Source organism: Ruditapes philippinarum, unplaced genomic scaffold, assembly GCF_026571515.1.
Source record: "Ruditapes philippinarum isolate M1 unplaced genomic scaffold, ASM2657151v2 ctg225_1_1_1_1, whole genome shotgun sequence".
Taxonomy (NCBI): Eukaryota; Metazoa; Mollusca; class Bivalvia; order Venerida; family Veneridae; genus Ruditapes; species Ruditapes philippinarum.
The window spans coordinates 137643-281821 of record NW_026851833.1 but is presented as its reverse complement, the minus strand read 5'-3'; the positions used below and the strand labels follow the sequence as shown (position 1 = coordinate 281821).

Genomic DNA, 144179 nt, shown 5'->3' with positions numbered 1-144179 from the left:
AAAAGATGTGCATAATCTCCAGAACTGCCAATTCTACACCATATTTCAAGTTTCATAAAAATATATTTCAGAACTTTTGAGTTATCACTGGATCCAGTTTATGTGTTAAATTTGCCATATTTTCAGACTATCTGTTGCCATAGCAACCAGAATTTTCAACATAGGAAGAAAAGAAAAAGATGTGCATAATCTCCAGACTGCCATTTACCCATATTTCAAGTTTCATAAAAATATTTTCAGTACTTTTTGAGTTATCACTGGATCCAGTTTATGTGTTAAATTTGCCATATTTTCAGACTATTTGTTGCGAATTTTCAACATAAGAAGAAAAGAAAAAGACGTGCATAATCTCCATACTGCCATCTATCCATATATCAAGTTTCATAAAAATATTTTTTGTACTTTTTGCGTTATCGCGGGATCCAGTTTTGTGGACGGAAGGACTGACGGACCGACAGATGGACATTCCAACATTTTGGGTTTAGGGGCTATTTTCTTTGTTATTTTCTTTGTTTTCTTAAGGGCTACTAGCCCATAAACCCTTTGATCACGGAATGAACCATAATTGTTCTCTTTTGTTCTCTTTACTGTTATATAGCCCCTAAACCCAAAATGTTTGCTCGGACAGACGGACGGAGGGTAAACCTAAAGTCCCCTCTGGTTAAACCGGTAGGGGACTAAAAAGCTCTGGAAAGATGTTTTTGACATTTTACTTATAATGTAAGTCTGTACAGACTTTATTCTATTCTTACTATTAAATTATCTTATCATTAAGGTATTTATGTTTTTATATACATGCTGTGATCAACTACATTTCACAAATTGAAATCTCAGAACCACACCTTTCCTTGACAAAATCTTGCCAGGTTGAAAGCATTTCTATTTTATCTACAAATACAACTATCACAGATTGTCTATTTATGCCATTAAAAAAGTGGCCAAATTTTATTTGCCACACTGTCCTGACTAGGACTCGAACTATCATATGGCATATAATGACATATGCCAGGTGATTGCACTTATTAATATATGTCTATGAAATTTTAAGTGTAGGCCAAGATCGCCAATGTTTTTTCCCATTTCTTAAACGGGGTCATTTCCTGGCGCCGGATAGTATTTCCATTTAATGATTTTTTAAATCATGCATGAAACCCTTAGAAGTCAAATTATATAAAGTTTTCTCTTCCATTTTTGCAAAAATACCTTTTAATATCCCCAAATTTAATGTTGAACAAATACCCTGCCTTCCCATTTAAAAATGTCATGGCAAGGATATGAAACATCTATATATATCAGTGTTAGCCATTTTCCCTAACTTTACCGAGTACCTGGGACTTGGTGCTTATAGATCTGTTACGTCCCAATTCAAATGGGACAAGTCCTCAATTACAAAAATGCCGATGTTTGCATAACTTCATAATACAATCAAATTTGTGACTGTTGATGTTCGCGGATACCATTGATTGGCCCAAAACGAGGCCGAGCACTTGCTCCTAGTCTACGTTTGGGATATAAATCTGCATTGCTAATGAGAACGGAACAAATCAAATTAAGGTGAAAGTCAAGTTCTTATAAATAATACAATTTATTAAAAGTGAATAGAAATTTTTTTTTTCAATTAAAGCAAAAAAACTTAAGAGAGAATTAACCAATTATCGGGGAAAAAGTGTTTCATCCCAGGGACTTAACAGCCCTTTTTTTCTTTCCTCCCAGGCAATTTTAGCAAGTAAATTGATATGTTTACTCAGTAAACGCGAACACTGTATATATACTGTACATTTAATGACATTTTAGTTCTTTTGACAGATAATTTAAAAGATCTCCATGACTTTTACAGGTATGACACAGAAATCTGTACCATGAAAGTTACAGGTAGCTGATACAGATCCAGTATTTTTTTCCAGAGGGGGTGGAAAATTAATATTGGAAAGTCAAAGGCCTGGCCCCTGCTTTGGCTTGCCTGGCTATAGACTACATGGATATCTAAAACTAAAAGGAAATCAAATAAAAAACAAATAAAACAAGATATGTTTGTAAAACATGTATGCCCCCTATCAGCAGCCAATTAGTCATGTGATAAGGTTATTATGCATGACTTCTGACCCTGAGTGATCAAACAATTAATAAGGGTTATCAAGTATCTACTGGTCATGACCTTAACCTTTGACCCCTTGACCCAAAATCAATAGGGGTCATCTGCTGCTCATGACCAATCACCATGCCAAGTTTGAAGTTCCTAGGCCGAAGCGTTCTTTAGTTATTGATCAGAAACCGTTTTTACTAACAATGTCAATGTGACCTTGACCCCTTGATCCCAAAATCAATAGGGGTCATCTGCTGGTCATGACAAATCACCATACCAAGTTTAAAGTTTCTAGGCCTAAGCGTTCTTAAGTTATTGATCAGAAACCGTTTTTACTTACAAGGTCAATGTGACCTTGACCTTTGACCCCTTGACCCAAAACTTAATAGGGGTCATCTGCTGGTCACGACCAATCATCATACAAAGTTTGAAGTTCCTAGGCCTAAGCGTTTTTAGTTAATTGATAGGAAACCGTTTTTACCTACAAGGTCAATGTGACCTTGACCTTTGACCCCTTGACCCCAAAATCAATAGGGGTCATCTACTGATCATGACCAATCACCATACCAAGTTTGAAGTTCCTAGGCCTTAAAGTTCTTTAGTTATTGATCGGAAACCGTTTTTGCTTACAAGGTCAATGTGACCTTGACCTTTGACCCCTTGACCCCAAAATAAATAGGGGTCATCTACTGATCATGACCAATCACCATACCAAGTTTGAAGTTCCTAGGCCTTAAGGTTCTTTAGTTATTGATCGGAAACCGTTTTTGCTTACAAGGTCAATGTGACCTTGACCTTTGACCCCTTGACCCCAAAATCAATAGGGGTCATCTACTGGTCATGACCAATCACCATACCAAGTTTGAAGTTCCTAGGCCTAAGGGTTCTTTAGTTATCACTCGGAAACCATTTGGTCTACGGACCGACGGACCGACAAGTGCAAAGCAATATACCCCCTTTTCTTCGAAATGGGGGCATAAATATATATATACAATCATGTATTTCTATATTTTCAGTATTATTTCTATTTGAAATTGGATATCGCCATTTTTAATGTAACTCAAAGATTTAATCAGCAGGGTATTCTGATTACGGAACAATCTCAACATCACGGGTTCTGACGTGAATGTAAATAACAGTATTTTTCATTTGGAATATGTTGTAATATTTGATATATGCTTTTAATATGCTTTTAATTCAATTTCCTTCATACCCTGCAAAAAAATTTAAACAAGAGGGCCATGATGGCCCCAAATCGCTCGCCAGAATCAACTGGAAATTATCCATTGTCAATATTTTTGAGCATAGAATATGTTTAAACAATAATTTGAAGAATGTCATGACCTGGGGCATTTAAGCTTTAGCCAATCAAATTAATATGAGCAAACTTGATAAAAGACTACCTAATAATGCTACAAAGTTTGGTGATCATCTATCAATTATTTCAGTAGGAAATGTTCAAAGGTTTCTCTATTTTTGGCTTTAGTGGCCCCTAAAAGGGGCCAATCAAATTAATGTGAGCACATGTGATAAAAGCGTACCTAAGAATGCTACAGACAAAGTTTGGTGATCATCCATCAATTAGTTCTATAGAAATAGACGTTTAAAGGTATTTCTATCTTTAGCTTAAGCGGCCCCTAAAAGGGGCCAATCAAATTAATATGATAAAAATTGATAAAAGACTACCCAAAAATGCTAAAGACAAAATTTGGTGATCATTCTTCAATTGGTTCTACAGAAGATGTTTAAAGGTTTTTCTATTTTTATCTCTAGAGACCCCTAAAAGGGGCCAATCAAATTAATATGATCAATCTTGATAAAAGACTACCCAAGAATGCTACAGACAAAGTTTGGTGATCATCCATCAATTAGTTCTATAGAAATAGACTTTTAAAGGTATTTATATTTTTAGCTTAAGCGACCCCTAACAGGGGCCAATCAAATTAATATGATAAAAATTGATAAAAGACTACCCAAGAATGCTACAGACAAAATTTGGTGATCATTCTTCAATAAGTTCTACAGAAGATGTTTAAAGGTTTTTCTATTTTTATCTCTAGAGACCCCTAAAAGGGGCCAATCAAATTAATATGATCAATCTTGATAAAAGACTACTCAAGAATGCTACAGACAAAGTTTGGTGATCATCCATCTATTAGTTCTGTAGAAATAGACGTTTAAAGGTATTTCTATTTTTAGCTTTAGCTGCCCCTAAAAGGGGCCAATAACATAAATATGAGCAAACTTGATATCAGACTTTGTAACCCAAGAATGCTACAGACAAAGTTTGGTGATTATCCATCAATTAGTTATTTAGAAGAAGACGTGTAAAGGTTTTTCTATTTTTAGCCCTAGAGACCCCTAAAAGGGGCCAATCAAATTAATATGAGCAAATTTGATAAAAGACTGCCCAAGAATGCTACAGACAAAGTTTTGTGATCATCCATCAATTAGTTCTGTAGAAGAAGATGTCTAAAGGTTTTTCTATTTTTAGCTTTAGCGGCCCCTAAAAGGTGCCAATCAAATTATCAGACAAAGTTTGGTGATCATCCATCCATTAGTTCTGTAAAAGAAGGTGTCTAAAGGTTTTCTATTTTTAGCCCTAGAGACCCCTAAAAGGGGCCAATCAAATTAATATGAGCAAATTTGATTAAAGACTACCCAAGAATGCTACAGACAAAGTTTGGTGATTATCCATCAATTAGTTCTGTATTAGAAGATGTTTAAAGGTTTTTCTATTTTTAGCTCTGTTGACCCCTAAAAGGGGCCAATTGAAATGACATGAGCAAATTCAAGTGTGACTGTCACAAGGATGCTACAGACCAAATTTGAAGTAAATCTGCCCAGGGGTTTCAGAGAAGAAGACGATTGTTCACGCATGACGACAGACGAAGGACGACAGACGCCGGAGTATCCCCCTTTGATACTAATAGCTCAACCTGAGCCTTCGGCTCTGGTGAGCTAAAAAGCAAGTAATCGACTGTCATTATTAGACGGTCAATTTTCACCTTTTTTCTATGATAAACATGTGTTTTTTGTAGATGATAAGTGATAATAGACTGCCTAATGGGATTAAAAAGTAAATATACATTATCACTAAATGTTCTGTTCAAACTTATTACTAACTTTTTCAATTATAGACATACATATTTTACTTCCTTACACATAAGTACTTTGCTATGGAATCAACAGTGTTTTATAAAAATAATATTTATTGTCACAAAATTCTATCTAAAAACTTTATTTATGGATTAGTCAGAAAAAACATCTTGTTTTGATATCTTTTCTTTTTTAAGGAACAAAGATAATTTCAAAAAAATATGCTGCTATTTTTTTCAATTTTTACTTGATTGTACCTCTAAATTACTTTTACAGTTTTATAGTTATTTTGATACTGCTTAAAAAGTTTTTTAACTAAACAATCTATATCCTTAAAGATTGTTAATAGAGGGCCAAGCTGACCCTGAGCTGAGTTGACCAGTGCCAAGTTGGTATAGGGCCAAGTTGACCCTTTACCAATATCAACATATTCTAAATGAAAAAAAATACTGCAGTTTACATTGTTTTGGAGAGGTAGGAGGGTTGTAGAGAGGGTAAACGGTAGGGGGCGGCGTAGTGCCCAATCAACGTGCCTAACACCTATGACACAGACACTAACTTTAGTTTTTCATCATGACTGTCATGACACCTGACTTACAATACACCCATAAACACTTTCAATATGATCTACGTAAATAACCGAGGTATATTGAGTGAAAAATACCAGTTGCTTCCCTTATCTTGGAGTTAAATCAATACCGCTTAGGCTAAAACATTGATACAAAATAAGCCGTTTTTTAAATCACTAGTTTGTTGTGATTAAATGTCCGATTTTAAAATGTACATTGTATTACACCAATTGAAAGCTTTGGATCTTAGCTTCATCACTGTTTAAACTTCAACACATTTTTTGACTCCAAAGTATTTAAATTAACTGTTAAACCTACCATATGTCAGACCATTTTAAATACGATTTATACAGTGAGATACGCAACCTGTTATCTTTACTCAAAATACTGCTGATAAGAATAGCCTGTCGGCTGCTAGTTCAAACATAGCCATGATAGCCAGTGTTTCTATTTGCAGGAAATGGTAAAGGGGATGTGTAATCAAACACTAACAACAGACAAGAGCGATCAGTGATCACATGTGTCGCCTCATAATGGCCAATTTCATGTTGGGACAAGTTTTGTGACAGACGGACAGACAGACAGACAGTGCACAACTAGACTTGGTACTGATCATTCCTGTAAAGTTTGGATGAAATTGCACCAGTAGTTTATGAGGAGTAGTCCAGACAAGCTTTTGTGTATCTGGCAACACACAGAAAAAAACACCTTTTAATCAAAGGGCCATAACTCGGCCAAAAATCATTCAACCGGAAAACCCGTGCAATATGCGCAAGGACTTGAGCTACAGATCAATCCTGTAAAGTTTCATTGAAATTGCATTAGTGGTATAAGAGAAGTTATGAGTCCGGACAAACTTTAAAAATAAAAATTATTAAAGGGCCATAACTCTGACAAAAATCATTGAACCGGAAAATTCTGACAATATGCACAACTAGACTTGGTACTGATCATTCCTGTAAAGTTTGGATGAAATTGCATCAGTAATTTTTTAGGAGTAGTCCATACAAGCTTTTGTGTATCTGGCAATGTTCACACAGAAAAAAACACCTTTTTTATCAAAGGGCCATAACTCGGCCAAAAATCATTCAACCGGAAAACCCGTGCAATATGCACAAGGACTTGAGCTACAGATCAATCCTGTAAAGTTTCAGTGAAATTGCATTAGTGGTATAAGAGAAGTAGTCCAGACAAACTTTAAAAATAAAAATTATTAAAGGGCCATAACTCTGACAAAAATCATTGAACCGGAAAATGCTGACAATATGCACAACTAGACTTGGTACTGATCATTCCTGTAAAGTTTGGATGAAATTGCACCAATAGTTTATGAGAAGTAGTCCGGACAAGTTTTGTGACGGACAGACAGACGGACAGACAGACGACGGAGAAGTGATCCCTATATGTTGCCACTACTCCGTAGAGGCGACACAAACATGCAGCCCTATCTATCTATCTATCTATCTATCTCTGGATACTGCCAACCCCTCTTACGAGAGCCCAGGCATACTTATAATACAAATTTCACCTTAAAATAAATCTAACAAATTTGGATGTTAGGTCTGTGAATTTATTATGCATCCTACTTTCGTTTTCAATTAATCAGTCAAATGTCAACGATATGTCTAAAAATGGTTTTTAAATATTCATAATACTGGTAATCTAATATCCATATTTGGAAACGTATCAAAAAATACGAGGGAAAGTACCAGGAAATGATAAATTTTACATACCGCAGCAAAGCAAACGACACCGGAAGTGTGAAAAGGAAAATAACATTTTCGCCCATGCGTACTTGCACTTCTCTGGTATTCGCAACACTGACACATACTTAAAGAACGGAATATCAAAGTAAAAGATTATCTTAGAAAATATATTGAAACCTCATTGTATCGTGCTATTCATTGTATCTATCTATTTACATTTTTCTTTTGCAAAAGACGCCACCTACTAAGTTAACATTTAAACAGTGTCATAAAATCTTTCGCATTGTTTTTGTGCAGTAAAATGATCAAAAACATGTTTCCAGTACCGTTAGACATTGTAGTTTTATTTTCAAAAATATTTTTCAAGTTCTTTAAGCTCAAGGAGACAAATGACATAATCTTAAACGCAAATGGTGTAATTTCCTTCATTAACATCACATTAAATATTGTCACACGGGTTTTTAGTTTTCTTCAAAACTTTATAGCTAGATGATCATGTAGAAAAAAAAAGAAATCAACATGAAAAAAAATCAATTGATTATTTCACAACATTAGACAAACAATTTACAGTAAATACAGAAAAGATCATTTGAAAATATTAAAACCTTCATTTGAGACACGAAGTTTATCTGATCAACGTGTCATTCAAGTAATTCTGGGTCACTCAAAACATATATTTCCTTACACAAAAGTGCCGATTTTTCAAAACTGGTATCAATTGATTTTTCTGTCAACAGAAATATTAGGAACAATATCATTTTGTTTTTATTGTTGAAATAAAAAGAAATTAAATGATCCGATTCTAAATGCAGCAAAATACGGATTGCCTACACATAAGTATTAATTACAGGAGCTGGCAATATAGATATCAGCATTACAGGGCTGGCAAAAACCGATTTTGACTTACTTTTTCTTTTTATCTGCTTGTCCGTATTGTATTTATAAAGTAAATTCCGGAAAAAAATCACTTATCTGTGGAACAACAGGGACAATACGGACAATTAATTTTACCGCCCCTGCAGTAATGTTTAGGAATACGTCTTAACAGTCTAGCAGGCGTCTTGTCTGAGAACTGTTATGTAGTTATTTTGCAAATTTACATTACATAGAAAACTACGATATCTTTAATACTATTAATAAAAAGATAGTTTGTGCGGAGTAGGAATCCATAGAAAAAGGTCAAGTAGCTCAGCAAAGATATTAAGAGAAATTGTTCCACAGTCGTATGCACATAGGAAAAAAAGAGTTTAGATGGTACTGCGCCCTTCAAAAAACAATGTAAGTACTTCGATCAGATTCCTTGTGATATTGATCAAACGATGATGTCCTAGGTTACAGCACTGATGCTTCGACGCTGCTGGTTGATTTAAGTCAGACAACATTTTGGATAGTCATAATCATTGTAGATACATCTTTCAACAGATCTTTGGACTGGACTAAATATTTTGCGATTGTTGCCGAACCATTGAGCAACCTTGATCGACCTTACATAATTATGTCAGTTTCTTTGAGCGCTTTGCGTTCCCTTTTGTAAACATAAGGGAGTTATTTGATTTGGATAATTATGTTATTGTTGTGCTTGGTGACCAATGTCTACCACTTGCTTCTTGGGGTTTTTATTGATTGCCAAGGAGGGCTTAATTATATTTTACTGGGTTTCTTTTCAAGATAATTTAATGACTTGACATTTATCTGGGTTAAATTCCATGGACCAATAGGATTTTTCCCCAATTCCGTTAAGTAAAGGATTTCTTGTAAAGTGTTGGGTATCTCGTACGGATTTGCTGGTGTGTTATAAAACAGTGTCATCTGCGAAAGATTGTTACCGTATAAGAATTTAATAAACTGCCATATTAAAAACATATCCGGAAAACGACTCATAATTTACTTATGAAGCGGGAGGGAACCATGAATCATTTGAACAACATTCAAAACATAAAGCTACTTAAAAATGCCTACGTGTGTTGGAATATTTCCACTGTAACTGTTGGACTCGATGATAATTTTACGTAGGGTCTTTCAAATAGTTCTATTAGACTCTGTTTAACTGCACTGTTTCTTTTTAAACTTATGTTGGAAAGTTATACACAAGAGTAAAGTCTGTAATGGAATGAAATCACATAGCTGTGTCTTTTATCTGTATTTTATGTTTCAATAGAACTGTTGGGCCCCGATGATACATTGTATTTTGACTGCTCCGTTTCTTCAACGCAAGTCTGAAACACATAGTTCTGTCTTTTGTAGAGTTCTTAAAGACCCGTTTTTTGTCCGCAATTTTTACTTTTAACAACCGAGCATTTTGTCTATGGGCTTATATAGAGAACAAAGAATAAAACTTGCATAAACAAAGTATGCACAGAGGCTGAACAACCAGACCTTTTGAAGATAAAGTAAATTAGAATTGATATTTGAGACGCGTCACGACAAAACCAACATAATGGGTTTGCGACCAGCATGGATCCAGACCAGCCTGCGCATCCGCGCAGTCTGATCAGGATCCATGCTGTTCGCTATCAGTTTCTCTAAATGTTATAGGGTTTGTAAGCGAACAGCATGGATCCTGCGGATGCGCAGGCTGGTCTGGATCCATGCTGGTCGCAAACCCTTTATGTTGGTTTTGTCGTGACGCGGCTCATTTTGGTAATGCTATTCAACATGAATGAATAGTATGTTGCCCCCTCTACCCAAATTTTCGTCAAAGCTATTTCTATGACAATTCATAAAACTTTTTTTTTCAATTCATCCCTAAATAAAGTGAAAATGTATTGTGTTTGTGCTTTATTTTGCAAATCTTTTTGTGTAAGGAATTTTTGTCATTAATTTATTCAAACGCTATATACGAGTATACATATAAGATTTTCTTGAATTATAAATCAAGAGCTGTCAAAGGAAACAGTCAAGTAAACAGTGATTAGACAAAACTTTTAAAATAAATTAATATATTTCTGTATAAACTCATTTTTCCACACCACATGCAGGTCACTGGAAATGAATCAGTAAATATTAACAGAAATGTCTATGGTTAAATGGAAATGACAACAACCTGAATTAAACATAGATGTCAAGAGAATGCAGTAGAATTCTGTGAAAATAAAAAAATGAGATAACTATTGAAGTCAAAATGCTATATTACAAATCTTATCATATATAATGTAGGTGTTGATGAGATACATATATATCAGATTGGAAGTAAAATACCCCATGAAATAAAGAGTGCAAATAACAAAACTGGTAAGTTCAAGTTCAAGGGAGAGATAATGCTGAAAATATTGATGCTAGTTATGAACCTCGTCATTGTTGGTAATTTTGAGGAACATACAATTAAAATAAATCCCTCCAAAAAAAAATCTGATTAGAAATTTTTTAAAAATCCAGGACCTTGTCACATGCAATGCAGTTGATAATTTGAATTTTGAAGTGTATTCACTAAAGAAAAAGATTGTAGAGTAAAAATATTTTTTCTGCACAAAATTTTACCCAGAAATCTGGACAGGGACTCTGGGTTGAGTAGTATATTGGAGCCAAGGAGACACATACAATAAACAACAACAACAACAAATAAACAAAGGTTATTTATTTATACAAAAATGTACAATAGACAATAATCACAGAAGACAGCTTATATTTGCGTGACAAATACTGGCAAGTCAAAACATTAATTCAACACCACTTCCGGTACAAATAAAAACCCAAGATATTGTCAAGGATAGAATGTAGTACAGTCCCTGAGGACCTTTTGTGTGCAAAAAAGGTCCATAGATAAATGATATACCAATGTAAAGCTAAATGTTTGAAGTTAACAAAAATTTTGGGTAGACATGTCAAATCATGGTACGTTTTGAGAAATCCAAGATGGCCGCCAAATTATTGAAAAATGGCTAATACCCAATTTATATGATAAAATTAGTTCTTTTTTGTATTTATTTTGGTACAGGTGATGTTAAAACTTCACATCTTATTGGAACAATATGAAAATGGAGGCATTTCCATTATTTTTTCATATTCTCTGAATTTCATAGATAAATTTGCTAAAAAATGCATGAAAATATTATCAAAAATTGATATGGGGCTGACATTTTTTCCTACCAGCTAAGCTATAGCGGTGTAAATGAATATTTTTACCATATACTACAAAGACTTGAACAAGATCATACTTATATCACCCTTATTTTTTATCTTTATTCTAAAAGAATGTGGATTCTGATATTCTTAAAGTGGGTGGGGTAACGAAAGCTAAGTCTTAGTATTTTGTTAACTGGTTTGTTATGATAATTAAAACTATGAATAGTCAACATGTATTGCACTTTGGCATGTACCCAAAGTTATAAATAATTAAGAAACTTAGACTGATATTTTGTTTATCAATATTCAACATGTTCTGTTGCCATGGCAACGGAGAATTAAAATGAAAGACACACCTGAAACGTATGCCACTTTCAGTTTTTTAGCATTTTAAGCATGTTGTAAAGAATGACACATACTTATAGATAAATAATCTGCTGTGCACAATGCCATGGTAACAAATTGAAAAAAAATGTAACATTAAAAGAAGTCACATTTAATTCTAACAAATTATCAACACAGACAACAGCCGATATTTTGAAATTAGATGAATAAATTTATTTCAAGAATTTTGCATTATGCATTTGCTTTTTTTTCAAACTGCTATACATAGAAAAAGGTCATGTCAAATGTGAATGTTGTTATGTTTTGGAAAGGATAATTAATGGTGATAATAATATTAGTAAAAGGCAGTCTTAAGGTAGAAATGTATATAAACATTATCAAATGTTTGAAACTGTATATATGGTAAACATTTAAGACTTTGCAGCTAAAACGAGAAATAAATAGGTCACTGGTAAAAATTCTAGGTCAACCAATATCACATTTTAATGACAATCGAATTTATTGGTGAGTTCAAACTTTTTGGTTGTAGCTTGTATTATGAAATTCTAACTTGCATTAGATAAAATTGTAGGTCAACTGATCTCAGTGTATAATACTGCATCTGAAATTTTACAATCAAAATACAAAGAGATCACTAGAACAGATTAAGGTCAGCAGGCATGTCATATTGTGTCTGTTATCCAAATGTCTTTAGCTTCAAAAAACAAGAAAGTAAGTCACGAGGTCTTAAATTATAGGTCACCTTATACCAGTGGGGCCATGATTTAAAACAATCAAAGAGGAACACAAGACACTTCTTCGAACCAAATGGTCTTGCATTGTGGTTTTCCTGACATAAAGAGTTTTTTATATAAAAAGCGACATCTAGGCAGGGCCATTTTTATGCTTCCCGAAAAATTATGGGGGGAGCATATAGTCGCCCGGTCGTGTGTCCAAAACCTAGTCGGGGAGCATCACCAGGTTCAACCGGCTCTTGTTTTAATCCAGACTCATGATCATTATTTGATGCCTGCAAACTTAGCACTTTTACGGAAAGTGTCGTATGTGAAGTCCATGCGTCTCTTGTTCCACAGACAACAATTGATCTCGGACATTGAGTTTTACGGTCATTTGTCTGTGTCAAAAAAGTTAGTACTGTAGCTTAGTAGAAATTGGGTCATTACTCTTCTGGTTATTTATCCATGAAAGTCAGATAGTTTAACCAACCTTCAAGCTATCAACAACGAAGTGTTGAAATTGGCATATAACCCAGACCCGACCCTTTCATGATTTTGAAGAAACATGGTAAAAGTCGTTATAGAAGTTGTTTCACATGCTCTAAACAATGGGGTTAAAGGAATGATTTTATAAAGAATTTTTATATATAAAGGTAGACTTTGTAAATCAATTGAACATTGGGAAAGGAAAGGAAATTTCCGGCGTGGGTAAAACTAACGAAAGCGCCAGTCTGATATGCAAGAAATAATTAGCTATAGGGAAGTTATGTTTTTTAGCTTTTCCTATTATAAATTGAAGTGACCCCTGGCATAAATGAATTTGACCACAAGGTCGTGATTTAAGCAAGAGTTAATAGTGTTCTATACTAGGTCCTTCAGTTATGGAGAGAAGAATATTTTCATGTTTTTCCTATATTTACACTGTGTAAAGAAAGTTTACTCCGGGGCTTCGCAAGAAACATGAATGTGTACTTCTTGACCTTTTACCAACCATGACCTTGATGTTGTGTCATGCATATCATAAGCACATAGTCTCACGATGGCGATTATTTGCCGCCAAGTTATTTAAAATTCTTCCATAAAGTCAAAAAAGTTATGGAGAACATATAATCATGACCATCGTCGCAGCGACATGGATGTTGAGGTCTGTAGATTGTGTCGTGGTGGGGATCATATGTGCTAAGTATTTTTAAAACCTTTGAATTGTCAATAAGTTATAGAGCGGACATGAAAAAAAAATGTTTTTTACATTGGACCACTGAGTGTGACCCTGACATTCAGGGTTGTAACTTGCTTATTGTGCTCTGCCAATGGTGTCATAATGTTGATCATTTCTGCCAATTTATCTTTAAAACATTTCAGAGGTTTAAAAAAGTAGAGACAGACGCGAAATGTAGACTTTCTAACATATGAACTGTAAGTGTGACCCTGACCTTTGGGGTAGCAATTCAATTATTGCGATCTGCACATCGTCTCATAAATGGTGATGGCAATTGTGCCAAGCTATTTAAACAAAATTTCATAGGTTAAAAGTTATGGAGGGGACACGAAATGTAGGTTTTTATACATTTGACCTTGACCTTTGGTGAAGCAACCCAATGTTTGCGTTCTGCACATGTTCTTATACATTGTACTGGTTATCAATTGTGCAAAGTTTAATTTTTTAAAAAAATTGCCAAGATATTTTTTTTTTAAATTTCAGCGGTTAAAAATGTTGGAGCGGACACCAAATGTAGACTTTTTAACATTTGACCTTAAAGTGTGACCTTGACCTTTTGTGTAGCAACCCAATTATTGCGCACTGCACGTCGTGTCATAATGGTGATCCGTTGTGCCAAGTTATTTCAAAACTTTACAGCGTTAAAAAAGTTATGGAGCAGACACGAAATGTAGACTTTTTATTATTAAATGAAGACTTTTAACATTTGGACCTTAAAGTGTGACATTGACCTTGTAGGTAGCAACCCAATAATTGCGCTCTGCATATTGTCTCATTATGGTGATCATTTATGCCAAGTAATTTTAAAAAATTTCGGGGTTCAAAAGTTATGGAGCGGACACGAAAATGTTACGGACGGACGGACTGACCAGACGGAGTCCATTCCTATAATCCTCTTTCCGCTTACGGCGGAAGGCGATTAACAATGTTGGTTTTAGTCCCGTCTTGAAAAAGCCATACATATAAAAGCTCAAGATCTTTTTTTATTTATTTCTAGGAAATATTTGAAAACATTACGCATTGTCAGTTCTATTTTAAACTTCTGTGACTAAGATATACAATAATCCGATTTGTGCAAAAAAACAACAACAAAACAAAATTTTTCTGTTAAATTTTTATACAATATAGCTTATTTTTTACGTCAGATCAACACTTTAAAAGGCTTTGTGGCGACTTTCCTGCTTTACTGAGGAAGACCTTAATATGATGTTTCCCTCCGTGCATTATTTCATAATATTGACACCTTCTGGTCATCTTTAAAGGCAAATCAGAATTACAAAAGTCTATAAGAAAGTGAAATTTGGCTTATTCAAATAAAGAAAGCAGTAAAATTGTTTGTAAAATAAAGATATCAAAGTCATAGTTCATCTTGATTCCAAAGTCAAATACGTCCTGAAATTAATCTTAATTTGGAACACACTAGTGTTCATGTGTATTACATGCTACCGGACAATTTGAGAAATGCTGTTTTTTCCTCATCTCCAATAACATTGAAGCTATGGTTTTAAGACTGCACTTTTATAATGACTTATTTAAAACAGAAAGCTTATATGAATTTTGGATACGTTCAGTCGCGGGTTATTCCACATGATTTATTGATATTTATTGATGATGAGAAAATTACGAAACTGTAACAGATTGATATGATTACCAATGTCTTTGAGATTTTATTTGAATGCTTACCTGTATATCAGTTATAGCTTATTACTAGGTGACTACAATTTGCATACTTTTTTTGTTTGAGTGGAACAAAAATCGCTCCCAAAGTTTTTACAAACACATATTTTTTCTTATAACTGGTAAAAAGCGGTTGGAAACAAAAGCAAAATCTATCATTACACCAAAATTTATTAAGTGCCTTTCTGATATATATAAAACATGTTCAAATGCATTAAAATCATAGTTATAACATTCAAAAAGAATACTCGACATTAAATGAAATTTCAACAATTATACAAAATCTAGATATGACTATGTAAAACTATTTGCATATAAAACATACTCTTAAATTCTTTTCAACGTGATTTATAATAATATTATGAAACAGGCCGCAATCTTCTTAAATAGTCACATATTTCTAAAGAACGTAGTGAGACCGCGGTAACAAAACTCATATTGTTTACATATCAGAATTACTTATATTGTATAATTAATTTGAGACTTTTAAGTTTTAGTTTTGTGTACATTCTTCTGTAGCTTTTTCTTAATGTATACTGGAGTTTGTCCCTACTGTATCCGATTTTCAATAGGTAAAATACAATAGAGATTCTATACAACGTATTAGGGATTTCTGGTTTTCTCTATTTTTAATGTGTTAAAATAGAGGGGTTGTTTTTGGTAATAAAACAAGATGCCATTTAATGAACAATCCGGAGTTTGTTGATGATGATTTAAGACATACTGACCGTATAACAAAGCATTAGGTGGTCTGACCTGTAGGTCACAAAATAATTTATAAAGAATTTTTGAGGCGACGGTGGAATATGGCCTATTTGTTTTGCGTAACAAGACATCTATACAGGATTTATAATTTATGCTGCTCTATATTTTTTTAGAATAGAAAGAAAGTGTCAAATTTCTAATACAAAATTATGATTTTATCCATGTTTTCTCCAACTGTTTAAATATATTTCAGCTGGGCTTGTATTGCATTGAGAATAATTGAGAACACAATCATTTAGGTTTTCCAGATGCATCTATGGCACATTATCTTGAAGAAGTTCTTTCATCACAACATATTGACATATTGTCTTCCTTCTTATCACATTTGATATGTGGGATTTATTTTTGCTTTATTTGTTAATCATACATTATTTATTATTATTATTTAATGACCAATAATTGAAGAATGCTTGAAAAGTTTTTTCTCAAATCGGGACAAACATCAAGCATAATTTTTTTTCAATATAACTCTGAGTAGATTTTCATTATATTTTGCCTCTAAAACTTTAAGCGTTTTTTATTGTTACAGTAACGGTTCAGCAAAATGTTACCGATGTTTTAATTCAAAAATTTGTGTTTTTTCATGGAAAGTAAATGAAGTGAAATTTGAAACGATTTTTTTATGTTTCAAATTGTATCCAGCTCTGAATTCTGTAATGTATAATCATGACATTAACTTCTACAACATGCTTGAAATGATAAAAACTGAAAGCCTCATACGTTTCCGGTTTCTCTCATATTACCACTTTGTTGCCATGGCAACAGAACCAATTAATATTGTTGGTAGAATGAAAATCTACCATTTAAAAAATTAAAGACTTAAGAACATTTTAAAATGTAATCTTGTTGGTTATTCTTAATCTTAATAATCGTTATATATCAGTTCACTAGAAATTGGGACTCAATTTTCGTGTACCCCACCCACTTTAGGAATGTCAGAATTCACATGCATATACACACTAAAAATAAAAATAAGGGTACAATTAATAAGTTGTTGATCAGGTCTTTGTATAATATGGTAAAAATATTAGTTTTCACCACTATGCGTCGACTGATAGAAAAAATGCCAGCCCCATGTCGATTTTTTGATACTTTTTCATGCTTTTTTAGCAAAATTTTCTCTATGAAAACAAGAGTATATGTATGAGAAAAAGAAAAAAGGCCCCTTTTTCATATTGTTCCAATAGGATGTGAAGTTTTAACATCACCTGTACCAAAATAAATACAAAAAAGAACTAATTTTATCATATAATATTGGGTATTAGCCATTTTTCAATAATATGGCGGCCATCTTGGCGGCCATCTTGGATTTCTCAAAACGTACCATGATTTGACATGTCTACCCAATTTTTTTGTAAACTTCAAACATTTAGCTTTACATTGGTATAACATTTATCCATGGACCTTTTTTGCACACAAAAGGTCCTCAGGGACTGTACTAATGCAAATATACTGGTTAACTTCATTGAGAATATATAAGAAAAGGATATATTTTCATTATCTATGATGAAAAATACATGCAATTATATGTTTGAATTGTGAATGTTTAGTATTGTGGTAAGATTTTTCAAAAAGTTAATAAAAACTATGCTAAATACTAAGCTATAAGGTTATATCAGGAACCAAACAGTATATCTAAGTATATAAATGATTATTAAAATGAAAACAAAAAAACAACAAAAATTAGCAACAGCAAACTAAAAAAGAAGAAAACAACAACTAAGTATTAGAAGTAAACCTATGTAATAAAAAATAATGACACTCCTTCTCAATCCTGTAAACAATCATACCCAAAATATGTACAACTGTGCTATCTGTAAATCTATAATCAAATTAAACATGAAACCAAATGAGAGCTTATGAAAAACAAGCACAAAAGAGATTTAGGGATTTGAAATAGCCATTACCTTAACTTCATTTCAATAAACCTTAAACCATTGGCTGTTCAATTTCAATATTTCAAAACTGACATACTTTTAACAAACAATTGACAAAGCAAGCAACGTTGTAATACTACAAAAAACATTCCAGGAAAATATGTAAAGCTCCCATATATACACACAAGTATAAAGGGTTGTAATTCAAATTAAATATATTACTCAGTATAACTTGCTGTCTAATTTGTTTTTTTTTCTTGAAACCTTTTAATTTACCATTTATAGTTCAAAATCAAAATCAAATCAAGCCAGTGAAACAATTTCAGTGCAGATTTAATGATTATTGTTATAAAACTGATGTTTTTTTTCTCTCCAGATTTCTTATATAAGATAAACAATTAATATATTTTAGCACTGTTGAAGCAAAAATTAAGGAAAAACTTAATATTTCAAGGGTCCAGTGCATCATTTGCTTAGGACCTGATTTAGGACCCTTTCCCTGATTGATGTAACACATTTATTAGTTTAACACAAAGCCCCTGTTGGTCATGCTTTTCAAATCAAACAAAATGTATATATTATTTATATAATTTTATATACTGTATAGAGGATATTGAATGAGTTCTAAGAAACGAAGAAACCAAGTCATTCACTATTGTTTTTCATATTTGGGCTGTGTGACCTAGTTTTTTACCCACGATAACCCATATTTAATCTAGAGCTAGAAATCATAAAAACAAACATATCTAACAAACTTCCAGGATATTCGGGCAGAAAGTATTACCTCTAGAGTGTTAACAAAGGTTTTACATAATTTCTAGGACATTTGGGCTAAAAATATTATTTTTAGAGTGTAAATAAGTTTTTTTTTAAAATTTGGGTCTGGGTGATCTAGTTTTTGACCCGGGATGACCCAGATTTAAACTAAGCAAACAACCTTTCTAACAAATTTCTAGGATATTTCGAGAGTGTTAACAATATTCTCCCATGTTTGGGCTCTGTGTCACAGATGACCCATATTTAAATTTGAAATAGAAATCATTGACACAACCTCTTGGACATATTTCTGGATATATGGGCTGAAAATGTTACCTCTAAATTAACAAGGCTTTTCCTTATTTGGTCTGTAACCTTTGAGCTGTCTGACCTTGTCTTTGACCCCAGATGCCAATATTCGAACTTGAGCTAGAAGTCATTTAAATGTCCTTCTGACAAATCTCCAACAGGTTATATGGGCTGAAAATGTTACCTTTAGTGTTAACATGTTTTTGTTTTTTTGTTGTTTTTTTTAAAAATATTTTGACTGTGTGACCTTGTTTTGACCCCAGGCGACTTATATTCAAACTTCACAATAAAAATCAACAAATCAACATTTTCCACAAATTTCCAGGATATTTGGACTGGACAACAGCCTTTAGAGTGTTAACAACAGTTTTCATTTTTGTGCCCCCATGTTAGTGGCGGGCATTTAGATTTACCCTTGTCCGTCCGTCTGTCCTTCCGTTCACTTTTGTGTCGCACGTAACTCAAGAAGTATTTGACCTAGAGTCATGAAACTTTACAGGAATGTTGATCAGCATGTGTAGTTGTGCACCTGGGTATTTTCATCTGGATATTTTTAGTATTTTCAGAGTTATTGCCCTTGACTTAGTAAAATTTTGCAATTTTCAACTTGTGTCGCATGTAACTCAAAAAGTATTTGACCTAGAGTCATGAAACTTTACAGGAATGTTGATCAGCATGTGTTGTTGTGCACCTGGGTATTTTCGTGTGGATATTTTTAGTATTTTCAGAGTTATTGCCCTTGACTTAGTAAAATTTTGCAATTTTCAACTTGTGTCGCATGTAACTCAAAAAGTATTTGACCTAGAGTCATGAAACTTTACAGGAATGTTGATCAGCATGTGTTGTTGTGCACCTGGGTATTTTCGTCTGGATATTTTTAGTATTTTCAGAGTTATTGCCCTTGACTTAGTAAAATTTTGCAATTTTCAACTTGTGTCGCATGTAACTCAAAAAGTATTTGACCTAGAGTCATGAAACTTTACAGGAATGTTGATCAGCATGTGTAGTTGTGCACCTGGGTATTTTCGTGTGGATATTTTTAGTATTTTTAGAGTTATTGCCCTTGACTTAGTAAAATTTTGCAATTTTCAACTTGTGTCGCATGTAACTCAAAAAGTATTTGACCTAGAGTCATGAAACTTTACAGGAATGTTGATCAGCATGTGAAGTTGTGCACCTGGGTATTTTCGTGTGGATATTTTAGTATTTTCAGAGTTATTGCCCTTGACTTAGTAAAATTTTGCAATTTTCAACATGTGTCGCACGTAACTCAAAAAGTATTTGACCTAGAGTCATGTAACTTTACAGGAATATTGATCAGCATGTGCAGTTGTGCACCAGATATTTTTGTCTGGATTTATTTAGTATTTTTAGAGTTATTGCCCTTCACTTAGAATTTTTTTTGCAATTTTCAACTTGTGTCGCAAGTTACTCAAAAAGGATTTGACATAGTCATTAAACCTTATGGGCAGGTTGCTCAGCATATTTAGATTTGCACATGGGGTTTCGCTTGTGGATTTATCCAGTATTTGTAGAGTTATTTTCACTTGACTTAGTAAAAAGATTGACAGATCAGTGGCGCGGTGGGGGCACATGTGTCCTATGGACACATTTCTAGTTTTTTTATATGACAAAGATTTTCATTCGAGCAGACCTATATTCGAACACCTCTGAGTAATACTGGGACAAACATCATGATTATGTTTTATGACAATTAGGGAAAAATGAGACCACTAGAGTGTTAACAAAAGTGTGGACAGATAATAGACATTCATCATTCCAAATAGCTAACTCTAAGCTTACAGATCATGTGAGCTAAACAACAACAACAAAAAATACAAAACAAAACAATGATAAATAAAGAAATACTATTAACCCAAATTACTATACAGTGTCAGCACCTACTTTGTTGTAAAAACATGTATGTTGTTATCTATGCAAAGAATAATGAGCAGATGAAACTACTTTTATTAGAGAGGAAGGCAGATGGAGTCTTACCAATCTTGCAATATAACTGGCTTTGTACAATTTAATTTTGTTTGTTTTTTTGTTAAAAGGGACAGGGTTTTTGTTTTAAAAACTGAAATAAACTGTTCACAATTTTCCTGCATTTTTTAATTTAAGAAAAGGGTGCAAGACAACTGAAATAAACATACATTTAGTACAGCATATCAAACAAAATTTCAATTCAAACGTTCATCAATAATAGGTAAATCAAAATCAATTTATAAATTGAAGGAAAAAAACTTTATTACATGTAATTTTTAAAACAAAGCATTTAAAAAAAGAACATAATTTAAATCTGTCCAGGTTTGACTGGAAACATGATAATAAGGCTTATGATATAAAATATTATATATATATATATACATTACTCACAATTTATGTCCATATCTAAAAACATTTCAACATAGTTTTACCATCCCTTGTCCTTTCTTTATGAGAAGCTAAATATCAACATCCTTTTTAAGCAAGTTGACACCAATCATATTTGTAAGCCAGTGGACAACACTTGCTCTTCTTCCTTTATAAGTAAGCAAGATGACAGCCACCAAGCTCCTTTTTTATAAGCTTGCTGACATAATGAAACCCTCCCAATTTTATATGACAAAATTGACACTCCTTATTTTATAAGACAAACTAAACCATCCTTATTTTATAAGCTAGTTGAAACCTTTCACACTTATAAGTCAATGAGTGGACACTACTCCCCTTAATTTCTTTATAAGCAAGATGTGGCACCCACACGCCTCTCTGTTAGTCATTGGGTAACACCCACCCTTATTTCTTAAATGTCAGTATAAACAACACCCACCTACCTCTTTTGATCAGTAAATGAAATCAGACAGAAACTATTATATTACAAAAGGTATTATGAGATTAGTTATGCCTCACAATATGATCTGTTTGGTGTTATGTTAGTGTACCACAATAATTATTTCAGAAAAGTATATAAAAGTAAACGATACACTTTAGATTAAAATATTATCACAAAAGTTCGTTTTTCCTGAAGAACAGAATGAAAGACAAGTTTTATTCTAGATTAAAAACTGTAAAAAAAAAACCGACATCAAATACATATGTTATGTTTTTATGATGAAATAAATCATTGCCGATCACTCAGTTATGCTGACCTCTTCAGATGTGTCTATGTTTCTATGATGAAATAAATCATTGCTGACCTTGTCATTTTCACTATAAACAAATAATATTTAACATTGATAAATTCTTCATACAGGTTTCTAGGATCAAATATATCACTGCTGAGTCCCTAACATCACTTTTGTGTCTACGATCAAATCATTGTTGACTTCTCACCACTTCTATGCATTAAATTACCACTATTCTGAGTACAGTTCTAACAACATTTCTGGTTAACATTTTCATCTCAGCTGACTGCTTATAACTTTTCGAATATCATATATGTACAACAATTTAACCATTACAAACCTCAAAGTTGATTGCGTTTAAAACATGATCATGTTTTGAAATATCTTGTAATATATATACAGGAAATATATATTCTACATGTACAGTGACTTATCAATTCAGATGACAAATGTTTATAATAACAAAAGTATATTTATGTACACGCAAAAAACTTATACATATTTAAATAATCACTTTCATAGCTATTTGATTTTTTTGTACATCTCAACTTGATATCACATTTTCTATCCCTCACAAAAGATAATTCAAATAAACAATCTTCATATACGTTGTTTTTTTTTAAACATTATTTAACAATATATTTGTAAAACAACTGCTCCTGTTGTTACTCCATCTTTTACCACTAGATGTTGTACTGCTATTTCCCCAGATGTTTTCCTTCTCAACACAAACTCCAAAGCATTGCATGTTGTAGATGCCCCTTTTGATTACAACAACTTCTGTTTGTCGAATTATTATTCGTATCAAATATTTTTTGGCTGAGAACTGAATGCAGTATGTCATGTTACTCTTTGTGGTTGAATTGACTAAATGCACATCATTTGAAAGACATTTGAAAGACATAATGGAAATTTTAACATTTGATAACTTCAAGTACGGTACACACAAAACAAATATACTCTTAAAAGCACACTCAGCAAATTGAAACAGTTTGAAAAATGCATCTGTCATACTTAAATAAAAAGGCCAAACATGCTTTAATGGGAAATCCATGCTGAAAGTTGCCAAGTCATTCTACTATGAGAACATGAACTTTGTAAGTGTACAAAATTCTGTTGCAATGTTATCAAATTATCAAATAAGAACAGTTATACATAATTATATTTTTGGTAAATGTTTTATTTAAAACAAAAATAAATCATATGTCGAACTGGAAGTAAAGAAATGTGTTTTTTCAATAGATAATTCTTTATTTATGTTTGAAATTACTGAAATTGAAATTTATTATTTGAGCAAAAAGCCAACTTTCAATATGATCCATCGAGTAAATATAAAATACACTTTTAATCTATATATCTACTACAGACAAATCTACTACTTCTATTATATACATTGTAGTCATATAAATTTATAAAGTTTGTAAAAAAATAAAATATCACAAGTGCCTCTTTCATTTGTTTCATATGATATTATCCAAGTAAAGTGTGTATAATGAGCAGATAGTCATAACATATACCCTTACATTTTTTCAATAAATTAAGATGGTTATATAACAATGAATGGTGTATGGTATATTATAAAACAATATTGCACTGTTCTTTCCCCTTCCAGTCCAACTTCTAACATATAACTATTTATTGAAACACATAAAGAACAGAAAACTAACAAATTTACAAACTTATAAAAATAATATTTCAATAAGCAATAACAATTTTGATTTTACTCTTAATCTTGTTTTTTTTTTTTTTTTTAACGTATGTATTTTATGGGAATGAATTGTAAAAAAAAAAAAGTGATGAATGAAAAATGGTGACATACAATAAGCAAGATTTTTCAGTGGTACGACACAAAACGGGTCATATATTGCACATAAGTTCAATAAGTCCACTCAACTCGTACATATATTATCTTACAAATATTAATAACTCATCCCAACAATGTGTTTTTTGTTTGTTTTTTTTTTCAATTCCTTTTTTGTATGTCAATATCAACACCCTTTTGGTTATATCTCGGCAGTTGATCCACCTAACCAGCTTTCCCGCAAAACTCAACAGTTATTATCAATATCTCCGCAAGTGATCCACCACTTTTCTCACGTGGTTTCTCAAACAACAATTTGAGATGACTGACCATCAGTTGTCTTGTAGAAATTACACCTCTCCAGAGTACCACACCAGCGACCCCTGCAATACTTATCCAATGAGCTCCCTATCAATTTGAAAAGTAGATCACAAATATCATGATAATGCATAGTAGTCCGAGCAGATGAGATTTGGTCAATATCAGAAATATGGCTATAAAATGAAATAAATCGTGCAACAGGGTTTGAAGTTTGATACCCTTCTACTCCTATCTTTTTGATGAAAGTTATCAAATTGAGGTTCTTCAATTTTTATGTTGTCTGTATAAAATAATAGCATTTTACCATAGATAAGTTGAAGACCTTTGTATAGTTTGACATCTTTGATCTTGATATATTTTTCACATCTATTATGGCCGATATGTTAATTGCCAATTAACTTGACTGAATAGACTGAAGATAATTATACAGTGGCATTTTGTAATAGCCTTCATACGCCTTTTTTTGTGTGAGAATATATTTTAACCGTATTCATTCAGATGTCACATACACTTGATGAATTAGTTTCATTATGGCTACTTTCATTGACTGACTTGTTATAATTAGCAGTTGTCCCTTGATAATTACACCGGATAAATTTGCTATAATCTGTTAAAGCTTAACCATTTCATTTTGTTATGCATTTTGAAATTCACTTGTAAAATGTAGACATCTCTAAATTTTGTCAGTAAATTCAGTGAAGTCCTGATACCTCAAAATTTTTCATGCCTATATAAAATATGACGGCTATAAATTTAATGCATGGAAAGAACAGGCAATATACCAATCACCATAATGTTCAATTTTTGCATATTACCAATCAAGAAGTAATGATAGCTTAAACATATTTATTCAAGCGATAATTGCATGAAGCCAATAATGTGTCCTCTTCCTGGAACTAACCAGTATTTGTGTCATAAAGGAACATTGTTATGACCTCAGCAGGGCAAGAACCTTAACTCACTATAGGACATTGTTAGTCATCCAGAAATGAATTGTAGCAAACAATCAAGTTAAATACTGTTAAAAGAATATTATCAGATATAGTCAACTTTATTCAAATAGTATATCTCAAAAAAGGAAAATCTGAACATAAAAATAGTTTTACTTACATAAACGTCTGACATCAAAAACAAAAATATAAATATATAATTAGGAATTAGATAAAGAGTATATGAAAAAAGTTACACTTTTGATAATACATCATTTTAATCATATGTGATGTTAAATTCAAATCTTTTGGAAATATAGAAAATAGTAGTAAGAAAAATTGTATAGTAAATGTGCTAGAGAAATTCCAATTATTTAACTTGTCTTTTAAATGTTCATGTAATATATTGCTATACAAACAATCTGATAAACATGTTAAATCAAATATCACAATATCATATTTTATACATTTAAGGCACCTTTTTTTTCTAAATGTAGTAAAAAACATATACCGGAATGTAAAGTTATATTTAAGATAAAAACTTTCATTACAAAACAATTTAGCATTTACAAGATGAAAACTAACTGGAAAATTTAAAGCCGTTGACAAAAACCTCAAATGAAAGCAACTACATGTACAATGTTTTTTATACAAATGTAAGCATATATAGTGCACATAATACAACAGAGATAGCCAATGATATAATAAGCGATACAATTTTATTGCAGTCAAAAATTTAGAAAAATAATTATTTTTATACTTAAATGGTAAATAAACAAAATTACTGTTCACAAGTTGACAATATAATATATACAAATAACATAGATTATTACAACCTAAATGGCAGTGACATGTGAATTCTAATTTCACAGCCCAGTGTGCAGTGAACTGATGTGCATTTAGTAAATTCTGAATGGCATGTAAAATTGCATGTGTATCGAGTAACATGTTAACATATTTGTTTGTAATGTACAACTTCCACAAAGGAACATACATTTTGCATTCAGTTCTCATTGGGGCATCTAAAAATGCGTATTTCCTGACACTGGGCCTTGGTAGTTTAAAGGAACATCTGGATAAGTTTGTCCAATACTCAGTTCCTTGCTGAAACTGTAAAAACAAGACATGTATAATTCATAATCAAAACATATAAACACAAAGTGTGCCAATTTGTCACAAAATATGCCTAACATAAACACTCACTATAGGGAACATTTACATTTTAATCCCACAGTTCATGATTTATGATGAATAATTGATAAATATTAACATTTTTCAATTTCTTATCTCATTTATGAGAACTTTGCCCACAATACTAGAACATTTGTGTCAAGTTATATGACAATCCCTCTATGGCATGAAGTAGTTTCACTATAGACAGTGACCTTGAACTTTGACCTTGAGAACAAACACTCTTACCAAATGATTTCTTAACTAACTAGATACAGTTTTTAGAATGAAAAATATCACAGGAAGGTTTTCATAAAATATATAATTTGAAAAAGATAATAATACCTATGTAATAAAGAATTATTTTTTTCCAGCTCTCTTTTCATGTCCATTACAGTTTTTTGGTGATCTTCCAAACTGAAGTATAAAAAAATCAACATCAACTACAACACAATCTTGTAGATTCATACCACTAATTTTATAACCAATGACCTCACATTTAGTACTACTGTCTGCTAGTGATATACATCTAACTTGCTCTAAAACCATTTTCTAAACCCTATAAAACTCATATTTGCACTTTTTTAAATGAAGAAAAACTTCATTCATTTCTCTGGCATAAAGTGCCTTTAATATAAACAACAGCAATGCAGGAGTTTGCAGAGGAAAATAAGTAAGTGAAAAAATCCATTTTAGAAATACTGGTCTAGATTTCATGTCCTATAGATATGATCTTAAGAAATGTGAAGTTCTAGTACATGATAAAGCTATTCAGTGGTTTATATATGAGAAACATTGATAAATGTAAAACAATAACCAACATCAACACTCATGGCAAATGAGAAGGCTGGTGATCCAAGACACAGGGTCCAGGATTCACAGATCTGACAATACTCCAATTTCAAAGAAGAAATTGAACATTATTTTCTATATATTGTAATCACTGTAGAATACTGAATAACATATATTTGATTATCTGGTTACAAATAGCTTCAACAATACAATAAAAAAAACTAGAAATGTGTCCATAGGACACGGGTGCCCCCACCGCGCCACTGTTCTGTCAATCTTTTTACTAAGTCAAGGGAAATAACTCTACAAATACTGGATAAATCCACAAGCGAAACCCCAGGTGCAAATCTAAATATGCTGAGCAACCTGCCCGTAAGGTTTAATGAATATGTCAAATCCTTTTTGAGTAACTTGCGACACAAGTTGAAAATTGCAAAAATTTTCTAAGTGAAGGGCAATAGCTCTAAAAGTACTAAATAAATCCAGACGAAAATACCTGGTGCACAACTGCACATGCTGATCAATATTCCTGTAAAGTTTCATGATTCTAGGTCAAATACTTTTTGAGTTACGTGCGACACATGTTGAAAATTGCAAAATTTTACTAAGTAAAGGGCAATAACTCTAAAAAAACAAAAAATATCCAGACAAAATACCCAGGTGCACAACTACACATGCTGATCAACATTCCTGTAAAGTTTCATGACTCTAGGTCAAATACTTTTTGAGTTACATGCTACACAAGTTGAAAATTGCAAAATTTTACTAAGTCAAGGGCAATAACTCTGAAAATACTAAAAATATCCAGACTAAAATACCCAGGTGCACAACAACACATGCTGATCAACATTCCTGTAAAGTTTCATGACTCTAGGTCAAATACTTTTTGAGTTACATGCGACACAAGTTGAAAATTGCAAAATTTTACTAAGTCAAGGGCAATAACTCTGAAAATACTAAAAATATCCAGACTAAAATACCCAGGTGCACAACTACACATGCTGATCAACATTCCTGTAAAGTTTCATGACTCTAGGTCAAATACTTTTTGAGTTACATGCGACAAAAAAGTGAACGGACGGACGGACAGACGGACGGACAGACAAGGGTAAATCTAAATGCCCGCCACTAACTCGAGGGCACAATAAAACTATTTTTAATTTACAGTCATATGTTTATAAAATAAGGCCAAAATTTATCATATTTTGATATCAAATTAGCTTTAACAAAGATAAATGAGAAAAATTCTGAAATACACTTTCAGTTTTGTACATTTTCTCATACAATATAAGTAGTATTCAACATTTATCATATCCTGAATGAATACACCAATTAACCAATATTAGTATTGAGTAATGACACATTGGGTCACATTACATCTATACTTCACCAATGAAACTGTAATTAAATAAACTTTATACCGACACATAATTGTACTCTCTTTATCAAGTACAAGTATAATAATATATCGAGTGTGCATTGGTAATTTGATACTCACTAATGTTGGATTATTTCAGTACAAAAAGAAGATACCTTAACAATATCCCTTGAATGAGTTGAGGTCTTCTCTTCTTATTTTCACCCTTATAGGCACCGATCAACTCACTCTCTGTAAAGCTACTAGAAATCCCTTCTGTCTGTATCATTTGTCTTCTTATTTTTTTATTCTCATCTTTAGAAGAACCACTAGCAGCCATGCTCTCTGTTAAGCTACTGGCAATCCCTTGTCCAGGTGTTGCCAAGGAGATAAAATCTCTATCACTAATTGTCTCTTGAACCCTCTGAACTTTCAGCTTTAATTCATCATTGTATTGAAGGCAAAGCTGTATATAATAAAATACAACTTGAAAAAAAAGTTTACATAATGACATAATCATACATTTTTACTTCAGACTTAGTCCTTAACTCCTAAAAAGTTTGTTTATTGTCCAGCATAGACACCTAGAACTGTTTAATTTTAGTGTCTAGGATTCCTGTATGAATAGGTCTATAAGTAGCCTTAGCACTCAAAATGTTACCCCTCATGAGAATTTACCTTCCAACATTTGACATTGAGGGAATCAAGTCTTATGCTGTAACTTTCATTATTCTAAAAGTCAGTAGATATTGTATGACATATTCAGTTTTAGTTTACATTTTATGAAAATCAATTACTGACAAACAAAACACCACAGGCCATTGAGTACAAAAATATATTACAGCATTTAGTTTGTCAACAAATCCTTCGGATCTATCTGCAAGATTCAGCAACTTTTTCTCTAATATTTCGCATCTCTGTCTGACATCATAACCCAGACTGAAAAATTAAATATTTCAAAATTATTTAACGCTTAACATGCACAATATTTTAATTGATTAAATCTGGACATTTATCATTTAAGGGAAATATTTAAAAAATATACTGTCTGAATACTGAACAGTACAGACAATGATGAGACAGTACAGATGCACCAGCTTATCTTTGCACTGGATGCATGAGTAAATTCTATAGCTATCAGCAGGTCATGGATTAAGTCAATTCTTCTGATCAAGTGATGCTTAATTTATTGTTTCCTATATAAGTTATGCATCAGCATCACTTTAAATCTAAATACATTAATTCTTCTTTTAAAAGTAAAGAAATGATAACTTAAAATTTGTTTCTAGTACAAACCTGAACCATGAGTGATAGCGAGTAAACTGATCTTTTGCTCCAGCAAGACAGTGATCAAAGAATAAAGACTTGATCTTTGTACAGTTCTCACTAAGTCTATTCCTGAAATAAAACATTTGTTGATACAATATTCATCTTTATATAAATTAACATTAAGACTGACTTCATGCAAAATTTCAGAACCACAGCGTGTCTACATTCTCAACACATAAATGACTTCTAATTTTTAAAACGTTCATTATGGGCCAAGTCCTATCAATTAAATCTATAATTATGAACACATTATTCCAGTCAAGCTCATTGCCATGGATATGAAAGATCTCTTGACTTCTAGCTGTGATCAACTATAGCCTATACTAACAGTATAGAATCTGTATAGGCATACCAAAAAAATATTTCTTAGGTAAAGCACTTTGATATACTATATTTCATTTAATTAATAATAGATAATTCAAGATTAGGAAATGCATGATAAACAAATTAAATATCAATTTAACATTATAAAATTCAACTAATTCATTAACTTTATTCCTAGTGAATGGAAAATGACTTGTGATTAGAAGAATCTTACTTCTCATATTTATGAATCTGTTCTTCATTAAAAGAGAGGTTAGGACGCTTTCTGTCTTCTGAAAACTGTAACTTGATTTTCAATATTTGTTCCAGCACCACTTCAACTTTTGCAACACTGAAACAACAACAAAAACAACAACATCTTGATTTTTGTAAATAAACAAGACAAGGAACTCTAGCATTCTTGTTTAAGCTACTTAGATATGTAATATACTTCCAGGGAATCCATTAGTGGAAGTTTGGGAGTCATTTACACCTTGATTTTGGCCTCTGACTACCAAAAGATAATGCTTTTACCTTCTTCACGTATATAATGTGACTTCAGAGATTTTGTAGACTCTGACTTCCAAATTTTGAATCTTAATGGAAGCCCAGTACTTCATATGACATCTTATAATGTAAATAATTTACTATTTATCCTTACTGAAACAACTTACAAGCCAAAGAAACAGAAAAATGATCATCATAGAAGAAACAAGACAATTAACAATCAAAACAATTACATTTGAATATAAAAATGGGATAAACGTTCAAAATTTGGTGTAAAACACTGAAAGGCACATATTTTTGACATTAAAGAACCTGATTTTTTTCCAAATTAAGGGACTCTATAAGCAAACTGAACAAACATTATAAACAAAAGGGCCACGATGGCCCTGAAGTCACTCACCTGTATATAGGCCCCCCGGAGCGGGGCAAGTTTTGACCCCAGGGCTTTTATTTGAATAAACTTGGTAGACACCCATTAGAAGATGTTCATGCTAAACATCTAAGGTCTAGCTTGTTGGGTTTTTTAAAAAAAGATTTTTAAAGTTTTTTCTTTACACATATACTAGTATTTAAAAACAATGACACTCCTGGGCCAGGGCCAGTTTTGACCCCAGGGCTTTTATTTGAACAATCTTTGTAGACACTTACTAGAAGATGTTTCATGCTTAATATATAAACTCTAGCTATTCGGGTTATTTCCAAGAAGATTTTTAAGTTTTGCTATACACATATAAGTTTAATTATAAGGAAAATCAATGTCCCCCAGGGCGGGGCCAATTTTGACCCCAGGGCTCTTAGTTGAACAAACTTGGTAGACATCCATAAGAACATGTTTCATGCTAAATATCTTAGCTCTAGCTCTTTGGGTTCTTTAAAAGAAGATTTTTAAAGTTTTTACTATATACATATAGGGAAAATCAATGACCCCCTGGGGTGGGGCCAATTTTGACCCCAGGGCTTTTATTTGAACAAACTTGGTAGACACTCACTAGAAGATGTTTCATGCCAAATATCTAAGCTCTAGCTCTTTTGGTTTTTTAGAAGATGATATTTAAAGTTTTTTATATTGGTTGCCATGGCAACCAGAGTTCTGCATGGAATTAAATTCTTTGAACAATTTTCAAAGGTGACCACCAAAGGAACATTCCTGTGAAGTTTGGATGAAATTGGCTCAGTGGTTTATGAGGAGATGTCATTTAAAGTAAAAGTTTACGGACGCCGGACGAAAAGGGATCACAAAAGCTCACCCTGTCAAAAAGTGACAGGTGAGCTAAAAACATTGGTGAAGGGGGTATAACAAAGTTACTAACCATCTATCTTCTGATATACATCCAACACTATCATTCCACTGCTTCTTCAGAACCTTTTTCTGTAACTCTTGATCTTTGAGATCAACAAGGTGTGAAACTACCTCATTGCCAAGTGCCGATATCTATGGGAAAATAATTATCAATAAGGGATTAAAGGCACATTATGCTTTAGAAATTAACAAGATATGTCCTCTATATAAAGGCAAACCTGAGTTTATGTTTTCATAATGACCTTTGTAAAAAGCCAGAGAGCAGGAGGGTTCAGCTACATCACTAACTCACAAATGAGTATCTCTTTTGAAACTGAAACAGAATTTCAAAAATAACTAAAAAATATGTCCATAGGACTCTTATGAACCCAATTTACTTGCCTGTCATGTGGCATATCTTATAACTTATGCATATTTCATAAGTTTTATACAGGGGCGTCCGTGGCCGAGTGGTTAAGGTCGTTGACTTCAAGCCACTTGCCCCTCACCGCAGTGGGTTCAAATCTCAACAGGGACTTTGGACTCTTTCATGTGAGGAAGCTATCCAGCTAGCTTACGGAACGCCGGTGGTTCTACTCAGGTGCCCATTCCTGCCTGAAATAATGCAAGGAAGGGCACCTGAGGTCTTCCTCCACCAGTAAAGCTGGAACGTCGCCAAATGACCTATACTGTGTCGGTGTGACATAAAACCCAATCAAAACAAAACAAAATAAGTGTTATACATATAAGGAATATTGGTAATAAATATCTTTTCCCTGATACATTTCACCAACCGATAACTGAAACAAGAGATGCCATGCAAGTGACGAATGCCCCTTAAACAGTTTCTTAAGCATGCAGGTATTATGAAAAGAAAACAAGAATGAAAGTAACTAATTGCTTAATACTGTTCTTGTGAAATAAAGTGCTTTTAATAGCAAACTTTACACCTTTGGATAAGGGTCTTGGATGCGACACATCATTTTGCCAAGTTATTTTCAAATCCTTGGCTTCAATGCACGACAATGTTACAGTTTGGAACCTATAATGTGTACCTTCAAACTCTTCTTATAAGCATCAGTACCTTCAAACTATTAGAGTGACCTTGACCTTGGAGGTAGGAACATGGGTCTTACACACACACGTTAGCTTGATGTGGTAGACATTTATGCCTTGTTATTTTAAATTCCTTCGATGCACGACAAAGTTATAGTCCGGACACGAATGCCTGTACCTATAATCTCTAATTGTGATAGTGTGAACCTTTAAAAGTGTGACCTTGATCTTTGAAGAAGGGACTTGGTTCTTGGACGCAACACAACGTTGTCATGTGATAGACATTTAAGCCAAGTTATTTCAAAATCCCTCAATGCATGACAAAGTTAAAGTCTGGACATGATTGTTGTGTAAGTGGGGACGCAAGGACGGACAGACAGACATGAGCCTTAGCCGCAACACATCATCGTGATGTGGTAGACATTTGTGCCAAGTTATTTTAAAATCCCTTCCATGCATGACCACGTTACAGTCCGGACATGATTGTGTATCTTTAAACTCTTCTCGAGAGAATGGTTACCTTCAAACTGTAAGTGTTACCTTGACCTTGAAAGTAGGGGACATGGGTCTTAGACGCGACATGTAGTCCTAATGTGGTAGACATTTATGCCTTGTTATTTTAAAATTCTAAGATGCACGACAAAGTCACAGTATGGACACAAAGTTACAGCCCAGACACGATTATGTGTACCTTTAAACTCTAATTGTGATAATGTGAAACTTCAAAATGTTAGTGTGACCTTGACCTTTGAGGTTGGGACATAATTTTTGGACGCAAAACAACGTCTTGACATTTAAGCCAAGTTATTCTAAAATCCTACAATGCCTGACAAAGTTACAGCCCAGACACGATTATGTGTACCTTTAAACTCTAATTGTGATAATGTGAAACTTAAAAATGTTAGTTAGACCTTGTCCATTGAGGTAGGGATGTGTTTCTTGGATGCGACACATCATCTTGATGTGGTAGACATTTGTCCCAAGCTATTTCAAAATCCCTCAATTTATGACAAAGTTACAGTCCGGACACAAATGAAGTGGGGATGCACAGACGGACAGACAGATAGACGGATGGTGCGATTTTAATATGCTACCCTTCGGGAGCATAAAATCTTGAATAGACAAGTATTTGACATCAAATGTTACTGTGACCTCAAAATTAGTACAGGTCATCTATAATCAATTTTCCTACTAAGTTTTACAAACTTATTTGAGGTGAGGATTATATTGCAAACAACCGTTTATATACGGTCATATAACCTGTCAAAAGTCTTTATAACTAATGATATAACCATGTACATCAGTCAACGAGTGTATCAAAGATGCTATCTTAAAAAACAAACTTGTGTGTAGACTCAATACATGACAATATGATTTCAGTAAAATATGGCATTTTATAGCTTTTTTTATTCAGTTGATTATCAAGTAGAAAGGTATATTCATAAAATAGGGATCTCCTCTATTTCAGACATTACCTGTGAAGAGAGTTCTCCAATATTCATTTCACTCTGTTCATGAAAAGCTTCAAGATCTGTTAAAATATGATTTAATTGAATGTCTGAACTTTTCACTAAAACTCCGACCATGGTTAACTCCCTTTTGAATGTTCGTAAAAAATTATCTTTCCACTTCATAATACTGTCACAATTCCTTTCCAAAAAAGTATGATAGTCCACTAAATGTCCAAGTTCATGATACAGATCGTGGCTGAAATAAATATAATTCATGGCTGAAAAATGAATCCAGATTTAATGGACACTACCAAAGGGAAATACTTAAAGGGTAATGATAACAAAAAAGAATCACAATGTCCTGTTTTTCTTTGATTCAAAATAGAACACAATGTGAAATAAAACAAGAGGGCCATGATGGCCCTGAAATCAATCACCTGTATATAGGCCCTTGGGGCGGGGCTAATTTTAAGCCAGGGGCTTTTTTAACCAACTTGGTAGACACCCATTAGAAGATGTTTCATTATAAATATCTTCGCTCTAGCTCTTTGGGGGTTTTAAAAGAAGATTTTCCTTATATTTCTATAGTAAAAACTTAAAAAATCAGACTCCCGGGGCAGGGCCAATTTAACCCTGGGGCTTTTATTTGAACAAATCTGGTAGACACTCACCAGAAGATGTTTCATGCTTAATATCTAAGCACTAACTCTTTGGGTTTTTAAAAAAAGATTTTTTTAAGTTTTTACTATATAAATATATGGAAAATCAATGACATCCTGGGCGGGGCCAATTTTGACCCCAGGGCTATATTTGAACAAACTTGGTAGACACACATCAGACAATGTTTCATGCCAAATATTTAAGCTCTAGTTCTTTGGGTTTTTTAAAAGAAGATTTTTTTTTAAAGTTTTTACTTTATAAATATAAGGAAAATCAATGACCCCCTGGGGCGGGGCCAATTTTGACCCCAGAGCTTTTATTTGAATAAACTTGATAGACACTCACTAGAAGATGTTTCATGCCAAATATTTCAGCTCTAGCTCTTTGGGATTTTTAAAAGAAGATTTTTTAAAACTTTTTACTATATACATATAACGAAAAGCAATGACCCCCTGGGGCGGGGCCAATTTTGACCCCAGAGCTTTTATTTGAACAAACTTGATAGACAATTACTAGAAGATGTTTCATGCCATATATCTAAGCTCTAGCTCTTTCAGTTTTTTAAAAGCAGGTATTTTAAGTTTTTTTCTTTCGATTGCCATGGCAACCAGAGTTCAGCATGGAAGTAAATTCTTTGAACAATTTTTAAAGGTGACAACCAATGGACCATTTCTGTGAAGTTTGGATGAAATTGGCTCAGCGGTTTATGAGGAGATGTTGTTTAAAGTAAAAGTTTACGGACGACGGAGGGTTGGCGGACAAAAAGTGATCACAAAAGCTCACCATGTCACTTTGTGACAGGTGAGCTAAAAATAAAAACAATATTGTTCCAGCTTATGTTTATTTATTTTTTTTTAAATCAAATAATTATATAAATACCAAAGTTCAGAATTCGAACTACCTCAAAAATAGATAAAATTAAATTTCAAAATAAATATTTAAATGGAATTCAAAATAATATGAATTATTTTTTAGTTTGTTTGGATTTTTACAGCACGTCATCACATAACTTGCCATATCGTGCTGAATGCAATAATAGACTTAAAATGTTATGTAAAACTTTGTAAATGACAATATATGAATTATACTGAACAGTTTGTTTGCATTGTATTATTATTCTTTATTAACTTTGCTAAGGTCATACTAAGTGTAAAATTTTTCAGATTACCTTGTATAGGAAGACATCTGATGCCCTTCTTTAATTTAGGAGCACACCCTTCAGTAAATTTACTGACATTCAAGAACCTGGCTATTTTTCAGAACAGATTAAAATGATAATATTTGCCACATTTTACAATTACACGCATGCTTTAAAGACATCCATGCTGTCAAGAGACAAGAGTCCCTTTTCTTAAAATAATGGCTACTTACATATACATGTGCACTGCCCGTCTGACAAGTTCTTGTTTCATAGAGTATAACTCAACTTCCTTTAGAATATAACAACTTATTGCAGAACACATCTTGGCTATAGCATAGTCGTCTGTAGTTAAACTTGATGTGAACCTCGGAAAGTCCTCTGAAATGTTTTGTAATGTCAGTTTAAAACCAAATATTGAGACAGTCTTTGTAACTCCTTGTTTGAAGTGATGTTATGTCTACAAAAAGCCTTAATATCCCCCCCCCCCACCCCCGAAGCAGATTTCACATTTATTGGTAAGCTTGTAGCAACTCCCAGAGAGATGTGTTTAGTGACTGATATTTTCCTCAGGAATTAGCAACAAACCCTTGCCAAGGGAAACAACTACAGTAAACTTCACTTACAGCGAACACGGTTATAGCGAACTTCCGGTTATAAGGAACAATTTATTTTGGCCCGAATTTTGCCCTTCTTTATTTAATATAAAAATATACGGATATAGCGAACACAGTTATAAGGAACTCATATCTTGGTCCCAATTAAGTCAAAAGTACAGGAAATTACACTTTTATAACAAACTCCAAAATATCGGCTATCCGAACATAGACTTTCGTTTTCATTGGCACAGATTAAAAGTCAGCCGAATGTACTGTTTATTGTTGTATGTACTTCAAGACATCTATTAAAATGAATTTCTATAGCAGTATGTTATAGTTTTCAATTCAGGATACTTTTTGCATGAGTTCTTGTCACCAAGATAAAACAGTTATTCCCTTGTATTCTATTATTTCTTTTCTTTAATAGTTTTGCTCCAGTAAAATAATCATGATCATTTATAACTGCTTTTCAACATAATCAAGCATGCTTGCTAATCTATTGAAATCTACAAAGTATGCTTGATTAAAATGAAAAGAAATCTATATATTTCATAAGTAAAAGTCTCCCTTAAAATATAGTAGAAGATATTCGATATAAAAGGAAGGAAAAATCCAAAATATTGTGTATTCTTGATTATGGAAAGAACACGAAAAGCATTGAGTTTAGAAATAAAATATGATATTTTATGAGAAATTGAGAAAGGGATTACAACTAAAACTGAAATAGCAAAGTATAAATTCTCGGGTATTGTGTGTAAAAATTCTCGGTTATTGTGTGTAAAACAGAAATAAATGACTATTTTTTCTTAATCAAATGCTCTTAAACAATCAGTTCGTTATATGTAAATCTGTTCGCTATAAAAAATCCTGATATAAGGAACTAATTCGCTATATGCTTACAAGGAACTCCGGATATAAGGAACATATTTTGAATGTCCCAATGAGTTCGTTATAAGCGGAGTTTACTGTATAATGTTACTCAACATCAACTACCAAGTTGTTTTATCTACATTGTAGTAATAAGAATGCAATTATGCAACATAAGTGAAAATTATAACAACAAAATGAAAATATGAATCAAGAAAATAGAAAGAAATTCAAGAAAAACACACTTACTTATGTTTGGTACAGGGAATCTTGAAAAATCATCCATGTGTTTAGTGTAAACAAAAATTGGGTTTGTTTCTGTGATTCCCTTTGGATAACTTGATATGGGTAACATTGCCTGAACATGATCCTTTAATTGTTGACCATCAAAGATCAGTAACTGACTAGGAGCAAATATTTCTGTCTGTTCTGCTATCAGCTCTTGAAGCGTTGTTAAACTTCAATGTAATAATTAAACCAATTAGATATAATATATATTTTGTCACAACACATACAATAATGTACATCAAACTTTCAAAATAACAATATTTATGTTTAAAATTTTTTTCTATGTTTCAATTCAATAATGTTCCTAATATATGGTGAAGAACAAATGTCTTCAAAGCACAGGAGTTAGCCTTTGTAAGGCAAGGTAACTATAAAAAGAGTGTTACAAGAGTACAGAAACATTAAGAAACACTTTCTTTAATTCTCAGTATGACCAATAACTTTAAAAGGTAAATATCTATAAAGGAGCTACCAAACTAAATCATCAATTAAATATTTTGACATCCAAATATTACCTTTGGCCTTCTGACTCTTAAACTGATGTTACAAAAATTAATGCCTAGTTTTTTTTATTAAAAAACATCCATGAATGGCAAAATGATGACAGAACATAACCATTAATGTACTTTTATACAATTATTACCTTTAAAATCAAAGTTAGGTCTTGACTTCAAACTTCTTTTCACTTATGACACATTGTTTTAAAGTTCCAAATATTTATTCAGTTATTTCATAATCCATCTATGATTTCAATCAAACATTCATGTACTTTTAAGAAATATTATACTTTAAGTCTAAATGTGGCCCATAGCTACAAACCTGTGTCTTGCATGTGACATGTTGTCTCAATATGGCCCAAATTATTTAAATTGGATTCAAAATCAATCCACTCAAAGTTATAGATTGTGCCCAACTATTTTTTCACAATATTACAACTTTTGATATCTAAGTGTGTTACCTTGACCAAAATGCTGGAAATGTTTGTTCAATCATTTTTGACAGGGCATAAGTCAAAAAGTATTTGATGCAACAACTTTAAACTAAACACGTAAGTGTTTAAGATATCAGCTTCAATCTTTATAGGGCCTCTGAATGCTGCACATTTATGTTTGGTTATCCCACAAACATTGGCCTGTGAAAGCTGGACAAGATTTTTCTATTTATAGCTCTGGTGGCCATTTTGTTCAGCGAAGCAGAACATGCCCGCGATATGCTCAACTAGGGATGGTACTGATCACTCCTGTAAAGTTGGGTTGAAATCCCACCAGCAGTTTGACCTGTGAAAGCCAGACAGGATTTTTCTATTTTTAGCTATAAAGGCCATTTTGTGCAGCAAAGCGTAATGTGCCAGCTATGTGCACAACTAGGGATTGTACTGATCACTCCTGTAATGTTTGGTTGAAATCCTACCTACAGTTTGACCTAAGAAAGCCGGACAAGCTTAATGCGGATGGACAGACTTACTACCAGACTGATGGACAGACGTGAAGGCAAAAACAATTTGTCTCCCAAAAATTTTAGGAGACATAATTCATGAAAATTACTGATCACATTCTTACTCCTCTTTAATCATAAGTTTTTTGTTGTTTTTTTTTTGCACAACACTGTGCCAATTTTTGAGCCAATTAATTCTTAGTCTTCTGCTGCAATAAATAAAAGAGATATACTTACTTGTTTTCACTTTTAATATACACTTTGAGACTATTCCATGTGTGTGGACAGAATACATGTATCACTTTCTTTTTCACTATAGAGTCAATTTCTTTAAAACAAGCGTCAAAATTCCACACTTTACTTGGGTCAGATTCCAATAGACGAGCAAATATTGGTGTTATCAAAATCTTTAATCCACTGGAAATAACAAAAACTTTATTTAGTCTAATTCTATCGAAAAAGAACACCAATAAAAATATTAAATATAATAACAAGAGCTGTTTGTAGGACAGCATGCTTAACTATTCTTAGTGTTTGATAGTAAAAGAGCATTGATAATGTTAAATTTCACAATGTTTTTCCAAATCCATGTTACAGTTATAAAGCAAGACATTAATGAAATATGAAAATATCTGAGGTGGTACCCAAACTAACATAAATTCTGAGGTGGTACCCAAACTAACATAAATTCTAAGTCGGAAAAGAGGCATTATTCTGTCAAAATGCTTGCTATAGTTAACTCTCCTGTCTACAGGTTGGGGGCATAATGGAACAAGTGTGCAAAGTTCCAAAGCCATATATCAATGGGCTTTGAAAATATTTGAGGTGGTATGCAAACTTTAACATAAATTCTAGGTCAAAAAAGGGGCATAATCCTGTCAAAATGCTTGATAGAGTTACTCCCTCCTCCTGTGTACAGGTTGGGGTAATGATGGTGAACAAGTGTGCAAAGTTTCAAAGCCATATGTCAATTGACCTTGAAAATATTTGAGGTATTACAAAAACTTTAAGGTAAATTCTAAGTTGAACAAGAGCTGTCAGTAGGACAGCAACGCTCGACTATTCTTAGTGCTTGATAGTAAAAACAAGAGCTGTCGGTAGGACAGCATGCTCGACTATTCGAAGTGCTTGATAGTAAAAGATCCCAAAGTTCACAAAAGGGCTACTTTTTTTTTATAAATTCATGTTATAGGCCTTAGAGAGAGTCTAATTATACAGAATTGGCTTGACTATTCGGAAGGTAATGTCAAAAGGGTTTTTTATTGAGTATAATAATACTAATGTAACCTATGAATACATAAATTTGACAGAAAAGGTACAAAGGCTTGTTATTAAGATGTTTAAGCAAGTAAATCACTGCTTTATTATTATGAATGCATAAAATTGTCCCAAAAAAGGCACAAACCCTTCAGTAGTTATTGAGATAACAGCTTACAAGCAAAACTTTACCATGAATTTCCAAGTTGAAAAAGGGGAGAAAAATCAGCCTAAATGCAAGATAGAATTATGGATCTTTGTCAGTGACCTACAATTATGACCCTAAATGCATATGTGAAGTTTTAAATAAATATCTTTAATAGTTATTGAGATATGTAAAACTTGCATGTAAACATTAACCAAGAGACTAAGTAGAAAAGGGGATATGAATCAGCCTTAATGCAAGACAGAGTTATGGAACTTGGTCAGTGACATACAATTAAGACCCTCCAATTATGACCCTAAGTGCATGTGTAAAGTTTCAAGTAAATATCATTAAAGACCTTTAACCTTTAACCAAAATTTCTAAGTTAAAAAGGGGCAAATAATTCTGCAAATATTGCAGACAGAGTTATGCAATTTTGCAAACTGATGTACATTGTTACTATAAATAAGTATTTTAAATTTCAAATGAATATCTCAAGCAATAATTGAGATATTTACAAAAAAACTTAAACCAAAATTTCTAAGTTCCAAAGGGGCATAATTCTGTCAATATTGTAGGCAGAGTTATCCAACTTTTCAATCTGATGTATCTTGTTACTATAAATAAGTATTGTAAGTTTCAATTGAATATCTCAAGCAATAATTGAGATATTTACAAAAAAACTTAAACCAAAATTTCTAAGTTCCAAAGGAGCATAATTCTGTCAATATTGTAGGCAGAGTTATCCAACTTGTCAATCTGATGTACCTTGTTACTATAAATAAGTATTGTAAGTTTCAATTGAATATCTCAAGTAATAATTGAGATATTTGACTTTACAAAAAACTTTAACCAACGCAGACGCCGACGCTGACGCCGACGCCGGGGCGACTACAATAGCTCTCATATTCTTCGAATAGTCGAGCTAAAAATGCTTGATACAGTTACCTCCTCCTGTTTACAGGTTGGGGTCATGATGGTGAACAAGTGTGCAAAGTTTCAAAGCCATATGTCAATGGACTTTGAAAATATTTGAACTATTACAAAAACTTTAACATAAATTCTAAGTCGAAAAAGGGGCAAAATTCTGTCAAAATGCTTGATAGAGTTACCTCCTCCTGTTTACAGGTTGGGGTCATGATGTTGAACAAGTCTGCAAAGTTTCAAAGCCATATGTCAATGGACTTTGAAAATATTTGAACTATTACAAAAACTTTAATGTAAGTTCTAAGTCGAAAAAGGGGCATAATTCTGTCAAAATGCTTGATAGAGTTACCTCCTCCTGTTTACAGGTTCGGGTTATGATGGTGAACAAGTGTGCAAAGTTTCAAAGCCATATGTCAATGGACTTTGAAAATATTTGAACTATTACAAAAACTTTAACATAAATTCTAAGTCGAAAAAGGGGCATAATTCTGTCAAAATGCTTGATAGAGTTACAGGTTGGGGGCATAATGGTGAACAAGTGTGCAAAGAATCAAAGCTATATGTCAATGGACTTTGAAAATATTTGAGGTGTTACAAAAACTTAAACATAAATTCTAAGTTGAAAAAGGGACATAATTTTGTCAAATTGCTTGATACAGTTACCTCCTCCTTTCTACAGGTTTGGGTCATCATGGTGAATAAGTGTGCAAAGTTTCAAAGTCATATGTCAATGGACTTTGAAAATATTTGAGGTGTTACAAAAACTATTTCAAGGACTACCTAGGATGGGTAGAGAACTAGTTAGGATAGAAATGGGCAGAGGACTATCTAAGACAAGAGCCAGTTGAACAGGGTGATGCTCCCCAACTAGGTTTTGGACACAGAAAAGTATATCTTTTGTAGTTTCAGAGTTATGTCCCAGACAAAGTTCAAAGTATGATAATTCCAAACTTAGGCAATGCAGAGTTACTTTTCTTTGCACTTAACTTGACACGTCGTCTCAATATGTTGATCATTTCTGTGAAAAAGTTGTAAAATCCAACTTCAAATAACAAAGTTATGGGCCGGACCTTCAAGGTAGCAACCTAAAAGTTGCGCGACATGTCGTCTCAATATGGTGATTATTTCTGTGAAATATTTGTAAAATCAGACTTCAAATAATGAAGTGATGGGTTGGACACAATTTTGCTTCAAGGTCATGCTGTGACCTTGACCTTCAAGGTAGCGATGCAAATGTTGTGCGTGACACGCTGTCTCAATATGGTGATTATTTCTTTGAAATAGTTGTAAAATCCAGCTTCAAATAACAAAGTTATGGGCCAGACACAAATTCGAGACGTACGGACAGTCGGATGGACAACCTGGCGACTATATGCTCCCCCGAAATTTTTCGGGGAGCATAATAAAAGCATGAAATGTGTAGAGGGTTATCTAGGATTAATATCTGCAAAGTTTAATCAAAACAGACCAAAGAATTCAACAGAAAATAGAAATTGAAGACACCAGGCCAATCTCAATACATTGTGATAATCATCATAAACTGTTCAGATCTAAAATGTTCATATTATGTGAAACAACAACTTACTCGGACAACCTGCAAGTTTTTGGTAATTCTTTACTCCATTCTATATTTCCACCATCTGAATGCTGGACTCCCATAATTACTCCACTTTCTTTATGTCGAGTAATTTCAAACCTGTAAGATATAATGGTCAAAAAAACGGACCACTATAACACTGGGTTTTTCTGGAAACGTTCACAAAATATTTCTGTCAACAAGTTCATGTTCTAACCTGGACATTCAAATTAAGTATTCACCACCTTGTTTCTGTAAGGATTAGAAGAACTTCTCTACTTTGCATATAATTCAAGAAAAATACATTTAATATTATACTCGAAGTTTTTTTAAAAGCATTCCAGAAATGCATTTTGAGTTGCTTCCCTTTATACATAAACATTGAGCTCCTTGAACCTTTGAATAACACACTTGAAATAGTATATTAAACAACAACCATATTTTTCTCCAAATTTATATCTGTAAAAACATCTAAGGGGATATTCAACTTTGTTTATGGTTAATTAACAAATATACTTTGATAGTCATGTATACAAATTGGTTCGTACCTATGAAAACTTTATAAAATGATCAAGTGATAGAAACATTCATGTATCAAAAATACAAATAAGTTGCCTTTTTTTGTTTTTAATGAAAGGATCAAAATATTTTATTCAAAATTTTTATAAGCCTGATCCTCTGAAGATATTAAATATATTCTGTTTATGTCTAAAAAACTCAATATGAATTGTAAACATTTAAATCAAGGTAAACCAACCCAGCCCCAGTACTGGCCCATTTTTATATTTACTTACATTTTCTGTCTGTTTCTCCTTCCACCATATGGTTTAAAAGGTAATTGGCCTGTTGCAACATGAAAGAAGGTAACACCCATACTCCATAAATCTACAGTAGCAGTAAACTGTCTCCGATTAGGGTTCCGTAATACAGCTCTCTCGTACATGTCAGGATGCTGTAAAAATGAAAAACAGAATTTTCTATTGTCATGATTTATACAGTCAAACATGTAAGAAGACTCATTATTTCTTGTAAAAATAATTCTAACAGTCTTTATTCTTGCATAAAAACTGCAAACACAGTTTAACATTAACAGAGAAGAAAACATGTATTAACGGATAGATTGTTATGCACCACCTGCCTGACTAAGAGCGCCATGTTAAAACAGGTTTACGCAATTAAGGCCCCATAGATTTATAATCAAAACACAACTGTCAAGTGACAGTGCACTAGCACATGGAAAGCATGGGTCAAGCAATAGGTTTTTTTTCTTACGAAATACAGATGACAAAACATGAAATTACAGATTATGACATATACTTTTATGCAAGAATAGTACTAACGCATCTTATTTTCATGCCTTAACAACTGCAGAAACTCTCAGACTTAATAAAACCCTTAACCTGTGCAGGCTTTGGCTTTAAATGTATCCTAGTGCTTCTGCAGATGTAAATGCATAAATAAAGGAGCATCGACCCTCTATTATCTAACCTAATACTTTACAGAAGTAAAACCATAAGAAGCTTTATTCTTCATTTCATGTAATGATGTTTGAGTCAGAGTTGATTGGCATATTTAAATGTTATGTCCTAATCACTTGTCTACAAAAATACTACATTTTACATGAATCTGGTTTAAAACTATTTCTAAAGTAGAAAAAGTCTTAAGTTGTCAACTTAAAGCACCGGCATGTAATGAAAATGGTTATTTTCTTTGCAGGTTAATTCTGTTTGAACCTCTGATAGACTGAAGAAAAATTTTTAGTGACCTTAATGAAACTTTGTTACTTTCATGTATATTGTTTAGGACAAGTAGTCATCCTATTAACCTTAAATCTAAAGTTTACAATTTAAAAGCTTGAAATTAACATATCAGCATTGAAATACATGTACTAACAATTACATGAGCTATTTCTTTAAATGAAACTTTTCACAAATAGAGATTGCTATGGACAACACACCAAAACTGTATCAATACCAGTTCAAAGTGAAACACAATAAGAATGGTGGCCATGAGATTTCAGGCTATGAATGATGATGATGTTTATGACCCCAGGTCTTCCCTAGATGAACTTTTAACAATGATTTTATTGTGTCCCTGGGTTTCAAACCAGTACTTACTGTTTCTCAGCTACTGTTGTAAGGCTTGTCCAGTAATCATCCATATAGCCATCTCAAGAAGTAAATAAATGAACACTAACAACATTCACTATGTATTTGTAAAAGCGCTCCATATTGAAAATTTTCAGAGGATGGACCATAACTGAAATTTTCTCTGAAGTGTTTAGATGAACTGGAAATTTCTCGGAAGTTTGGAAAATAACTTTTTTCAGAAAGTAGGGCATACCAGGTATTCTTCGGTTCCATATAATGACATAAATTGTTCTTCTTCATGGTCGAGCTGTTTAGCAGCACCAAAATCTGTTAGTTTATATATAGATCTGAAAATAAATGAAGCAAAACATTGTCTTAAATGGTTAAATTGCACCTTTTATGAAAAGTGTAAGCTGTGTGTACCAAAAATGTTCATAACTTCATCAAAAGACTGACCTTTTTGTTGTGAAAGAAACTCTTTGTGTCAGGATGTGAAGCAAGTTTTTCTAATGTTTTGACATGCTATATATACAGAAAATCCTGATAGAAGAAAGTATGTGCTGCATTTTTGTAATTTTTAATTTGCTGAACATCTTGAAAGCCTTTCAAGTTATTTATACTTTGTTTCTCTCTTTTTCCAATTACTGTCGAACCGTATTTAGGAGACCTAAACAATCAGTTTAAGTCATGCCAATCGGCTGTATTGGAAGTCATTACCAGTTATCACACCAGTTTTAAATATTGAAGTCCAAAGAGATTTTAACCACCAGTGGGATTCAAACCCTAGGACCTTCTCTTAATAAGGAGTATAATGTTCTACCCATAACACCAATATTCCTCCCAACTATTTACCTTCCATCCTCGCCTATGTATCTGAGAATATTGCCAGGTTTTATGTCCCTGTGTACAATACCACTGTCCCTCATGTATTTCATTCCAGCAGCTAAAATAAATCAAAAAGATAAACATAAGAGTTTGGTAAGACTGCTGAAAATTGTATTACAATATAATAATGGTATCTTGGTTGTATTACAATAGAGTATCTTGATAAATTAAGATGTAATAAATTCAGATTGTAATGTTCAACTCTTTCTAAATTAATATCAACTATATCATAGTCCATTTTTATAAATGCTTATTATGCTATAAAAATGTCTAGAATAGCAGAATACATTGCCATGTATCGTTACTGTTCAAACAGTTAAACCGGACAATAGCAGAATGTATACCCATGTATTGGTACTGTTCAAACAGTTAAACCAGACAATAGCAGAATGTATTCCCATGTATTGGTACTGTTCAAACAGTTAAACCAGACAATAGCAGAATGTATTCCCATGTATTGGTACTGTTCAAACAGTTAAACCAGACAATAGGTACTGTTCAAACAGTTAAACCAGACAATAGCAGAGTATCATGACTGTTCAGTTAAACCAGACAATATTTGCCATCTTTTTATCAGAATATACCATATATCAACAGGTTGATATGTAATTCATATGTTTGAAATCAATATTTCTTCATCAGTTAGAGAAATGTACCTAAATCAATAATGTTACCACTGATTGAACACCATTGGAAAACACTTTATTACTTGCAAAAAACATAACTTACCTTGTTGATACAGAGTTATCTTTTCATAATGAACAAGTATTCTAACCAATACTAACAATATAAATATTAAAGATAATATATTACGGTAAGTAAAAAAGGGTCATACCTGGACAGAAATTCTGACACCAAATGAGTACATGTAATATATATGGTTTAATACTTACTGACATGTTCAAATACAATCAAGAACTCTTCCTCTGGAAGTCCGTAAGCATTTTTTGGATCTTCTAACATGTTGAACAGGGAGCCATGTTCTGTTAACTGCATAATGATTACTTTATTTCTTGTTGATTGCTGTCAAATATTAAACAACTCATAACTGTACAAAAATAGTAAAAAAATCAATAGATTTGACAACATTTATCACAAACTATAGCAACTATGTATAATACTTTTTTAATGAAAATAAAGGAAAAGATTTTTCAGCTGGCTGTATAACATAATGTGTAGGACTATGATTATAAGAGGATTGTAATAAATGGTCAGTAATATAAAAGCTACTGGATGGACATCCTAATGAGGTGTGTGTGAATATCATGTTTTGCAATTTAAACTTTGTTTTTGTTTGATTAAAACTGTTTAACAGACATTACTAATTTGCTGACATTTTGGAGTATAAAGTCATCCTGGGAGATGATATAATGGGCCAGGCAACTGAAAGTTTATAGTACAGTTATTTCTTTGTCCAATCAGGCGCACACACTGCCATTTTATCTTTTTATTCATTGTAAAAAGGTACTTTTTGTATGTAGTTATCACTGTAAATAACAAAAATATAAGCAAACTGCTGTAATATTTCAACAGTCTTTTAGTAAACATGATTTTATAACAAGAACTGTCGGAGGACAGTAACGCTCGACTATTCGAAAATTTGTCACAAAGGTGTTTCATTGAGTATAATAATGCTCACCTATATGAATACATAAAATTGTCCGAAAAGATACAAACTCTTCAAGTTTCAATACATTCCCTTCAGTAGTTATGGAGATACAAGCTTACATGCAAAAACTTAACCAAGAATTCATGAGTCGAAAAAGGGGCATAATTATGTAAAAAAGCAAATCAGAGTTATGGGACTTGTGCCAATCATCTTAGATAATCACAGAGAACAAGTGTGTGAAGTTTCAATCCATTCCCTTCAGTAGTTATGGAGATACAAGCTTACATACAAAAACTTAACCAAGAATTTCTAAGTCGAAAAAGGGGCATAATAATGTAAAAAAGCAAATCAGAGTTATGGGACTTGTGCCAATTATCTTAGATAATCACAGAGAACAAGTGTGTGAAGTTTCAATCCATTCCCTTCAGTAGTTATGGAGATACCAGCTTACACGCAAAAACTTAACCAAGAATTTCTAAGTCAAAAAAGGGGCATAATTATGCAAAAAAGCAAATCAGAGTTATGGGACTTGTGCCAATCATCTTAGATAATCACAGAGACCAAGTGTGTGAAGTTTCAATCTATTCCCTTCAGTAGTTATGGAGATACCAGCTTACACGCAAAAACTTAACCAAGAATTTCTAAGTCGAAAAAGGGGCATAATTATGTAAAAAAGCAAATCGGAGTTATGGGACTTGTGCCAATCATCTTAGATAATCACAGAGAACAAGTGTGTGAAGTTTCAATCCATTCCCTTCAGTAGTTATGGAGATACCAGCTTACATACAAAAACTTAACCACAGGGACGCCGACGCCGACAAATGGGTGACTGCATTAGCTCGATTATTCTGCGAATAGTCGAGCTAAAAAGTCATCAATCTAATTTTTCATAATAACAGCATAAATCAAAAACTATGTTTATTAAACGATCAGATTAGACTTCAACATAAGACCGCTTCTCTAATATTTGCCAAGTGTCCCTTTCTATTATTTTCTAGAGTAACTTTTACATGTCAAAGCAACAAATGTATCATCAAGGCTTTTATTCTCCAATTGTGACCATGTCATAAAACTTTTCTGCCAAGTCATCTCAAAATCCATCCACAGATGGCACAAAAATACAACTGACTCATTTCTAGACATTTGATCTCTCCATAACTAACTAGACATAGTGCAGCAAAAATTTGTATAATAAATGAACATGCACTAATTCAAATACATTTTTCACTGCATCTTTTACTGCAGACATTAACTAAGATAATATTTCTTAGATATAAATGGTTATACCTCGTCTTCAATTGCCAGCATGGGTACAATATTCTTATGTTTGAGTTTGGTCATCACCTCAAATTCTCGCATCTGGACATCGTGAGGTCGCATGTGTCCAGCTTGGCTGAAGACCTTCACTGCAACCTCTTCTCCTGTGCTCTGAAAAGACAAAATATAACCAACTTGACCAAACTGTTGTTTTTAAAGAGAATAATTTACCAGACAAAATTGAGTCCCTTACTATTTGTCTTTTGCACAAACATTTTTGAAGCTTAAAAGGTCTTATCTCTACCAAGAAATGTCATTTTATATCACTGAAAATAAAAAGCAAAATTTTTCTATTAAGAGCATTATTATACTGCAATTTAACTTTATTTCCCTTTGGTTACCCCCACATGAATACATGCTTGACTGGCAAAAGTTATAAATAAACACACAACTACGTTTCTGATTTAAATGCATTATTTGGAGTGTTTAAACAATCAAGTTTAACAGAAAAGGTAAATACAACTTGATTTTCTGCTAGAAAATTACTAGAAACTTATATTTCTTGGTTAGATTGTCATAAATTCATAAATTCAATCTCATGCTGACCTAATTCTAGATTAGAATACAAAATGTCACGTGATATCTACACATACGGAAAAGACGTAGTTTGTTAAGTTTGGATTTATTTTATAAATAGTGTTGGGGATTTTATTCCATGTGCTTCTGGAGACATGTGGACAGTGAGTACTTTCTTTTCTTTCTTAAGCTATTTATTTAATTGCATCTAGATGAAAAAATTGAGATACATCAAAATACTATTAGAATGTGTTTACAAACTCGCATAATCATGGCAAAACTGTAAAGTTAAATATCTCCATGCTGTCAAAGTACATGTAATGTATACAAGACTGTCAAAGTTATTGAAATTGTTTAACAAGATTTTTATTCATCTCAGTATTTTTTTTTTTTTGTTGTTGTTTTTTTTTTCAGTTTCTAACTTCTATTATGGTGTTACTAAAAGTACATTTGTATTATAAATAACTTGTTACTTATCTGTAATGAAAAAAGAAAACCAACAACATTAATGTTTTGTTGTTGTAAGGATAATCTGTTTTGGAAGATAATTGACTTCCAAGCACTTTCAATCATTTTTTTGTTTGTTTGCACTTAGTTGACATTGACCTTTATGACATGACCTTGATCACTGTTAAAAACTAGACTTTAATTTTGCAATATTTAGTTTCCAAAGTGAAGATATTTCAGAAAATGTGATCTTTTATATAAAATAAATGATACAATTTTTATGCGTGTTAATTACCCTAAGAATAAAATGATAACTGTTGAAGTGCATAAAGCCTTAGATATCTGCTTCAAAAGTTATCATTTTAATGTTGACAAAATACCTTTATGAAAGAAATATGTTTAAATAATTCCTGAGGAGTAAATGGTGCATGCACAAAATCATTATCAAACAATACAAGTCCTCCTAAAAGCAAGAGCATATTATTTAATCTTACCCATGAAATATGGTGCTATATCAATTAAATACTTTGCATAATTATATCATATTAAATTTTGTTAAAAAATCAATATGTAAAATAGGCAGTCAGTATTTGCACTACTTTCTCTAATGTCTCAGGTCAGTAGCTTCAGCTATATTCATTTCATTATCTGATATTATGTGGTTATGGTCTAGATGACTGTGATAAATTGTGTAAAGTTTTTTATTTGAACCACATCAATATTTTCTGCACAATGTACAAATGCAACTTAGGTATCAAATAAGAGTTTTTACTTTAAACATCTTTTATTGTTTTTTTTTCTTGGAGGTAAAATCAAATAAAAATATTGTTTTGAGAATTATGCAGGCTTTCTACTGCCTCTACCAAAAAAACTAGGGAAAAAGTAGGGCATTTTTTTACCAAAAAGTAGGGCAAAGTAGGGATTTCTGATGTTAAAAAGTAGGAATAAAGTAGGAATTTCTTACTGTTTTATTTAAGAATTAGCAAAACATACCACCACTAAGACCACATCAGGCTGTGTGTATCTTCAGTTCAGTCCATGCTTGAAAGACAGGCAACTCATAGCCAAAATGTTGCTTAATGTTTTGCCAAGGCACCATGAGCAGAGCTGCATCAGTACTAAGGGTGTAGTACTTAAGTACCAGTACCAGTACTTGCCAAGATTTGCAGTACCAGTACTTGATTTTAGCTTGGTACTGCAGTACCAGTACTTTTTGGGGGGAAGTAATTAAGTACCAGTAGACTACTAATACTTTTATATATTCATCAAAGTTTGAATAAATACACAGTGTCATTCTAAATAATTGCAAACATTATTCAACAAAGAAATTAAAAATCATTTACTTTAAAGTTGACATTACATTTTTACAACTTAAATGAACGAACATACTTTTTACAAACAATAATTACAACATATATTCATGTCATATGTTATTGTTTAGTAACCAGTCAACTGTAATACAATGCAATAATCTTACATTTTAAACCCACCAGTCTTTTTGTTTCCTAGCTTTCACATTTTCACACCTCTGTTCATTTTATACCAAAGTAAATAACAACTTTTTATGGTGCTAACAATATCACTTGAAATAGGATTATTTAGAATAGAAGTAATTTTTTTTACTAGTAAATACAAAGTAATAAGATTGCAATAGGATATTTTATCAGTAAAGAGTTATTGACTCTGTTTATCTCAATTTTAATTTTACTTTAAGTCTTTGGTGCTTTTTTATGATAAATACTAAGTTAACATTTGAAGGAATATTGGAGCAAATTATTTATAGTTTGATAACTTACTTTTTCACAAAAATAAAATAATACATGGAATTTACAGCTTTACTTTATGAGTAAAAATAATGACATTTTTATCAAAACCAAAAATACTGCCTAATGTAATGCAGTAGCAGTACCACCTTTCTAAGACAGCAATGCAGTACCAGTACCTGTGTAGTAGCAAAATTTTGTAAGAGTACGGTAATTCAGTATCAGTATCAGTACTTGCAAAATCGCTGCAGTACATACTGCAGTTCCAGTAATGCAGCTCTGACCCTGAGTCTTTCAAGGATGGACATCACAAGGAGACACACACACACACCTGAACTACTTATCAATTGCAACTGAAAATGCAACTGAAATACCACTTTAAATATCTTCTTTTTTTCATTTCATTTCAAAATGAAAAAGTAGGGATAATAGGGCTATTTCAGAAAAAAGTAGGGCAAAGTAGGGATTAAAAGAAAAAAGTAGGAAAAGTAGGGACCAGTAGAAAGCCTGAATTATGGAATATATTTTCTGTTCTGACTTCTAAACAATAAACATGTATGGGATTTTATCATATTTCAGGAAAATATGTTCTATATTTCTCTCAAACCAAAAAAAATTCCCTCCTTATATTTTGTTATAGGAAATTTTATTCTGTTTACATTACTGTGTTAGTTCTGCAGTAGAACTATGGTGATAAATACTGCAAAATCAGTCATCAATCACACAATAAGCATGTTGATTATCCCTTGGATCTCTGGAGGCATGCATACTTATTACTTTTTTTCTAACATCCAACCTTTTTTTTAGTATCATAATTGTCTAAACTTCTGCCAGTGTATAGCTACAGATCCATTATAAATCCGACTCAAGTCTCCTTTTGTCTAATTCTATTATTTTGATATTGACAATATCAAACCCTGGCCATTTGAGCAAAGCTGATAAACTTTTCTGAACATCAACATTCATGAATGGACATGTAACTGATTAAACCAATAGGTCTCAAGAAGATAACAGAAAATATTATGTTATTCTAATATTTTAAAATGTATCTTCAAAAAATATTTTTTTTCCAAGAAATAAAAATGTCGCTTTAACACTTTATAAGTTCAATACTGATGAAACTTGGCACAAATGTTGACTGGACCATCATATCTTTAACAGCATGCTCAATCTTATATTTCCTGTTACCATGGCAACAGGGGTGGGGGGACGTCTCAAAATTGCAAAAAATCACTATTTTGCATTGTTTTTTTTCCATCAAAACAGATTTCAAAGTGCTGCAACTTCTCAATGTCTCAATGCATTGAGACAGAGTAAAAGGCTTTTCAGCGTTGGTTACACATTACCTTAAGATCGACCGGAGGCCATTATGAGTCTGTCACATATTGTCCAAAATTTTCTTGACGATGAGGGGGATTGCCCCCCTTCAAACCCCCCAAACAGAAGAGGGCACATCCCCCTTCTGGCAACCCCTTGTTGTATCATTTTGATGGGGGGTAGCGCCAAAAAAGTGATCACTTTTTTTTAACAACACTTCTCAAACGAAAACCAGTGTTGGGGGCCTAAATGGGACATTTTTTCACTGTTTGAGGCCTCAAAAAAAGGGGGGGCGGGCAAAAAGCATTCAGAACCCTTCTATAGGAGGGAATTGCATTTAAATATATATATTTTGACATTTTTGCTTTGGAACCTGACAGTCCCTTTTTTGCCTATCGGATTTTACGTTCTTTTATCATACATGTACTACGGAAATGGTTTGGATATTTGTTATAATTCATAGCACTAAATAGTTGTTTGTTATTTTCATAATTCATAATATCATACATATACATGTATACATAACTATATATAATGATCAATATATCAATTTAAATTTAAAACTTGCAATACTGGGTACACCAGCCTACACATTATCTAACCTAGAAAATCAATCTGATGGATCCGGGCATTGTGTCACAATTGCGGCGAATTGCCCCAGCAGTTAACCTGCACTTTCTTTTCTAAATATATCGGGTGACTTATTCAAGAGAAAATATGTTTTATTGAAGATTTTGCCAACTTTTTAATATCTTAATGGGAGATCGAGCAAAATTTTCATTTCTTCGTCGTTGACTTTTTCATTCATTATTCTGTAAATGTCCTCAAAATAAATGCACTAGACAGTCACAGGAACTAAACTTTTCTCCCTATTAAGAATAAAATGGTGGTTTCCTAACTTGACCCATATGCCCAGATGATATCTGACTTTGGAACAGTCTTTTGCCCAGATGATATCTGACTTTGGAACAGTCTATTGATAGAAAACTAAAGGCTATATATTACTTTAGGCAAATTTAGCTTATCACTTTTGGATACACAAAGTTTAAGGTTTAATACTTTACTAAAACCCGGTGCATTGACAGTAAATTGTAAAAATCTTACAGAGCTTCATGAAATGTATTTCAAAATATACCCCCCAAAAAAGAAAACTAAAGGCTATATATTACTTGTGGCAAATTTAGCTTATCACTTTTGGATACACAAAGTTTAAGGTTTAATACTTTACTAAAACCCGGTGCATTGACAGTATAAAATTGTAAAAATCTTACAGAAACTTCATGAAATGTATTTCAAAATATACCCCCAAAAAATAAAATCAAAATGTACAATTAACCACTTTTTTACACCTATAAAATAACATATTTTAGTTTTAATTTGCCTTAATTATCATCAACATGAGCAATTACATATTTTTATTGTGATCCAGAATTTTACTTCTTCTGATAGACACTTCCTGTTGTGAAACAAGCTGTAATGATTAACATCTGGAAACAAAATTATTAATTATTCATGAAATGGCAACTTGATTTTCACCTGTAACCATGACAATTAATAATGTGCTTTTCAACAACTGGGATAATCATAAATTGATTATTACTTTTAAAAGGACAACATTCTCAACTTTTCCCTGTCATAGATAATAAACATGTAATTAGATGTCAATATCTTACCCACTTTAATCACCTTGGGTTGGGCTTTTTATGGTAAAGTAAACTTAAATCTTAAACATTCTTACACATATATTCCACATTACTTTTTGACAATTGATAAATAATTTTGAATTAAAATTATGGCTTTTAGACAAAAAATACACCTGAACTTTTTGACTAAATAAATTCCTGAAGCAAACAAAAATTTATTTTTTCTTTGTACAGTATAGAAATACTATAGAAATACAGATTTCATGTTTTCTCTAATATGCATCAGTGCCATATGTTACAAACATGACAGTGGTCTCTGAGGATCCATGCAGGAGTTATCACTGTTGTAAATAATGAAAGTCACAGGACTAACCTGCCTCACTTGATACAACACATCAATATAAATTGTTCATTACATGTCAATACTCCAAGTTTGATACAGGACCTGATAATTTAAAGTATGCCTTACACTCATATGCAGAATGTCTTAATAGTTAAAATACTTGTAATGAAAATACATGTAAATACAGAGTCAAGCAGTTCATTTAAGTGAAGATAACACATAACTGAGGCCACCTTTGAATTGCTATAGTACATATATTTTGGGGGGGGGGATTTAGGGAATTTAAATGAAGGTTGATGTAATGTGTGCACTGAGAGTCGAGAGGACAAAAACATCATGAATATAACATAAATACCAATCAGGAAATTATTTCCATGCTAATTGCTTATTACCCGTGAGGAGTGGGGAGTACAAAAAATCAACTCTTAGGTTACAACTCAATAGGTTGATGACTTGTCTACTTTGAACGCAGTGCACCATAAAGCTTATAATAGCTGTAATTTGCCAAATTTTAGCTGAGAAAAAAAAAAACATTTACAGAGTTTGAATTGCATCTAATATTAGGATATGCATTTAAGTGTGACAATACCATGTCATATTCATGGAAGTATTATAAATGTCATTTGTTAATTCATCTAGAATCAGATAACCAAATGGTTCATAAAATTTGGACAGCAATAATTCACATAAAGAAAAATAATACCAATCTTGTATGATTTATTATGAACTGGTAGAATATGAACAGCTATTTTTGAAATAATGTTCACTCTTTAATAGTTCTGAGTAAATCTATCAAAAGCATTATTATAGTGTTAAAAAGCATGGATCATGGATATTTGAGCCGTGTCACGACAAAACCAACATAATGGGTAAGCGAACAGCATGGATCCTGATCAGACTGCGCGGATGCGCAGGCTAGTCTGGATCCATGCTGGTCGCAAACCCATTATGTTGGTTTTGCCGTGACACGGCTCAAATATCTTACTGGGACATGTCCTTTTTTTCGCAATGACTGTGATAATAGCCAATGCCATTCTATGTTAAATCAAGTTATAAAAGTAATCTTTAAATCACTATTTAAAATCACTGTTGACTGATATTTGATCTGGATCGGATTTCAGTTGTTTTGGAACAAGTAATGGTAAAATTGCACATTAAAGCTGTGATGTATATTAAAGTTGTGATGTACATTAAAATGTACAATAAAGCTGTGATGTACATTAAAGCAGTGAATCGTTCATTAAATTGTACATTAAAGCTGTGATGTACATAAAAGCTGTGATGTACATTAAAGCCGTGATGAAACAAAATATTTTCTTGGGATCATATGAAACTGATAATCATAACAAGAGGGCCATGATGGCCCTGAGGTCGCTCACCTGTATATAGCACCCCCCCCCCCCCCCCCCCCCCCCCCCCCCCCCCCCCCCCCCCCCCCCCCGGGGCCAATTTTTACCCAAGGGCTTTTATTTGTTTATTTGAACACACTTGGTAGACACCCATAAGAAGATGTTTCATGCTAAACATCTAAGTTCTAGCTCATTGGGTTTTTTAAAAGAAGATTTTTTTAAGTTTTTACTATACACATATAGTTAAAAACAATGACACCCCTGGGGCAGGGCCAGTTTTGACCCCCGAGCTTTTATTTGAACAAACTTTGTAGATATTTACTTAAAGATGTTTCATGCTTAATATCTAAACTCTAGCTATTTGGGTTTTTGCTATTCACATATAAGGAAAATCAATGACCCCCGGGGCGGGGCCAGTTTTGACCCCAGGGCTTTTATTTGAACATACTTGGTAGACACCCATTAGAACATGTTTCATGCTAAATATCTTAGCTCTAGCTCTTTGGGTTCTTTAAAAGAAGATTTTTTAAGTTTTTACTATATGCATATAGGGAAAATCTATGACCCCCTGGGGCGGGGCCAATTTTGACCCCAGGGCTTTTATTTGAACAAACTTGGTAGACACTCATTAGAAGATGTTTCATGCCAAATATCTAAGCTCTAGCTCTTAGGGTTGTTTAAAAGAAGATATTTAAAGATTTTTCTTTCGGTTGCCATGGCAACCAGAGTTCTGCATGGAATTAAATTCTTTGAACAATGTTTAAAGGTGACCACCAAAGGAACATTCCTGTGAAGTTTGGATGAAATTGGCTTAGTGGTTTATGAGGAGATGTCATTTAAAGGAAAAGTTTACGGACGGACGGACGCCGGACGGACGCCGGACGAAAAGCGATCACAAAAGCTCACCCTGTCACTTTGTGACAGGTGAGCTAAAAATGGCATTCACTGAAATTTTTACTGTTCAAGTAACAGTATTCATCTAGCCTTGTTACCTCTTTTGTATTTCTTTAATGTTAATGTACACTGATTATTTTAAAAGCAGTAGTATTATTGTATTGAAACTAAATATGTCAAAAACATGGTAATTGGAGTTCAAATTGGAATATGGTATAGTGTAGGCTATTGTCTTTAAGTCATACAGACATGTGCATGATGGTCTGTATGAAATAATCAAGTTGACTGTTTGTAAAATGGTTATAATTTCAAACTGTTAATTAGTACACATTTACCAAATTAAATTGGTAACAACAACTGTGCTGTTCTTGACCCATTTAATTTTGTAAATGCCTGCTTACTAATAACGAAAACTTTAATGCTTATTAATAACAAATACTATCTACTATCTAAATTAAGCATAGTATACGCTTTATTTAGATTGTTTAATTTTATTATCGAAAAAATAGCTTATTGACATGTTCCCAACTACTGAATGGAGCTCGGAACCAGTATATTGACCTACATGAGACTGATATTATCCAATGAAATCTGAGTTTAACACTTCACTGGGTTTACAGCCAGTACACCAGTGTAGTACGACAAATATGGCAAAGATTAAGTGTGTGGGCTTCACATGTTAAACAGAAGTGAAAAGGATTAATTCAATAAATAATTAATAACTTTTTATTTTGGATTTTAAACATATTGTGACAGAGCAGGCATATTATATGAGCCTGACAGCACATAAAGGTAATTCTTTTAAATTTGATCTTTAGCTTTTAATGCTAAAAATTTAACTTTCAATTCATTTTACAATGTAGTTTGATCATCTAATTTTGCCAGTATCAGTTTCAAATTTTTCTTATGAAGTGTTAATTAGACAGTAATTAAGGCAACTATAGATTATTAGGGTTAGGGTTTTTGTTAGAACTTTGGATAAGATATCAAAATAGCTAGGACTTGGGATAGACATGATGGAAATCAAATAAACATGAACAAATAATTCCTTTGGAATGATTCTTTCAGTTTTCGGTAATTACAAGCAAGGGGTATCTCGGCACATTTTTTTTATATTTAGCTGCATCAATTGTTGTTATTAACCCGACTTTGTTATTGTTACTAGCTTAACCTGACTTTTTGTTAACACCATATAATTTTTAAACCAACACGGCTTCCACATTAAGCTACATAAAAAAATGCTCCATTAACTGCATTTATAACACATACAATCATGTTCATCAAATTCCACGGTGAGAACTTTTGCTTTTAGTCAAACAGAATAATCTCAAAATTTTACTTTTCTTTTGAATTTTCCAAACAAAAAGTTGAAAATCAAAATTGTATAATTATAATGCACCTGTCAAATGCAAACAGTTGGCCACATCCCCATGGAACATAAGGCATCATCTTGGTTAGACCAGTAACAGATGCAAAGATTACGGTAATTGGTAGAGTACTTGTCTGCATGACCTACGAATTTTAAAAAACTGATATTACATAGATGTTGTTTCTTTACAAAGGGTGATCTTCATTTATTTAATAAATACCATAGGCCTGGCTCACAATTTGTTGGGCAAATATAGTACTAATGAGTTTTTTATCACATATATATCAGATTTTAGCCATCTTCAGTTTAAATTAATACTGTAATCAATCTTGACTTGTAACAATGTTAGGATAACTGATACATATCAGAATGTACATTTTGTATTTTAATTATTAACTGCATGAAGGGAGATTATTTTTTTAGAATACAGCAATATTTGGTAGTTTTAAAGCAGCATTCCTACATATTCAGGCTAATTTTCATGAAAATGAATTTAAAATTAAATAATGTGGACGGTACAAAGAAAGAAATATGCCGTAGCAAACTGCATTTACAATCCCTGAAAAATTACCAAAAACAAAACAAATTATTTTAAGCAAAAATAGCTCAAATCAGTCAATTTTTTAGGTTACATGTAACTTATTTCTTGAATTCATAAAATCTTATTTTTTTGAAGTTTGATTTTCTGTAACGCCGAGTATGACTTCCATTCCTGTGAAACAATGGAATTCCTTCTTTAATATTTAAATAATGATAAAGAATTATATACTAAGTCTCCTTACTAGCATATATTTTAATTTTTATGTTGTTTTTATAAATCAAAACAAAAAAAATGACAATTTACACTCATTCTCACCTAAGTACGACATTCCATGTCTTTAATAATATTCTATGACAATAGATGCCCAAACATTCCTGTAAAATGTTTTAACAATTAGTACTGTATTTATGATTTAATTTGAGCGCAAGTTTTGTAGACTATGCTACTGACAATCTCTTTTGTATGGTAGGGGTAAGAAAAAAAGCATCTCTTTAACTAAATCAAGAATGTTTTATTGCAAGTATCTCCTTACAAAAAACTGTGGTAGCTAATTTTGTCATCCTATTGCAGATTCTGCCATACAAAACTGTTTTTGATATTACGAATATCAATTTTCTCATAATCAAATTTGAATTGCTTGTCTTCTGTCGGTATAATTTACGAGTCTGAATGGCCAAACAATATTAATCATACAAGGTAACATATTAATGGTTAATTCAAGTCATAAGCCTATAAACAGTAATATAGTTAATATAAAAAATGAAGATTGAAAGTATCTGTGCAACCACTTTGTTAAAAAATTTCATGTTTATTTGCATTTTACAAGCGTAACTTTTACAAAACCATTAATAATTTTATGAGGCTCTTAAAAACTGTGTATTTGACAATACGTTTTTAATAATACCATTGTAGTTATACTTGATATATATAGAGTGGATTTTTCTCATGATGATATTTAGTTATTCATTAAAACCATTTAAAAATTTCTCATAAAATTTCTTTGTCAAACATAAATTTTCAACATTTACCATGCCATAATTTAGAAGACTATGCCTCTTTCACCACTTCTTCTGATTTATTCTGCTCAATTATCTTAACTTCACTGAACCTTGGTATTATTGGAAGTGAATTCTTCCACGAAAACAAAAAAATTATCAATGTGTTTTAAAAATATCTATCTGAAATGTGGTTATAACTTGCAGACAGCTTCTAAAAATCATAATGATGATATTGTAATTGATATTTAGACGTTTTGACTTTTAAAGAGTTCAAATTTCCACTATTTACTTTCATGAACTTATATTGCAATAAAAAAAATGTAGTTCACATGAAAACAGTCATCGTCCCGTAAATGGTAAAATTAATTGTGGAATATTTATTCAGTAAATTAGGAAATTTTGATTACATCAGTGTAAACACAATAATTTTGGAGTATATTGTATTTATTGTAACACGGAAGGTTCTCTGGTGCATGAGTTGTACTATACCTTTGTCTTTAAATAAATACATTCTGAAAACTTGATAACATTTTCATGAATTTTTTTGTCTAATGTGTCGGGATATGACTATTCATGCGTCTTGATATAAAATATTTTACTTGATCTAGATACTTAATATCTGAATAAACAAACATACTGTACAATGTTTTGCAGATAATAGTAATAAGATTGATGTGTCCCGTAAATGACCAAAGTGAAAGAAAATTATAAAACAGTGATTTTCTCAATAAAAGCGATATTTCTATGAGAAAAATTACTTATTTTGATTCGTATTATTATAATTTAAACTAACTTAGATTTATATACATATCTAGCAATTTTGTTGAACGTCTAAGACCATTAATACGATCTTTTTCCTAATTTTTTACTATGTTCAGTTCGATTTTTTAGATATTGTTAATTATGGCCCAATCTTGCCAAAAGAAAATCTGCTTCATTCAATAAATAAATATTTTAAATAATAAGTTAATTTAAAATCATTAAAAATATATTATTTGAAGTATTAACATTTCTTCCTATCAGACCAATTAGCATCTAGAGACTGAGTCACTTACAGCCAAATTGAAAAATCATTTACAAGTCAATATAAGTCATTACAAGTTAATCATTTCACATTTTACAGTTGAATAATAGGCACTATCAAGAATTCATCAGTTACAGCATAATTTTCTTACTTGTCTATTGAATAGATCTGTGGGTTTTGTTAGGTTATTGAAAATAAGATTGAAGCATAAGCGGTATGAATTGCATATCGGAATAACTCAACATGTTGATTTTGTCATAAGTGTTCTTTAGTCAAAGTATTAATCAAATTTGTAAAAAAATAAACAAAGATATTATATTCAATGCTAAATTCAGTATTTGACCTGGACATTCAAGGTAATGTCAAGTTCATATTTGAATTACTGTACATGTCAATTTTGTTGTTCTTTTGCCCAAGAATAAATCAAGTCCATAATTAAATAACAAAGCTATTCATAACCGATTGTTTTAAAATTCAAAATTTGACCTTTTGTGTCAAGGTATAGTTGAGGTCAAGGTCAAGTTCAATTAAATTTTCTTCTATTTTAAGACATTGTCCTTACGATAGGTGTGTTCAAGTATGAAGACATTCCATTCATAAATAACAAAATTATTAGTAATTACATGTATAGTAAAATCAAGCAAAATTCAATACCTTGACCTTCAAGGTCAAGGTTATTGATGAGGGAATGTCATAACCAATTTGGTCCCCCCAGTCACTCCCCATGTTGTTGTTAAATACCAGGTACAAGTGTTCAGAATATAATTGTCATCTTTATCTGCTTTAAGTCTCCTTTAATATAATGTTTTAACACAATCATCCTTTTTAAACACCTTGAGTGATTCACTAGATCCCTCTTTTAAGATCATGTTCAGATCAAAAGGATGTGGCCATTACCTATTTATAATTATACTATATGTATATTAACATTAGATACATTTCATTGAATTACTCTACTTTCAATAGACTGACTTATTTACATAATGTAAAAAAACAACTTTTATTTACAGATCAAATACTAGCTAAAATGCATCTAATATCCATTATTATGCCAGACTGCATTGTTTATACGGTGTGTGTGATGATGTGTAGGTAAAATAATCACTGTCATTCTTTCAAAAAGGGCTAAAATTACTTTTTTTTGGCATTATCTTATACATTGATCAATTACAGCTGGTTGTTTAGTAAACAAATGTAAGGCTAATGAACTCTTAAATGAATTGGCAAGATCTAAATGTGCCAGTAAAAACAGTTAAATGGTTTGCAAATTCTTGCTTTGGAAAATCAAAGTGCCGCAGCACTGAATGCGACGGACATGCAACTGGAGAGACATTTAGGCTTTTTTTAGAAAAAAAAACAAACAAAAATAAAACAGAAAATATATAACAGAGAAAATTTGTTCCATATAAGTTCGAGATTTTTAGAGCAATATCTTTTGTGTCCCAATCTGATATAATTCAGACTTTCTACTTTCAAGCATTTAATTACAGAATGAAATTTATGCCTAAAAACTCTGGTCAAACTTGTAAATCAGTGTCCTTATCGATTTATTCCAAGAAATGATATGTAAATAGAAAAAAAAACTGTCAACGAAATATTTCTAAAATAAAACCATTCAAATAAACTTCAAGCATAATATATTATACATGTGAGAATGTTATTTAGAATTGCTTCGTGTTATAACAAGAGGGCATATAGACAATAAAATATAAGTCATTTGTTTTTTTATTTCTCTTGGACATGTCTCATTAAAAATATTTTTGGTTAAAATCATCAGCAATTAATAGTGTATTTTTTTTTTAAAAATGTATTTACAAGGGCCAGCTAGAGCACATCGTTTTTATTTTAATTTAAATGTCACTTAAGCACTACGGTGTTTAGTTGTCTTTTCATTTTCACACTAAATTCCATTTTCAACTTGTTTGCTTCTTACAATTGTATAGAATTTCTAAAAGTATTGCATGTAAACAAAGTAAGTATCCGCTGGTTTATTACATGCACTAATCGCCTGTCCGAAAATCAGCACAGGTGCAGCAGAATCTATTTTTAGAATAGCGAAGGTTAACTCATATCGTGACCTAGAAAAATATGTAAACAAACCACAAGAATCGGAAGTAGAACTGATATTATAACTTCCTTCATGAAAGACTACATGGTGGTAAAGTGTTGAAAAACCCTCTTGTTACATGCATTTTCAAAAATAGATATTTATACTAACCATTGTACTGTATCTAATTTATTAATAACTGCTGAATATTCAGCTAAACCCGCGGTATGAGTCACGAAAATAGTTCTTCTTTTATTAATGCGCGAGTTATTCTAGAGTCACGAAAAACTTTTGATTTGTTAATAATAATGTTTTGTATAATGTAGAAATATTTATTTCCTACTAATAATTTCTTGGAACTCAGAGCTTACACCTTTATTATAGTATAATTTGCTGTCCTACTTTTTCGACAGCGGTAAATCGTTTCGGCAGTAATTTGCATATTGCGCAATAATACTACGGGACTACAACGTTTTTATCAATCATTTACGTTCATATTTTAACTTGGATAACTTAATTTGAAATTGAAAAGGCTAAATATGGAAGATTTTAAGATATCCCGACAAAGTATGGGAGTTTTAAAGGATAAAATTCATGTACTTTTTCTTGGGCTGTTAATCGGTTGAGGACACTGCGCGATTGTAGCAGACGAAATCCCATGTGTAGATGACTTAGCTCTGAACGCGCCTGAGGGCGCGTCCGTCGCAAAAATGAATATAGTCCAGGTTCCGAAGAAGATCACAGTAGACATTAATAAATTATTTCAACCTGTTGTTACCATTAAATATAGAACATTCCTAAACAAGTAATTCAACCAAGTAAGCCATGTACCAACTCTTATGTATAGGTTAGAGTTTATTAGTACCTATTTACAAAATTTAATTGGTCAGGTGTGGCAGATTGTATTGATTTTAAATTGTTTATTTTTGTTATTGTTTTTTTTTGGGGGGGTTTTCTTTTCTCATGTATAGTTGAGGATAATTATAATTTTCTTAAACTGCGAATATTATTTTCGTCATTAAAAAATAGACATGTTGGTAAACAGTCAAAAATTTATTTGTTCAAAATTATTGGTTTTGTTTTATACAATTAGTAATTGATTTCAGTGTAAAAAATTTGGATTTGAATCCATTAGGCTGGTCGGACTACCAGATTGGAATATTCACTAGCCCAAAAGACATTTCACTAGCATGATTCATTTGTTCAAAACAGTTGTTTATATCCAGGCTTCTGAAAATACAGTAGCCTGGTTCAGGGCTTGTTAATGTGAAAAGTTGGTAGCCCAAGGAAAATTTAGTAGTCAGGGGCTATCAGACTACTGCTAATTTCGAACACTGTGATTTTGTTTAAATAATTTTCGTTGTATGTAAATGTCATGAAAAAAGCAAACAAATTTGTTTTCTTTTGAGGTAATATGCATTGATTTATTTTTGTCAATTTATTTGCTATATAAATCTAATATTTCCCTGTACATAAGGTAATCAATCATCCTAGAGTACTTGTAACACCATGATTGATTTATTAATCTGGATTACTGGGTTATTTAGTGACAATATGACAAGTATTTTCAAAACATTAAGAGCTCTTAAGTGTCAATTACTGTCTGTTTAAAGAAATATTTCAGCTGCTACAGACCAAATTCACAATGACTTATTTCAAATTAATATCTATATAATAAGTAAACTCATGTTGTGATTGTATTAGGCTGAACTTTCTTGTCTCATGTGTCAACAAATTTAACATATGATGTTGCTGACTGTTGTCTATGCTCAATGAGGGTATAGGCTTTTTATATTCTAGATCTAAAATGAATTCTTTGCTTTAGGTTAATTAATATTCTTATAGTTGATACTTTTTATCAAACAAATATGTTATAATGCTGTTTTTATTCTGTTTAGCAGGTTTTTTTGTTGTTTTTTTTAAACTTTTGACCCATTAAGTCATAGAAAAAGCATCGAAACACGGCATGTTATCTGATTTGTACGAGGCGTCATAGTCAAACATAAAAACACGTTCCCTGTTGTCACAATATGAAACCCCAGAAAAAAAGTAACCAATGAACGAGGTTCTGAATAGGATATTTCTGTTGCTTTCCCTTTCTCTGCCGTCACAATAAGTAAGCCCCATAAAAAATGACCCAATTAATGGGCATGCTAAGTTTGGGTAACTAATAACCGCACTCCAAATAACGATCTGTGAATGTATGTGTATAAGATTTAACTCTGACACACTTTCAACACATTTGGTCCCCAAACTATGATACAAGTAATAGTTGAACTCTAAAAATTAAATGATCTAAACAGCTCACTCAAAAGGAGTGACAATTAGGAGCGATTTAATTGACTGTTATTTACTGTATTTATAACATCTTACCATTTTAAATGTTTTTATTGTTAAAATTTTACTAATATGTAAATGACAAGTCCGTCATTAGATACATGTATCTATATCATCTTACAAATCTTTAAACAATAATCTATATTATCAAAGTCAAAAATCTACTAGCCTTTATGTGTTACCTTATGAAAAGTATTGTTGCTTAAATAGCTACTTTATTTAGTTTAGGAGTTGTATTAAATGAAATCAATAATGTTATTGTCTATTTTTACTTTCAGTCAGTGGATGATCTGGTGAATGAACTTGAGGCATGAACAAAGGAAAAACTACACAGATTGACAAGTTGGAAAAGATTACAAGGTAAGATAATAATTTACATCATGATTATGAAGTTTTTACATTTTTAAAAACTAGCTTTTATTTAGAAATTAATAGGTACAAGAGGTCAGTACATAAGATGAACCAGGCTTATTCAAATTTCACATGTTTGTTAAATATTTATGTAGGACCAATATATATAATATATTTTCTGTACAAGCCACATATTGGGGGAAGAAGTTTAAACTTGAAAAGGATATTTAATATCTGAGTTATACCCTCAGTGTTATCATATGAAAACTTCAATCATACATCTATCTATAGATTAAAGGACAGTTTTTCTTTCTGAATAGGGAAATCATTCTTTAACAACATGAGTACAATGTAAAAGAAGTACATAATTATGCAATTATAAAAATGAAACATGTTATAAAAATAATGAAATGAGATCCGATAATGAGTAAAATATTCTTTTATTAAAGAAACAATACTAAATGGAAAAAGTATTTTATTCAACCTTATTTTTTAACAATTAGAAAAAAAAAATGAAATTAATAAATAAATCATCTAAAACAAAATGAAATATACTGAATATTCATGGTCCAAAGGTGAATTTAATCCATTTTATTATGACTAAAAAGTGCCAATATTTTGTTATCTGAGCTGTTTACAATATCAAATTATATTCTTATCTACGTTTTTGTGTCATATAATAATTATGACAATACTTCACACTTCGCTAGCTTTGTCAGCGAATTGGTTACCAGTATGCTAACAGAAAGTCATGGGCAGTCATCGCCAGGTACATAAAAAATAGATGTTGATACGGAAAGGATAGAAAATTGTAATCTTGCAATATATATAAAATAGCATTCTTTAAGTATACATTGAACATAAAGGTCACCTCATAGCAGTAAGAAGTAAAAAATTTGGTCCAAACTTTACCTTTAATGTAAGCTACACTGTCTAGTTCATGCGATTTAATTTAAGAAAGATAATATTGTCACTATTTTAATGTGTGTGCAGAAAATTGCCTAAAATTCCACCTACAAGGGAAAGCAACATAAAATTCCCCCTCCTACATGTACTGTTCCCCCAAACAAAGCAGGAGCCCTCACCTTTAAGTGTGACCTTGACCTTGGGGGTAATGACCTGCACATCTTATATAATGGTGATCATTTAAATCTTTTGCTTAATATCTTGTTTTGCAAGTCAATATTAAACAGAGGGGTAAATTCGGTAATCATATATCAAATAATGAAAGTTACATAAGATCAAGGACTGTTATGCAAGTAACAATGATGACAGATAAATAATAAAGGTAGTGTCATCACTTTGCAATTTGTTAAACTAAATAAACAATGCAGATAAATGTATAAGAGGTTTTATCTTTCATACTTAAAAACTAGAACTCTGTGAGTTGGATGTGTGGCCTTGTGAACAGTTTAGCTGTCACTTTAAAGCTGTAACATACCACCAGATGAAATAAAATCAAACTTGAGGAAATTGTACTAAGATGTTAGGAAAAGTAAAAAGTTTTACAACAAAAGTAACCCTTTTCAAGGCGACACAAAAATCAGTAAAGATGTGTATTTACCGAGAGGTTAAATATTTACATAGTTTCAAATTAAAAAAAAAAACATAATTATTCCCTAACCGGAAAATTTCAAAATCATTTCAGTTTGAAACAATTCAGTGAAATATGGGACACCATGGGTTATATTTCTCTCAACTAAACCACAAACATGTTATGGTATTTATAAGATTTAATCAATACAGGTGTTATGAGGGCATGTATTATCCCAACATTAATGTAAATTTACATAGGGAATACCTTCTTTTGACTTGGGTGTTGTTTATAAAACAAACATTGCAGGGGGTGCGGGTGGGGGGGCACAATAAATATGTAATGCAATTTTGAATAATATTCTAAAGGAATGCTGTCAAAATTGTTTCAGGCACAGTTGTTCACATGTACTAATTGTCTGTAGCTATTTCGTGTGATACACAGTAGTGAGTATATTATGGGCAAGTCTGTAACGCAGTGTAATTGTTATCATTTAACAATGATCATCAATCCCTTCACTTTTTTCCCCCCATATTTATAATGATATTACCAGAAATGATTGTTTTACAATTTGCTCAAGCAAAAAAAAAAAAATTATCTCAAAGCCCAGGAAATGTGAGAAGTATTTAAGTCAAACTATATTGGCCTAACACTAAGGATAGGTCAGTGTTTATCAGAAAAGAATTTATAAATATTAAATTGGTAAAGAACAGCACACAGACAAATTAATTTGATAAATGATTACTAATGAACACTAACCAATTATTTTTATGAACAGTTGATTTACAAGATTGATTTTGCTCAGCCACGCGACCAATTAAATTTTGTACATACTGTCCTAAGATGATAATTTGGTCTTAACGGTACATGGGAAAGTCGAAAAACGGGGTTATCTGGATTATTATCCGATATCGTAAAAGTAAACACTTACATATACTATATAGCATTATTCTTACAGAATTGTTTGTGTATTACCGTTATGGCTCTGTCGGTAGGTCGGAGTAATTGTAACTATTAGTGTTTTGTACCCATAGGTTCGAACCCCACTTAGTGTCATTTTATAACCACAATTTTTCTTCTTACTCTGTTTTTTTTATCATTATTCTCTATTTATTTTTCGATTTCCTTTTTGTTTTCTTCTTATAATATATATTTTATAGTATATATTTTTTTATTTCGTTTCTATTTTCTTTTTGTATTTTTTGATCGCAGTGTACTAAAATATTCGATATCATATTCATGTATGTATATGAAAAATCCGGTCAAACTTGTTTTCTGAACAATTAGCTGTTCTCAGGTAAAAAAAATGTGTCGTACCAGTAGTCGAACTTCTGCCTGTACAGGTAAAACACATTACTGACACGGTTCCTCTACCTACTGCGCTAACAAGACATATGATAACTTGTAGTTTTATTTTCATTTTTATAGGTTGTGTCATTGATCTGCCTAACCTATTTTTCGCATTGTTATTGGTCTTTGTTATGTAAACAAAGGCTCAAGTTATCATCCTAGGACAGTACGTACCAATAAATCTTAACCAGCTTAGTGTTTTAAATTTTTTTTGTAAACAGTCTATTTACAAAAGTAAATGTGATATGATTCACTTGAAATAGTGCAATCCTATTTGCAAACAATAATCAAATTCATAGTTTCCGTAGCTGATTTACTAATGTAAATGCACTTATTGGGACAACAAATAATTTCAAACATTATGACTTGCAATGATGTGAAGGTATTTATTTAACAAGAAGTTGACCATCATTCAACCAATTTTGACAGATAAGCTATTATCAGCCACCTACACAAAAATACTGTTATTGAGGCTTATAAAGTGATAAAAGTCACTGCAATTTTTTTTTATAATAAATTTTTAATGAAGGAATATGTATGAAAATATCAGTCTAAAAGCATGTGTATAATCACTTCAGACATTGTGAAAAGTACATTTACTTTACAAATTTATTTAGCAGTTTTATCTAAAATATGTTACTATCACAAAAGAAGATAAGTGTATTGAATGTGTGATTTATATGTATGTATGAAGTTAATGCTTAATGAGGGTCCATTCAACCTTTCATGCATAAAATGCAGCTTTCGCTGTCGAATACGGACCACGGACATGTCACTAGTCATGCCCTTAAAAAGTTAACAGTGCACAGTGGTGATAATTTACCTCCATGCAATTTCCACGGATTATTAGCCAAAGATATGAAATTTGTGCCAAAAGTAGGTCACTGTACTGCAGTCAATGTGTGATTTATTGTGTGTGTATTTACGGTTATTTATACTCGCCACCAGTTGCCCATATGGGCGAGTCCTCCAGAAGAGTATTAGTCATTTTAGATTTTTGGAGGATAGTGCAATTACAGATACAGAAAGATGCCCCAATTCAAAATGCTTCTCCTTTTTCTTTAACATGCCAAGTGTTTAAGCACCCATACACATGACATTGATTTAAAGTCTCATCCGAAAGACTGATAAGTAATTTTAGTTGGCCAGTCCGGGAATCGAACCCACAATGTCGAGATGACAAGTCTCGCGCTCTAACCGATTGAGCTATACGGGCTGGTTGTGTGATTCATATGCCAGTATGATGCTATTTATAGCTGTACGACCTATGGTCACAGCAAATAATTGTTTTCTTACAAAATTTGTTATCTTATTAATATAATGCTTATTTAAGGTTGTCTATTCATTCTCCTTAAATAGGTATTTATATATATACTGAAACAAAAAAGAAACTTTCTCCAAGTTTGAATGTAGATATGTTAGTACAGTTTTTCAATCCTTTTGAAACTCGATTTTTATGTTGAATAAACATATCGGGCTTTTATACGGGGATAGGCTGACCGATTTTGCAAACAAAAAAGTTTTACAAGCTACTACATGTATACAAGTGTGTACATCTAAGTGGTACCCTTGAACAACTGGCACATACTTTGCGAAAGTTTCTTTTTTGGTTCAGTATATTTCAAGTGAACCATAAATTACTTTTGAAATGCTTGATTATAAAGGTCCGTAAACTAGCGAATAAAAGACCGTGGGAGAAATATGATTAATAAAAAATCTTGAATGTGATTAAATGCATTCATAAGTAAAACATACAAGTAACACAATTTCCTTATAGCTTTAGTTTGAATTATGCACTTTAAAGTACATTACAGGATTTCCGGTCGAGCGATTTTTACATTTACAAAACAATTTCCCTGATGGTGTATTTGTACAAATAAATTTCTTAGTTATTCTATTTAAAAGAACATTAAACTAATATAATTATAACATGTATTTTAATTTTAATGTTACTTTATAAAACCAAAATACATTGACACTGCTGGGCCATTATCATATACTGTGAATTCTAAGCACATACAACTTTAACCTGTTAATGGAACTTAAATCTGTTAATGGAATTATGTTAAAACAAATTATTTCTCACCATTGAACATGCAATCTACCAATGTTAATCATTATTAGATCCAATCTTATTAATTTAGTCTCATTTTCATCTGTTGAGTCTATTATTATTCTAGCATCAATTCCATTATAGTCCAAAAATCCATATCAAATCCATATTGTACTGGAAGTAACAAAGTAATGTCAGCGTTGATAGTCAAGATGCTCAGTTGCAAACGCTATATTGAACTCGGCTAGCGTCTTGCTCAAATTAAGACAGACAGTTGGTACTCGTCCAATAAAATTAAGATTTGAATAACTAGTGCCACTGTGACCTTCACCTTTGACCTAATGACCTCAATCAAGTTTAACAAACCTATGCTTATTCCTTCTAAAGTGATTGACCAGACAGAATTTTACAATCGTTATGACCTTGATCTTTCACATCAATATGTGTCATCTTCTTGCCATACACAATGTCCTTACTTAAGTTACTGTAACCACTGCTTTGAATATAGATTGGTCAAGGAAACCAGGACACACATAATACAGACCATGTACAGAAATCACATTATGCTTTCCATTTTATGTGGGGGCAACAAAAACACTATTTATGTTACATAAACATAAGAATATGTACTGTTGATTTAAATATGATTGAGAATGGGAAATCTTAAATTAAAAAGTATGTAGGGGTGGCAGGATAAAAGCCATATACGAAAATGCATTAACTAAAAAAAAAAAAGGTAATTGACCATTACCTGAAACATTACCTGGCATGACAGTGTAGTAGTTATGGTGCTTGTTTAAATTGCATGCGGAAGGTCGTAAGTTCAAATCCCACAAGGGGGTAATACTTTTATTAGGCCTTTTGTATTTTATTATTTATTTTTTTTACTTTCTATTTTATTTATTTTCTATTTACATTTTTTTACACATGTATATAATTATTTTCCATGGTTTTTTTATTCATTAGAATGATATAGCATATACAATCAGTTACAATTCAATTCAACAATTCAAACAATGCCTTCACCTCTGTGACACTCTCAGTCGTGCTAGCGCTGGCGTGGTCGTCTCCAGTGCCAAGAGAGTACCTTAATAGGTGGTTACCATGGAGAAATGGATGGCGAGGTTTTCATCAAGTGGCTTAATCAAAAGGTTATCCCTAATCTTCCAGCACACACTGTTGTGGTAATAGACAACACAACATTATAACACAATCTGTGATGACCAACGAAATGAAGATGACATCCTTCTAACAGTGTATAGAAGCATACACCTCAACAAAACAGCCCAGGACTTGTGTGCCCGCAATAAATAGATGATTTTCTTTGCAAGCCATTATGTCACAAGTAGCACAAAAACTCAAAAAAATTGTATTATTAAAAAAACAAGGACATGCTGGGATTTGAACCTGCACCTGTATAGTTGATAGACCAGCGCGCTACCACTACAGCACAATACCTCACTGCAAGTAGTAAGGCCAATACGTATGACAATACATGACTTTAACCTTTTCTGAAGTGCACTGATCCATGCTGTTTACAAGGGTTCCGAAATAATTAACTTCAACAGTACGTTAAAATTGATAAACTTTGATAAACTGAATATTTACATATTTTGTTATAATGGACTTTTATATAATAATGACAAATGAAAGCATGTTGATATTCTAGACTACTTAATACACATAAAAAATTTAAACATTACCAGATTTTAAAATCATCCAACCACTTTAAGCAGACAAAAAATCTGATATTAACACATTTAAACAAATATTTCTGCCACCTTTTAACAGATTTTACATAGGGACAATCAGCTAAAAAGAAAGTTTTTTTGTTTATTTAACATTTTCTTTATCAAAATCTATAAAACTGAGACTATAATGATATTTAACAGTTAACATCCTATGTTTAATATTTGGCCCTTCCTTTAATTTGAAACTTTAGGAATAGTGCAAATTTGAAAAAAAAAATATATATGCATGCATGAAATGAATTATAATCTCTTGTAATAGCTGCAAGTTGTCATCAAATAATACCTGCCATCCATGATGGTGACAAATGTTAAAGATCTTTGTAATTTTTTTATCTCTACTTGAACTAAAATAGACTACAGTCATACAACAACAACAAAATTAAGATATCTTTATCAATGCCCTAGCATAATAGTGGCAGCTTGTCTGCTTTCAGTAGATCCCAAATTTGGTTGCGGTCCCAACGTTGAAACAGATAAATAATAATAAATCAAGTCCCCCCCACCTAATGTTTATGTACCACATTTTTAATGCAGTTGAAAGAGAAAACTTTAAATACCTATTTAAAACAGAGACGGACTACACTTGAAGGTGGGGGTATCTGTGAAAATATTTGAAAAAGTTGTTGGCCGCTCTAAAGATATGAGAAGAAGAAAAAAACCAACAAAAGTTTGCCAATATAATTTTAACTCACGTCAATATGTGCCAGAAATGCAGGACATAAGCCACAGCTATAACCCACTGGCATCACCTGAATTTCCACTGGAAAACTTTGTTAAAAATATATCTTTTGTAACCTGCTGTGATATTCTTTATGAGATCTTGACAAATTAAGTTATCAACAGGAAACTAGATAAAGTTAAGTTTTAACAATTTCTAAATCAGTGAGGTATTTAAGCCTAGTTGTACAAGTGTAATCTTTGTTTACAACTGATAAAGGAAGAATTTAATAAGCATGAATGGGCATTAAAGGCTGGTGTCATTTAACACATCATGCAGACGGTACTCTTTTGTGTTTTATATTGATACATACATAAATTGTTCCAAAAGGCCTACTTTTACTTATGTGCAAACATGTTTACATGTGAATTTGAGCATTAGATGAGTTTTCTTATTTATTTCATACAAGCATTTTGGAAGTATACTTTTTTTAAAATTTATACAATAATTTTTATATCAGATATATAGCTTTATACACTTTAAAACTACATTAACTTTACTGACCACTGCAAATACATATAGTTAATACTATGCATTAACATGATCTCATTTGTTATGAATTGCTTGGTCCATTCCTTAACTAAATTAATAATCCCTATTAATAAGAATCATGGTGAATTTAGCCAAACTGAATTAAATACAATTTTTTTTTGAAAAACTTTTAATTGCATTTCCTTCTATTTCTAACAATTAAATGGTGTAAATTGAAAGAAAAATATCTAATAATATTCTGGGCAATGGCTGATAATTTTTAAGATTTCTTGATTGATACCTGGGTTTTTCACATTCTGTTTGAATGGCCCTGTTCATTTACATAGACTTATAAAATACTATACACTTCAATAAAAGTTAAAGTGATTTGTCTGTACTTTCATTATCAAAAATAGCACTCTCTTGACAAAATTTGGTTTTAACCAATTATCCACGGAAATATATTGTTGAGGAAGCTTTTTAAAAGCTAATGATTATTTCATCGGTTCATTTTCAATTCTTCAACAAAACAGTAAAAATAATATTCTTTTTTACCTTACCATTTGACAGGATCTAGATATAAATATATTAGTTTGTGATGCTGTGTTTAGTTTTGATGAACAAGAATTTGTTTTCAATAATTCATCACATGGTGTCAAAGTTCCAGTTTAATATTGCAAAACTCCTTCATATGGGTCTTAATACAGAAATTATGACACTGGTCATTTAAATCATTGCACCTCACTTTCATTTTATCAAAATATGGACTGAATAAACTGTCTCTAATAATCCTGTCCAATTCTAATCATACAATCAGAATTTAACCATAACATAATTGTTAAAGTAGCATTAAATAAATATGTAAAAATATTTTGCCATCGGCCTTAAAACCAAGCATTCTACAGTTTCATTAATCTTTTTAATAGTTTTGTAAATCTCATCAAATATTGTTCATTAATTACAATTTTTAAAGGAAAACCCCACAGTAACACTTAAGTTCGTTTAGAATTTTAACATGCAAATGAAGACTATAATCAGCTTGTGTATGCGCTATGTCACATTGTTAAAGTTGCTATACGGACACAGCAAATATGAGCTTTTCTTGTGCAAACACATTTTTTAGCTTCACGGTGCATTAGGCCTGGCGTTCAGAAAAAAGTAATCATCTCATCAAAAAGATTAAATTTGTATGAAAACATCGTTACAATGCGGAAATATACTGTTAAATTAGGACAGCTACTTAATGTCATGTTTGTTAATTTAATATTGATGTACGGATGATCTTAAGGTGGAATTTCACATGCAAACAGAAATTGTACTTCTGATTTCGCCACAATGAGGTTGCAGATTTTATGCTTATAAAACTCATTTTGGTTGTCTAGACACCAAAATAAGATCTGGAGTCGATGTGAAACCCAAATTTTTAATGAAATGTCGCTATTTCTGTTTTTATGAAATTTATTAAATGTAACTTTAACAAAAGAGCATGGTTTAATCTATTGTTATTCAAAAGAAAGGTCAGATTATGTATCTGTCAATCAGATTGATAAAAAGACATATATTACCTAACAAGTTGATTAAGATAGCCAGTTTAAAATCCGTACTTATATACTTTAATTTACAGATAAACAAAATGGAGTGGAGAGGATCAGGTATTGGGGACACACCTGAGAGAGGTAATAAAGATATGCTACACAGTCTAGGAAGTATACATCGTTGGATTGTTATGTGACATGTTTATCAATGGACCTTTCCAGTGTTTACAGTTTTATGTAAATTGGCTAGCTTGTTATACTGTTTGTGAGCAGTTGACCTAGCAATGAATGGAAAAGGTGTGGCTAAATGTTCCTCTACGAAAAACCAGAAAGGTCCATCGTGGGTATCCAACAATGGGAAGTATATTAGACTTAATAGTAAATCGTAACTTTTACTTAGCTTCTTAATTAAACACAGTACAATCAGCATTTTGAATTAAAGCCATGGCTAATTATTTGTAAATAGCTCAATAAAGTAAAGAAAAATAACTTTCTTAAGACAAGATATGAATGTAAGTAATATTTATAAACACATTTATTGTTTATGATTTTTTTTTTATTATGCATGTACTTACCCTGAATATTTATGTTACACATGACCATTTAGAAATAAAGGGCTTTAGACAGGAAATATTTAATATCTTGATGTCATTATATAACTAGAAGTACACTGTTTATGCCCCTAGTGTCAGGATTATTTCTATTGCCATCTTCCTGTTTGCACTCTCAAGTATTCTCATTCAATAATTGCTCCAAGTATACGATCTAAAATCCCGGTTAATTTTAAGCAATCTTCCATAACAAATACTTTTTTTTGTTTGTTTGTTTCATTTTACGCCTTTTCCTAACAGTATGTCAGTCATATAGGCGGGTAGTTTCCTAACCATCGTTCCTGGAGAGTTACACTAGTACTAGACTACCTTCCTCCGCGTTAAACTACCAAAGTATCTCCCGGGGATCGAACCCATACCAGAGAGGTAACTGGATTAGAAGTCATCGACTCTAACCCCCTCGACCACGTTTTTTTTTTTTTTTTTTTTTTTACAGAGTCATTTGGTAAGAACAATTTCTTCTTCCACTAATAAGAATTTATTCATTCCTCTTGTAAGATTTTCTTGTTCCTCTGGTTTTATATCAGGTACACTTTATACTGGATCCAATAATCAGGAAAGCAGCAAATTATATTTAAGAAAAAATATTGGTCTCAAAGTTGTTTATTGGCTATTTAACTCTGGTTTGGAGTTTTGATGTGTAGGAATTGACCACAAAGGCTATTATATATTGCATCAAAAGGACAAACCTGAGTGTTAAATAGCCAACAAACACTGTATAATTTCTTGTTATAAGCAAACTTCTAGTCTCCTTTCACCAGCTTAAGCTATGGAAATCAGTCTTCCTATTTGTTTTTTTTTCCTATTTTTTCTTTCTGTGGTGCAGAACTCTGGTTTCATTCATGTCTTTTGTAAGCAAATGCACAGGATATGTTGCTAAACTGTTCTTTTCAGTACATTAGTTGAAAAAGCGTAATAGGTGTCATCCCGAAATACTAACATGAAGACCTGATAACTGTTCGCTGCGCCACAAATTCTTCGGACATCATCATTTTAACTTACCTGTATTCTATGAGATATTTTCATTTTACCGTATCTTGTTCATTCCTTTATTTAACTGAAATTTTCTGAGATGAGGTAAGCAGCAGAGGAAGTCAACATGATATTGTGCAGACACATCATCCGATATTTCAAATTTATGTAACTTATTTAAGCCTATTCACCACAAAATGCAAATTATTTGATTGCCAGGAGCTCAAACACTGAAATTTTTTAAGTAACTAGAGTAGATATTTTGTAAATGATTTGTTGTTATGTAAAGATATAAAATTATAGGTTATATGTGTGAATTATAATCTACAATGTATTGGCATTAAAAATGTGCTATTCAATAATATTTGTACTTTTTGAACAACCCTTGTTAGTGCAAAACATTTTAATTAGGTGTGTACCAATATTTTGTATGTTTTCCATATGCACTCAAAATGAACATAGAAAAAGTAGTGATGTAGCATCATATCTGTCAATTTCATTCTTTATTTGTATACTATAAAAGAACATTTTGTATTGTTGCTGCAAACAAAAAGGTTAATATTTTAAGATGGTATTATTAGGAACGAAATGTCAATGGTTTTCACATCTTTGAATTCATACAGTTTTCATACACCTTTAATTTCAACAATGAAAAAGCTGCACAACAGATTATGAAATATAATGAAACTTGACAAGATGGATCAGTCTGGTTTATTACCATCGGAATGCATCTTCAGTAGTAATTGATCATATGGAGATCACCTTTCTTGCATGTGTCAATAATTTAGTAGAACAAAATTTAATACTAAGAATTATTTGTGTTTTTTCTTCTTCTTTTTTCAAAAGTTCAAATGTTTGTTATATTAATACAGGTATTGAAAAATAATGAAAAAACACATACATTTCACACTTTAAATGTAAATAAGAGCTGTTGAGTGTTACCAAAATTTTTCATTTAAATATATAAATGTTTGAATGAAATATAAAACCTTACCCTCCTGTTTATAATTTGTGTTACGGGTAATAAAAATTCAGAAAGCTAACTGATCTGTATTCTTACTTTATTTCTTCCTTTGTACACCATGCTAGTTGCACCCTGGCCCAACGGTTTTGTTATGTCCCAAAGGTAACTAAGAGATCCTCTCAAACTCATTTCAGTTTAATAGTTCAAATCAGAGAACACAGAATTCTTGAATTTCATTTCTTTTGCTGTAACCTGAAAGACATAAATTGGTAATCTGAAATAATGGAACTTTTAATCAACAAAACTTGAAATGGGAGCAATATAACACATTTGATGTGAATGAGTAATGAGATTAAAATCAGGAAGAAATACATCATGTTAACCATATTCTTCAAACAAAAAGTGTTTTACAGCTTACACAGTCACACACTAAATGCTTACATTACTTTGTTTTGTACATCACACTCCAGACCATTCATACCTATTTGAGTCTATAAACAACATAATACATGTATAAGCTTTCAACATATGCATGGATTTTCTTGAAGCATTATCATTACTTTGCATGTGTCATAGTTATCAATTTTCATACCATAGCCATTTAAAGTCTATTTGGTTTCAAATTATTAAATGAAACCAACATTTCATAGCTTTAAGCAAAACAAAATTCCATACAAGAAAAGCATTGATGCAAAGCATTAAAGGGCGTCCAAGCAAACAATGCAGCAAGTGAAGATGAACTAGTAGACATCTGATGACCAGATATTCTTATAAACTTTTCAATGGTTATTTTGTTTTTACCAGAATTGTATAATATTTATGAGTGGGCGGCCGAAAGACATTGTTCATCATGAACTTTGGTAGGCATGCTAGAGATTAGAAAATTTATTCTTTTTCCACAGGAACTTGAAATTCTATCAATATTAACGATAATATCCAAAATATACAGGTCTATAATATCCAAAATATACCCCAATGTGGTATAAGTTTATTAATACTATATAGGGGTATTTTGGATATTATCATTAATATTGGTTATTTGATAGAATTTCAAGTGGAAAAGACAATTTCAAAATGATAATACTATAAAAATGGCCTACTTAATATTTTTCCATAGATTTATAAAGGGTGCAATTAATTGTTTGAATATGTTTGCATTTCATTTCCTGCAAAATTCTCCAGTTCGTTATTTATTACCATAGCATGACACAAATGACCGTTTCGTTAAACTAAAACTACTTCTATGAATAGATTTTCGGACTTTCACAATGTTAAGGTCATCATGCTATTTAAAGGTACAGCAATACATAATAACCCACTATCTACTTGTTTGTTTCATTTTAAGCCTTTTCCCAACAGTATTTCAGTCATATAGGCGGGTAGTTTCCTAACCATCGTTTCTGGAGAGTTACACCAGTACTAGACTACCTTCCTCGGTGCTAAACTACCAAAGCATCTCCCGGGAATCGACCACGCCAGAGAGGTAACTGGATTAGACGTCATCGACTCTAACCCATCGACCACGGAGGCAGTTCCCACTATGTACTACAAAATCATTGATAAAAAAACCGAAGAGCGCGATTAATTGCCGGATAAGATAATTTCATTTGAATACATTTGCCTTGCGAAATTCTCCAGTTTGCTATTCATTGTACATATCGCTACATTTCATTTATGATAATCAAACACCCTCATACCAATCAGAATGATCGGCTATTATGACCAACGAAAAGGCCCGAGAATTTGCAATTGCCTTTTCCCAATGAATTTAGGAAAAGTTTGCCTGACATGGCTCACTGCAAAACAGTTTTATTTTCTACCAACAGTTTTGCACAATAACTCTTATCTATAATGGCTCATTGCCAAACAGAAGTATCTTCTATTTTATTCAATTTGACTTACACTAGTTTTTGCACAATTACTTTATCTTAAAACAGTAGTATCTTCTACTTTATTCAACAGGTTTGAATTACTAGTTTGTCTATGATGGCTTAATGCAAAACAAATGTATCATTCTTCTATTTTTATTCAAAATAGGATACAACAGTTTTGCACATTACTATGTCTACTGCTTTATTATCCCCCGCCGAAAATTTTCGGCGGAGGATATAGAAATAGTCTCCGTCCGTCCATCCGACCTTCCGTCCGACATTTTTGTCCGGAGCATATCTCTAAAAGTATTTGAGTTATCAACTTGAAACTTCATAGGTGGATAGACCTCATTGAGGAGGAGTGCAGTGCACAAGAATGATAACTCTACCTTGCATGATTTTTGAGTTATTGCCCTTTGTTATTTTTCAAAATTGATTTTTGTCCAGAGCATAACTCCAAAAGCCTATGAGATATTAACATGAAACTTCATAGGTGCATAGATCTCACTCAGGAGGTGTGCAGTGCACAAGAATGATAACTCTACCTTTTATAATTTTTGAGTTATTGCCCTTTGTTATTTTTCATACTTAATTTTTCAATTCAATTTTTTTCTCAAAAAGTATTTGAGGTATCAACTTGAAACTTCATAGGTGGATAGATTTTACTGAGGAGGGATGCAGCACACAAGAATGATAACCTACCCTGCATTATTTTTCAGTTATTGCCCTTTGTTATTTTCAGCCATCAGTATTCACATAGGTTTCAAATCTGTAATCACTATAGCCATCAGTTTTCATTACCAAAAGACCTCTTAAAATGGAATTATTCTGCTCTACTACATATACATTCTTCCAATGAGCAAACACATTCGGCGGGGGATGGCCATGATGACATGGCTCTTGTTCTATTTGAGTTACAACTTTTTTGCATAAATAGTTTATAAATAACATACAACAGTTTTACAGTTTCGATACGCATGGAATTGGGAATTTCAATGACAATGTTCCGTTAAAAGTTGGGGGAAAATGCATGACTGACATTTTGCAGTGATTAAATGAATGCAAAAAATCATTGTCCATGATGGCATCTTCAAACATTCAAGCACGAAGATTTTAGAATTTGTTATTCAATATTTTTATTATGTTACTTTAAATTGGGAATTTTTTCTGTGGATTGGGAAAATAATGCATGATTTGTATACTATTTTCAACTAGGAATATGTCCGAATATCGGCTATAAAATATGACAAAAACAATCCCTGTTTTACATAAACACTTTTGTCTATGATCAATTTTATAGTTCATACAGTTGACTCAGCTTGCTTTACTTGAAGGCCCATCAAATTTACTTCTTTTTGATAATATTTCAACTCTTGTTTGCATGTCAAAAAGAATTTTTGGTCCAGTCAATTAACTTCACACAGCCAAGTGATCAAAGGTCGTGGAGATCAAGGTGTGAGACATTGTCATTCTGGTTCACACATGTTATGATTGTTTATATGTATCAATATATGTGTCCTTTATCTGATTTATTCTCCTGTTTATAACATTTGCATACATTAATGTGCATTACTGCTTACTTCTAGTCACTTCAAATACTGTTTTATCTGGTGAGTAAAATGCCCAGCCCTTAGCCATTAGAGATACTAACAGTCAACTGTATTTGACAAGTTTGGCATGTTTTCAAAAATTTTAATTTTGAAATCTTGCCAAGTTAGTATCCTAATATATTTACTGTAAGTAACTCCTTAAAATCTTGCTATATTTTAATTTTATAAATTTTAAATGTCCTTAATAAGAAAGGGTTAAATGGATGGATTTAAATCATAAAAGCAGAGAAAGCTGAATGAAAAAATGTTTTCTAATTACAAACCCTACTGGGATCCTACATCAGTTTACCGGACAAAAGCTATTCCTGCCGAATAGTGCTTTATTTTTTGCTTCGATTAAAAAATCAAACAGTCTGAACCGTACACACACTTTCTTTTTCAAAGTAAATAACGGCAAAACCACTCTCACGTAAATATTGTTGATTCAGTTCTTTATCTACTAACATGCCCTTTTGTTTACTAGTTATTTCATGACCTGGTCATGCGGGGAATAATCTGTTCTGCGCAGGCCCGAATATGGAGGCCCTTAATTGGTGATTTTAAGATAGGTTTTACTTTAAATTTTTCTCAACAAGAGACAATCGTAACATATTTTAATGATAAAAAATAATTTCAAATTTAGTCCAAACATTATCTCGTTGTTGTCTTTTACATAGAAATGCAAATTAAAAAACATATAAGGAAACGGGTTACACCCATGGGAGAAAACTCTACATGCAATGAAAATAAAATAGATTTTATTGCTTTTGTAACATGCAACATGATGACCAAAATGAAACTGTATGACAAAGAACAGAATTTCATTTGAATATAAAAAAGTTTCATATGTTTAAGGATCATAAAGCATTAATACATCAATTGAGTTAATAGTGTAAATTTCAATTACACCCTCTTCGCAATAGGCATGGCTGCCGTGTCTCTTTCTAGTGACATAGTGTGTTTTTCAAATATCTTAACTTTACCATTCAATAGTCGTAGTTTCCTTGCTGATTATTTAAAGATTAATTTCTATTCACGACTTCAAAATTTTTTGAAACACAATGTCGGGTAAATTGAGTTGTCTACACAAGTTTTTTCCTCTTATAATGCCCTACTTTAAAGACACATATCTACGGTCAAATGTTTAATTTTATGTTTGATAAAGGAATGTTTACGTGTCTTAAGAACCTGAAATTATTTGGGTAAAATTCCATTCCTTTTTATTATTTCAAATAAAAGTTACAGATCAAAAACATCATATTTTGTCCGGTAATATGTAGGATCCCAGTACAGTCACTTAAACTATAACAATGTGAGAAAGGCGGGGTGGGGGGGTGGGGGGGGGGCATTCTGAAATTAGATGTTTTTTTCATGATAAATGATATACACAAATGTAGCTATGATGCAGGTAGGATGTTGATAATTATGTTTCCCAAAATTTTTGCCTTCACCGTCTGTCTGTCCTTCTCTGTGCCAGATTGTAAAATAGAGAAATCTTGTCCGGCCTTCACAGGTCAAACTGCTGGTAGGATTTCAACCAAACTTTACAGTCCTGAGTGATCAGTACCATCCTTAGTTGTGCACAATACCGGCACATTCGGCTTCGATGCACAAAAAGGCTGGCCTTCAGAGCTTTAAATAGAAAAATCTTGTCTAGCTTCAAAGATCAAGCTACTGGTGGAATTTCAATGAAACTTCACATGAGTGACCATCCATAGTTTTTGGAGACGTATGTTTTTGTGACAAAAACCCTTCTAGTTTTTCCATCCATCTGTGCATTTGCTACACTTAACTTTTAAACCTAAAGAAAAATTTTAAGAAGATTTTAGACATTTATCTTAAAAATATAAATGTCCTGAAACCAAAGAAAAGTCAAAATTAATCTTTTGTGGGTAATAATTTTTTTTTATAGAATTCAAACTTAGGGTAAAAGTTTTTCAATCATAGAAGTTTCCTTGCATTACAATTTGGTTTTTATCCAATAAATAGTTACATAGTTTTTAACAGATGACAAGTAGGGAGGTTGTTTCTTTATTTATATGGTGATATTTTAATTACATTTATTATGATTTTATTTATACAAAAGAAATTTTTTGGGGACGTGGGTGGGGGGATGTAGAAGGGCACTTATTACAGACCTGGCTAAGCTCTGTACACCTGTGGCATGGAAACATGAATCATCAACAAAGGTATGTGTAAATTAAATGGCTTTCAGACAAGCACCCTAGCTATGATTATGTTCTTATAAAATAGTCCAGTATTCTACCCTAAAAATGTTTATACACAAAAAAAGAACAAAATTGAAAATGGCAGTTTTTATAGTCATACATATATCATTTAGGTCATAGCAAAACTTGAAATTGGTGTTTTCAAATAAACTTTTCAAGTTTGACCTACAAAGCAACAGGGAAGAACCTCACAGGGAAATAGCTTCCCTACAGCCCAAAAAATATTAATGAGTTACAAAAAAACAACAACAATTTGAAAAAGAAAGTACAAGCACAATACAAACCAGAAATTCCAATATTTTGTCAGTTGTGCAAAAAATTACCTAGTTAATGGCAGTTGTTTACAGTTTCAGTAAAGGGGGGCACTCAAAAGGGAAAATTAATTTTTATTAAAGAAGTGTTATTGAACAGACACACATAGGCCTAGTCTCAATATTTCAACTGCAAGACCGACCGATTTTATAATCTGATTTTTCATAGATGTTTGTCTGGGCGACCATCGTCTATATAATAAAAAGCCCTAAAGTGCACAATTTGTTGGGCTAACATAGGCCGTGGATAATAAATAAAATGTAACTACTATTTAAAATTTCTTAAAAACTTGCAAAAAATTTTGAAGCAATTAACTTCAATAGTTCCTGAGATATGAGGTTGCAGACAAAACTCTACCATACACGAATGTGTTATGATGATTTTACTTTAATAGGATTTACCATTTTAATACAATTTTCTTTACTAAGCCAAAAATTAAGATGTTGGAAAAGATGTGTACAATGATTAATATGACCATTTTATTTTCCATTGTAAATTGAGATATATTTAATTCTTTCACTGACAATCAAAACATTCTATGATTTTCTGCACAAATCTACACTCAATATAAAATCATTGCCATATAATTGGCGTTATCTTCATTATAGGTTACTTTATAGGAAGGGGAATAACTTGAAATTATTTTCAGGTCTTCCTATTTAAGTTTTACATAGTTACTCCCCTTAATAGAACTGTTTTTGTCAATGTCAGATGAATGAAGTTCTTCCTTCTAAGAACTTAGTAAGAAGTATATAATTTCTATGTCCAACAAATGATGGTGTAAAGACCATCAGTCCTAAGGATCATTCTTTTGAAGTTTGGTCAAAATCATTTGCATAATCCATTAGGAGATATTGTTTAAAGAAATTGTGGGGAACAACTGATGATCATCGCAAAAGCTCATCTCTAAGCACAAATTGTTACGATAAGTAAAACTAGAAATGTGTCCACAGGACACAGGTGCCCCCATCACACCACTATTCTGTCAATCTTATGACTCTAGGTCAAATATTTTTTGGACTACATGTGCCACAAATTGAAAACTAAAAATCTTTTACTAAGTTAAGGGCAAGAACTTTAAATCCACAAGCAAACCCCAAGGTGCATAAGTACACATGCTGACCAACATTCTTGTAAACTTTCAGGCCTACAAGTCAAATTATACTTTTTGAGCTATGCATGATCAAGTTGAAAATTGCAAATTTATACTACTGTAAGTTAAGGGCAATAACTCTTAATAAAACTGAAAAAAATCCACATGCAAAGTCCCAGGTGCATAGCTTCACAGTGATATTGATCATAATTCCTGTAAAGTTGGTTGATTCTAACTCAAGCACTCAAGGAACAAATAACAACATAATGAAACGGTTTTTACTAAGTCAAGGGAAATAACTCTACAAATACTAGATAAATCCACAAGCAAAACCCCAGGTGCACAACTACATATGCTGAGCAACCTTCCCGTAAGGTTTAATGACTCTATGTCAAATACTTTTTGAGTTACATGCGACACAAGTTGAAAATTGCAAAAATTTTCTAAGTCAAGAGCAATAACTCTAAAAATACTACATAAATCCAGACAAAAATACCCAGGTGCACAACTACACATGCTGATCAACATTCCTGTAAAGTTTAATGACTCTATGTCAAATCCTTTTTGTGTTACATGCGACACAAGTTGAAAATTGCAAAATTTTACTAAGTCAAGGGCAATAACTCTAAAAGTACTAAATAAATTCACACAAAAATACCCAGGTGCACAACTACACATGTTGATCAACATTCCTGTAATTTTAATTTCATGACTCTAGGTCAAATCCTTTTTGAGTTACATGTGACACAAGTTGAAAATTGCAAAATTGTACTAAGTCAAGGGCAATACCTCTAAAAATACTATATAAATCCACACGAAAATACCCAGGTGTACAACTAATCATGCTGATCAACATTCCTGTAAAGTTTCATGACTCTAGGTCAAATACTTTTTGAGTTACATGCGACACAAGTTGAAAATTGCAAATTTTTATCAAGTCAAGGGCAATAACTCTAAAAATACTAAATAAAACCACACGAAAATACCCAGGTGCACAACTTCACATGCTGATCAACATTCCTGTAAAGTTTCATGACTCTAGGTCAAATTCTTTTTGAGTTACATGCGACACAAGTTGAAAATTGCAAATTTTTACTAAGTCAAGGGCAATAACTCTAAAAGCACTAAATAAATCCACACGAAAATACCCAGGTGCACAACTTCACATGCTGATCAACATTCCTGTAAAGTTTCATGACTCTAGGTCAAATACTTTTTGAGTTACATGCAACACAAGTTGAAAATTGCAAATTTTTACTAAGTCAAGGGCAATAACTCTAAAAATACTAAATAAATCCACACGAAAATCCCCAGGTGCACAACTTCACATGCTGATCAACATTCCTGTAAAGTTTCATGACTCTAGGTCAAATACTTTGTGAGTTACGTGCGACACAAAAGAGAACGGATGGACGGACAAGGGTATATCTAAATGCCCGCCACTAAAGTGGGGGCACAAAAAAGATGTATTTTGTTCAGACAATCGAACCACAGTTTTTATGTAATGCAATTTTTTAGCTGAAAATGGTGAGGTTATGTGAAAGAATAAACAACTGTCCTTTGGTTTAATCAGGCAAAAGCAGAAATTAATTGACTGAGTGTAATTCAACCATGCCCTGTCCTGTTAACTGTTAAGGATGATGTTAGATAAGCAATTATTATAAGGAAAGCCCTGATTAATAAAGGTGTGACAGCATACGCCTAATGGCAAACTTAAAAAAGAAATGCATCACTGGCAGGAATATACTATTAACATAGATTATACAAAGTTTTATTGTTGTAAAAAGCCTATTTTTTGGATAGGTAATAGCATAATAGCAATAATTTGTTATTAGTATTATAATAGCAATAGAAGACATAAAATGTTGATTGCAGCAAAAAATAAAACTTCACATGCTTTTTGATATTCATGCCAAATATGAACACAATTTTTGAATTGTGAAACTTCAAACTTTAAGTGTGTCCTTGAACTTTGAGATAGGGACATGGGTCTTAGACACAACACATTATTATGATGGGGTAGACAATTGCGCAAAGTTATTTAAAAATCAGGACATGAAAATGTACCTTTTAACTGTAATTGTGAAATTACTCTACACTTGTATTTAAGTATTCTGAAATTCTTCTAGTACTGAACGGAATTCATTTACTTCTTTAAACAGTTTGCAACAATTTCTTCCACATGTTTAAGGTATATCATCCATGAAAAATTAGAATTACATCACTTATTCATCAGGATTATCGCATGCAGTCTACAGACATTTCTGATGAAGTGACAGCCTTTGAGGAAGGCTTTAGACAGCAGAAACATAATTCCTTACAAGAAGCTATATAAAGTTAAGACTGATTGAACCACCTGCCCTTGATCGCTCACCTGACCCATCAACCACATCCGACAAGCATCCTGACCAAGTTAGATGACAATTGAGTCAAAAATGTGACCTCTAGTGTGTTAACAAGTTTTCCATATTTGGGCAGTGTGACCTAGCTTTTGACTCCAGGTGACCAATATTCAAACTTGACCTAGAAATCATCAAAACAAACTTGCAGACCAATTTCCATGATATTTGAAAAACAATAGTAGCCACAAGAGAGATCACAAGAATTTCTATTTTTAGCTCCTGTGACCTAGTCTTTCATTTTCGACAAAATGGCCGATAATCACTGTTGTTTAGCACAATATTTTAACAACTTGGAGTGTCCGAGTTTAAATGTAGGTTATTTAAGATTGTATGTAAGGTAGAAGAAGAATGTTAACAATTTTCTAAATGCATGATGTGTAAAGAGTATCAAAACAGCTTTTATTGTTACAGAACTCGACATTGTGGTTGTTCCACAGCATGTCCTTGTTAAGCTCCATAGTGTTACGGTGACTAGGTGACCTTTTCATGGTTTAAGTATATAGGGAAAAAAAATTTTTTTTTCTTTCATTTATCACAGAAAAGTTGTTTTGGAGCTTTTTGATTTTATTTATTTTTTTTTTTGTGGGGGGAGGGGAGGGGGAGGGGGGTTGTATGGGCACAAAGACTGGACGAGCACCTGTGAGTTTTGATAGAAAAATATAAATTGCATTGATTCCATGCGAAAATCCAACAATATTACCACCAGGAAGAAAATTTTGACACCGAGAACAGACATATCCCAGAAATGCCACTTTTCGATCAGCTAACAGATTTTTCGACAATAAGCGACAGTGAAATTATTAAGATTATTTTTCACTTATAATTCTGAAAATATCATCATTTAAGCTAATAAATGCAACAACTTTTACCTGATTAATTATTATGCATTGTAGTCAAACCATTACTGACCCATTTTCCTTTGTACAAAATTTCACTACCACTTTTCGATCAGTTAACAAAATATATACTGTACCACATAAAAAATATCATACAATGATAAAATATAACCAGTTATGTATTTTGAAGAAATTCTGAATAAATCTGCTTCAGATAAATGGTAATAAACAATTTTAACATATTTATAATGTCAGTTAATGATTTTTCATATTTGATATTTGCAGTAGTAAATCTGTCAAAATTGGGGTATGGATATACATGAACATCTCAATTTCCATAACAGAGAAAGCATATTCTTATGAAATATTTTGGATCTTCTAGTGACAGCTTACTGAAAAGTTATCAGAGAGAATGTTTTTCTTTGGTTAAATGACTAAACATTACTTTACTGACATATGACTTTCTAATGGAGAATTTTACTGTAAAATATGTACACATCAAAAGTGCATTATACATTATGACTTAATGATAGTGTAACAGTGGTCCAACTTAATATCCATTTCTGCAGAATGACAAAAAAAAAACGAGCTTGTAAATCAAATATTTTTAGAAAATCATTGCGATTTGTAACTGGGTAAATTCAGGATACTGTAAGTAAAAAATGTATTTTTTATATATATTTGAACTAAAATACTGGTATTTTGTTTTTTATCACCATAATTGACATTGTCGCTGATAAATGTAGTCAAGGTAAATTCAAGATGTGCTAACAGTCTGGTCACATGACAAATAAGATCAAAAGTAAAGAATTTCTAGGGGTGATTGAAAACTGGCAGTATGTGGATAATTTTCATACTTGGATGTTGCATACCTTGTCTTTAACAGAGAAAAAAAAATCTTTTTTTAATAGGATACTGGATATGGATATTTTTCCAATATGGATAGTTTATCGCATAAAAAATAAAGTTAAACACATTTTAGGTCAAATCAATGCCACTATAGTCTGTCCCATTAAAAATGGAAATGAACTTTTGCCTCAGGTATGAATTAACAAAATGATGTTGAATGAAAATTAAAACTTTTTTGTAAACTAAAAAAGTCACCCTCGAGATTTTTCAGGATTTTTCTCTAAAGTGTCTAATTTACTTGTAAAAGCAAAGTTTCATTTCTCTACGGCAAGTCTCTGTTGTTTATTTTCCGTAGCCATTGCCGAAGTATTCTTCATTTGAAAATGAATGGAAGAAAGCATGTGTCATGTTTCTAAAATATACATGATGTTCTCGGGGCGTTTCATGATTATTTTAAAAAGCTGGATCTACAAGATGTAACAGTTTCTTTGCAATGCATGATGGAATACTTTAAAAAATGAATAATAAGCAACAAGAACATCGAGTCACATGGAGTAGATCTAGAAATTGCACTTACTTTTAAGCTAAATAGAATCCCTATGAATTTCGAAATAGATCTTTATAAACATCACGACAAATTCGCATTCTGAAGATTCCTTCATTGCCAGTTTCTATCCAGTTCCGTAGATGATCACATTTTTTTTTTTACTTTGAAACTCCTGAATGGCATGACTCCTACACTTATGATGATCCAGATTTTTTTAATTATCCATCTCATTATTAAAACATTGTTCCATTTGTGCAGTTATCTGGGTTAGCAAATGAAATATGTAAATGAAACACATCATTATTCAGTATGTTCCAAATCCATAATTCAAGAACGGCCCATCAATTTTAGTTCAACATCACAATGTTTATAACTCTTGAAACCAAAAAAAAACAACACATTATTATGTTAACAACAATTTACAAAATATATGACGTAACAAAAATGCCTCGCGCTTTTTGATGGATGATTCCAGTTGCGGCATTGACAGTGGGCGGTTAGGCATACGGTATGTAACCTCATATAGACAATTTTAAGTGTTGAGATAAATTTGTGTTGATGGCATTTAAAATAATTTTTGTATACCCAGATTTGCAGTAATACCTTTAATTCATATATTAACAATAAACTTTTGATAACATTTAAATAATTTTAACACACTTAATGACATGAATCTATGACAGTACAATACTTCTTCCATTAATTCACATATAACCTTCGTTTTGATTTTATAATTTTAAACTAATTGATATATTTCTCAGAAATGATTTCCCTACATATTTATTATTATCTCGTTATTCAAGAGTTCTGTAAATCCTACTCTTTTAGCTACAAAATATACCATATGCGGCATTTTTTTCTCCCGCAAAAAATATAGCTATTGTTTTTTCATTGAATATTTTCAAATTTTAGGAAGGCTATTATTATTGAGGACGTCACTCGGTGTTTCTCTTTGACTCGATCTTACCTTCTAGGGGTGTCATCGATTCAATCGATATCGGTGTATCAACGATCTTTGTTATCCGATTCGATATCGATTCCATTTTTTAAATATCGGATATTGAATGCACATATATTTCTAGCTAAAGAGACTTCAGCTAACAGGTTTTATAGAACTGACAGACCTGTTTAGTGTTTACTGTCGCAAAACGTCAAAATAAAAGCGACATTTAAAGTTATGGATGCCAGAAACATTTTTTTTCTAAAATGAAAACGGAAATCAATGACAAATTTACCTCCCAGTGTCTCTAACGAATGCTGCCAAATTTTGTTGTAATCTCGCACGTCTGCTAAGTGGATGTCAAGACCCCTCAATTCAGATTTTAAAAAGGGAAAATGCCAAGAAAAATTTGTCAGTGTTTCTTTGTAAAAATTATGATTACAAAATGTTAAACTTTAATAATTATTCAGGTTCTAAACACTATAATTTGCCAATTAAACCCGGCTTAATTGGAACGACAAGGACGGGATTTAGCATGATCAGTAACTACGTAATAGCAACAACAACAACTAAAGTAAAATGGAAAAGGCTTTAAACTTTATAGTTACTAGTCATTAGTTTTCATTTATAGCTATATGATAAAAAAAGAAACAAATTGTTCAGTTTTCATAGTTTATCTTTTTTGCATTTGTCTATATATATAACTGCTTTGTCAGTGTCCTTAGGAAACATTTAAAAAGACTTGAAAGCTAAATTTAGCCTGGCAATCAATATATCGCTGTATCGCCGATAATTCATTACCGATATATCGATACAAAAATCCTTATCGATGACACCTCTATTACCTTCATATTGACATATTATGTAACACTTTGAGTCTACAAAAAAAAAACACCCAAAAAACAACAACTTATTGTCCCTTATTGAACGCTCCATTTCAAACTTATTCTTAATAGTATCAAATCACTGCCGTTATTTCTGGACATTTTGTTAAATTATGAGACGGAAAATTAATCCGTATTTACCAGCTTAAAGTGTATAGGCCTATGTTTGGTTGCTCAAACTGGAAAGCATATTTATATTCTTGCACGCGAGTCTTGTGTTCTCTCATTAGACAATGAGCTAGTTAAAGTAGACACTGTGCAAACCAATACTGAACATATACTGGTCGGAGACCATCAACCGGACACTTTTGGAACATTTTTCAGAACAGATTTCACAATTTTTAACCTAGAGACCAACAAATTTGACACAGTTCAGCTAGGTTCTTCTCCTAACTAACAAACTAATTTGTTTATTTCTGATTGTATTGACACTTATATCTGAGGCTCATCAAGGAGGGTATCAAAATTACCTAAATTGTCAACATGTGTCCAGACAGATATGTACATGACGTGATTTAATTCAGATAAAAGCTTGGGTGTTTTGATTTTTGATTTTTAACATGATATACAATATGTCAGTAACAAATGCTGAAGTTTTGGATATTCTATTATTCACTCTGCAAATGATTACAGGGCTCATCCGGAAGGGCGATTCAGGCGAAAACTTCGCCGTGTATATTCCAATTTCGCTCTTCCGATTGATCAAAGAGAAGTCAACATCGCCGATAAAATCTTAATTCCCAAATAGTAATTACTTAGCGATGTAAAGAGCAGAGATTGTATCCGCCCATATGACGACCGTTAATTATCATTATCCAATCAGAGCGTCGCTTTATACTACCCTTCTACCTGTAAGCGAAGCGATAGACCGCCTACTCTAAACAGTAAATAATGAGAGCATCGGCCCGAAACGGTATAATTGTGTGATAGTTTTGCGAGTTTGATACGGGATTTGGCGATAATTATACATTGTTTTTTCCCCGATTATCTAAACACGTGCAATCTTCCCTAATTGATATACACGATGCACTTCGATGGTGGGTTTTTAACCCGAGTAAAGGCGATGTGCAATGGATTTTTCACGGCTATCACAAAACTGTTAGTCAATTAAAAATAATGATCAGCGACCGGATTAAAAACTTCATCATAGTTTTGAATGATTTCAGTCTGTTAACATCAATTTGTACTGTAAAATTGTTATGTCGCTCACGTCATGGCTACAAGGCGAAATGCCGAAACCGAGCAGTAAGAAAGTTACTGATTCTGATAGTTATGCGAAAATTTAAGAAAGCCAATTCACAAAAATCTTGCGATTGGTATGTTGTAGACAGTGGGGGTGTTTGGCATTGTTCTCTTTGTAGAAATGCCAAATTTGACACAGTTTACGCACGTGGGCACGACATCCCGGCTAAACTACATATCGGTCGTATATCATGTAACGTCTATAGCAACAAAATTTGTCAGAAAAGAAGTGTTCTTATTGTTTCAATATATATATTTGTTTTAATGTCGTAAATATGATGCTCAGATTAAGATTTATCAATATTGTAAATTTTAAAAAGCATTATTTATAAAGATATTACCGAATTTAACATTTCATGAAAATAAAGGGAGGTAATTAGAAATTAATTTTCTACAATTTCTCAGTCAAATTATTCAATAAGAAATGAATGTATGTAATTTTAAAGATCAAATATAATGTGCACAAATGTTTGCAGTACATATTTTACATATTCTTTGATGTTTGAAAATTGTTTTATAAGCATAATTATATGCATATAAATGTGACATTACAACTTTTTGGACTTAGACAGAAAATTCTGATACCAGAACAGAATAGAACAGATATTTAATATTAATCAATATCCAATGTGACTTCATCTTATATTAAAAGTGAGGAAAGTAAAATAAATGAAATTGATTTTATCATCATATCTTTTCTTACACATTATTATCAACAAATGTACATGAAAATATATAAACACATATTTAGAGAAAGCTTATAAATAGCTGATCAATAGATATCAAAAATAATTTTTTAATTTCATATTTGCAGCTCAAAAACATTTAGATGCCATTGCCAGATCTACTACTAATTAATCTACTTTTAATTAAAACTACTATTAATTAATCTACTATTAATAAACTGGAGAAATATTATAAGTGATGTTAATTGTGTTTATATTATAATTAAAGGATGTATAGCCATGCATGTTAATGCATACACATAGGGTTGTTTCCCTTCTCCCTAATTTTCGCGAGGAAGTCACTTCTCCCTAAAATTTCCCCCCAGGATGAGCCCTGGATTATAGCTGGTATATGAGGTCAGGCATTGCTTTCTTGAGCCCCAAATTTCAATGTCAACATTCTTGAAATAGACATTAAAATATTACCATTTACGGAGGTTGAAATAAATTTATTTACTTAATTTTAAAATAAACATGCTCTTATTGTTGATAAAAAAGTGACTGACAACCACTGAACAAAGAAAATACTAAATTAAGCATTTTCGGGGCCGTCCGGGTTTGGTGGTTGTCCGGTTTTGGTGGTCCCCAACCAGTAGTGAATCAGTTCCCCATTCGATATATTTCTTGTCAGATTTGCATGAAAATGTAGTATTTGTTGGCGATTTCTAACGTCAGGTTTCTGAACCTAAGAAAAGTTTTGACGCACAAACATCGCACCCGAAATAAGAAAGGTAACATATTTTTGTATCCCATCGGACCTGGTTAATTTAATTATTTTTAAAGACTTGATACATAATAATGGCCAGCATTAAGATGACTACAGAATTATGTTAATTAAACATTAGCGAAGAACCATTTTTTAGTATTCTAGTTAGCGTTTCCCTTCCCCTACGACGCGTTGCGGTATTCTCGCTTCATTTAAAAGCTATCTAATCAAATCACTTCATAATATTGCTCTTTATCTCTTAAAAAGAATATAAAATACGACAGTATATCATGGTAATTATATAATTATATAAATCTTTGTGTGTTATAATTTATAAAGCGGTTACTGATATTTCACTTAATATGGTTTGCTCGTAAAATTGCCTTTTTGACACCAACTTTGTTCTCATTTTTCATTTAAATGATAACATTTAGCTTTTGATTAGTAAGTAAATAAGAATTATCAAATTTTCATAATAACCCGAGTACATTTCATGCTAATTATGATACTGGTCGGAGAGATAACTCCGACGCATAGATAACCCCGACACTTGATAAATATAATTCTTATAGCTTTGTTTTTCAACAAACAAGCATATGGTCACCTAATAGTTTAGGAACAGGACAGAATGTGATGATTTGTTATAATTTCGTAAACTTTTTAATGTTTTTCAAATAACCTAAACTTTTTGTAGGCAAAAACTGCTTCAAAACGATCTTTTTACTAAATCACAATAAGGTAGTTAGAAATGTATTGACCACAGGCCACTGACTTGGGAAAGATTTTTGAAATATTGTTTAAATATTTACAAAAAATAGATAAACCTTATAAGATGTAAAAATAAATTATTGATGCTGATTTTCCAGTCATTTTTTACATAAAAATTTAAGTGTCGACTTTATCTACTGGTTGGGGACCACCAAAACCAGACAACCACCAAATCCGGACAGCCCTAAATATGCTTAATTTAGTATTTTCTTTGTTCAGTGGTTGTCAGTCACTTTCTTATCAACAATAAGTGCATGTTTCTTTTAAAATTCAGTAAATAAATTTATTTCAACCTCAGTAAATGGTAATATTTTAATGTCTATTTCAAGAATGTTGATGTTGAAATTCGGGGGTCAAGAAAGAAATGCCTGACCTCATATACCAGCTATAATCATTTGCAGTGTAAACAATAGAATATCCAAAACTTCAGCATTTGTTGCTGAAACATTGTATATCATGTTAAAAATAAAAAATCAAAACACCCAAGCTTTTATCTGAATAAATCACGTCATGTACATATCTGTCCGGACACATGGTACTATAGTGTAGACAATTAAGGTAATTTTGATACCCTCTACGACAGGCCTCAGTTATAAGTGTCAATACAATCAGAAATAAACAAACTAGTTTGTTAGTTAGGAGAAGAATCTAGCTGTACTGTGTCCAATTTGTTGGTCTCTAGGTTTAAAATTATGAAATCTGTACGGAAAAATGTTCAAAAAGTGTCCGGTTGATGGTCCCCGACCAGTACTGTTGTGGGGTAAAAAAACCATGTTTTGTATACCTCATTCAAGACCTTAAAGAAGTAACAGATTCCATTTTCATACATATTTTTTGTAGTGTAATGTAAAGTCTTTGAACTGAACTTTGTTTAGGTGGTTCAATATTTAAAATATACTGGAAGATAATTAAAATATTGCAAAAAATATCTGATTTAGTGTTGGAGTTATCTCTCCAACCAGTACAGTCATGTCTCATGAAAGTGAAACTCTTGAAGTCCGAGTCTTGGGATACCTTGTACAGTATGCTTTATCATAATGTATCATACAAATTAAGAGGATAGGATTAAAATACAAAATAAACACGTACAATAAAGGAATTTTGTGAATAATTGATCTACTGTACATCCGACAATTTCCGGTATCCATCTTTGATACGTGCTAAAACCCGGTACTGGATAACAAGCTATTTTCGCGAAAATAAGAGCTTGGCTACGAAATGAAATTGTGCATTTCCTTATTTGTTTAAATAATTATGTAAATTATATATTTATGCAGTCTCTGAATGATTTTACAGCAAATCAGATTTCAGAACCAAATTTCATTAAAAACAGGTATACCGTCCCTCATGACTGGAGAAGCATGCAGTCATTGTCCCTGTTTATAAGAAAGGCCCAAAATGTTACAGTACTGTAGCCTAGTGACTACAGGCCTATATCATTACCCTACATTGCCTCAAAACTTATGGAGCATATAATTGTCTCCAATATCATGTCTTTCTACGATAAGCATGATATTCTCAGCAAATTCCAACATGGTTTCAGGTCAAAACATAGCTGTTCAGTTTCACCCAGGAAGTTCATGACAATTTAGAGCAAGGCCAACAGACCGATGTCATTGTCATGGACTTCAGTAAAGCATTTGATAAAGTCAACCATCACAAGCTTCTCTTTAAACTACACAGACTAGGTGTTAGCTCAGAGGTCGTCAATTGGACAAGGTCATTTTTATATGGTCGCACCCAACAGGTCGTTGTCGATGGTCAAAACTCTGACAATTAACCTACCAGTTCTTTCTGGTGTCCCCCCAAGGCTCTGTCCCGGGACCTTGCCTTTCCTGATCTTACATAAATGACCTCCCTGATAGTGTTAAGGGCAAGGTGAGACTATTTGCAGACGATGCAATAGTATACCTAACAATCAAATCAAACCAAGATGCACAAAATAGAGAAAATACGAATCCCTAAAGAAAGCCCAACACGGCACATTAATGTTGCAGGCTCGGTTTGATTGAGCCTGTTCATGGACGGTACTGTTTAGTGCAAACTACCGTCCAGGCCCCTAGCACCGGCTTAAGCAGGATTCAACATTTACTATGAACTGGTACAACTTTGAAATTTGAAACATCCGCAGATGTATTCACCCTTCAAAAAGATCTCAACAGTCTTGAAAACTAGGAATCTGATTGGTCCATGGAATTTAATCCAGATAAATGTGAAGTCCTTAGTATCAGCCGCAAGAAACACCAAATAACATATTCCCTTATAATTTACGTGGTCAACAACTAAAATCCACTGAGGCTGCAAAATATTTAGGTGTAACAATTAGTAAAGACCTATCTTGGAACAATCATATAAACAACATAACAGCAAAAGCAAATAATTCACTCAGATTTATAAAAAGAAATGTCAAAACTTCAAACAAAAAGTTTAAAGAAACTGCCTGCAAAACCTAAGGCCCCAATTAGAATACTGTTCCACGGTTTGGCATCCTTGGCATTTACAAAGTAGAACAAGTTCAAAGTTCAGCTGCCAGATATATGTATACAATTACACCAGTTACAGTAGTGTATCTAAAATTTAACAGAATTATGGCCCTTTGTTAATTTTTCAACATATATCTTATTTTGTATGTATCTGATTTTCGTAAGGATATTATTTTCATGCAGCTTCCATTTTCACAGATGTTATATATATAATTAGATTTGCAAAAATCTTAGTCGAAAACAGACATTATTTGCATACATATCTTATTCACATGGACCTCCAAATTTAATACTTTTAAGCATGGAGCTAAATATCTGTGTTTTAAGTTAATTCATTAGATCCAACTATATAAAGAATAAATCTTATTTTCGTAGACCCGGTGTTATTCCCTGCGGTCTGGAGACCGCAGGGTATTGGTACGCGTTTAACTTTTGAGGCATGGAGGAGCACGTGACCTGTTTTCGGTACATGGAGGAGCACGTGATCTGTAAACCTTACATGATTGGTTAATTGACCCTTTCGAAAACTTGGCTAAATACCGTTTGCCGGTACGTGACGGATTTACCTCTAGGGAATTAGGCAGAATTACATCTAATTAGAACAAAAAAACTATTACGTGATATTTCTAATTTTCTATAAATATTGTACCGTTTGAGGTTGAAAAACTTGAATGATGTGCTTGAAAATTATCAATGTTTCTTTAATATGTATCTCAAATTTTACAGACAACTGAAAATCTACAAAATTGAAATATTCGATCGTACGTACGTAGTGGCAACTGGGCATAATAAATAGAGATATTTTCTGCGATAACTTGTGTGTTTACTTTATTTTTTGCTCGGAATTATTCATAAAATGGTAGGCCTATTTAATCATTTTCTTAAAAAGAAATAATTGTTTTATGTTCGACCTTCTCCGGTCATCAACGGCCACCAGTTTCCAAAGACCTTCTTCTATATTGATCGACTATATGTTGTCCCCCAAACAATGTTTAAAATAGTTAAATGAAATATCTTATATCATTAAAAATGTTCCCCGCAGGAAACCATTTTACTTGTTTTCGCTTTACACGGCGATTTGCAAACTCCTCACAGTGATTACTTCCCTTAGAAGAATTGTAACATAATTATTTAAACAGATAAATGCACTACATGTATATGAAAAATAAATCTTATATTTTCGTAGCCGAGCAATCGCAACTACTCGGCACTTTCCGTCAGTCTATGGTAGCCGAGATCTTATTTTCGCGAAAATAGCTTATTTTCGGTAATCCAATGCATCTATACCTGCTAAAACCTGTTTGACACGTCATTTTAGGGTTGCAAAGTACAATATTTTTTATTAATATCATATTTCACAGGCGATAGTCACATAATCAAATATTTTACATAATTGGTCTATATATTAAGATATCTTATCATAGTATATAGCCCATATAAAACTTTAAAAAGTTTGTTTCAAGCACCTGTGTATCATTAAGTAATAACCTTTCCATTTGTTTGATGTGTAAACAGCAAATAATAATGATACAGACTAATCATATAGACCAAATACATATATCTATAATAATTCCCGGTTTTATATGCACACTAGCTGTACACATAATATTATATATATAGTGACGTTCCAAAACTAGAGTCTGAGATATTTTCGTTCTGGGTGAGAATCTCGCTTTTATGTTGTAAGTAAAACTCAATTAGTTGGACCAACTGTACACAATAGCACTCTTTAATTTTCTGTAATCCTCATATCTTTTGTAGAAATATTTTGAGTTCATTCTTCTCTAGGATGATATGTCCTGCAGGCAATCAGATTAGGCCTATATATGTGTAACGATCGGAGGGATTTCCTTTTCAGAGAAAAATGAACACTCTTCTGATCATAATAGATAAAGACAAAAAAGACAAAGTAAATTTCAAATCCTGCAGGAAATCTGGGATAGAATTAATATACACTTAACAAAAATTCTAACCGATCACTTTTTAAATTTTGATTATTTTATAACGGGTCAATAGATCCTTATAAAATTTTACAGAGGTCATTTTTGTGTCATTTTCTACCGATTTGTGGAATGAAAAATAATTTAATACGGTTCCATGCAGTCACGCGGGAGACAGGGCGAGGTTTACACATTTTGGCACGAAATGTTCGTGCAGAGCGTGGTGAGTATTAAATGTTACATTGCATAAATCCTTGTTAACTTTATAAGTGAAAAAACATAAAACATGGCACAAATGTCGATGCAGGATCGTGCCGTAGCAGTTCGAATGTTGAATGCTGGGGCCTCTATCAGACAGGTGAGTGGCTGTAATCATAAAAATATTTTTTTTAAAATATCGATACAGTATTATTTAAAATAGAAAAATGTTATAATTTATTATTCTCAGTATGTTCATTCTCTTCGAAATAAAATAAAAGTCGGATCTATTGGTATTATTCTTTTTCATATATAAGCGAAAACTCAGGGTGATCGGTTAGAACTTTTGTTCAGTGTTTGTTATTCTGACCAGAGGAAATGAATATTTAAAACATGCCAAAAACATGCCATGTATGACGTTGGGTGTGACGTAAATAAACAAAAAAGAAGTAAAATTTATTGCTTATTGATTCCCTTCTTGTTTTTTTTATTATATATGTATGCTTAGTAGTACGTTTCTCTTAGATAATCATTTTTGCCCCATCCCCAAATGTTCCTCTTGTCCCCTCCCCTGCTCCCTTAATTACACCCTTATTCCTGTGGCATTGCGCCTAATGCTTTGCTCTTGCACCCTCTCCTGTTTTTATTATTATTATTTTTATGGTGTCCTGCTGAGCTCCTTCCGGTGGTCCTGTGTTACTGGTTTTTGTTGGTGGATGCGTTCTTTGAGTGCCACCCTTCTTTGTTAATCTTTGTTTTCAAATTTTATGGAAATACATGTAGATAACAATTGAGCGCGTTGTTGTAGAATAATGCATGAACTGTTGAGTTTTTTAATGCACGCACATGCACTTCTATATTTATAAATAAATACAATAAAAGCATATAGTATAATCAATAAATAAAATACACATATGATTGGCAAATCTTCACTTGGAACACTTCGGAAATAACCCATAATCTAGTTCGTACTACAGGGGCGGAAAAGTTGTAATAGAAATGATTTCCTGTCCCGGATACTACTTGTTGTTGACAATATACAATAACCCTAACAGCCGGAGGGCACTGTACTGTTCAAATTATGCAACTCCATGTTATCTGGGAACCCGTCTGCACCAGTTATATAGGCTACTGAAAGGGAAGATCACTGTGTGGGAGATTGCCGTCTCCCTAGCTTGCAAAAATACATTTTCTGATTTTTGTATTTTCTGACCGAAGGTCAGTAAATACAAAGCTGACATTCAATCTCTGACACAGAATTTCACGACAAACCTAACAACAAGTAGTTCTCAAAACAGCTTAAAACTAGCGATTTAAAAGAAAGAAATATTTTTATTTTGTTACAAGTATCAACAAATTACAACGCATTCAAAGTTTAAAAGTATCGTTATCTTATAGAATTGTCAATAAATGCACAATCACAAATTACGCGGATGAATTTGATTTAATCAATGAAAATGCTATTTTTAGCGATGTCGATTACCGAATACTACACAAATAAATCTGACTGCCGAGTAGTGGAATATATAGATTCTACATGTCGGACTGTTTCGGCGAGAAGATTTTCACTAAATTATTAAGTTCAATTTTAAACAACATTTTTATCCTGAACAAAATACCTCGAAATTAGTAAAGATTACAAACCCGGAATGCAATGGAAGTTCTAAATTTAGAATGACTAGATTTTATTCAGGCATCGTTTATATAACTTCTCCGTGGTGCAGGATTGACGCGCTCGTCTAAAGTGTGAGAGGTCTGGAGTTCAAATCCCAGTCGAAGCAACTTTTTTTAAAATTCTATTTTAAGTGTCTTTGTTAAGGAAGTAGCCATGACATGCCAGGATAAAGTGTGGCTGTCATAAAAAATGAACATAAATGATTTTTTGATGCAACTCTACTGAAGTTATGCAAAATTCCGTATGTATCAAACTCTGGTGCCTTGCAACATAAAAATAAACTTAAACAGGAAAATACATACAGATATACAGTACGATTTGGATTGCAAAGATCAGAAAATACCACAGAGCTTGCAGTCCTTTGATTTTACATAGTCTTGTACGTGATAGATTTACATTCAAACATTATTGTTTCCAAGTCGATAATGGGTAAATGTGTTCCGAATGATTGAAATGCTAATCAAACTTCAGTTAAACCACGAAAGCAAAAATAACTACAGATATTTGAGAACATACCAGAGTTGATATTTCTGTTTTGAATAGAAACGTAACGTCACATCCAATTCTGAAATTCTATCAATCCTCAAAGTAAGTTGATGTGTATGATAAAACCCATAATAACTGAAAAGTAACATGTGCGCATGTAAAGTAAAAGTTTAAAAACGGCGTGATTTTAGATGTTATTACTTAATATATAGTATCACTTCTCAATTACTCATTTCTTTTTCCAGACCAAATTGCAGCTAATGTGGTCGATGAGTCAATTTTTATTAGATAAATATAGTATATATATATTGATTATATTATACCTCATTTGCATACGCCCTTCTATATTTAATATGACGTCATCCGGTCCATAAACCGCATACAGACCGGGGGCGGTCCATGGACTGGATGACGTTATATTAAATATAGAAGGGCGTATGCAAATGAGGTATAATATTTTATTTTGTTGTTAAATGATTCTTTTTACTGAATTTATTGTTTTGTTTCACATAAATTTATTACATGTTGAACAAAAGTCATGATTTAAATTATAGATTATATATTTTATTTATACAGTTTGTGAAAATCTAAAAGTTCGGTTTTTTTTGCCTGTTTAATTTGATTAACAAAAATTGAATAACAAAAGAAGAGCATAATTTTTTTGATGTTTCGCTTAAAAATAATAATAAAAAACCGACTAGGGTTTGAGATATTTCACACACTGAACAAATAAATTAATATTTGAAAGCAAATTATATAGTAAAAAATTAAAAATGACAACAACAAAATGTATGAAAGGATTTAGATTCGGTATAGTATAACAAATAAAACATGGCCTTTCGGGCAAAATGCTAGTTTACGGTCTGATTGGTCAGACCTCGGAAGGTATATGTGCCTCAGCTGCGCTTTGGGCCATAAACCTTCCGAGGTCTGACCAATCAGTCCGTAAACTTGCATATTGCCCTCAAGGCCATGTTTTATTTGTTAAATATATTACTCACGTGTCATGAGAGATGTCTCCGCTAAAGTTTTAATATAATAGTTTTCTCTCTCTATGTTTCTATATATGAGCCTGAAATTGGAAGAGAAATTCAACAGCTGTCAAATCTAATCAAAACATGCAATATGATATTATGGTGTCATTTTTTTGCCGCCTGAGCAGAATATGCGCAGATGCCCGTCGTTCGTTTGTGTGTCTTTATCTACAGCTTCATTAAGCAATATGTTATCCTTAACCAATAAGAAGATTATAACCAAAATTCAGAGAACTGATCATTAGGTGACCCTCCAATGGTTTTATACTGATGAAAAGCAGGTCAATGGAGCTAAAACATTCTTATAATAAAATGTTAAAAATCTTTTGGAATGCAGCATAACTAATCACCTTGTGATACAAACATATATAAATACATGTATATAAATTGGACCCACCATGGGGGTCACTTTACACAGATTCGTAAAGGAAAGTGCATTTAAATCGCTTTTTGTGATACTACATGATGCCATATATAGCTGTGTTCATCGCCTAAATTAATCAGACCATAAAGTTAATTTGATCCAACTAAATTTGTTACACATAAATTATCGAATATACTGATTAGATATGAAACCCCTATCAATATGTATATATTTTTAAGTTTCGACATATACTACGTACTGCATACACGCATTATGTAAAGGATGTTTTAGAAAAGTATGGTCAAAACATATTCCTCTAGAAGGTTGTAGAAATTTCAAGATCCGTACCAACAGTTCCTGAAATATCAAAATAAAGTTCAAGGTAATAATTGGCAGTAATGATTAAGAAATACTGGGTTTAATATTATTAATACTAATAATCAGTCACCCCCCCCCCCCCTAGAACCGATGTAATATTAAATTTTGGTTTATAATAATTTTTTCAACGTCTGGTAAGTCGTTGAAGTTTGATCAAAATGGGGTCATTTATAATGTTCTGAAAATAAATTAGTCGAGAATCTGAAGAATCAGAAACTCCTTCAGAATTCATAACACTTTTAGTGCCGTAGCGCCTATGCCACAATTGTACAGTCTGACCACTCACGCACGGCTTTGCGCTAAAGGGTCCGCGTCAGACCCCTACCCCGCCCCGCGCCCCCAGGTACAAGATCTTCATATTCTATAGCACTTAAATCATGCATTTTCATTATGTCATGAAAATTATATTTAATGATGCTTCACCTCAGGGCTAATTGTCGCGGACTTTGAGGGGGCGCACTGACTCGTGGGCTATTTTCAACGGGATCAACATTAAATTAATGCTACACCAGAGCAAGCAGAATTCATTATAAAAGCATGGAAATGGTGTTTATACGTTGTGGCGATGAAGATCTATAATGCATTAACTAAACGTCCACTTAATTGTTAAATCTCAAATAAATGAAACATTGATTTTCGTGGCCAATGTAGCTTTATGTTCATTGCAACGTACACAAATAAAACATGTTGAAAGATGTATGCACTGGTTAAACAAGACGGATCTGTCTTTCTCGGTAAAACTCGATCTGCAGGGTTTCTAACTATCGATATTACAACATGTACAAATACCATCTCAGATGATACCAGACCCCTCTTCACAGACAGTCGAGGAACAAATCAAAACAAGTCTATTATAGACACGGGGAAGAATCTCGCCGTTTGTTACCCAAACAAACAAGATGGCCGATGCAGCCGAAAAGTAAGTTTTTCCTCTTTTTCTCCGAAATTCTTGATGTTCTGGTGTAAAGGTACATATAATAACCTTCTCCACAATTTTCCGGGCACACATGACTTTATTTCATGGTGTTTCATCTGAAATGTGCGTCACCAGATTCGAAGCGAGAGAATTTTCCACGGGTTTGATCGTGATAACGTACGTACGGCTTATTATCTCAAATTCACTGTTTCTATTACAAATAATTCAAATATGCATATTAACTGAAAACACTGACTTTAAAAAGCTGTAATATGTTGTCATCTAAGCATGCATGCCCATTATGGCTAGATTTACGGCGGTAAATATTAATATCGGGGCATTTTCCGGAAATGATAACGTATGGCGCTTACGTACGGCGCATTTTTCTGCTTAGTGGATTTTCTATTCTATATATCAGTCAGTTTTGAAAAGAGTGTTCGTTTGGGAAATGTTTTAAACAGACTTATGGAAGGGTATTAACGCCAAAATTACATCTTGCTTTCTTACGTTACATCGTGCTTTCTAACTTGTACATCTTGCATTCTGACTTGTACATCTTGCATTCTGACTTGTACATCTTGCATTCTGACTTGTACATCTTGCATTCTGACTTTTACATGTTGCTTTCTTACATGCACATTATGCTTTCTGCTGTGTGCGTCTTGCTTAATTGTATGTTGATATCTTTATTTAACGATCAAACATTATTCATTTGTTGATCTGGTATATTAATGCAATAACTCAACTTTTTGGGTCTATTTACTCATTTTAAATGACGAATGTCATAAGGTAGAATGACGCATAGCCGAAAGCCGACTGCAGCAAGCATAATACGACGCGACATCTGGTGTAATAATATGTGACACCCAAATTATGCTAACATGTGACGCTACAGTTATATTGTCGGTAAAGTCCGTATTGCGGTTCGGATTCAGTTCCTTCGTTTTAAAATTTCCATTTCCACTATGGAGGAAATAAGGTAAACATATATACAAAACGATTTAACCAATTTTTGTATTTATTACTGAAACTCTGTGGGTAAAATTATATTTCCAGCTGACAATGACAAGTTGCACATTTCCAAATCAATGGTTTTAGAATTATTTTTTATCAACAAAATAATTATAAAATAGAACAGTTGTTCAAAGTGCTTGAGCCATATAAAAACTTCTTAGTAAAATATTTCATCTTCTTGAAAAGATCCTAATTTTTGACATGGCTTATTGCCAATACCTGTGACCATCCACAACATTTTAATGTATTTTTATTAATTAGGACATTTTCTTGCCTATTTTCAAACTAAATTTGTACACACATTGTTAGATTTTTTTAAAATTGAACTTGTCAAAAAAATATCATTTTTCACTAGGTTGAAATTATTCACTAAGATGCTTTATGAATACGGCCCCAGGTTCTTGTTCACAGTGTCATCTCAAAAGTGAATTGAGGGAACTGCTGCCAAAATCAGCTGATTTTGAGAAAAAAATGTCAAAACTGTCAATCTGTGAGATTGCAGCTTTTAGACGAATGATTTCATAATATTAATTGATGAGTATAAAATGATCCCAAGAAATGGTTATAAAAGGAATATTGCATGTTGGGCTGAATATTACGGTGGCACAAAGGTGGCATGTGTATGTTTTTATTTATCTCGTGCGCACGAGATACTATGTCGTGGCCACGAGTTACTAAGTCGTGGCCATGAGATAGCTAAGTCGTGGTCACGAGATACTATGTCGAGTTACTAAGTTACATTTAGTGTCACGGTGACCCTGATTTTTGACCCAATGACCTCGAAATTAGTAGATGTCATCTACTGATCTTTCTGGGTTATATAAACCATGGCTTATCCCTACTAAATTATTCATCAGACAAGGATTTTACCTGATAGGCTTTCTACTGTCCATGGGCAATGTCCCTTCCAAGGACTTATTCCTTCTCATGTTATCGTATAAACAGGGTTAACAGGCCGTGGTACGTACAAACTGACCAATTCGATCAAAAAATTGTCCAAACAAAGAGCTTCAGTCAAAAATAATGTCTGATGGGCCTTGGAAGGTGACTTTCTAATATGATCATAAAGACAAGTTCAAAGCGAATATCTTCAGTATTTTCAAAGATTAATGTTGCATGTAAAAGTAAGTTGTTAATTTTAAAAAATCCATAATATATATAGTGTAATCTGATTGGTTAATTATCTCCTGGTAACGACTTAGCTATCTCGTTCCAATGACTTACTAAGTCGTGGCCACGACATATATAGTATCTCGTGGCCACGACTTAGTTATCTCGTGGCCACGACTAAGTATCTCGTGGCCACAACATAGTATCTGGTGGCCACGACTTAGCTATCTCGTGGCCACGACTTAGTATCTCGTGGCCACGACATAGTATCTTGTGGCCACGACTTAGTAACTCGTGGCCACGACTAAGCTATCTCGTGGCCACGACTTAGTAACTCGTGGCCACGATATAGTTTCTCGTGGCCAAGACACAGTAATTCGTGGCCACGACATAGTATCTGATGGCCACGACTTAGCCATCTCGTTGCCAGGACTTAGTAACTCATGGCAACGACATAGTATCTCGTGGCCACGAGATAAATAAAAATACACAAATGTCACTTTTGTGCCACCGTAGAAGATGCCTTTTTAGTAGTTTTCTTTATGAAAAGGCATTTCAGCCCAACATGTCATTGTCAGCTAGAATTATAATTTGACCCACAGAGTTTCAGTAATAAATAAAAAAATGTTTAAATCGTTTTGTATATATTTTTACCTTATTTCCTCCATAGTTGAAATGGAATTTTAAATCGAAGGGACGTAATTTGGTAAACTGAATCCGAACCGCAATACGGACTTTACCGACAATATAACTGTAGCGTCACATGTTAGCATAATTTGGGTGTCACATATTATTACAACAGATGTTGTGTCGTATTATGCTTGCTGCATTCGGCTTTCGGCTATGCGTCATTCTACCTTATGACATTCGTCATTCAAGCTGAGTAAATAGACCCAAATAGTTAAGTTATTGCATTTATATACCAGATCATTAAATGAATAATAACTGATCGTTAAATAATGATATCAACATACAATTAAGCAAGACGCACACAGCAGAAAGTATAATGTGCATGTAAGAAAGCAACATGTAAAAGTCAGAATGCAAGATGTACATGAAATGTCGCGATATGTACAATGAATAGCGAACTGGAGAATTTCGCAATGCAAACATATTCAAATGAAATTATCTTATCCGTCAATTAATCTTCGGTTTTTGTATTTTCTGATCGTAAGATCAGTAAATACATAGCTAACATCCACGGTCTAACACAAAATTTCCTCACAGTCCTAACAACGCAAAGTAGTTCTCACTCAAAACTGCTTAAAAACCAGCAATTTAAAAGAAAGAATAATTTTTAATGTAGGCATTTAACGAATTACAGTGCATTAAAAGTTTAGATTAGTCAACAGAAGTATCAGGTTACAATCACAAATTTCGCGGATGAATATCTTTTTTACCCAATGAAAAATGTTCGGCTATTTCCGTAAAGCTTCGGATTATCATGAATATCATTTTAATCAATGAAAATGCTATTTTTAGCTATGTCGATTACCGAATACTCCAGAGCGTAGTACACTGTCGAGTAGTGGAATATATACATGTCGGACTGTTTTGGCGAGAAGATTTTCGCTAAATTATTTTCATCAGTGGTTAACAACAGGTTTATCGTGAACAAAATACCTCGAAATTAATAAGGATTACAAACACGAAATGGAAATTCTCAATTTAGAATTACATAATGTATTCGTTTTAATTCAAGGTACATATGTATAACTTCGCCGTGGTGCAGAGGTAAGCGGTCTCGTTGAGGGTGTGAGAGGCCTATGGTTCAAATCCTAGTCGAGGCAATTCTATTTTTTTTTTCATGCAAAATTCCATATGTATCAATCTGAAACTGTTATAGAAGAAAATCAAAACGCTGTCGCTGCGTAAGATGAATTATAGTATATAAAAATAAACTTATACAGGAAAGTACATACAGATAGTCAGTATGATTTAGATTGCAAAAATCAGAAAATACCATAGAGCTGCAGCCCTTTGATTTTATTAGTGCACAGTGGGTTATTGTGTATTGCTGTACCTATAAATAGAATGATGACTTTATCATTGTGAATGTCCGAAAATCTATTTATAGAAGTAGTTTTAGTTTAACGAAACGGTCATTCGAACTGGAGAATTTTGCAGGAAATGAAATGCAAACATATTATGTCTTTCGTCCGGCCATTCATAAATATTATACAATTCTGGTAAAACACTCGTTCTCAAATTTCCAGCCAAAAATCATACCAGAATAGGTGAATTTTAAATGTTCCAGTAAAAAAAACAAAAGTTTGATGTCTTTGGGTAATATTTTATTATGTGGGTTCAATCAGAAACAGCAATGTTTTAACAATTTAATGATATGACAAACCGTGTGCATTTGAAGTGTATTTTACGTTATATGTATCCTTGTACATCTAAAACAATAAATGTTCTTTTAACATTATCTTTTAGAAATAAACAATACCCATTTTTATTGATAGACCATATTAGACTTTAAATTGAAATAAAGAAAAGTTTAGTATAAAACAATGTGCGAACTATGCACAACGTTAAAAATGTAAACACAACTTTTCTAACATTAACTGACATAACATAATAAAATGGCGGCTTTGGCATTCTTGTTTAAGCATGTTATACTTTTGTTATGGACGTTTCTTCATGCATTACCATTTACAGATATCATTTTGAAATTTATTTGTTGCAGGTATTGGCTTTTAACCATTAAATGCAACCCAGAACTGATTTCAAATACCATGAACTTTTTGTCACGTAAAATTCATAATTACTGGAAATAATTGTTACAAATTATTTATCATTTAATGATTAACCTGTCCGTGCTCTGTCCTGTTTTTGTTTGGGGTCCGCCTGGGCTCCTTGCCATTGGTTCTTGTTGCTGGGTCATATGGGGGTTGCGTTCATTGAACGCCGTCTTTCCTTGTTGATCTTGTTTATCATATTTTATAATTATTAAGTAAACTATAGTGTACAACAATTCCGTCATATTTTAAATTAATCCATGTGATAATTGTAATATTCATAAGTTCTGTATTCTCAACAAAAAGTGTAATTACAGCTTTAGATAGGTTTGTTATACATTTTGTCACGTAACATTCAACACTCTGATAAGAGCACTTATACCTGTTAATAACTACAGAATTGTTAAAAATAAGCTTACATATTAAACCTACTAATAGTCTTTTTAAGCCATTATACTTGTTACAAGTAAAGTACTTATTCAATGGTTTGTAACTGTTCTATCATTTGTCACGTAAAATACAAATTTTATTCAGATTTACATTCAGCAATCAGCGCCTTGTCAGTGTCACTTATTTTAAAAGAACGCATCCCTTTCCCTTGTGCCTTTGGTTCTTGAATTTAACATAGCAATTTTTTTTGTTCAATCCAGTTTTTATCTTCTTTCTTTGGCCATTTCAAACAGTCTTTCATTTTCGAGCCTTTCTCCATAAATGATACCTCAAACATTCCTTCATCAATATCAATGACCTTAACATCTTCATGTGCTATTTCTGCATTCTGATCTTCAGAGACTTCTTCTTCATGCGTAACATTTCTAACAAAGTGTTTTTGCCAACCACAAAAATGAACCCAGTTTCTGCGAAACATGTATTGCATACACATGTTGTTTCTCTAACCATGATTTCGTTTGCATTCAGACCAACTACAACGTGCAGTTTAAGAGTACCCTTCATTGTGTTCAATTCTTTCACCAACTCTTCATGCTCTTTGTTTGAATCTTCATACTCGTGTTTTTCTACAAATTTGTATGCTATTTTGCTTTCTGACTTTGAGACCCATTTATAAAAGTCTTTTGCACATGAATATTTACCTTTCCAATCTTCATTGCAGTATCAGCAGATCTCTTAACAGCACCTCCAATACCGTCGTATGCTCCTTTTCCTTGTCCGGCTTCAAAGTAATGCCAGCTTGCTTTTATACCATACAGGTTTGGGTGTCTTGCAACTAGGTCAAACATTCCGATATCATGAAGTTGGCGAATCGGTTCAATAGTAAATAAAGTTGACATTCAGACTGTTTTCCTTCACCCAAGGTATGACCTTTTTATGCCCCCACAAAGTGGAAGCATATAGCGTTGCACTTGTCAGTCCGTCTGTTCGTCCGTACGTCCCGAAATCTTGTGAACGCAACTCCTCTTAAACCGGATTGCAGATTTTGCTTAAACTTTCAGGGATGAACAACCTTAATGTGTAGATGGCAGTAAACGAAGGAATTTTTGCTGCGACCAAATTTAACAGAATTATGGCCCTTTGTTGATTTTTTCACTATATACTATGTAGAAATTTTGTGAACGCAACTCCTCTTAAACCAGAGGGCAGATTTTGCTTGAACTTTCAGGGATGAACAACCTTAATGTGTAGATGGTAGTAAAGGAAGGAATTTTTGCTGCGACCAAATTTAATAGAATTATGGCCCTTTGTTGATTTTTTCACTATATACTATGTAGAAATTTTGTGAACGCAACTCCTCTTAAACCGGATGGCAGATTTTGCTTGAACTTTCAGGTATGAACAACCTTAATGTGTTGATGCTAGTAAAGGAAGGAATTTTCGCTGCGACCAATTTTAACAGAATTATGGCCCTTTGTTGATTTTTTCACTATATACTATGTAGAAATTTTGTGAACGCAACTCCTCTTAAACCGGATGGCAGATTTTGCTTAAACTTCCAGGGATGAACAACCTTAATGTGTAGATGTTAGTAAGGAAGAAATTTTGCTGCATCCAAATTTAACAGAATTATGGCCCTTTGTTGATTTTTAGTTTTCAACTTGTGTCACATGTAGTCCAAAAATATTTGACCTAGAGTCATAAGATTGACAGAACAGTGGCGTGTGGGGGCATCCGTGTCCTATGGACACTTTTCTAGTTAATGATAGCTTGTACCATTGATGAATTATAATTGAGGACTTCTGAAACTACAACCATACTGCGGTGCATTAGAGAACCATCGTTTCTGAAAATACATGACAACAGGATGAAGGGTTACAAATTCCTAATTCCAATACGCACTTTGTATTTCCTCCATCTCTTTGATATTGTAGTTGTCAGCAAAGTCCATTTGTATACAAACATGGTTGTTGTTTTTCTCTAAAAGACTTTCTTTCATATGTTTGAATGCCGCCTGGATCATCTGCAGCGAAAATTCAAAATTCTGATGTTTGGTGCAAAGGCATGTAACTCTAGCAGCAAAGTTTACTAGGGCAATTTGTTTTGGTCTGGCTCGACAAAAAGTTGCAAAACTAATGTGTTCATTCCGATACTCCGCTCTATACTTCATATAGATATTTCTTAAGTAATCATTCAACACAAACTTTTGCTTGTGACCTTCCTTCCCATTTTTGACAGCATCTGCCTTTCCAGGCATCTGTCGAGAATTGTCTTCTCGCTCAAGGAATTCTGTAACTTTAATATATCTTTGTTTTGCTAGGTTTCTTCTATCAAGACCGCTGTTTGTTTTATGTCGCACACGTAAACCAATGAGATTTGCAGTATATTGCGTCAAATGGTACTTTCTCATAATATTTCAAGCTACTACCTTTTTGATGACAGTGTTATCCAAGGTTCTTCTTGACATAACTTTCTCTCTCATTTCACCAACAATACAATTTGCAAACATAAGCTTTTTCCGGATATCTGGATGTTTATCAGGTTCAATACCAGCTTTCTTCATTTCACTCTCAGATCTTGATTTTAGTTTTCTTGGACTTTTAGTTTCAATGTTACTCTTCTTTTTTATTTTGAGTTTCATTCTATTTAACTGCCTTCTTAGATTCGCATTCTTTCGTTTCATAACTTCACTTACTTGTTTAAGGTATTGTATTTTCTTTTTGTACTTCTTTTGTTTCTTATGATATGCTAGTTTTACAATAAGTCTTGAATCAGTACTAGTACTTGAGACTTCATTAGTTTGGATGTCATTATGAGTAGTGCTTAATGTTGTACCTTGTTGGGCTTCATTGTTAACACCTCTTTCCAAATACTTTCTCGCACGATATGACGCCTACTTTTCACGAAGCTGTTTTCTTCACTGATACTAAGAGTTGACACCTTTTTGTAGTACTTCTTTGATCTATTACTTTCGGAAGCTAACCATGTCTTGCCTAATGATTCCTTTTTTCTTTCTTTGTACTCTTTTTGGCGCTGGGCATGTGTTTTTGCCATGCTTATGGAACTTCTGTAATGAAAGTTGAAAATGACATAATTTATGTATTTTACGTGACAAATAGAAGAAAACATTTTTCTATATCTACTCATATAATTTTGTATCTGACAATGTCTACAATTTAAAGCCTTGGCTTCTGTCTTTGGTAAAAACTATATCCAAAAAAATAAACTTCATTCCATAGAATACCGATGCATTTGTTCATAATAAGTTTAACTCATTTAAATTGCACATTGCAATTGAAGAAAAAGAGAACAATTAAAGTATAATTTTATAATGTGATATTTTTCTAATTTATTTCCATCTATATTCAGATGGTTTCTATTGAAAAAACATCGCTTTTTAATAAAAATGAAGACAGTAATGCTTATTACAATGTCTTAAACATACAATGCATATGTTTGAATTTTACGTGACACCAACAGTATTTTACGTGACACAGACTGTAAATGGAATGACACTTCATTGATATGTACTTATTGACATATCTAAATGACACTTGTTTACAAACATATTTTTTTATTCTATTCAGTGTATAAAAACATTCAATAGTGCCTAAAAAGAAATTATGTCTATGTTGTTCAACAGAACTAAAGAATACATAAATTTAAATATGTTCTTACCTGAGGTTAAAATTATTTGCCACGAACAATGCTGTAATTTTGAAAACACGGCGGACCCAAACATGCAGTGACGTCATTCAAATACCAACACGAAGCATATTATCGTTGTGTGATCGTCTTTTAGCACAAAAGAAGAATAAGTGTCACGTAAAGCTACAGTCACGTAAACATATTTTCATTATGTTGAATAAAATGTTAACATATATTTTATCAACAATACCTTATAACATTTATCGCGGTTCAAGTACATAAATATGTACACCACAGGGTAGTCTAGGAAAGCGAACAAGGCTATTTTTTGGTCAGTGAGCGTCACGTATGAATACAACAAAAAAAAATAACTCCATACTGCAGTTATCACATCTGAGCAAAAATATTTTTGCTAACATAAGTGATGGCCAAAAGGATCCATTCTGACTTACATAAACTGAATGAAAGGGTAATATTAACCTTATACAGTTGATATGTTTTCTTCAGTTTTTCCCATCTTATTCTGCATTTTCATAAGATGTCACGTAAAATACAGCATACGTGTGACAAACTTTATGCAAAATTATAATTATGAATGTTGAACGTAATCATTTACGTATTCATTATACTTCATGCAGCACTTACAATGTTAAATCAAAGCACAGAAGGCGTTGAATTTGTTTGGGTCTCAGAATGTCAGAAAGGTGAAGGTTGTGAGATTATAAACCAATTTGTTTGTATAGCGTCACCAATGTTGTTTCCAGTGTTATATCTATAGTAAATTGGCTATAAGACTTATTGCAACACTGATATTCAATTCAATATTTATTTGGCTTAAGCAATTATAATAATAAAATTTAAAAACAAAAACCAAAAAAATCATGAGTTGCCTGAACTGGGGTTTGAACTCCAGACCTCTCGCTTCCAGTCGCTTTATTAATTAATTACCTGAATGGTTGGCTTAAATTTGACCTTATAAATATGCATGATTTACGTCATGTACTTTGCACGCGAAGACGCATGTACCCCTTGTAATATGAAGGGCGGCAAATGGATGATGCGACTTTCCATTTGCCCGATATTGAAACATTTATTTTCGGAAAACATTTTTGATGAGTTGGATAATTGTTACCTGATATGATTTTATACACTTTGATGAGTTGGACAACTGATGTAGCTAATATCTTATATGATTTATACATGTATACACTAAATATCACGCGTTAACACGAGGTCACCTAATATATTTTCAAAAAAAAATGTCTACTTTCACTTTCTGTCTACCGAAAAAAGTGAATAGACGCACGTGACTTTCCTCTAAGCCACAAGTGAATTAAGATCTTTTTCTACATTCGTAATAAAAATATAAATTGACATTTTATATAACACATGCAGACAAATAAAACTGGACACTAAGGGGTGTTATAAGATAACAGCCTGAAGAATACCATATTATTCTAAATTAGAGTTTGTAGCCCTTATTAATTTCGATATATTTTGTTCACGGTAAACCTGTTGTTTAACACTGAAGTAAATAATCATGGAGCTGAATATAAGCATGTATATCTATAAGAATAACACAATATTAGAAATCTTCGACCAATCGGGAACTATTTTTTCGTTACGAAAATTAATGCGCCTGTCATTTGACAATCTTTACGCAGTGATCTCCCCTTAATTTTTCGGCGTTAATGTACATATGAAGGGAAGTAACCGCTTCGAGGAGTTTGGACTACTTTCGGCATTTGCAAATAAGAACATCAGGGTCTGAAATTTCGCTACCATTATTTATTTGGTCTGACGACCGGTCTGACGACCCAAACAAATAAAAATGGCCAATGAAACGTTATCTAAGCTTAATATGCAAAGAAAAAAGCCACAAATAATATTGATATTGGTTTGAGACAGTAGCATTTTTGTTTGGGGGACCATGTGACTATCCAATTTGTGAATGTTGAAATATTTATTTTGAAATGTTTTGATTACAAAACAATATTACATACTTGGTTTAACTTTATACGTGTAATTTTGTTTCATTGAAGTTGTTTTTTTTTCTTAAAAATGATATTATATGCAAGGGACAGTCGATTGGCTGGAATTTTGAGAACGAGTGAAAAACCAATTAACCATTGAAAAGTTTATCATCAGATGTCTACTAGTTCATCTTCACTTGCTGCATTTCTTGCTTGGACGCCCTTTGATGCTTTGCATCAATGCTTTTCTTGTGTTTGTTTGGATAACGAATGGCGTGAGACTCGGAGCAATTACTTAAGGTGATAGGGGTGGATGGGGTACTGACCTCCGATGTGTGGCCTCCTTAATTTGTACAGTAGCTTTGGAAAAAAGAATTTTTATTAATTTTATTCGCTTTCAACTTTTGGTGGAGCTGGTGTATTTATCATCTTGGCAGTCCCTTTTTTCACTGATTGAATGTTATCAGCCATATTTGATTTTCAGTTTTTCACTAGGTGGTTGATGCAAAGCGAAAAAGCGAAAGTAGGCAAATTTATATACACAAAGCTGAGAAAGTCAAATGACGAGTTATTTGCATATAGTTACGGTCCGTCATTTGACATTTTTTCCTTTGCTTTTATAGAAAAATATTCTTCTTTCACTTTGCACAAATCAATCAAGGCTGATAATTCCGAATTGAATTTGGAATCTCTTTACCACGTTCTACATGATAACTGTAATGAATAATGACAAATCTTACGGAATTAAAATGTAGTCAATTAAATGTCAATTAAATAGTATTACCTGATTTTTATATTACTGTATATCTAGGTGACAAAACGAAAACGAAAGTAAACCCAAAATTTTCATTTTCTTTTTCGATTTTTTAATTTTCTTTATTAATGTTTAAGGCTTAATATAAATTATGCTTATCTTTTAAAATTATATAGTATATTTAAGTTTTATATTTAAGTCTTTGTGACTTTACAGAGCCGCTAACCAGTCGTAACGTTTCGGCTTTTTCCGTCTAAATGGATAGCTCGATTTTGTCAACATCAACAAAAAAAAAATAACTCCAGAAAAAGTCGAATATCCGAGAGTACAAACCCGTAGAATATGTGGAATATAATATCAACAAGTATTAGCATTTCCAAAAATGCTTGGAATCGCCGTTCAGCAATGAATATAGAAATAATACTTCACGTTCCAAATACTTTTATTATGTGTGGGCCAACAAAAATACTTGATTTACTCTACCATCCCGTCTAGACGTGCTCAGTCAGAATATACAACATTCTATAAATGGAATTTATATTATATGTTATAAACTCCGTCGACTGCTTTGCGAGTTTTTTTCTGAAACGGACTATAACTGATCTGTCAGACGCGTTTATATTATATGGATGCTGCATTAAATGTTAAACTCGCCCGGAAAAAGCATTTATGACGTTTTTTTTCTGTGTCAGTTTTAATATACGCTCATTAAGACTACACTCTCGTATCAGAAATGACATGTAGCAAAAATATTGCAATTTGCTGTGTTTGACTAAAGACTGGTACTGAGTTCGTACATTGATAATGGTATTTTTCAGTTGTAAGAATAAGTAACCCGACAAAACATGGCGGTTGGGCGAGGCCATTTAAGAATCCCTCATTGAAGTTTTAGTTCATTCAAAATTGGCGAATCCAGTAAATGTCTGAATTATAGAATGTACAAAAGTGAATTCAGATTTGAAAAGTTTTTAGATATTTTACCAACTCATTTAGCTTTGGTACTATTGCGCTTTAGATGTATGAACCATAAATTGCCTATTGAGTCTGGTAGATTTTGTAATATACCAAGAGAATTAAGAGTGTGTAAGTTATGCAATACTAGCTCACTTGGTGATGAATATCATTACTTATTTAATTGTCAATTCTTTAATACTGATAGAAAAAGATATATTACTAGAGAGTATAGTACCAATGTGAACTTAAAAAATCTTCTTGTGAAAAACCACTTGTTCAATTTCAACCAAACTTGGCAGGATTGATCTTTGGGTGAAGGGCTTCCAAAGTTGTTCAAAGAATTTCATTCCATGCAGAAATCTGGTTGCAATGGCAACCAAAAGGAATTATTAGAAGAAATTTAAAAAAATCTTATTGTAAAGATCCAAAAGGCCTAGAGCTTAGATATTTTGCATAAGGCATTGTCTGGTAGACCTCTACCAAGATTGTTCAAATTATAGCCCTGGGGTCGAAATCGGCCCCGCCCCGTGGGTCATTGATTTTCACTATATATACATAGAGTAAAAACTTAAAATACCTTCTTGTATGAAGGTACAAGGCTTAGATGTTTGATATTTGGTATGTGATATCATCTATTAGTACTCTACCAAAGTTGTTCAAATTTTGCCTCTAGTGTAAAAATCAGCCCCGCGCCGGGGGTCATAGGTTTTCCTTATATGTATATAGTAAAAACTTTAAAAAGATGTTCTTCTCGAAATTGACAAATGCTAGAGGTTAGATATTTAGCATGAAACATTGTGCAGTGAACCTCTAGCAAGATTATTCAAATTATAGCCCTGGGGTCAAAATTAGCCCCGCCTCGGGGCTCATTGATTTTCACTATTTACATATAGTAAAAAATCAAAAAATCTTATTGTCTGAACGTACAAGGCTTAGAGCTTTAATATTTGTTATATGATATCATCTATAGGTACTCTACCAAAATTGTTCAAATTTTGCCTCTAGTGTCAAAATTAGCCCCGCCCCAGACGCGATAGTTTTCCTCATATGCTTTAAGTAAAAACTTGAAAAATCTTCTTCTCTGAAACTACAAAGGCTAAAGGTTAAATATTTGGCAGGAGACTTTGCGAAGTGAACCTCTACGAAGATTATTCAAATTATAGCCCTGGGGTCAACATTGGCCCCACCCCGGGGCTCATTAATTTTCACTTTGTATATATAGAAGGTCCTCTACTAAAGTTTTTCAAATTTTTCCCCTGGTGTCAAAATTGGCCCTGCCCGGAGGCATTGATTCTCATTATGTACACATAGTAAGAACAGAAACTAAAACAAATGTTTTCTGAATTGGAGAAAGCTGCAGCTTAGATATTTGACATGAAATGTTGTTTAGTAGACCTGTATCAAGATTGTTTTGAATTAAACCCTTGGGTCAAAATTTTGCCTTGCCAAAGGGGACAGTGACCTACTTTCTTGTCCTTTGATGTACAGCAATGAAATTTTGACCATGTGCACAGTTTAGTTGTAAAATTGAACTTTGATATCAGGTGACCTAGATTTTGATGATGTGACCTACTTTCTTGTCCTTTGATGTACAGCTATGAAATTTGAACCATGTGCACAGATTAAGATGAAAATGAACTTTGATATCAGCTGACCTAGATTTTGACAAAGTGTCTTACTGTGTTGTCCTTTGACGTAGGCTGTGTGAAATATGACCTTCACCACCAAATACACTAGACTCAACTGCATTGATATTCCTACTCTGATCTTTTATTTGAATAACAATAGATTTAACCACTTATCTGATAATAAAAATTAGAAAGGTCAGGGATCTATGCATTATGACAATCTTTAATTGTATAGAAACAAAAATCTGTTCCTACACTTCTATTTAGTGTTGTAGTAATGCGGTGGCATAGCATTTTTCACAAATGCAATGTTATTTGGTTCCAAGATGGCGGCGTTTGTTTACATTTTGTAGGATACGGCGCAGTTCTGATTCCCAGCCCTGTAAAAGTTATAATACATATTCTTCGATATCTAAGCATTCTTCTACATGTTTACAAAATTATAGTTGGAAGGAGAGTCGGAAAGCATACTCGTATGCGACAATGTCATTTGTGACGAATGTTCCATTACACGGATCGACCCTATCCGAAAGCTTTTAGACTGTTCTTTCTTTGTAAACTAGACATTATTTAAAAAAAACTAGAAATGTGTCTATAGGACACGGATGCCCCCACACGCCACTGTTCTGTCAATCTTATGACTTTAGGTCAAATATTTTTTGGACTACATGTGCCACAAGTTGAAAACTAAAAATCAACAAAGGGCCATAATTCTGTTAAATTTGATCGCAGCAAAAATTCCTTCTTTTACTACCATCTACACATTAAGGTTGTTAATCCCTGGAAGTTAAAGCAAAATCTGCCATCCGGTTTAAGAGGAGTTGCGTTCACAAAATTTCTACATAGTATATAATGAAAAAATCAACAAAGGGCCATAATTCTGTTAAATTTGGTTGCAGCAAAAAATTCCTTCCTTTACTGCCATCTACATATTAAGGTTCTTCATCCCCGGAAGTTTAAGCAAAATCTGCCATCCGGTTTAAGAGGAGTTGCATTCACAAAATTTCTACATAGTATATAGTGAAAAAATCAACAAAGGGCCATAATTCTGTAAAATTTGGTCGCAGCGAAAATTCCTTCCTTTACTACCATCTACACATTAAGGTTGTTAATCCCTGGAAGTTAAAGCAAAATCTGCCATCCGGTTTAAGAGGAGTTGCGTTCACAAAATTTCTACATAGTATATAATGAAAAAATCAACAAAGAGCCATAATTCTGTTAAATTTGGTCGCAGCAAAAATTCCTTCCTTTACTACCATCTACACATTAAGGTTGTTCATCCCTGTAAGTTTAAGCAAAATCTGCCATCCGGTTTAAGAGGAGTTGCGTTCACAAAATTTCTACATAGTATATAGTGAAAAAAATCAACAAAGGGCCATAATTCTGTTAAATTTGGTCGCAGCAAAAATTCCTTCCTTTACTACCATCTACACATTAAGGTTGTTCATCCCTGTAAGTTTAAGCAAAATCTGCCATCCGGTTTAAGAGGAGTTGCGTTCACAAAATTTCTACATAGGCTCTAGTAATTAAATCAACAAAGGGCCATAATTCTTTTAAATTTGGTCGCAGCGAAAATTCCTTCCTTTACTACCATCTACACATTAAGGTTGTTCATCCCTGTAAGTTTAAGCAAAATCTGCCATCCGGTTTAAGAGGAGTTGCGTTCACAAGATTTCGGGACGTACGGACGGACGGACTGACGGACGGACGGACGGACAAGTGCAACGCTATATGCTCCCACATTGTGGGGGCATAAAAATGAAATTATTAGCATACACATGAGCGTAATCTATTAAAGTAGAATAGAATTGTGCTTCTGTCTTTAACATTAGATAACCGTGTACTAACCTTGAACAGTATTTAAATGAATAGACTCACTTCTCCACTTGATGTTGAAGAATTGTTATGACTTTGTTTCGTATTGTACGTGACCCGGACATTCGCTGAAATAATAAAATGTTATATTGTAAGTGAACACATGACAATGAATATTGACTAGCTGTTAACAATAAATAGTTGTGTGAATAGAATAATCCAATCAAGGGTCATATAAAATGACATATAAATCATAATAATACATGTATAAAGATGAAAGATCAAATAAAAGATGTTAAAAAAACTTGATTCGTATTAACAGCAATAACAATGAATGTGAATGAACAAGTCAGTGAATCATATTTGTTACACATGTATATATATCTTCCTGAGATTTGCGTTTATACAACCAAAAAGTGTGAAGTTTAAAGGGATACTCATTTTGAGGCCATTTACAGAATAATGAATGAAAAATTCAAAACGAAGAAATGAAAATTTTGCCTTTGTCTCCCTTTAAAGCGTTTTGTTTTAGAACATGCTGTGCAACAAAAATGAATATTCTGGAAGAACGGAGTGAACTACTGCCAATTAAAACTCAGAGGGTTTTGAAGGTTTTCACTTCTTTACATGACACAAAATAATTGTGTATTCTCTGATTAAAGATGCATGCCTCCAGATGAGCCAAAATATTTCAAGAAAATTTAACTTGAAAAAAAAATGTACAAATATTTTAAGAAGGTAAAAAATGTTAAGTTTCAAGTAACAATGTAAATGATCCGTGCAATTTAAGACTAATTTTGCAATATTTACCACCGATATTCTACTGCGTTACTTACAATGTCAGGACTATTTTTGCATATTTTGACCTCTTTCTGGTTGATTTGTCTGGACTGTATATGCCGACTGTAATATATAAATTACTTTCTTTGTTCATCTCACAATATTATACTATAAAATACATTTTCAAAATTTTCCTTGAAATTGACATGAATCTGGAGGTGTGCTTCTTTAATGGACTCGTAAATTAACTTCCATTTTGTGACACATGCATATGACTAAATAATTTGACCCTAGTTATTTTCTACATTAAATAAAAAAATAAACTTTAAAAAGCAAACTTTTCTGCGAACAAATGACGAAACGGATATAATAAGTCCAGAAGATTTTTTTTTAAAAATACAGCGGTACCATTAAAAAATTAAGTAATAACAAAAATGCATTTCAATACAGTTTATAGAAGCGTTATCAAAAATATTTTACTGAACTTCATATGAATTAGATTACTTTAATGAACGATGAAGAAAACGTGAGACATTTTTTAAAAAAAAAAAAAGAACAAAATAATGATTAAATCATGTTAAAATTATTTACAATTAAACGGCGCATTCGTTTTAATATAACACAACGCATACTTAGGGAAACTTATAAGTGCGCCACTCTATATTCTTCCGAATTGTCAGTGGTGGTAGAATAAAGATGTATTAAAATAATAGTCTCCATCATTTTTATTGAATTATAGTCTCATAATGGTATTGCAGCGCATAGAAGCAAAGAGCAAAACGAAATACCGCCCCCCCCGAAAAAAAACAAAAAACAACAAAAAACAAAAAACAACAACAACAACAAAAACAAACAAAAAAAACCCAACAAAAAACAACAAACAGCAACAATAAACCCGAAACGTAAGTCTTCTATTTTTTACAACTTGTAAAAGGACTGAGTTTATAGTATCATGTATTTCAAACATCTGCATTTATTCTGTACCCTAAAGATTTTAGCTCATGGTCATGTGGCGTTTGCGTAAAGAGAGAAACCTGTGTCGTCGGTGTGAGGGTTTGAACGACCTCTCATGACTCATTACTTTATTTATAGTTTATTTATGGAGTTTCTGTGTACGCTAATCTTAAAGCGAGATAAATGAGATAGATATTGACCAATTGATTGATTAATGATCGATACTATTGAATATTCCGTTTTATGCAAAAACTGTTTCCGAGGAATATTGCATGCAACTTCTGACATGCTGACGAGGAAGACATGCATGCTTTTTAAACATCTCTTGTAAAAAAATGAAACAATGTAATTCATGTTATATTTTAAAAAATCGTTTAAGAAATAAAAGCAAAATTCGCTTTTTTCTACTGGCATACTTTCAAGTATCTCCAAGTATCATTACAGTATTTAACCCCCCCCCCCCAAAAAAAAAAAAAAAAAAAAAAAAAAAAAAAAAAAAAAAACAGCAAAAAAAACCCCCAAAAAAAACCACACACACACACACACACAAAAGCAGGCAATAAAATAGGTAATATTAAAATTCAAACAAAATGGACAGAATCAATAAAATGAATCAATAAATAAACTTTTTACATCAATTTAAATTTAAAGGGAAATCAAGATCACCAGCTTGAAATGCTGTGTATGTGTGTTAAGCTTAATTTATGTAAAGAAATACAACGAACCTTATACATGTATAGTTCTTTGACAGGAAGTAAACAAATACTGCTTGGTAACAACAGGAACGCAGTGAACGGTGATTTTTTTGTCAAGAAAAAGGAATGATTCATGGCAAGATGTATTTTCAATGATTGTGCGTAGTATACAAGCAATATCAGTTAATTTAAACTATGAGTTACAGACATAGTACTTATGATATCGAAGCTAAAATAAAATACCGCTTTTTGGGTTCCTATTTTTCTATAATTAGTTAAAAGTTAAAATTAGCTTCAATATTTTTTTCTTCAAAGAATGGATTTTAATGTTCGTATTGAAAACACAGGAAACAGTCTGTTGAATGTAATTATGTAATAACCCCACAGCGCATTTTTTACAAATAAGATATTACAGTTACAGGAGTAATGGACTATGTAAGTTTCACATTGTGCATTGATCCACGTATATACAACATTTCAAAATCCCAACATCTAAAAATATACCATCACACATTTTGGACGCAAAGGTTTTCTGATAGTGCATAAGTGAGGGATCCAGCGTGACCTAAACCATGTAGCTCGGTACTTTCAGTGAGAAAAGGTGTAGTCTATGTTACAGGAGTTTGGTTTAGCTTTTAACAAGTATGTTGATTTCCTTTAAATATTTGTATATGCATATGATAAATACCTAGCCATATATGTTTACTAACTGTAAGTACTATAGAAGACGGAAATTATGTTACAAATAAGTTATTGAAATGATGTCAATAGAGGTGCCTCGTTTTTATGTCAATTTTCGGGTTTGAGCTTCACAAGCCATTCTGCATCATTGGAATGATAAGTTAGTAAAAACAGGCACACAATTTAATATCAACAACCAGCTGTGCTTAGTGAACCTATGGAAAGCCTTGACTGTCTTATAATTATAAAAATGAACGTTGTTGTGTCACTCTTTCTTTATACAATGTGCACTCATGAATATATTATGTAGATGCATCCTTATATGAAGTCAACTGAACAATATACGATGTCAATGTGTCTTTATATGATGTCGACCAATCATTATATATATACGATGTGCATTTATGAATATATGATGTGGTAGAATCATTATATACAGTCAACTTTAATATCAATATATTATGTCAATCTTTCATTATACGATGTGCATCTATTATTATACGATGTGCATTAATGAATATATTATGTGGTTGCATCATATACAGTCAACTTATCAATATATTATGTCAATCTTTCATTATACGATGTGCATCTATTGTTATACGGCCGCTGCTTTATATGAAGTGCAAACATTATTATATCGTGTGCTTCTGTCATTATACTGATGGGATTAAATTTACCGGGTTATATCTCACTATGCACCGTTCGTGGCGACAGCGGGAAAACTCAAAGTAAATTGTATCATATATTGTTAAGTTGACTCTATATAAAGACGGTTCTACATAATATAATGTTATTTTGACTCTATATAAAGATGGTTCCACACAATATATTCATTAATGCACATCGTATAATGAAAGATTTAAATCATATAAGGACACATTTACATCATATATTGTTAAGTTGACTCTATATAAAGACGATTCTACATACTATACTGAAAAATGCACAGTGTATAATGATAGATTGACATAATATAAGGAGTCATTGACATCATATAATGTTGACTCTATATAAGAATTATTCCACATAATATATTCATAACTTCACATCATATAATGACAGACTGACATCATATAAGGACAGACTGACATAATATATTGTTATTTTGACCTTATATAAGGATGGTTCCACATAATATATTCAAAAATGCACATCGTATAATGATATATTGACATCATATAAAGACACATTGACATCATATATTGTTCAGTTGGCTACATATAAAGATGGATCCTCATAATATATTGACGAGTGCACATTGTATAAGGAAAGGTTGACTTAATATATTGCTATGTTCAGGTTTATAATTATAAGACAGTCAAGGCTTTCCATACTTTCCATATGAACCTATCTTCATTTATTTAAGAACAAACGTGAAGTGATAGGTTCTTTATTATATTGATGTTAAAATACTTATATTTCGAAATGAACATATTTAAAAAAAAATAGAAACGTTATAATGTCTACATTGATTTGTATGTTTTGTGTATTCGAACCGTTGTGGTTTAAGAATGAAAAGGTTATGCAATGCTTTTCTCACAGAGGGTTTTCAGTTATTTAACATTGCTTTGCTATTGTTTTTCTGGATGCAGTACACCTCGGCATGCCAAGCATACACTTATATATTTTAAAATGGAAATACACGTAACAACACATGACGTTATAGATAAAGGAATCATTTAAAATTTTAGCTTAATCAATAGTATTCTTTATAAACGGATAATATACCGTACAAATGAATTATCAAAGATGTGTTTGTTTCCAGGAGTGTATCAAAGTGTATTGCATCATTAGGTTATGTCTGGCAAAAGGGAAATTGTACCCAACGTAGAAGGTTGTGTTTCTTCTCGGTGAAGAAGGTGGTTGATAAAAACTTGGAATAAAGTTAGTGTAAATGCTTTTTAAGTATTTTTAACATTTAAAAGATAATCCCGCTTGGCACTTTACCTTGTGCAAGCATTCCTTAGTGACAATATCCTTGTATTATTTAAATGAAGAAATTGACAGCCAAATTAGTTGCACCCGCACCCTCTGTCAGTCTGTCCAAAAGAACCTCTTCACCTCATCAGAATATCACACTGGATTTATTTGGACAGGCATACCAAGTTAATAATACATATTTGAATCATTTGTATGATATATTACCTGATGAAAAATAATTATGTAAAACTAAAGATTTAGATTTTCTTTTCATAACATAATTAATTATTATTGTGTTTGAAATGTATTTCAATTTTCAAATTCACGTTTCCTCTTACTAACAGAAAGGTTTTAACTTTTAATTGATTGGTAAGAAGAAAATGTTAAAATGGTTGCACATAGCAAAGGTGTATTTTAAGTTTTAATTTATTGTTAAGAAGAAGACGTTAAAATGGTTGCACATAGCAAAGGTGTATTTTAAGTTAGTCACTGTTTCTAATTTTATATAAAATATGTTACAAAAAAGCCATTAAAAGGATGCCAATGAGGGTGTCCCGTTCTTATATCAATCTACATTATTTTGCTTCGGGGTTTGAGCTTGACAACTTATTCTGTACTATTGTAATGATACTTTTCAGTAAACTGGAACACAATTAAATATTCACAACCTCTTGAACACATAGATATCGCGTGTATGTTAGCTTTTTTAACTTTAAAATGAAAAACGTGTAGTTCGGGTCACCTTATAATCATTTTGTGTAACTTTACCGTTACTTCTATTCTAAAGTGATGTTAAATTAAATTTGTCAAAATAAACATGTTGGAAAACTTTCTTTTGGAATTTAAACTTTATTTTAAGCCAATATGATTTAATGAATGTTTCTATGGATAGAGTGTTTTCAGATAATCATACAATTATTTGACACTACCAGTGTATTTCCCTTATAGTATATTTATTTACTGCAGTGCATCTGGATATGGCAAGGTTTCGGAATAGACAACATTGAGGTTAAGAACAAAATCGCCTGAGCGAAAAGGAAAAATGAATAAGAATACCAATGCCAAGAAAAGCTGTTCCGAGGAAAATATAAAAAAAAATCACATATTCCACATGCGTCGTACATTGTATCCTCTTTCAAGCAAAACTACAACGACTTCGACAACGACTGCGACAATAAAGAATGGTTAAATACGACTACCACAACCTCTATAACTAAGAGCGCATCTACGACTGTGACTTTAACTATAGTCTAGAGACTAGAACCATTTCCACCACTACAAATTAAGAAGCGTTTCCACCGGCAACAAGTACGGCAGAGATTCCAGCAACAACCACGACTACGACTTCAAAAACTGTACCGGTGCAACTTGAAATTTTGATTTACGTTGAAAATTGACACCTCCACTTTATTTAATGATCCACCCACGCGTGAAAAAATGATCCCATTAAAAACTGATCAACTATAGACATGCCATTCTTAAACATTGATAAGTGATCAAAATGATATTGCCAAACATGCCTACATGTCTATATATGGTCTTACCCATGAAACAGTAATATTTCCGTATCCCTTTCAGATTTCTAAGTTATGAATATTTTATTCATATTCAAGTGCACCAGGAGCTAATATCTATCAGCAATAACTGATATTGGACAGCCATATGGTACGAATGAATACTTGATTAAGGATTTAGAACAACCATGTTATATTTCAACCCCTATCTTAGTCACTGATCAGGGTAAGAAACCGCTACGAAAGTTGTGGTGGAGATGAAAAAACGTTGTATTTATATGTTGAGTAACATTGGAAAACAACACAACGTTTATAACATTAAGCATACATTGAGTCAATATTGCGGCATTGTAAAAGTATCGGTTTAAAAGCGCGGGAAGATATTAATTTATAAATGATAATATATCGATTTGATCATTCATACCACATGGAGCAATTTTAAAAACAAAGTTAAGAAAATATTTCTTAAAACCATGGTTAGCTATAGATATTCTAATGAACAGATTTTACTAGTTCGTAAAATGACCATTATCATGGGACAAAACATTAGTTCCTCTGTGGAAGTCTTGATGGCCATGTCGGACTCCGACCATATAGACCCGTCTGTTTGAAATTGTTGCCTTTAACTTTCGTAAAATAGTTCCCTTGCCTTCTCGCCGAAGTAGTTCGCATTGGCTCAGGCTTGGCCATGTTATGCTAATGACGCCTTTGAGAGATTTTGTTTCTTCTTACAATTTAACTGTCAGAAAATGACATTTTATCAAAATATAATCACTGATTATTTCTCAACGACTATTTGATCAGAATTCAATGTTGAAGGCCGTTTCAATTCTCAATGTAAACAAAATATAATGACGTACCAAAGCTATATTCGAAGATAGTTTTGTTCTTGGTCAGAATCTCGCTTTGCCCATACTCAAATTAGCATATTATCTCAACTCGAAGTCCAATAAGTTCGACTATTCGCAACGTTGAAAAATAACCCAGGTTAAGTTTTCGAAATTGAATAATGACCAAGGGGTCAATTTTCAATGGGCCATTTTTAGCTCGACTTTTTTTTTGAAAAAAAAAAGTAGAGGTATTGTTATAGTCGCGGCAGCGTTGCCGTTACCGTCCGCAAACATGTACCTGGATCATAACTTTTTTATTTCTTTGTGTATTGTCTTTATACGTGGCCACAACAACCCTTGGGACAAGACCTTTCAGTAGACCACACTAACCTTGACCTTCATCCATAAATGACCTTGACCTTCAAGGTTAAAAGTCCAAATTTTGCTTGTTCATGCTGTTATTGGCTGTAACTTTGCTATTATTGAATGGATTGTCTTCAAACTTGAACATAATAATCTTCAAGGATATCCCTTAAAAATGACCAGACAGACCTTGACCTTCACTCATAAATGACCTTGACTTTGAAGGTCAAATTATTGAAATTTTCATTTTTTTGGCTATTATTGGCTGTAACTTTGTTATTTATGAATGGATTGTCTTCAAACTTGAACATAATAATCTTCAAGGATATCCCTTAAAAATATCTAGACAGACCTTGACCTTCACTCATAAATGACCTTGACTTTAAAAGTCAAATTATTGAAATATTCATTTTTTTTTGGCTATTATCGGCTGTAACTTTGTAAATTGAATGGATTATCTTGAAACTTGAACATAATAATCTTCAAGGATAACTCTTATAAATAACCCGACAGACCTTGACCTTCACTCATTAATGGCATTGTCTTTGAAGGTCAAATTAATGAAATTTTCATTGTTTTGGCCGTAACTGACTGTAACTTTGCTATTATTGAAAGAAACAACTTCATATTATAACAGAACATTCTTAAGGACCAGACCTTGTTGTTTATCAAACCCAAATTTGCTTGGGCTCTTTAATGACCTTGACCTTGCAGGTTAAATTACTGAATTTTCTCAGATTTGTGCATTAAATGACCATAATTATATATTTATTGGTGTGTGTGTGTGTGTGTGTGTGTGTGTGTATATAGATTTGTATGTTACTATTTTTAGAATTGCGTGTTTCTATTTTTAGAATTACATGTTTTTTATTTTTAGAATTGTGTGTTACTATTTATAGAATTGTGTGTTACCATGTTACTATTTATACGTAGAATTGCGTGTTACTATTTTTAGAATTGCGTGTTTCTATTTTTAGAATTGGGTGTTTCTATTTTTAGAATTGCGTGTTACTATTTTTAGAATTGCGTGTTTCTTTTTTTAGAATTGTGCGTTTCTATTTCTAGATTTGCGTGTTACTATTAATAGACTTAGGTGTTTCTATTTCTAGAAATTGCGTGTTACTATTTTTAGAATTGCGTGTTACTATTTATAGAAATGCGTGTTACTATTTTCAGAATTGCATGTTTCTATTTAGAGAATTGCTTGTTTCTATTTATAGAATTGCTTGTTTCTATTTTTTAGAAATTGCTTGTTACTATTTATAGAATTGCGTGTTACTATTTATAGAATTCCATGTTACTATTGTTAGAATTACGTGTTACTATTTTTAGAATTGGGTGTTTCTATTTTTAAAATTGCGTGTTACTATTTTTAGAGTTGCGTGTTTCTATTTTTAGAAGTGCGTGTTTCTTTTTTTAGAATTGCGTGTTACTATTTATAGACTTAGGTGTTTCTTTTTTTAGAAATTGTGTGTTACTATTTTTAGAATTGTGTGTTACTATTTATAGAATTGCGTGTTACTATTTTTGGAATTGCATGTTTTTATTTATAGAATTGCTTGTTTTTATTTATATAATTGCATGTTTCTATTTTTAGAAATTGTGTGTTACTATTTATAGAAATTGCTTGTTACTATTTTTAGAATTGCGTGTTTCTATTTTTAGAATTGCGTGTTTCTATTTTTAGAATTGCGTGTTATTATTTTTAGAATTGCGTGTTTCTATTTTTAGAATTGCGTGTTTCTTTTTTTTAGAATTGTGTGTTACTATTAATAGAATTGCATGTTTCTATTTTTAGAATTGCGTGTTTCTATTTTTAGAATTGCGTGTTATTATTTTTAGAATTGCGTGTTTCTTTTTTTAGAATTGCGTGTTTCTATTTATAGAATTGCGTGTATCTATTTTTAGAATTGCGTGTTTCTAGTTATAGAATTGCGTGTTTCCATTTTTAGAATTTCGTGTTTCTATTTAAAAAATGCGTGTTACTATTTTTAGAATTGCATGTTTCTATTTATAGAATTGCGTGTTTCTTTTTATAGAATCGCATGTTTCTATTCATGTGACAAGACAGACCAACTATATTCATAAAAAGGAAACGTTAAGATATGTTCAAACCTTTCTATGTTTGCTTTTAGAAAAAGTACAAAGTCGAGCGTTGCCCCCGCCCGGAGGTGGCTCTTATTTTTGTTACACCGGCAGCTATATATGGCCACGACTTCGGCAACGACTACTACAAGTTAGATCCTGTATGTACTACAAGTTAGATCCTGTATGTGTTATGATTGAGATTGTTACCACACTAACGTGAAATTATATATGTATATAATTATGCTATTACAACAATTTTCAAACATCGCAGAATATGTAAAATATGTACTGCAAATATTTGTGCCTATTATATGTACATTATATGCATTCATTTCTTATTGGAAAATTTGACTAACAATTTATAGAAAATAGATTTCTTATTACCTCCCTATATTTACATGAAATGTTAAATTCGCTAATATCTTTAATAAATAATGCTTTTTGGAACTTACAACATTGATAACTCTTAATTTGAGCATCATATTTTTGATATAAAACCATAAAAAAATTAAGTTCATATCGGTTATCAGATATCATTTTGTCAAACAGAAAGTAATGTAATAAAGTAAAAAGTCTTTGAACAACAAATCTGGTAAATGACAAGAATGTATAAATGCTTGCTTGATATGTTTATAATTAAAATTATTTTGTCGAATTTTTGTACATTTTGTGTTCGATATGATATTGTATTACACAATGCCAAGACAATTCCCAAATAGCATATTGAGAGTTGATTTACCTTATTAAATTGTAAATTAGGAAGTAAAATGATTTCCTTCCGCGTTTTGTTAATGTTCAAAATAAAATGTGTTTTTGTCTATATTGAGAATATAATCGTAAAATTCTATGATAATTTCTGTTCATAAATACAATTTGAAAAAAGAATATACCTGCTAGATAAGTCAATAAAATCCAACTACATGAAGTCGGTATTTTAAAGTCTGACAAATTGAAACACAAGGGAAAACCCCACTAAGCTACTTTCGATTCAACGATCGGATGAGCTTAATAGGCAATCGCAACTACTCGGCCCTTTCCGCCAGTCTTCTGATAAGGACCTCGATGCGGTATTTCGGTCAAACCTACGCTAAGAAACTAAACATGTAAAGAAATAGTAATTTAATGCTGGGAGTTGTTGACAAGATTATTTCCAATATCTGTAGTAAAAGTCCATCTAAAAATAAGTGAATTCATAGGTACAAAAGCAAACAATACATTATGTATATATATTTATTATTATGGTTTTAGGAACCGAAAGTACAAAAAACCAACAGGTTGACATTTGGTCGGATATGTTTAAAATTGAACATCAGTGGGCATATTTAAATTACAAATTGTTGTCAGACATATTTTCAAGCATAAGAGGACCGGGACAGACATCAGATGTCAAATATATACATTCGTTTTACATTATCTCTGTTTCTGTTTACATCTGTCAAAACCAAGTGTAGGACTACTTTCAATCCGTATTGTTTCCGAGGTTATTATAGATAATAGCCGAGGCAGTTCCGAATGCGTAATAGGCATTACAAATTCTCATTCGGAACTGCCTCGGCTATTATCTATAATAACCTCGGAAACAATACGGATTGAAAGTAGTTCTACCACGTGGTTTCAGATGTAAACAGAGATAATGTAAAACGAATGTATATATTTGACATCTTATGTCTGTTCCCGTACTCTTGTGCTTGAAAATATGTCTGACAACAATTTGTAATTTAAATATGCCCACTGATGTTCAATTTTAAACAAATCCGACTATAAATGTCTAAAGGTTGTTTTTGTACTTTCTGTTTCTACAGCCATAATAATAAATATGTAAATAATGTAATGTTTGCTTTTGTACCTATGAATTCACTTATTTTAGGTGGACTTTTACTACATATATAGAAATAAACTTGTTTACATGTTTAGTTTCTTAGCGTAGGTTAGACCAAAATACCGCATCCGTTCTGTGTATTCATACTATTGTGTTCGAGGTCCTTATCCGAAGTCTGACGGAAAGGGCCGAGTAGTTGCGATTGACAAATTCTACCACGTGGCTTTAAACCTATGACTGACTAAATCTGAGGAGTCGAGGACCGAAAATTGAGGGAAAGGTCCGAAAAGTTGCGTTTGTTTTCTGTTTTTGTGAGATATTTTTATAAACAGTTTTCACACTATCTCACGTTGTTATACTGATGAATACAGTCTACACATTTCTTTGACGAGCATGGAATACATATTGTTCTTAAATAACAGACAACAATTTGGAGGCACGGTAATCTCAAAGATTGATTTGTAGACTATTGCTTGCCAGAATAAGTGTTCGGAGTAACAAATTAATTACTTTGATGCCCGCTCCATTCGTTGTTGAGTACAGAAATGTGTACATTAGACAGTACGACGTACATGAAAAGATCAATAACAATGCTATATACATGTTGTACATCTATTGTAATGATGTTATCATAATGTCATGTAAGTAACTGAAACAATTAAAACCTTTATATAATCACTGATAACCTGATTTTTACCAAAGTGCGAACAATTGCCTTTTTAAAGTTATACAGATACACAATCTCCCGTGCTTGCATTTTTTACATTTCATTTCATTTCAATGGCAAATAAACATTACATTTGGCCATTAACAGAGTATCATGACAAATATGGCCAGTAGTTTAACATGTACAAACATTATATCATACAATATACAATAAAAAGAATACAAAAATAAAACTAAAAAGCAGTTACATATTCAAAAGACTGTTGTACGGTGGCACAAAGGTGACATGTATGTGTGTTTTTATTTATCTCGTGCGCACGAGATACTATGTCGTGGCCATGAGTTACTAAGTCTTGGCCACGAGATAGCTAAGTCGTGGTCACGAGATACTATGTCGTGTCCACGAGTTACTAAGTCGTGGCCACGAGAAAGCTAAGTCGTGGCCATGAGTTACTAAGTCGTGGCCACGAGATAGTTAAGTCGTGGGCACGAGATACTATGTCGTGGCCACGAGTTACTATACAGTTACTATAACTGGCTAACATAAAAGGAAGTGGTATTCTGATTCAACAGAGTGAACAAAAGGAAGTCTTCCGCATATGATAACACCAGGAAAGTTTATGTCGGGTCAAATCCCCCCTTTTAATTTATTAAATATTTCTTTTTAATTATTGTATCAGGGAGGGGACCAGGATTTCCGGTGCGCACAAGGGAAATTTTGGCTTTTATGAACGTAGAAAGACACTTCATATCTCTTATATACTTTGTTCAGTTGGTTTGTCACTGTCTTAAATATTCGCTGTTTTCTATGGACATTTCGTGCAAAGGTTTTTTTTATAGATATTGATTAAAAACAATTGAATGAATTATTTAACTGCATATTGCTGATACAGATATCTAAATACAAGTATACATTTTTTTTTATCTCCTTTATTTAATTATGATATGTATTTCTAGCTATTCACTGTTGAAACATAGATATTGTTTGGTTTTATTAACCTGTCAATTACATACTGATTACACGGTCGATGCACACAATATATTAATCTTCGGTAGATTTTCGGAAAGTTCCGTGAGATGTACGTTGTACGATGGAATTTAATTTAATTTGTACCTATGAACTAAGTGTACTGATCGTTATAGCGCAATAGGGTAAAGCACGAGTTTATAATCTAAGTGTCATAAGTTTTAAGTTCGAGACCGCGTTGGTCCATGTTTTTTATTATTCCTATAATACTTTCAACATTATTATAGCTACACATGATTATTTTTTGTGTTGTTCGTTTTGTTTTATTATGTTTTGCTTAATTTTGTAAAGTCTATACTCTTTTTAAATAACATGTTTTAAGAATTCATGTTTAAAATTAAAACAGATTAAAACCAATAAATGTCTTTTCAATGCCTTAAAACACACTACAAATCTGTTCCATTAAAATATACTGCAAAAATAAAGAGAGAGTAAATCCTAAAAGAATTTCATCAGTGTGGATCGAACCACAGACCTCTCAATAATCAGGCATTCTCTTAACCGACTGCACTATTGCGAATTAACGAAAACCTTCACATTAAGCTGGCCTGACTTTCAAAACATGACTTATATACTCCACATTAATTCTCGTAAACTACACGGACCAAACCGAAGTGGGGTCGAATATTTAAATGAGTGCTTTAATGTATTCATAATTGACAGGTCAATAAAATCAGACAATACAACTTAGTAAATAAACGTTACACAATTTGAGCAAACCTTTTTTTATTCACATATTAAACAACAACAATACGTTTTATTGATTTGACCACTTACAAATCATCATCATACACATTACATTGACATGCATGTATACGTGAAATTAGCAGTATGGAAATAAAAAAGGTAAATAAATAATAATAAAAAGGATACAAACAAACTCATTATTAACGCTCCATGAGCGTTAAATGGCGGTTGAACATTATATATATTAGTTCTTTCCATCATAGGGTACTTTCAGAATTGTAATGTTATCATAAATTTCAATAAGTTCGCTTGTATGCTTAGTGTTGACAATAAATTCTTTTAATAATGCAAAAATATTTTGAAATGCAAACACGAAATAAAGTTTCCCTTTAAAAGGAAAGGCTTGCACAGTTGTGCCTTCATCCCAACCTTTTAAAATTGTTCTTTTTTTGGGGGGTTTCAATTTATTTTCACATTTTTTTTTGAATTACGGTATTTGTATATGATCAATCGTAAAATTATTAACGTGATACTGAAGGAAAACAAGTGTGCACATCTCATTTCCCCTTTTTCGCAGCGAAATCATTCCTTTGCTTTATAGACAAGTAAATGCACTAAAATACTTCGTTACGTGGCATGTATCAACTATGATACATAGATCAGCACGTGGCAAGGTTAATGATATGCATGAGCTATTTTTAGATTACCTCACCAAGAAGTTGAAGTGCGTTCAGTAGATCTAAATATAACTCGATCATGCGTGATTTGGTAAGCAGGACCACCCTTTGAAGACGGAATAATACTACAGTCACCATTCTCTATTGTATAAAACTAATACAGACAAAAAAACAATTATAAAAGAAACTAACTTTTGCGTCTTGAAAAACAAATGAAACGGAACAATTTCGTTTATAATTTATTACGGTTTAAACCGATAAATCAAGTAAAAATAGAAATCCTATTTATATACACAAACTGGGATTACCGAAGTAACTAAAATAGCTTAGATTTCCGTAATATTACTCCGCAGTATGACGGATTCGCCCGAATTGTCACGATTGCAATCGGAACTTCATCGGCTATTATCATTAATCCGAAGACTGACGGAAAAGGCCGAAAAGTTGCGATTGGCACGATTGCAGCTGGTTTCCCGTTCAATCATGCACCAACAGATGTAAGCAGGAAACCACCTAACCGGAACAAGTTTTCCACATGAAATGGCTTGCAGCCGTGGCTGCAAGCCAAAAAGATTTAACAAAAATACATCCGCTCAATAAACTAGAGTCTTACGCACGCAGCGCAAAAGCTTCATAGATAAATTTTCCAAGGTTTAGCCGTGTATGCTTGAAAATATTCAATACTTGAATATTCGTTGAAGCACAGAACACTAGCAAAGCTAAATGAGCAAATAAGTTTGAACATAATCTCAGAGACAAATGTAAGATGTTATCTCTTATATACTCTACATAAGCAGCGTGTAGTTGATCATGGTCTTCAGCAATGTACTAAAACAGCTTATTTCTATGAAAAAATCGACGAGATCATTCAAGTACAAAGCAATAAAAAGAAAAAAGGGGTTTAAAGTTTCACCCTGAAAAACGCCATGTTGACTTGCGAAACCTTTAAAAATTGGTCTTAATAGCGGGGTGGTCTTAAAGATCTTGTAACACAATTTTTTACGGTTTTAAATCATAAATAGAATGCTCAAATTAGTATGTATTAATTTTGTAGGTTCCAAAAAGCATTATTTATAAAGATATTACCGAATTTAACATTTCATGTAAATAAAGTGAGGTAATTAGAAAAGTTTAAGTCAAATTTTACAATAAGAAATAAATGCATATATTTCAATGATTACATGTAATATGCACAAATATTTGCAGTACATATTTTACATATTCTTCGATGTTTGAAAATTGTTTTATTTGTTTTATTATGTACATTATATAATTTCACTTAGTGTGGTTAATCACTTTGATGACAACATACAGGATCTTTAAGTAGGGTTTCTATTGGATTGTATTGAACTGCAGTTAATATATCAAGAATATCATTGGAATTTCGACTCTCCAAATTATAGTCTTGACCTTAACCGAGAACGCTCATGTGCTCAAAGCTAACCCTCGGAGTCTCAGCGGTTTGGACCAAGGGGTATGGAACGCCATGACTGTCTTATGTGATCAATGTTTTTGCTATCTTGTGAAACGATGAAATGATTTTGTCGTTTAAGCAAGTGAACATGTACAATTTACACCATTTCTTGTCTTGTCAAAGTATCGTGAGGACTTGTGCAAATGACATGTTAACTTGTCAAAGTATCGTGATGACATGTGCCTCTGTTTTGGGTTTTACGTCACATCGACACAGTATAGGTCATATCGCGACGTTCCAGCTTTACTGGTGGAGGAAGACCTCAGGTGCCCTTCCGTGCATTATTTCAGGCACGAACGGGCACCTGAGTAGAACCACCGACGTTCCGTAAGCTAGCTGGATAGCTTCCTCACATGAAAGAATTCAAAGTCCTTGTCGGGATTCGAACCCACAGCGGTGAGGGGCAAGTGGTTTGAAGTCAACGACCTTAACCACTCGGCCACGGACGCCCCTGATGACATGTGCAAATGACATGTTAACTTGTCGGAGTATCGTGAGGACTTGTGCAAATGACATGTTAACTTGTCAAAGTATCGTGATGACATGTGCAAAGGACATGTTAAGTTGTCAAAGTATCGTGAGTACTTTTGACAAGTTAACATGTCGTTTGCACAAGTCATCATTATACTTTGACAAGTTCACATGTTGTCTGCACATGCTTTTGCGTTTTTTTATCTTAATTTTCTTAATTATCTTTTTATTATACGGTGCTAAAAGTTTTCCATTTGCTTTACATATCATCAATGATATAGAGAATACCATGCCTGGGATTCAAGCGTTGATACTATTTGCTTATCCATAACATACGCGCTATTCCATACTCGTTCGTGTTTTTGATAATATCTATGAGTGTCGATTTGCCAAACAGAAGCACATGAAAAATCGAAAGTCTGGAATCCAGGTTACAAGCTAGTGTCTGATATTGCAAACCTTTTCAAGCAAGGCTTAGAAAAGAGCCCCATATCCTTCTTTTTTCTAAGCCTTGCTTGGTGAATTTTTGTCTGGTATTCTATTTATCATGTTTCCAATTTAAATATGCGTTTTCTTTTCTTTCAATTTCAAATTAAACAAAAACCTGTCTAGAATCTCACGTGTTCATGTCACGCGCAGTAATATGCCAAGGTTAATTGCTCCGCGCCCACAGGCGCGGAGATATTTGTGTTTACTATTTTTTTGTCCATGGGCCCGGATTTGATCAATAAATCCCTTCGATTTACAGCTAAAAATAAATCCGCATTCAAGAACTCCTTTCGATTTCTATATTGGTTTCCCCGTCGGTGATTCGCAGCATGTCATATTAATGAATGAAAACCGGAAAGCAGTTCTGCTGTACATGAATTCAAAAGCTATAAATAGCTATAAATGTTCTGATTTTTGACACTTAGGTTATAAATTTGTTATTTCCCTTTTTTAGTAGTACATGAAATTATAATTTGTTACCTTTTGAATTACATTTACACACAGCATATCAAGTATACTATTAGTGAAAATTTGTCAATCTTAAGAAGATTTCAGGCATAATTTTGCTTTTGATAATTATTCTTAATTTATATTTATGAAATTAAATGTTAAATAATAACATGTTGATATATTGGTTGTTTTGAAATAATTTAACTTCATTGGTAACCACTTTATGAAAAAGAAAAAAAAATAAGGATATGACTGGTGATATGTTCGGGGTCCGTACTCGACAGCGAAAGCTGCATTTTGTGGGACCCTGATTAAGCGTAGGCTATAGATTAGATATCACGAGAACAACAGAAACTTTGATCTGCATTTTGAACATGAAGTGTAATGTTTTTTATGAATGGTTTTAAAGCAATTCAACAAAAAATATATATATTGATCTCCCAATAAATCTCCCAATAAATTAATTAACAATAGTTCTTTTTTTTTATATATTACCAATGTCAAATAGCTTTTATACCTTTGACTTGCACGAACATGATGTTAGTGAATTTCCTCATACCTACCTAAAATTCAGGTAACAGTCTTCTATTATATTGATAATAACTGTATCACCATGTAGCGCGTGTATAACAAACAAAACAAATCCTGAATTTGGTCTTTTTCAATTCATCCCATTTTTTCATTCCAGAGTGTGTTCTACTTTCAGTATTGAAAGAAACCATTTTTTTTAATTTGACATGAAAAAAATGCATTTAATATTACTATATTATATTATTACCCCTCACTTTTTTCGTAATGCTAATTTCCCATAGGCCTCTGGGAGTTATTTTTACTGTTAATGCAAGTGTACCACGTGACTTAGAATTCTGTACTGTTACATAGGTAACAGTATTTTTAACAGTATAAAATCTGGTCACGTGGTCTATTTTCTAAATAAAATGGCCGCCGTTTTTCTCTCGATTCATTTTTATTTTCGACGTTAAACCCCGATAGGACATCAATTTCTTCTCTGGAGTAACTATATATGACATTCATAAAATTTAGTTGTTCGCACCCTAGTGTGCTTTTCGCGTATAAAATATCTTTTTGTTAAATAGTCAAAAAGTAAACATCCGTTTTCAACGGAAGTAATTGCAATGTAAATAATTATGTGTCAAACTGGAACATGCAGACGATTTAAGCATGCAACAAAGGATTATCTAACAATTTTAATCAGTGAAACGTTACAGATATGGTGGACAGACATAGGATATCACAAACTCCTCACAGCGGTTACGTCACGCTTTGCTACTTTAACCACTGCCACCACTGAAATCACGTGATGATAGTTGTATCATGTGACAAAAACATGGCGGCCAGTTTCAGAACGCCAAGGATCCCGTATCAAACTGGCAGATTTATAATTACATCCTTACAAGACAAAATAAGTTCAAGACACACAATTTGTTATCACTTTAAAACAAGTGCGGGATCATTTTTTTTTGTGTAATCGTTCAATAACTGTTTATATTCTGCCATTGTTACTATGCATACGGTGTCACAGTGAAAATAGCTTTCGTTATGTTTACAAAATAATTTTTATAGGTATATTTTTTTACTTTCTTGTACATTAAGCATAACTATTTAACGAAAGAAAACTAAAATGATATAAAGTATTCTATTTCAAAATTAAAAGTGAAAAAAATATATCCGGCTATATTCGACCGAATTTACTTGTGGTGGCAGTGGTTACTGTACAGATCAGGGGAAGTAACCGCTGCGAGGAGTTTGAGGATATCATCGTTATTTTGTCAAAAACCATGCTAAGAATATTCTGGTAACAGAAGGATCAGATTTCACAGATCATAACCGTGTAAATGGGTTAGTGTTTAGTTTTCTAAATAAAACCAAGCTTATTGTATGCTTATGATTTGAAGATATCATCACTTGCTTAAAGAATAAAAGAAAAAGAAAACTTCTCAAGTAGGCCTAAAGTACACTTAAAACTTAAAAGGTAAGGACAGCTCTTGGTTTATTTTTGTTACAGTTAGATTAAGTTGACAATTTCAGATCATCACAGTATTTTTGTTCGGGGTAATAAAATAAATAACACATGGGTTTGTGAGTAACAGTAAAAATATCATCCCTCGTAAAAATACTGTTACCCTCGGCTACGCCTCGGGTAACAGTATTTTCCTCGGGATGATATTTTTACTGTTACCCACAAACCTATGTGTTATTTATATAATATTAGTCCCTTTTGTTACTATTTGTATATTTGTTACAAATATAATAATAAAAAAAACAGACTTTGATATTTTTATCATCTTATGTTACTGACTACAGTAGTGACACAAACAGAACACAGTACAGTCATGTCACATAACATTTACAAGTATTGTAAGTCTTGTTTGTATTCAATGGAATTACTTTCCTTACCAGGTAGGCATCAGTGAAAGCATTTTTTATATTAAATATCTTTCCCCTCTTTTTAATTATGGACAGTGCATAAAATAAGTATAATTATGCAAAAAAATGGTTTACAAAACATTCGGGAAAAATCTACAATAGTACTTAATCTGAATATAACATGACCTGTGCGTAGGAATAATTTGGTAAGGTATCTGTAATGAGCGCATTTTTTTGCGCGGAGCTTCTCAATTGCTGCATTGCAGCAACATTTGTACTTGTATCTATAAGAATTTGTAAGAGAGACATTAATATTAATAATATCTATTCCATTTAAAGTTTATCATTATAATATTTTCAAACTGTGTAGTATGAGGTAAAAATATTCCATTCTCTTCATTTCATTTTCAATATATATTGATGAGGTGTATGATCAAGCTAAGCAAAATTTATTCACAGGCGCACGACACATTTGCCATGCCAATAATGGTAAAATTATCAAAAAATAATCATCCCTTGATCACCGAGATCATTATTGGCATTGCAAATGTGCCGTACGCCTGTGAATTTATTAGGCATGCCCTTTATCAACAGAAATCAATGTAAGTAATGGCGCGATACAGTTTTCATACAGTTTTGTGTATATAAATATAAACAAATAAACAATGAAGAGGAAGTTTTGTGTTTCGAAACAAACTGTTAGACTACTTTAAAGAACATTGACATTGTTGACTTGTCAAGTTTACATATGTAGTCATGTATGTATGTAATAGTCATTTTTACCTAGATATTTAAAACTTATTTTTAAAGAAACATTAAACACAAAGGACAAATTATACCCATAAGGTTATTCGCACATAAAGAAAAATACCCTGTCGATAAAGTTAACTATTCATTGTACACATAAGTGTGCAAATGTTACAATGTTGAAAAAAAATGTGTTAGGCTTGTTGCATATATTTTTTCCTTTATTCAGACATTGACATATTTATTTCATTAAGGTATTTTGAATTGATGCTTTTCAATATTCAAACAATAATTTCGTAAAATACAGACATCTACGTTTTCCCATAAGAAACATCGCGACACACCAACGAAAACACGAAAATACGATGGTGAAAAGTCGAAATAACGAAACCACGATGATTTAAATGATTAAATCGCGAATGTATATCGAGCTTTCATTATCGTATTTTCGACTTTTTATCATCGAATTTAGATTTTCATCATCTTGGGTTCGATTTTTCAATAAGAAAATATATTTACAAACAAATACTAGTATACTATTAGTTTTAATGACATTGGATCTTTATGATAAGGTAAGTATATTGCGCGTTTTGCTTTATTTCAAACGTTTAATGTTTCTGACTACCGATATCATTATATATAATAGGTTATCATTCATTAGGAATGCGAAAACTCGAAAGTACGATGGTGATAAGCGGTAATCACAATGATGAAAAAGTCAAAAGTACGATGGTGAAAAGTTGAAATAACGAAACCACGATGGTGAAATGTCGGAAGTACGATGATTAAAACACGAAATTATATCGAGTTTTCGCCATCTTGATTTTGTTATTTCGACTTTTCAACATCTTACTTTCGACTTTTATCACACGGAAGTAAACATTAGATATATAGCTTTATACACTTTAACAATAACAAATATCTTAATGATTATAATAATAGTTACCGAAAGACAACTTTAACAAAGTTAATATGACGTGTCAAGGAAGTATAAATTATTAACATTTTATTATCCTTTTTTTTACAAGTACTAACATTTGACTTTTCATTTAACCTTTTTAATATTACGCATAAAATGAAAAATGAGTTGAATTATCAGTTTTGTAAACTCATAGTTTTTTTGTGTGTTATAATCACATACACTATAGTATTTAGATTCTTTGAAAATCGTACTATTATAAATAGTGGTTAATTGGCTATTCTGAACGTATATGGCTAATTATTTAGTAGGAAAATGATTTTGGTTAAGCAACACAACATATAAAACAATTAGATAGAACTTACATTGGCAAGCAAATCCTCCATTAATTAGCTCACTAATTACTTTAAAATACTTTATTCAAAGTATTCTTACTCAATAAGTTTTAAATAAAAATACTACGTTAGTTGATACTGAATGATTGATAAAATAGATATGGTCTGACGTTATTAAACGAAGGCGCGGTTAACCAGATACGTATTCTTTTTCTTGTTTGACTACAAGCTAACAATGTCTTTTATCTTATAACATGACATTTTAAAAATAACAGTACGATTTACTGTACTCGTGATAACGCCCAAAGAATGGAGCATGCCGGATTTTCACATATTTTTGCCCGAAAACGGAAATCGCATTTTAACAATTATAACAATAAGTACAAGAAAAGCATTGATGCAAAGCATCAAAGGCGACCCCAAAAAAGATTTGATCAAGTTTTGCACCTAAATTCTTAACAAAAGATGTGTACTTTATAGCAGTACCATAACATGTGACCTGGAGGCTAGGCCCACTTTAAGTTGAAACTTAAACCAAAAAGAATAGACTCTGTCTTCCCAAGATGCAAAGACAGTTTATAGCCAATTAACCAATCACTTATAAGGCTCATGCCATAAGAGAGCATTTCTTCAGATTTATTTTACCAGATACAAGGATACCTGAGTCATCAGCATATAATCTAAGCTTATTGCTTAGGGTTGCAGGCATGTCATTGACATATATTAGAAATAAAAGAGGACTTAAAATGAGCCCCTGGGGACACTATAGTAGAAGTAGAATGAGTATCAGCCACATCCACCAGCTGCTGTCCATCAGAGATAAGATTTGAACCATGTAAGAATGTCATTACCTATGGCAGATGCTTGAAGTGTCATGAAGAAGAACCTCTTTATATGCAGTATAGTGTTATCAACTGTATCAAATGCCTTTTGTGGATCTAAAAGTATCATTCATGCAATACTGCATTTGTCCATTTCAAATTTAATACAATCTGTTAAATGAATCAAACATATGTCAGTTGAAAAACCACTTTTAAACCCTGACTGAAACTGCCTGACCATGATTCGAACCCATGACTGTCAGAAGACCAACTGAGCTATCCGGCCGGCTACACATTTTCTCTTTAAATTAATAATGAACAGTTCTAAACCACAACATATTTCCCCACTATATTGATTTGTGTCCTTGAATTTCTGATGTTTACAGAGCATAGTGCATTTAACTCAGGGTTATATGCAGTCACAGGGTGAGAAAACTTTCAGCTTGACCAGAACTCAAACCTGTGACCCACAGAAAAATGTATCGCGGCTGTGGCGATCGAGCTATATGGCCGCTTACACATTTTCTCCCCTAAATAGTGAACAGTTCTAAACCGTGTGCGACTACTTTTACAGGAAGATTAATTCTGAATTAAACAATAAGAAACAAGA

General features: G+C 32.4%; 1 protein-coding gene and 2 long non-coding RNA genes across 7 annotated transcripts; 2 read left to right on the top strand and 1 right to left on the bottom strand.

Annotated features, from left to right (window-relative positions):
* Nucleotides 1-24025: 24025 nt before the first annotated feature.
* On the bottom strand, nucleotides 24026-142830 carry LOC132740688 (serine/threonine-protein kinase TBK1-like). Of its 4 annotated transcripts, none has more exons than XM_060728653.1 (23): nucleotides 142779-142830; nucleotides 121608-121674; nucleotides 120805-120899; nucleotides 103054-103124; nucleotides 102083-102187; nucleotides 78375-78530; nucleotides 49351-49491; nucleotides 47348-47477; nucleotides 46422-46512; nucleotides 45823-45916; nucleotides 44274-44431; nucleotides 43489-43599; nucleotides 39812-39991; nucleotides 38102-38310; nucleotides 36620-36767; nucleotides 34613-34844; nucleotides 32113-32234; nucleotides 30531-30647; nucleotides 29960-30061; nucleotides 29506-29602; nucleotides 28840-29129; nucleotides 26860-26931; nucleotides 24026-26454 (listed from the first exon to the last, which is right to left on the bottom strand). In XM_060728653.1, the coding sequence occupies exons 6-23, from the start codon at nucleotides 78465-78467 to the stop codon at nucleotides 26367-26369; spliced, it is 2475 nt and encodes an 824-aa protein (XP_060584636.1). In that variant the 5' UTR covers nucleotides 78468-78530; nucleotides 102083-102187; nucleotides 103054-103124; nucleotides 120805-120899; nucleotides 121608-121674; nucleotides 142779-142830; the 3' UTR covers nucleotides 24026-26366. The 4 variants fall into 4 exon arrangements, with proteins under 4 accessions (XP_060584636.1, XP_060584627.1, XP_060584645.1 ...); XM_060728644.1 differs by lacking the exon at nucleotides 142779-142830 and adding an exon at nucleotides 131490-131545; XM_060728662.1 differs by lacking the exons at nucleotides 102083-102187; nucleotides 103054-103124; nucleotides 120805-120899; nucleotides 121608-121674; nucleotides 142779-142830 and adding an exon at nucleotides 96360-96438.
* Nucleotides 49842-78530, top strand: LOC132740710 (uncharacterized). Of its 2 annotated transcripts, none has more exons than XR_009627197.1 (3): nucleotides 49842-50060; nucleotides 66247-66328; nucleotides 75821-78530. It is a non-coding gene; the product is annotated as an uncharacterized LOC132740710 (long non-coding RNA). The 2 variants fall into 2 exon arrangements; XR_009627200.1 differs by lacking the exon at nucleotides 49842-50060 and adding an exon at nucleotides 58299-58444.
* Nucleotides 123122-127544, top strand: LOC132740676 (uncharacterized). Its single transcript, XR_009627189.1, has 3 exons — nucleotides 123122-123842; nucleotides 125650-125768; nucleotides 126771-127544. It is a non-coding gene; the product is annotated as an uncharacterized LOC132740676 (long non-coding RNA).
* Nucleotides 142831-144179: the final 1349 nt, after the last annotated feature.

Excerpts from the sequence above, each read along its gene's own strand:
- LOC132740688 (XM_060728653.1), bottom strand. The coding sequence starts at position 78,467 with ATGAGTTTGAGAGGATCTCTTAGTTACCTTTGGGACATAACAAAACCG. Across the intron at positions 44,432-45,822 it reads ATGGAACCGAAGAATACCTG|CATCCTGACATGTACGAGAG; the intron begins GTATGCCCTACT and ends TCATTTTTACAG. Across the intron at positions 29,130-29,505 it reads TTGTTGACAAACTAAATGCT|CTTTGCCTTCAATACAATGA; the intron begins GTAATATATTTT and ends TATTATATACAG.